Here is a 109,397-nt window from a genome sequence, read left to right on the forward strand (position 1 = left end):
AAAGGAGACCCAAAAAAATGCTGAACAAAATAACACCTTCAAAAATAGGCTGACTCAATTGGCAAAAGAGTTTCAAAACGTCAATGAGGTGAAGAACGCTTTAAAAAGTAGAATTAGCTAAATGGAAAAGGAGGTCCAAAAGCTCACTGAAGAAAATAGTCCTTTAAAAATTAGAATTCAACAGATGGAGGCTAATGACTTTATAAGAAAACAAGGAATCTCAAAACAAAACCAAAAGAATGAAAATATGGAAGATAATGTGAAATATCTCATGGGGAAAAACAACTGACCTGGAAAATAGATCCAGGGGAGACAATTTAAAAATTTTGGGATTACCTGAAAGCCATGATCATAAAAAGAGCCTAGACATCATCTCTCATGAAATTTTCACGGAAAACTGCCCTGAGATTCTAGAACCAGAGAGCAAAATAAATATTGAAAGAATCCACGGATCACCACCTGAAAGAGATCCAAAAAGAGAAACTCCTAGGAACATTGTGGCCAAATTTCAGAGTTCCCAGGTCAAGGAGAAAATATTTCAAGCAGCTAGAAAGAAACAATTCAAGTACTGGGGAAATAAAATCAGGATAACAAGAGATCTAGCACCTTCCACATTAAGGGATCGAAGGTCATGGAATGTGATTATCCAGAAGTCAAAGAAACTAGGACTAAAACCAAGAATCACCTACCCAGCAAAACTGAGTATATTAGTTCAGGGGAAAAAATGCTCTTTCTATGAAATAGAGGACTTTCAAGTACTCTTGATGAAAAGACCAGAGCTGAAAAGAAAATTTGACTTTCAAACAGAAGAACGAAGAGAAGCATGAAAAGGTAAATAGCAAAGAGAAGTCATATGGGACTTACTAAAATTGAAATGTTTACATTCCTACATGGAAAGATAATATTTGTAACTCTGCAAACTTTTCAGTATCTCAGTAGTTGGTAAGATTACACACCCACAGACACACACACACACAGCACAGAGTGAATTGAAGAGGATATGATCATATCTTTAAAAAAAATGGAATTAAGTGGTGAGAGAGAAATACATTGGGAGGAGAAAGGGGGAAATGGAATGGGGAAAATTATCTGTCATAAAAGAGGAAAGCAAAAGACTTTTCAGTGGAGGGAAAAAGAGGGGAGGTGAGAGAAAAACATGAAGCTTACTCTCATCAATTCGACTAAAGGAAGGAATAAAATGCACACTCATTTTGGTATGAATACTGATCTTCAATACAGGAAAGTGGGGGAGAAGGAGATAAGCAGGGTGGGGGGGATGATGGAAGGGAGAGCATTGGGAGGAGGGAGCAATTTGAAGTCATCACTCTTGGGGAGCAACAGCATCCAAAGAGAGAATAGAAGCAATGGGGGGGCAGGATAGGATGGAGGGAAATATAGTTAGTCTTACACAACACGACCATTATGGAAGTCATTTGCAAACTTACACAGACATGGCCTATATTGAATTGCTTGTTTCCCAAAGGGAATGGGTGAGGAGGGAGGGATGAAGAACAGTTGGAAGTCAAAGTTTTAGGAACAACTCTCAAGTATTGTTCTTACTATTAGGAAATAAGAAATACTGGTAATGGGGTATAACAAGTTATCTGGCCCTACAGTTCAAAAGAGAAGATCGGGACAAGGGAAGGAAGGGATGTTCGAAGAGAGGGTCGATCGGTAATAGGGGCAATTAGAGTGCTCAGTGAATTGGGGCGGGGGGAGGGGAGAAATGGGGAGAAAATTTGGAACCCAAAATTTTGTGAAAATGAATGTTAAAAGCTAAATAAATAAATTTTTAAAAAATCCAAAAAAAAAGTAAATATGTACTGGTTGACTTTGTAGCTGCAAAAAAAAATAAGTTTATTAACACAAAAAATATTAATGCTTAGTGCATAATTATATTCCTTTTAATAGAAATACTGTCCTAAATTTTAAAGAAAGGTAGAGACTAGTCATTGGAATTCCACTAAAAATATGATTCACTCTTCAATGTTTCTAAAACTAGTTCAAAGGAGTATGAATAAAAACTCGTCAGACTGATGAATATTTTAAAAATCTTATGAAAAGGGTAACGGTAATACTCACGAGTATCTCAAGGGAGATATATGATTTTAATTGCTACATTATTCCTAGCAAAATTTTGTAGGATTCTTCAGAAGTTTTAGCATTTCAAATAATTTATTGTATTTCATTAAGAAAATGTAATATTTGGAAAGGAATGAGAATAATAAATTAATCAATATCTATGCACAAGAGATAACACTATCTATGCTAATGAAAAAAAAATTTCATTGACTATACAATTTCTTTAAGCAAAGTGAGTCATCTTACCTAAAAGATGACACTGACACTTTATTTTTTTATTTTATTTTTATACTTTTATGTATTTATTTTTATTTATTTCTACATAAATACTTTCTTTATGAAAATTTATTTCTATTTCATAGAAATTTTAATTTGATATATTAAGTATTTACTTTTATGAACTTAATTACCTGTATTTTACTGTATTTCATTTCATTACTATTATTAAATTCACACTTACTTATGCGTTTTTATGGTATTATTTTATCATACTATTGCTTCTCATTCTTCTTTCTTACATTTCAAAATTTTGACAATAAAAGTTAATAATATTGCGTGCCTGCTGAAAATTCAATGCTTAAATTATCTTCATCAAATCAATTTTGACTTTCATTTCAAAAAGTTACATGTTTACCCAAGCAGAATTCTTAAAACCCTACCTCTCTTTCAGCCTACACATTTTCATATATACACATTTGCTCTCTTAAGTACATACATTCACTGGTCAACACTTTACTTCTCTATTCTACCGTAAGAACTTGTTTTTCAGTGTCAGCACAAACTATATTCAAAAGATCAATGAACAGTACCTGGGATTCACTCAAGAACTTTTCTTTAGTCATGGTTTTCTTTTGGGTGTCTTCAAGCTGTTGCTGAAACAACATATTTTCACTCTGAATTTGTGCTAATCTTTCTTGGATAGATTCCCATTTGATAATGTAACTTGTTCACTTTCCCCTTTTTCAGTTGATTTGTGTGTTGAAGTTCCTTTTCTTCTGTTGGGCAAGGTTTAATTCTCTCTGTATGCTTTTTAAATGGGTGTCTTTTCCCTGAAGCAATCGTGCACCAGACAGCTAATTCTCTAAACTATTGGTTTTTCTTTCAGCTTTAGACAGTTCATGAGGAAGGACACCATTGTTCTCTCTTAAGCTAGGGGTGTCATGATAGCTTGTGTTGTAAACAAAGCCACTCATCTCATTCTCCCTGAAAGGAATGTTCATGGGCTAGTTTGATGACTCACTTTGCTCATGATCGAGAACAGCAGAAATCGCATGGGAACTTCATGATGCAATTACTCTCTCTACTCTGTCTCTGTTTTGCATTGTTCAATTTAAAGTTCAGAACTGCATTTTCAGTCGTCAGATCATGTACTTTTCCACTGCACTGGAATGTAATTTTTCTTAAGACTTCTTCATTCAGTTGTAATTCTTCTGAAGCTCCTCAATCTTTTCTTTTCAAACTTTTATATCTTCCATACAATGACATTCTTTTTCTTCATCCTTAATTATTACTGTGTCTAGTTCGAGTTTGAGCTTGGCAACTTCGTCGTGTAGGATTAGATTTTTATTCAACAGACATTTTTCTTTCTCATTGCCGTTAGGAATCTAAATATAACAAACAGAAAAAAAATGTTACTCAAAACAAAATTATGTATTCTGATTTTCCTTAGTAATTCAAAATAAATGCCAAGGTGCCAAGAAGCAGAGTTTCCTCAGAAAAAATTAAATTAAGGGAGTTTCACCTATTTCACATTTCTGTCCAACTCAGTTTTCAAAAAGAACAGGTCTTAAAAGTGCTTCATCAATCTGAAGATAAGAAGTAAACTTCTAGTCCCACGAAGCTGCCTTTCAGCATATTTTATTTCCTTTGCTCTATCCATTCTATTCCAAACTGGATAGTCAAAGCGCTACAATAAAAATAAAAATACTTAATATTTACACATTGCCTTTTTATATTAAATTATTTTTTTGTTTTCCGTGTTCTAGAATCACTTCCATATAGCTTAGATGTTTTCCCTTTCCTTCTCCTCCATCACCTCTCTCTACACACACCCTCCCTGATTCTGTGTACAATCTTATATAGGTTCTACACGTACATTCCTATTAAACACATTTTCCTGTTTTTCACGTTGCAGAGAACAATTAAAATGAATGGGAGAAACCATAAAACAAAACATAATCCAAAGGAAAATGGTCTGCTTCATTCTGTTATCCAGTTCAGTATTTCTGTCTCAGGATGTGCAAGGCGGTTTGCCTCCAGAGGCCATTCAGAATCTTTTAGGTACTTGCATGGCAATGAATTACTAAGTGTACCAGAAAAATTCGTTGCACACTGCGGTTTTTGCTGTGTAAAGAGTTTTCCTGGTTCTGCTCCTATCACTAATCATCACTTCTAATAAATCCTTTCAGGTCTGTGTGAAGTCTTCATGCCACGTTGCCTTTTAAGGTATTTTAGAAAGTTCTTCCAATATATTATCACGGCTAAAATTTGCAACACACTTAAGAAGGAAATATTTAGATTATTCTCCCCATTTTACACATCAGGACTTACGGTAGGAGATATTACTGAATAACCTGCCCATTGTCACACTCAGTACGTAGTAGTAGCAGTGTTTCAAACCACGTCTCTTCAAACTCCAAATCAAACATGCTGTTGCAATAGCTAATTCCTCTTAGGAGCTGAAGACAAGCATTTGTCCTACGTTTAGAATCATTGTCTTGGTACAATTATATTATCTCCAGAACAATGAAGTGATAAGTCATAAATTTCTTAGTGGAAGTCCTCAGAAAATTCTCTTTGCTGATAGCTGTAGCGTTTTCACAGCAACACTGATTTAAATCTTTTAGAAGTTGTTAAGTCAAAACCTCTCATTTTCGGGATGGAAAAAGTGAGACCTGCAGTGTGTTCTCCTAGTGATGGTAACCTACCCTTCACCATCATATTTTAAAAGAATGATGAAAGCATTACTGAGGCCAAAGTGTAAAAAGTGCATATTGCACTCGTATCATAGTAAAACTGGTCCAGGAGCATTGTTCCCCATTCAGGACTGGTGGAAAGAGTTACATCAAAAAGCTTATAAGCTCCATGCTGTGACATCCTTTCTGGAAGTGTAGCAGGAGGGTATGAGGAGGTTTCAGCTGAGTTAAAAGGAGCACCCCAGGGCACCATTAACCAAGGATTACTGGGGGCCACCAACACAAATGATTTCCTTCAAACAACTTTTGAAGAAAATATGAAAATGCAAAACTGTAAATTTAGAATTTGATGAATATGTATTCCTATCATGGTGAGCAATGTTGAATTAGAATGAATGTAGGAATTCAGGTCACAGATAAAGCCAGAGGTCAGAAATCTAAGAAAAGTTTTTCTGTGGCAAATATTTTTTACTTCTCTTTCATGGGACATGAATGAGACAACAAAGTGAAATAGAGCAAATTAATAATATATACATATGTGTGTGTGTATATATATATACATATATATGTATGTATATATATTATATATTATTATATTATATATAATTATATATGTATTATTATATATTATTAATTTGCTCTATTTTTATATATTTGCTCTCTCTGTATATATATATATAGTAACCCTTAATCTCTCTCGTGAAAAGTACAAAGAGATGAATCGCTTAATCAAGGAATAAAAATGGTTTGTTTTGGAGGCGTCACTTTCTACCTCTTTGCATTCCTTTCTCCCACTAATTTAGGAGTGAATGACACTGATGAGCTCCCCCTTTTCTCTGACCAGAAAAGGCAAAGGCATTACTGAAATCCAGGGATTTTTTGAGTTGAAGTAGAGTTGGGTCTCAAGAATGGCCATTGAATGAAAAAGGAAAAAGGAACAACCAAGCATAACAAACAGCATATGCGGATTTTGATAACCAGCCATGTCCCGACTTGTGTGCTGTAGACAGATGTACCGGACTGAGGATGAGAAATATGTAGCAAAATGAAGAAGCACAGTCCTGATTTTGAAAATATGGACTTAGGTTGGAAAGTGATCAAAGTGAATACCTCAGAAATCTCAGTGAATTGGGAAGAAGCTTTCTTTCTGCTTCCAAGAGGATTATTCACAATTCCACCTTGTTCAACTCTGGCTTTTAGCTCCAGAAAAAAGTCTCTTTGAGATGAGCTCTTCTTCGTCCTGGGGACAACAATTTCAGAAAATTTTAAATCATCTTTTTTCCTTCCAAAGTCAGCAACAACATTTGACCTTCAACTGGAATATAGAATGTGAAAAAGCAAGGAAAATAGCTTTATAGATTAAAAGAATACAGGCTACTGAAAATGAAAAGCCAAAATATAATAGCATTTCAAAGATGGAAAGCAACCTCAGTCACTACCCAAGGCAAGCCTTATCAATTCTTAGGGACCTAACTCTTACAAGCCTCAACTTGAAGGCTTCACAGGTGGAGGTGGCCACCACGTCTCAAGTGAGCGCATTCTGTTTCAAGATGTTTGTGTTGGTTAACAATTTTTTCCTGACATTCACCCTAAAAATGTACATTTTGGAAACTCTGATCCATTGCTCCGAGCTCTGATCCTCAGTCTGAAGCACAGAATGCTTCATCTTTCTTCAAAATGACTGTCCTTCAAAATCCTGAAGACATAAGAATCAATATCTTTAGTTCCTTTAACAGATCCTCACAAGTCATGGACCCCCAGGGTCTTCCTGTTAGGCATCGTGCTTACTACTTGTCATAATTCTGTGAGAGCCACAAATGAATTAATCAGGATAAGCCAATCTATTCACTTCAGAGTACACAGGGATTTTCACCTTGTCTGTTTTGAAAGCTATGCTTCTCTGAATAGGATGCAAAATTACACTAGCTTTTGGGTTCTCAGATAACAGTACCAACTCAGCTTCAGTTTAGAACTGACTAAGATTAACATCTTCTCAGACAAAATGCTGTCCAATTCTATTTCCTCCAACTTATACTTATGAAACTATTTTGTATTTAATTATATAATTTTGTATTCATTCTTACTGAATTTCATGTGATTAACAGGTTCCATCCAGTGCTCTGACTTATGAAGACTTTGTCTTTCCTCCATGTAGAAAGACTTGAATAATTTTACGTAAATTAATAAGAAAATAAGTAAAAGATAAAGATCCTAGAGAGCAACGAACTATTCTGAAATAGTGAGGGATGTATACTAAAGTGTAATGTAAGGAAGAGCAAAAGGGAATGAACTTGAAATTTCATTCGCCAAGAATTTTCAGGTAAGGAAATACTCTCTGCAAAAAGAGAGGATTTCTCTGGAACTTATATTCTTATGGAAGGTGAGGAGAGATCAGTGGTGTCAAATAGATGCCCCCAGGACTGAGTTTTGTGAAGAAATTCGGGGCAATTTCAGACCTCTGGCTCAGAGTCAGGTAAGATGAACTCTGTGTCAACATTTGAAACCAGATCTTTCTGGACTTGAGGCTTATTGTATTCATTACATCATGCTGATTCTGTATTGGGAGAAATACTTCACAAAGTACCAATTCCATTGTACTTTTCCATGGCCTTTTAGACTGTAATTTTACATTCAAATGATACTAGACGGGAATTTTTTTGTTTGTTTTATATTTATGTGTACTTATTTACAAATGATTGAACATAACTTATTTATTTAAGACATTATTTATGTCTTGTTTAGGATGAAGTAGCTTGGTAAACTGCATTGCCTGTTGTATTTCCCATTTCCATGTAAAAACAATTTTATAACATTTGTTTTCAAAACTTTGAGTTCCAAGTTCTCTCCCTTCCTCCCTCCCCACCCACCTTTATTGAGAATTCAAGCAATTCAATATATGTTATACATTTGAAGTCATACTAAATACTTCCAAAATAATCATATTGTGAAAGAATAACTATATTTGCCTCCATCCAATCACACTTCCCATTTATTCTCGTCTCTCATTTCACCCTGTCCCTCCTTCAAAGTGTTTGCTTTGGATTACCCCCTCCCCCAAACTTCTTCCCTTCTGTCAATCCCCCCCTCTTATGCCCTTCCCCTTACTTTCCTGTACGGTAAGATAGATGTCCATACCCAAGAGAGTGTGGATGTTATTCCTTCCTTAAGCTAATTCTGATGATGGTAAGGTTGACTCTCTCACTCTCACCTCCCTCCTCTTCCCGTCCACTGTAAAAGCGTTCTCTTACCACTTTTGTGTGACATAAATTACTCCCTTCCACCTGTCCCTTGTCCATTTCTCCTCCTCCCGGTACATTCCTCTTTCAACTTTTATATTACTTTTCAATACCATCCTTTGATATTCAACTCACCCAGTGCCCGCCAACTATCATAATGAGAAAAGTCTCATGAGTTGCAAATTTTTTTTCCATATAGGAATATTAACAGTTTCATTTTAATAAGTTATTTATGATATCTCTTTCCTACTTTCCTTTCCATGCTTTTCTTAAGTCTTGTATTTGTAAGATTCTTTTTCTGTTGAGCTCTGTTTTACTCAAATATGTATTAAATTCCTCTGCATCATTGAATATAATTTTTCCCCACTCAGTTTTGATAGGTAAGTAAGTCTCAGTTTTAATCCTTGCTACTTTGACCTCTAGAATATATTCAAAGTTCTCTGACTTTTATATTGCCCAAGCGCCCAATTCTTGTGGTACTGGGATTGTTGTTCCACAATATTTGGATGATTTCTTTCTGGCTGCTTCCAATATTTTATCCTTGACCTGGGAACTCTGGAACTTGGCTATGACATTCTGGGAGTTTTCCTTTTCGTATCTCTTCCGGGAGATGATAGGTGCCTGCTTTCAATTTCTATTTTATTCTCTGTTTCTAGAATATCTAGAATATCAGTTCTCCTTTAGAACTTTTAGAAATATGATGTAGAGACTCTTGTTATATCATGTCTTTGAAGTAGTCGAAGATTTTTTCAATTATCCCTCCTGCATCTATTTTCCAGGTCAGATGTTTTTCGGTTAGATATTTCAGATTATTTTGTGTTTTATATTCTTTTGGTTTTGCTTCGTCATTTCTTCATTTCTGATACACTCTTTATCTTCTGTTTGCTCCATTCTAATTTTAAGGACTCACTTACTCAACGAACTTTCGAGTTTCCTTTAAAATTTGGATGATTCTGCTTTTTAAGGCATTCTTCTCCTCATTGATTTTTTCCACCTCTTTTGCCCTTTGGTCTAGTCCACTTTTTTAACACGTTATTTCCTTCAAGATATTTTTGGTCTCGTTTATGAACTTGTTGACTCCTATTTTGCCTATGATTTTTTTCCCCTTACTCTCTTTTCTCTTCCAAATTTCCCTCTATTTCTCTTATGTGATTTTCAAAATCCTTTCTGAGCTCTTCTATGACCTGGGACCAATTTATATTTATGTTATATAAAAATCATAGCCCTTTCTTAAGATTAAAAAGACTATAATACTCACCTCCCTATTCCAGGAAACCCATACATATTCTTAACAAAAAGAGATGGAAATAGTGTCTTTTAAATTTCATTTTCCCTGATTCAAATGATTTGCTACTGTTCTCAGTTCAAGGTCCAGAATTCTGAGAAAGCATTGAAGTTTCTGTTGAGCTCCACTTTTTTACATCATCATTCTTTTTTCCTTAACTGATGTCTAATATTTTCAAATAGCATTTCTGCAGTCACTTGCTTCACTTCCTCTTGTTTCAGAGTAAACCTAGGTGAAAATTGCCTTTTTTCAATGACAGTTCAGTGGAAGGAAGTAATAAATGCCATTTGAATATACTCATCTGGATGTCTAAAAGAAAAAGAATGTTCATTTCAGCTGAACTAAATCCATGTAGGGAACTCATTGTCAAGAAACTCCCTCTATTGATGCAGAGTGGTCCGTGCTCTATCCTTTGAAGCTTACCTTTTCGTATTACCTGTGGCACTGAGAATTTGTTGGCCTGCACAGGCCCACAAAGTCAGGACATGTTAGAAATTGATGGGGTGCTTGGGTGCATGTGATTGGACTCCTATTCTAAAATCACATTTCTCTTCAAAGATAACATTTGTTCTTAGCCTCAAAACCCTATCTCAGGCAGTTTCTCCCCAGTCCAAGCACACAGCCTGCCCCAGCAACCACTATTTTCTCATTTACTGATACAGTAGCAAGTTCCAACTAGAGAATTCATGAGTTTAAACAGCTGTATGCTGGCTGACCTGTTTGTGTACTTGATCATAATGACATTCACTACTCACTGACCAATCATATGTATCTTAGACTTCGATATAAGTACACTCCCTTTCATTTATCTCCTCCAACAAGATATTCATGAGATCAGGACGGTATTCCTTAGTCAGTCCTGTGGCCAGTGGTCAGTCCTGACCACTAGTTGACTTCGTGAGGTTTCAGGCCTAAAATTGTACCTCCATGGAGTGGCCCTTATTCGTTTCCAGACGAATGTTGGGTAAAATACTTCCCCAGTAGCAAAACTACATGTTCCTTTAAGAACTAACCATTCCATAATCCCACCTTGAATCATCTAGTTAGCCTATTTGACACATGTTTTACTATAGAAAATGCTCTAGAAACATTACCTGTACACAGATAAGGTTGCAGGTGCCCTAAGGACCCTTGTCCGCTGAAAAAGGTAAATCTTTACTTTGAGTTCAGAAATGCTTGAGTCTTTGCATTCATTCGAAGTGAACTGCCCCTTGTACTATGATCTTGGCAAGGGTCTCACTGCCCCCCTTCTAGCCTTCATCAAAATCAGTGAGGAACCCATTTTTTATCCAGGCTACTTTAGGGCATTATAGTTCTATGAAAAATGGGTCATATTCTTATTTGTGTACAACTTCTTTTTTGTATTCAATGAAAAGGAATTCCATAAATTCTATATAGCTAGAACAACAGACTTTTTTCATTATTCCTGAGTTTTGATGCATTGGGATGACTCTGGAGAAATGTGTAGAAGGGCATGTACATAAAATTCTATCCATTTTCCCATCACTATTGATTATTCAGAGTTGACTTTTTTACTTCATTTTGAAAAATAAAACACAAATAATTGTGCTACCATTTTCAAATTTCGCTCAAAATACATCTCTTCCTTACATTCCTAGAGTGCAAATGAATAAGTAAGGCTCAACAATAATACTGTTTTAATGACGTAGTCCTTTTGCCTTTCTAATCTTAAATCCCCTGTCACATTTCTTCAACAGTAAGAATAATGCTTCCAAGACTTTCTTTAAAATCGCGAGTTTCATACCTAAGGCCATGGAGTTCTCTGTTCCATTCTGCTTTTTGGTGTACGAACTCACATATCCTTTGTCCTGTTTCTGGCCATCCTTCCTGTAGTCCACGAATCTTGCTTTGTAAACTCTTAACTTTTCTGGTGAGTAGTGGGCAATGCCTTTTTTCACGTTGTAGTGATCAGTCCTATCCAGGAACAGCATCCTCAGGTTTCACAAGTTTAATAAGATGTATACAGACAAAAACACAAAATAAAAATATGAGTATTTTAAAATCTGCAAGACAGTAGCAGTATTCCCAGAACTGAAATGCTCTTGCAATGGCAAAATAATATCCAAGCATAAATCCGGAGAATATAACAAAATATTACTTGGTCAAAAACTTCACATTGTGTATCAGAATAACCTATTTTTCTGTGAGCATTGAAGAAAATGATAAAAGATCACTAAGGGATAAATTACTTAATAGAAAAAATATATATGAAAGCTCAGAATTCTTCACAGTATGAGAAAAATATATGTGGAAAGTAAATATTTTGATGTGTACTCTGCGATGGGACAAATAAGATTAATATAATGGATGCTATGCCTAATATCTATATATTTCAAATATACTGAATGATTTTATAAGTATCATAAATGCGTTTTATTTTACAAAGTTGTGTGGAAACACGGCTTCTCCTTTAGAGATTTATAATAGCAAAAACCGTTCAAGATTCACATGGTAATATCAATCTTCGTTTATTCATTGGCCAGACTTCTAGTAACTTGAAACAAATATAGCTGAAACAGCAGAGGAAAGTGAAAAATTCTTTATAGTATTAAGCAAAATAGCTGCCCCTTTACTCTTCAGAGAGGTATGGAGCCAAATTGTTACCTAACCCAGAGGTAGTAACGTGTGTTATGTCAAGTTACAGATTCAACAGATTTGAGTATTGGGTTTCCCTTGGTAACTTTCAATTCTTCGTATATTTCAGTGTTTAGCAAAACTGAGGCAACAAGACAAAACTCGCTTGCTAGATGGAGCCACACTGATTGTAGCAGGAAGTGAAGCTGACGGTAAGAGAAATGATAAGCTGAAACATTCAAAGCAAAGGAAGAAGCTGTGGCACAGAGAAGTCAAAAGGCATGTTAATACTCACACAATTGGTATGTGTATAAGGCAGAATCTGAACCTAGCCATTTCTGGTACGGTGTCCAGTACACTGTACTATATGTCATGTTGACAGAAGAATTACAAAAATTAGGCAGAACACTGACAAGATTGTTGACATTTTGTGCCGTTTTATGGAAGATTTTAGTAATTTAACCATTCTTTTCATGAAAGAGATCACTGCCTGATCTCTTGATACTTGAAGTCAAGTCAATCTCTTCAATGGTTCTCCTTTCACCAACCAAGCAAATAAAATTAATGCACCTTATCCTACCATGAAGTATTAATAACACACATTATATAATATAGCACTTAGAGGCTTACAAGATACATTCCACCCCCCAAAAAATCCTGTGAACTATGGTATTTTCTTGATTAAGAAACTGAAGCTCCAAGTTTAAGTGACTTGGCAACAGAAAAAATCTCGGCCCTCGGCAAATTTGTAATCCCCTAAGTTTCCATATTTAATTCTCACTGCTAAATACTGTCCAGAAAAACTCGATTTTTCGCTGTCACTTTTCTGCCTTTTTACTCAGTTTCCATCGTTTAAAGGTTCATTTCACCTCCCTATACTCCCATGATCTATAGCTATCCTTTAAAACTCAACTCACATGCTACCTTCACACACAGGTTATTTTTTCTTGAAAGTTAGTGTTCTTTCCCCCACTGAAGCTCACAGAGCATTATGACGGTGCATTTCATACATATGCGTATATATACAAATATGCATTTGTATGACTATTTATATATATAAATACATATATATGTATTTATATACGTGTATATACATGTGTACACATATATCTACTTAGGTACACATGCACTTATATTTATATGAATATACATATCAGTATTCGAGTTACCTAGGTAGGGTATATCCCCTATTAGATTGCACACTCAATGAGATAACTTATACAAACTTTGTGTATTCAGCACAAAATAGGTACTTAGTAATTGTTTTTGAACTGACACAAGTAGAAGATGGCTGAAAAATTTATGACCCTGCAATCAACACAATCCCTTTCCCCTTGGCCAAGGCCTGTCAGTGATTGACTTTCCTCTATTTTGTTGTGAATGAATGGCATAAGGTTGCAATGGTCTCTTCTGTATACATGCACGTCCTCGATTTCTGTTTAACAGTTATTATGTTTCGAAATTTTAAACTGTACTTACCTTTGCAATCACTACTGAGCTGTTCAACCAATAACAAAATATTCTTACAGTTTAAGGGAGATAAATCGTCATCCTCTTTATTTGTCTCAGAGGACTAAGTGACGTCCTCCCAATCATTTGCACACCACTTTGTCCTGTAAAATAAGTAACAGTAGGGGAAAATTCAAAAAAAAATCAGAAATCTTTAAAATAATAACGGTGGCTAACATTTCTCTCACACATGAGGGTTTTCACAACACTTTATATACATCATCTTGTGGCATCCTCACAACCATTTTGTGAGACAAGCATTACTCAAACTCATTTCACAGATGTTAGGTGGCTTGTCCAGCACCACAGAGTTAGCTAGGATCCCAAGGACGGATTTTAATGTGAGTAGAATATAAGGTAGTTCAAAGTTTACTCTAAATTCTTCATGATTAACCTTTTAACTTTCAATATGCATTACAAATCTAAAAGGCAAATAACAGTTTATAGAGTTTATGTATTCTCATTTCAGATATTATAACATGACCTTTATACTAGGCTCAAAAAGTGCAAATTAAGGACAATGATGTATGAAAGGTGATATAAACACCACACTATCCAATATATGTTTAATTTCTGGGTTTTTAAAATTTCTCCTATCTTCATTGAATTTGGCATCCCTTCAGGTTATTTTTATGTAGTGTCTCCCCTCCTTTTCCCTGTCTAAATATTAGAGTTATTTACAGTCACTCCTCAAACCCATTTATCTGACTGTGACCCTAAAACTCTACTCAAACTGCTTCCTCCAAGGTTGCCAATGGTATCTTCACTGCTAAATCTGATCACACTTTTTGAAGTCTTTTTCTTTCATCACCTTACCTAGCATCACAGCCTTGGTAATGAGGCTGACACAGGCACTGACTGACCTAACTCAGTGTTTGGGAGGGTCCAAAGAATATTATGGAAGAGAAACTGTATTATACTGTTGTATGCCTGTGAAACCTGGACACTATAGCAGGTCCATGACGGGAAACGGAATCTCTTTCATTTGAATGGTATTAGGAAGATTCTGAAGATTATCTAGAAGGACAAGGTACCAGACTAAGTTCTTTTCTAGATATTGAATGTTCAGGCCTTCAAACTCTACAAATCTGATGGGCTGTTCACATGGTTTGAATGAAAAACTTACGCTTGCAAAAAAGACTCTTTTTTGAAGGACTCACAAAGAACAAGCGTTCACACGGTGGTTAGAAGAAGCAATGCAAGGACACTCTCATGGTCTCTCTTAAGAACTTTGGAATTCATTATGTGACATCGGAGACACTGGCACAGGACTGCTCATCATGGGGTGACCACATCACAAAAGGTGTTGTGCTCTGTGAACAAATCTGAATTGAGATAGCTCAAAGGAAACACAGGATACCCAAATTTGTTCACAAATACTCACAAGGACCATTTCTGCCTAAAGTGAGGTAGACCATTGCTAGTCGGAACTGGTATCATCAGCCACAGTCAGACACACTGAATCTGGACTCAAGCACAATGATGTTATTTTGGTCTGCTTTGAGAACAGAGGTCATACATACTGGAAGCATTTTCAGGTTGAGGAAGGATACAGTGGAATTGTTATTGGCAACTGGAAGACGGGTTTAATTTCCAGGAGAGAGGGATAGCTTATGCTACTGGATGTGATCAAAGTTGGTCCCTATATGTACATTCTTGTGGGGATCAATCAAATCCTGGCAATAAGGTGCTGATTGTTTTTGCTGAGAAGTGAATAAAAAAGTCTCTAGGTAACTCAGACCAGATGGAGAAAAGTTCTCGGGTTCAATCTGTATCAGTTTTAGGGAATCTGGGCTAGAGTCTAGACCTATGAATTCAGGGATCGTGGGATAATTGAACACTTACATATAATCATTGCCATTTCTATTTAATATTTGTCCACTATTTCCCTTTATGAATAGTTCAGAAAAAAAAATGGCTGTTAGGTCAAAGTTTGGCAAACTTTGGGATGGATTACATTATCATGCATGTAGTAGTAGGTACTCTGTTACATTAATTGATAGAGTTTTTATTTAGTATGCCTTTAAAAGAAACAAATAAATCAATTTATTGGGAAATGATTATCAGGGAGATGAGCAAAATCCAGGAAAGCTTCCTGGAGTTTACACCTGTGAAAGTTTCTGAAGGAAGAGAGAGATTTCAACAGATAGCCCGAATGCATACAGAGCAGGACAAAATACAGAGTAAGTGGTAGAGCAGTTTGGCTGAAAAATGAGAGTGAAGACGAGCAGGATGAATTAAGACTGGTCAGACTCCTACTGTCAAGGGTCCTAGAAGGCAGCGCTCCTTCATCTCCTGAACATTTGCTGGAAGGTGTGTTTTTCTGCTGGGTATTGGAAATATTTTTTTTGACTTTGTACATTACCCTATGCCCACCACATTTGAATATCCTTAGACTACATATCAAGATAGCAACACGCCAAGAAAAGGAGGCAAAAGGTGCAAAGAAGGGTGAGAGCAAAAAGCATAACCTATTCTTGAATAAATGAATTTCGGGAGGGAAAACATATGTCTGGGTAAAAGTCAGTAATAAGAACTCCCAGTATAGACTGAGGCCTTCATACCCTCCCTCAAACTTTATGAAAGTAAGAGAATTCTTTGTTTCTTTTTCTTCCTGATTCCAATGAACTCATTTCCTACTATCTATAATTCTGACTTCCTATTGCCTACATTTTTCTTCAGTCACTGTTTGCTGTCAAGAGTGTGAACATTAACAGCCTTTCGAAAGCAGATACGTAAGATTGTTTTTTAAAGATGAAGGTTATTACTCATTTTCTTCAATTTGTGTTTTATCTGATAGACACAGCAAATAAATAACCAGAGGTTTCAGGATCAGGGAATGAGAGCGACCAGGGAGTAAGCATCACAGGCAAAATTTGAATTCAGGTCCTCTGCTTCTACAGCCAAGGCAACGTTTCTCCAATGGACCACACTTCATTCCTGTCTACCTAGTTAACATTGGAAAAAAAACTGGTTTACTCATTTTTATTAATGAATATAATGTCTACTCTTGATACCGAGTTCCCAATGGAGTCATGGATTTGTGAATTAAGGATTTGTTAAAAATCATCATCGAAAAGTTCAAGAGCAGTCTGATAAGTTCAAGTATTATTTCCTTAGTGTCTCTGCCTCGGCTTACCTGTATAATTTGTTTGACAATAATTGTCTCATTTTTAAATCTTCAAAAGAAAGCTGGGCATATTTCTGTCTCTCTCTCCCTCAGTACCGTCTTGATATGAGTTTGTCATTCTTGAGAGTTGGGATTCCAGATCTCTTATTGGTTGCTCCATTTGGTTCCTTAGATCAGCATTCTTATTTTCTAATTTGTAATTATAAATATTTCTAATTTATTTTCTCTTCATTGTTCTAACTTGTCTGTCTCTGCTGAGTCTAAACCAAACGGAAAACAAAGAATGAAATTAATGAGAAACTGCCCAGTTTTATCGTGGAAATTAACAGATGTCTACTTCTTAGCTTTCACTTTAATTTCAGTCAGGGATTCAGAGACCGATTCTGAATTTCTAAAAATAGATTCGAACTTTGAAAGTATTGATCATAAAGTTCATCTGAATTAAATTTTAACTAAAAGCAACAACAGCCCTATTTCTACAGGAAGTTAGTCATTCGTTTGCACTCTGGTACTTACTCTGGTGCTAGTATTAGGATCATTCCAAAAAACATGTATAATTCCAAAAGTTGTCTTCAACTCCAGAATCTCTGGGAATGCTTACTTTGGGTGTACAACCGGGAAAAATATCCTAAAATTTCATTTACATTGAAATATTTTACAATCGTAGTCGTGGTAAATGAAGTTACCTGGAGGAATGTATGGAGTTCCTTTGGTTTTTCATCAGTTTCCAGCCATGCTCGTTCATCAAGATCATGTTTCTATTCTGTGCCATTTAGCTGCATTTTAGCTTAGGAATTTCCAGATGATGTATAATAGCAACAACTTCTTCTTCCAGGTGTTTGCTGTCTGCTTCCAACTGGTCACATTTCTTTTGCAAGATTTTCCTGAAAAAAAACCTCTTCTTGAAGATTTTGATCAATTGATCCCAAGTGTTTATAAAATGAAAATGCTGCTTCCAATTGCTGTGTAAGGTATTTAATCTGTATAAAAGAACATTATCAAGTTACACCAATTCAATTTAGGTCTTTCAAACTAAAGACTAATTTTAAACTGATAACATTAAATTATTTTGAATTCAGTTGTAATTAAATGCATCATTCTCTACATATTACAGCTACAAATTGTATTTCCTGAAATGATTACTCAGGTAAAGTGACAAATCAAAAACAAAATTAAGACTGAAATGATAAACCAAGAATTTCTTTGATTAGCTCTGATACTCAGTGTAATCCACATTTCATATTTCATCCCATATTTTCTTCTGTGATCTCTAATTTTCTCATGCATCTTTTTTCCAGCTCTTAATACAGTGCGCAGATATCAATAAAATTCATACTCGAAGGAGATCAATAAATTCTTCACTTATGCCAGGCCTAAGGCAGCAAGACATCTCAAAAGGAATTTGGAAAGACATGAAATTTCCTTTCTCATTCTAATGAGAAGACTGATTCTATGTTGATAAACTTCACTGAGAAATCAAATACATTTATAGCCATTTGAAGGCGACATGGTAGGATTTTGGGTTACAGAGCCAGAGAAAACCAGAGAGGTCTTTCTCAAAACTCAGGTGACAGTACCCAGGGACATCACATTGTTTCTCAGAGCTTCTGTTGTGAAATGGCCGTCTTCCTGCTCCCCAAGTGCTTTAAGGGAATAAACCAACACGCTAAACAGGACTCGATCGTTATTCCTTCAGACCCAGGGGTTAGAGGACAGAATGAAATAAGTGATCAATAAAACATATGCTACCACTGCCTTCCAGAGGACCAATCCTCAGTAAATGTTAAGAAGTTAATTCTTTATGATAAATATTGATGAGAACTGCAAGACAGGAGATATCATCTACGAACATTAATGAGAGTTAAGATAAAATGTTTCTAAGGAGTCACTTGACATAGAAAAAAAGAGTATTACTATTAGTTAGCATTTAAATAGCACTTTAAGCATTATCAGTGGGATCACATTTGAACACTTGTTTTTCAAAACCTTGCTAGGAGTTTCCCCCAAATCCTGCTGGGAGTTGGGGAAATGGCTCAATATTACCAAATACTAGAATCCTTACAAATTAAGAAATAGTTCAAGATGAATTACTCAACTTATTATTCCTCAAGTTCGAGAAAAATCTTTGCTTCCCTAAAACAGAAGAGCAATGTATAGGCCATACTGCAATGAAGTCGGTTTCACCCACTTCCTGGTGGAATGATATGAAAATCTCCTAAGTATTCGACTCCTTTCTCCTCTTAAAACAACTCAAGTCCTGTTTTCACTTTTAACTCTTTTAACTCAATTACCTTGTATTATGAAGGTTCTTAATCAGCGGTAATCACCTTGCAATCAAATTTCTTTCGTTGTTGTTTTTTTTTTGGGGGGGGGTGATTTTGCCATTTTAAAAGCTCTTAAAGAGCGAGTGCTTTTCAAATTGTTTCTGCTTAGTAGTCATCTTTTTGGGGGAGATATGATTTGGATCTTTAGAAATCCCGAAGAAGTGTCAGAAGAAGTTCAGAAGTTCTAAGAGATCCTGCAATCAGTGCCCCTAAAAGACTTTCTATCATGTGTTTCTTCAAATAGCTTATCTCCCTCTGGTAGCACTCTGATTGCTGGAAAGTTTTTCTTGAGGTCCAATCTAAATTTGTGTCTTTGCACACTTCCATTGATGAGTAGAACAAGTCTAATATTTCTCTCACCTGAGAAAGCTTTTTAATCCTTGAGAAGTACCATTAACACAATACATTTAAATACATTCTATTTGATATAAGTTCCAAGATGGCAGAAGAAGAAAACCTTCTAGCATATAAATCTAGAAAGAAAGTTAGTAGAGTCCAGAATTTTCAGGGAGATTATCAAGTCCCAAGCTTGTTTACTGAGTTGCTAAGAGCAGCAAGAGGTGACTAGGCCTGAAATAGTAATTGTTGTCTTCCTAGCATGGGGAAGATGTAAATCTCAAGGACATTGGTGTCCAATGACCTGGTGCATATTGTAACTATTTCAAAAGGTATATCAAGGGAAGTCATTTTACACAATTCAATATTCAGGATTACCTGATTTTTTAAAGCATTAATTTCTCTACCCATTTCAGAATCAGTTCACTTCACTCCCACCCTGGTCAACAACATCTCCATTTTCATATTCTTTTAATGCCGTCATGGCTGTTTCCAACGCGTCGAAACATCTGTGACAATGAACAGAATAATTAAGTCAATGTCTTCATAGCTTACATATTATACATTTCAAAAGGGTAATTTTTGAACCACTACCTTAAATTATCCTCAATCATAGAGAAGAAAATAAATATAAAAAGAGTTCTTGTCATTACTCAACACATCTGACGATATTTTGGGAAATAAAACCAGAGAAACAGTAGCCTCACCAATGATTTCATCTCTCTTTCAAAAGATATATATTCGTCATCAGCTCTACATTAATGTCACTTCATTTTAGAACACTGCCCACATGATTTCTCGTTATGCTGTCATATTTGTAGAACGAAGGATGCCTTCCAAATAATATAATACAACAATTAAAGGATAAGGAAATTCATTTTGAATAAAAAAAGTTTTACAGTGCTGTGTTGTTTCTTCGTTATTTTCATTGTCGATCCATGTAAATTGGCTGGGGAAGTGTTTAAAGGTCCTAGGCTACAAAACACAAATGATCTCATTTAATGCTATTGGAATACCAAGTTGCATTTAAAATGTTGCTTTAGTGGATGGAATTACAGGTAGTCTCTAACTTGAAAAATCAGATGGATCTCAAACGCTCCTTTGCAAACTGACTTTGTGGAACAGGGGAGGCATTTCTCCCTCCCACTCAGAGGTAGTACTCTTAAAAGCAGTTCAATAAAAGCCCCGCAAAAACTAATTCTATCGTAACACTACTAAATTAAAGTCCTGGAAAATGCAGGACCATTTAGAGATTGTCCTCTCCCACTAATATGGCAACCTCTCGCCTGTGGTAAGAAGCTCTGATACCTCGACAGTGATAGCCTCTTGCCACATTCAATTAAAAGTCATCCACTGGAATTCAGTTACAATGCAATTTGAAAGCATTAAATGCTTACCTTTCAAAATTGTGACAGAATACAGAATTTAGATAGACCGTGGTCGATGCTCTCATTGAAGCAGGATATGAAATAAATGTGCAGATAATGACAATATACAACCACGTGTAAGAGCTTTAGGCGAGTGTAATGGAAATTTCAATGTGAACTCAGATGGGGAAGGTCATTCATTATCAAGTACAGAGATCAGAGTAGGCCCCAGTGAGAAACTGCATTTGGGTGAGGATGAGTGTAGATACCATGGGTAAATATCACAGGCACAGGACAGATTTGGGAAAGCCCAGGGCATGTTTTGAAGCACAGAGAATAGCCCAGTTGAACAGGAGTGTAAAGTGTAGAAGACAGAATAATATAATTGAAGAGAGAAAAGGCACGCTGCTGGCACATCGTGAAGAGCCTTATATCCCAGGTCAAGAAATGCTGTGGGGTCTAGCTCAAAAGTCATATACTTAACTTAGTTTGGCTGATGCCACAAAATTAGAAGAGGCCTTTTACTCCTTCAGTCTCTGACTGCATTTCATTTCGACCATTTTTTTTTTTATTTTTCTAGTTTTTTTTTATTTTTTTTATTTTTATTTTTTTTATTATTAAATTTATTTATTTAACTTTTAACATTCATTTTCACAAAATTTTGGGTTACAAATTTTCTCCCCTTTTATCCCCTCCCCCCCCAAACACCAAGCATTCTAATTGCCCCTATGACCAATCTGCTCTCTCTTCTATCATCCCTCTCTGCCCTTGTCTCCATCTTCTCTTTTGTCCTGTAGGGGCAGATAGCTTTCTATACCCCTTTACCTGTTTTTCTTATTTCCTAGTGGCAAGAACATTACTGGACAGTTGATCCTAACACTTTGAGTTCCAACTTCTCTTCCTCCCTCCCTCCCCACCCCTTCCCTTTGGAAGGCAAGCAATTCAATATAGGCCATATCTGTGTAGTTTTGCAAATGACTTCCATAATAGTTGTGTTGTATAGGACTAACTATATTTCCCTCCATCCTATCCTGTCCCCCATTACTTCTATTCTCTTTTGATCCTATCCCTCCCCATGAGTGTCGACCTCGAATTGCACTCTCCTCCTCATGCCCTGCCTTCTATCATCCCCCCCACCCTGCTTGTCCCCTTATCCCCCACTTTCCTGTATTGTGAGATAGGTTTTCCTACCAAAATGAGTGTGCACTTTATTCTTTTCTTTAGTGGAATGTGATGAGAGTAGACTTCATGTTTTTCTCTCACCTCCCCTCTTTATCCCTCCACTAATGAGTCTTTTGATTGCCTCTTTTATGAGAGATAATTTGCCCCATTCAATTTCTCCCTTTCTCTTCCCAATATATTTCTCTCTCACTGCTTGATTTCATTTTGTTTTAAAGATATGATCCCAACCTATTCAATTCACTCTGTGCACTCTGTCTCTATGTATGTGAGCGTGTGTGCATGTGTAATCCCACCCAGTACCCAGATACTGAAATGTTTCAAGAGTTACAAATATTGTCTTTCTATGTAGGAATGTAAACAGTTCAGCTTTAGTAAGTCCCTTATGACTTCACTTTGCTGTTCACCTTTTCATGGTTCTCTTCATTCTTGTGTTTGAAAGTCAAATTTTCTTTTCAGCTCTGGTCTTTTCATCAAGAATACTTGAAAATCCTCTATTTCATTGAAAGACCATTTTTTCCCCTGAAGTATTATAGTCAGTTTTGCTGGGTAGGTGATTCTTGGTTTTAGTCCTAGTTCCTTTGACTTCTGGAATATACTGTTCCATGCCCTTCGATCCCTTAATGTAGAGGCTGCTAGATCTTGTGTTATCCTGATTGTATTTCCACAATACTTGAATTGTTTCTTTCTAGCTGCCTGCAGTATTTTCTCCTTGACCTGGGAACTCTGGAATTTGGCCACAATGTTCCTAGGAGTTTCTCTTTTTGGATCTCTTTCAGGCGGTGTTCTGTGGATTCCTTGAATATTTATTTTGCCCTCTGATTCTAGAATCTCAAGGCAGTTTTCCTTGATAATTTCATGAAGGATGATGTCTAGGCTCTTCTTTTGATCATGGCTTTCAGGTAGTCCCATAATTTTTAAATTGTCTCTCCTGGATCTATTTTCCAGGTCTGTTGTTTTTCCAACGAGATATTTCACATTATCTTCCATTTTTCCATTCTTCTCTCTTTGTTCTGTGATTTCTTGGTTTTGCATAAAGTCATTAGCCTCCATCTGTGCCATTCTAATTTTGAAAGAACTATTTTCTTCAGTGAGCTTTTGAATCTCCTTTTCCATTTGGCTAATTCTGCTTTTGAAAGCATTCTTCTCCTCATTGGCTTTTTGAACCTCTTTTGCCAATTGAGTTAGGCTAGTTTTTAAGGTGTTAATTTCTTCAACATTTTTTTGGGTCTCCCTTAGCAGGGAGCTGATCTGCTGTTCATGCTTTGACTTCATGTCTCTCATTTCTCTTCCCAGCTTTTCCTCCACCTCTCTAACTTGATTTTCAAAATTCTTTTTGAGCTCTTCCATGGCCTGAGCCCATTGGGTGGGCTGGGACACAGAAGCCTTGATTTCTGTGTCTTTGCCTGATGGTAAGCATTGTTCTTCCTCATCAGAAAGGAAGGGAGGAAATGCCTGTTCGCCAAGAAAGTAACCTTCTATAGTCTTATTTCTTTTCCCTTTTCTGGGCATTTTCCCAGCCAGTGACTTGACCTCTGAATATTTTCCTCACACCCACCTCACCTCCTGATCCTCCCAGCCCGTGTTTGTGGTCTGAGATTCAAATGCTGCTTCCAGCCTCAGGGCTTTTGGCGGGGGCAGGGCTGCTATTCAGTATGAGATTATGATCTGGTGCTGAGATCGGGGCAGGGCCACCTCTCAGGCTCAGTTCCCTCAGGGGGTTTATGCGCAGACCTTCCGCAATGGATTCAAGCTCCCGCCCGCTTGGGGAGCCCCTGTCTGCAGCCGCCTCTCAGCTTCTACCTCCCGGGGGGGGGGGCCTGAATTATGGGGGCACCCCACTCCCCTCTCGACCCGCCAAAGAGACTCTCTCACCCACCCCTATCACCTGTGGGTGGAGGGACTTGTGAGGCCGCTGGAGATCCAGTCCCTGAAGCCTGCTTGGATCTGTTTCTCTCGGTGCCGCAGCCGTGGCCGCAGCAGGTCTGGGCTGGGCTTTGTGTCTGCAGCGCGACGGACCTTTTGCGAGAGGTTTGCAGATCCCTCTGTGGGTGGAGGGACCCGCGTGGCCGCTGGAGATCCTGTCTGTGAAGCCTGCTCGCATCTTTTCCTCTCGGTGCCGCGGCCGCGGCAGGGCTGCATTCAGCTCCCAGTCCCGGCGCCCAGTCCGCAGCGCGAAGGACCCCCCGCGAGAGGTTTGCAGGTCTCTCTGGAACAGAAATCTCCCTCGCTCCAATGTTCTGTGGCCTCTGGGTGCGGAATTTGCCGTGAGTTACTTCCCTGTAGCCATTCTATGGGTTGTGGGTTCAGAGCTATGTGTATGTGCGTCTTTCTACTCCGCCATCTTGGCTCCGCCCCCTCATTTCGACCATTTTAAAGCACTTAATACATTCTCATTTGCACAGCTTATTTGGGTCCCTACATTACCTCTTTGAATAGCCTACAATCACTCACTGTCAAAGCAGGGACTGCACATTAGTAATCGACCCCTGCCAGTCCAGGACCAGCACAGTATTTTATATACAATCGATGTTTGATAATACTTTTTGACTGAATGACAATTGAACAAATTAGGTAAATAATGAAGGAAATAAATTAGGATGGAAAACATAGAGATTTACCATAGAGAAGCATTTGTGTCCAGAAATAGTATACTGAACAAGCGACTGTCAAATGCTGTATAGTATCATTCCACCAAACATACTTTCAGGTACAGGTGCTATGCAGCATTTTACTATAGCTCCAGAGATGCAGGACAGAAGGTTTATTTGTCAGCGGTAAGTTAGTGAAGAAAATGAAAGTGAAAAAAAAAAAAAAACCCTTTGTTCACTTAGAATCATCCATGGTGGAATTCTATAAGTGTTAATATACAAAATGAATTTGTACTCAGTATTTAACAAAATAGTGAAGTCCTTGCTTACTTTATGTTTCCTTTGAAAGGCCTGCCAAAAGGGGTCTTACCGATTTAAATCTTCCTCTAATTCATCATTTCTCTTCATTTGTCGTTCTAGAGAATCTTCCAGACATTGCTTCCACTCATTGAGTCTCGTGAATTTTTCCCTTTCAATACGAAGCTTTAAAAAAATTTTACAATGAAAAATATCACAATTGAACTGGCATTTCTCAAAGGGATTCTCTTCATTAACTCTAGCTCCAATTGTAAATATCAATTTAAGCATAGATTGTTGAACCAAAACAAATATGGAAAGATTTGAAAATGATTGATCTTCCTTGACATGACATACATTTCCCGTGATTTCACTACAAACTATTTCTTTTCTTTTGAAATTTAAATCAATGAAAGTTCTGATTTGATTCAATATAGGTATTACTTTTACCAACAATATTCATAAATTTAGGAATGGTTGAAAGGAATAGGAATGAATAGAAAGTGGGCCAAGTTTCCCAACACACCACACCTTGGAGGAACATTGGCCTTTCCTACTTCTCTAGAACCCATGATAATTATCCGTTCAGCTCCACTTCCCCTTTGTGTTGGCACACCTGACCCATGTTCCAATCATTCCTATGTTGAAATGACAATGTATGTCTTTGTAAGTAAGGGTGTAAAACAGTTCTGCTAATCTCTTTGTACTGAAATAAGAGAGATGCAACGTGAGTAAATTGACGTTTTCTTTTTCTCCTTGAGTGGTTATCTGTTGTTCCCGATTATGAGCCAGGTGCTCTTTACTCTCTTGCAAAGGAAGACAGAAGTCTGCTCATTGTGGTGAATACCGCATTTCTCCTCTTTGCTTCCACATTTCTCCAATGAATGATTACCACAGCTGCAATTTCTTCATTTCCTATTTCCATTTCATTCATCTATTTATCTGTAACTCTTCCCTTATTTATTTTCTATTTATCTGTGACTTAATTGGTATAGGAAATTCCCAGTCATAACGTTTATAACGTATCAGTACAAATAGGCCCTGCCCTCAACCGACATCTCAGAATCTGCAACTCTCAGAGTTTTACTGAATAACTTAGGGCACCAAAATTATACAAAACTGGCCCAGGTTCATGAAGCCATTTATGTCAACATTGGGATTTCAACCTACGCTTACGTCTGAGGCAAGATCTCTATTCCTAAAATATAGTGCCTTTCTTCATTGCCATAAAATCAGTTATTCCCTCCTTACTAGTCTACTACAACTGCATTCTCAAGAGGTAGAAGTCATACTGGTATCCAAAAACTTTTCTTCTTAGTCTCTGACTTCACTGAAACATAGATCCTCTTTCTCTTCTGTGATTGGTAATTTATTTTCCCTATAAATTATCCTTTCACCCTGTTTCTCTTTCCTCTTCTATCTCATGGAGACCCCTTTGGTCCTGGATCATGACTTCAAGCCGAGGATCAAAGAGTGAGGGAGGTGAGCATTTAATCCCACCTTCTCATTTTACAAAGGAGGAAGCAATCACACTGGTGTTAAATCAGTTGCATACAGTTTAATTAAAAACAAAAGGGCTACTGGGTCTTTCTGTTCTAATTTTGCCCCCACACCAATCTTTCCTACAAAATGCTAAGCCAAGTACTATCAAACATCGTTGTGATCATGTTACTGCCTTACTCAGCAACATGTACAGGAACTTCTATGGGCTATCAGATTGAGGCTTAAATTCTCCGTCTTTTTTTCTCTTATCTCTCACTTCATCACATTTTTCCAACTTTTAATTCTAATTGCTCTACGGCTCCCCTCCTCACACTCCTATGCTTTTTGTATTTTCCTATCGCTCCCTATCCTACTGATCCATCACTTTCTTAGCCTATTGGACTCCATTGCTCTCCTATCCTGCTGATCCCTTCCCAAATCTCGAAGGCAACTCAAAGTTCTCACTTTTCTTCAATGCTTTCCTTACTATTTTGCTGCAATGATCCTTGCCTTCACTGCATTCTTTGAGATTTTTGTCTGCAGCATTCAGTGAATATGCTATTGGGGTAAGTGCCTACATTGAGAATCACCTCTCATTTTAGTTCTTTATTATTTCAGTGTCTACTGGTGATATATTGTATAGGGACCTAGCAGGAATTCACTAAATATTTTCAGGATAATCAACTGCACTATACTCATTTAGAACTATAAACAGAGCAAAAATGGACAAGTCATGAGTTAGTACAGATTTTTTATAAATGAAGAATCCAAGGTTTGAGAGAGAAAAACATTCATAAAAACAAGTTGTATGCCAAGAGACTGAGCCAGGACGTAAAATTTTGAAAGTTCACCCTCCTATATATGCTATCAATAATGTATATACATATATACAGATGTATAGATGTGTGTACGCATATATAAAATTCAGATATTTGGCAATTTTTCTTCCACTAGAGTTGCTACCTCAGCAAATTTGCACTGGGAACTTCTTGTGTTAAAAATAGGGGTGGATAATACCATCTGTTCTAACCTCCACCTCTAGTGATCTCTCCTTTTCATAAATACTTACGTTTACCATTCACTTAGTAGTTGTTTATATGCTACGTTGTATTAAACATGAAATTCCTTTATTTGGCATTGGTATGCTAGAGAGACTGAAAATTCTTCAAGGAGAAAATGCATGTCTTATACATAGCTTTTGCTACCTGCTCAGAACCTCTCATAGTGGAATTCACATAATGAATATTCACTAGTTAATGAGGTAAATTTTGAACAAGGAAGAAATTGTAATTTGACTGAATTTTTACAGAGCAAAAACTTGGATGATCTGGGAAATTAGACTAGAAATGGGTGCTAGTTTGCCCTGAATACCATTTACATGAGGCAATTTGTACTGACAAAGAGGGACTCTAACTTATTTCTTCCTTACGTTACTTTCAAGGGCTCAGTCCACACCTAGTTTCTGGACTGGAGCCTAAAACCAAAAGGTTTGGAAGGGTAATATTTTAATCGATGTGTTCCACAAATAATGTGAGAGAAATGAAGAGAATGAGGGATAGGGGAGTTAATTGGGGAAAAAAAAGTTGTTTCACTCTCGTACTGGTTTCTGAAACCTAGAAAAATGTCTCAAGCGTCAAATGCCAGAGTAAAGAAGTTTTTCTAAGAATGAGATTGGACCTTGTAATAATTTCATAGCTAAGGGAAGTATACTGAAATTAACGAGGTTAAAAGAACGCTTTTGGAAAATTAGGAGGTGGATACGAAAATGGGGGAGGCAGTGGTTATTTGTATGAAAATGACAATGGTCTTTTGTTTTCAGTGTAGCGAAACTAGCATTTAGTCAGTGTCTAATGTGTGCAAGGAACAAAGGCCATAAAGTTGAGTGATTTGCAATTATGATCTCATTTGATTCGCACAACAACCCTGGGAGGTAGGTGCTATTATCAACCCCATTTCATGTTTGAGAATACTGAAAAGATCAAGTGACTTGCCTAAGATCACACAGAGAGCATCTGAGGCTATATCTGTAATAAGATCTTTCTCAGCCCAGACTCAAGATTTTATCCATAATTGCTGAAAATCCCCTTCAAGCTGAGAAACATCTCATCATACAAAATTCTCTTTTTGATCACTTTGCCTTAGATTTCCCTTGATTTACCACTTATGATGGGTACTAGTTTGAAAATATGTTTGAGGAATGTCAGAAATATCCACTTCTAAACAGGCATAATGATGAATAGCACACATAACTACATATAAATATGGGAAAGCAAATGAAACAGGAGAAAGGCATTTGACACTAATAATGGAAACCCGTTAGGGGAATTTGACTGTGTTGCTATTCTATGCGTAACCTCCCCTTCACTGTAATAATTTCTAATAATAATAACAACAATAATTTTTTTTTTTACTGAATTTATATGTGGCCATTGCAGGCTCTGGGAAATCGAAAATATATAAAAAACCAGAATAGACAAACTCAAGGTGCTTTCGTACAAATATTACCTTGAGTCAATTTTCATTTTCACTACATTTTCAGCCTAGGCAAAGCCAAGAAATGAACATATAGTTTTGTCCTTCTTGTTCTTCCACTAGTAATACTACTATTATTACCAGTACCACTACTACTTCTACTAGAAGTACTACTACCAAATCTATTACAACTACTACTACTACTTTTGCTACTACAATAATAACAATTACTCTACTGCCAACATCCTGTGAAAAGGAATTTCTATGGAAAATAAGGAAGCATGAATACTCCCTGTCCTCAAGGAACTCCATTATAATTGGGCAAAAAACAATGAGATAAAGCAATTGATTTTTTGATAAGAAATGCGATCACCATAGGACAATCCATATGTAATTAAATACCAGATTTTGTGGTATCAGATGAAAAGTGTATTTGAGGAGATTCAGGAATCAACAGGGGTGAAAAGCCCAAAAAGCATTATGGCAAAAGAATCATACTTTTGTAATTCAAAAACATCTTGAATGTGAAGAGTAGAAAGGTTTTGAATAGGTAGCACAGATGAGGAAGTGTAACTAAACAAGAAGAGTACCTAAACAAGATGGAGGTATGGAGGTGGAAATCCACAAGGTGAGATCAGATTGATTAAGTTAGGGAATATTAATGAAAGCATTCATCTAATTACTTCAACTTCAATTTATCCTTTCCATGTACAATTTCTGTATGTACAAAATGTGAAGAAATAGCATTTTCTTGTTATTCAAGGAGTAGTTTGAACAGAAAGAAACAAAGAATTTGTACTTGACAGTGCTGTTTGGGGGATTAAATGAGAAAATGAAGGTCAAGGTGTTTCTAAAAATCAAGTATGATAGAAATGATTGAGCTATTATTGGTCGTGGGAGAAACACCTCTTCTCTTTGCATAAGGACAGATAAACCAAATAGTCAACCACAGAAAGAGTGAATATAAGTATTAAAATTTACGTGTACAGATTTTGGAAGTTGTAGATGTAATTCTAAGTCAACGGAAATTACAGGCACAGTGTTCAGAAAATTGACAAAACTGGTAAAATGAGAAAGCAGCAATTCCCCAAACCACTAGGTAGTAGCTAAGAAAGAGAAGGGTAGAGACGTGGAATGGGCTAGGTACTCAAGAGATAGCAGGCAAAGAATATAGCAGTCTCTGGGTTGATAAACTCAAGGACCCCTACCTTCTGGGATAAGAACTCACTGTTCGAGAAAATTGCTGGGAAAACTGGATAACAATGTCGTGGAAACTAAGCATAGACCAATTCCTGACACCATTCACAAGAATGAATGGGTACATGATCTAGGGATAAAGATTGATACCACAGACAAGGTGAAGGAGGAAGGAATAGTGTATTTATCAGATTTATGGAAAAGGGAAGAGTTTTTGACTAAAGGAAAGACAGTAAGCATTATGAAGGGAAAGGTGAATAATTGTGATTGCATTAAGCTGAAAAGTTTTTGCACAAGCAGACCCAATGCAATCAAGATTCGGAGGGATGTAGTACATTGTAGTTAATGTTGGGGATAAAGGCCTCATTGATAGAGTATATAGAGAACTGAGTCAAATGTACCAGAATACAAGTCATTCCCCAATTGATAAATGGTAAAAGGATATGAACAAACAATTTTCAGAGGAAGAAATTAAAGATACCTATAATCATAGAAGAAATGCTCTCGACCACTTTTGATTAGAGACATGCAAATCAAAACAACTCTGAGGTACCACAACACACCTATTAGACTGGCAAACATGACAGAACAGGAAAATGATAAATGTTGGAGAGGATGTGGGAGAGTTGGAACACTAATTCATTGTTTGTGGAGCTGTGAGCTCATCCAACCATTCTGGAGAGCGCTTTGGAACTATGCTGAAAGGGCTACAAAAATGTGCATACCCCTTCACCCAGGAATATACAGCAATATGACTGTATTCCCAAGAGATAATAAAAATGAGAAAGGGCCCCACATGTACAAAAATATTTATAGCATCACTCTTTGTAGTGGCCAAAAACTGAAAATCAAGGGGGTGCCCATCAATTGGGGAATGGCTGAAGACATTATGGTATATGAATATCATGGAATACTATTGCACTAGAAGAAATGATGAGCAAGATGACTTCAGAGAAGCCTGGAAATATTTACATGGTTTGATGCTGAGCAAGAGGAGCAGCACCAGCAGAACTTTGTGCACAGCAACCACCAAAGTGTGCAAGAGCTTTTTCTGGTAGACTTCGATAGTCACAGAAAAAAAAAAATCCTAATGATGCCCTAAGGCAAAATGCTTTCCACATACAGGGAAAGAACTATCGAATTCAATCGCAGAATTTAACAGATCATTTCTGTATGTGTGTGAGTGTGTGTGTGTGTGTGTGTGTGTATTATATTTTGGTTTGTTATATGATTTCTCCCATTTATTTTAGTTCCTCTACACAGCATGACTATAGTGAAAATGTACTCAGTAGGAATGTATATGTAGATTCTATATAGAAGTGTATGGCTCTTGGGGTGGGAAAAAAATCTAAGTTTTGTCGTAGTGATTGGAGAATATTAAAACTAAATATATTGCTTAAAAATGTGAAATGTCACACTGAATATACTTTCCACTCATTTGTTTCCAGAACAAATTACTGATCTTTTTGCATACGTACTTGACTTTTGGTTTCATCTACTTCCTTCTTTAGTTTTTCCTTATCTTCATAATCAATTTCATTAAATGATGTGACTTGTTGTGAAACTCCTGTCAGGAACTGATAATTGCAGGAAACAGGTGATTCTCGCTGAAGATTTCTTACTCTAGCCTGACAGAAATATGTCCAAATTACTAATATTACAGATTTCATAAAGCAACATTAGCTCGTGTAAAATAAATATAAATTTAAAATTCAAATCAAAAGTCTATATAATTTTGCATGCAACTTAATTTCTTCAGTATATTCATAATTATCAACGATTGAAAGACAGAAATCTCTTAGGGATTAAGAAAACAACCTCATTTTGCAGGTGAGAAAAACTAAACTCCAAAGAGGTTTAATGAGTAACCAAGGTCCTAAAGGTAGACGTTTAGAGAGAAAAGGATTGAAACTTGGCTCCTGGGGCAGCAAAGTTGTTTGGATTATACCACTCAACTTCCATTTAGCACGGAGCAAATGAGATCTCCCTCAGAAGACTCCTCAGAAATTACTACAGTCAGCCTGCTTTCCCCATTATGTCTTAATTGACAAGAATGAGACCACCTCCAAAGCTATCTAGGGACTAAAACATTTTACGTGAAATTCCCATGCAAAGTAAAGGAAACAGGAGGGAAGAATGTACACTTTTTTATACTTGGCAGAAAACTTAAAGGTTTCCCATTCCATTTTTCGGAAAAGTTGACTACCTTATTTCTGTGTGCCAGTCCGTAGAAGAAAGACATCTACAAGAAAAGGTTGTGCTTTCTTTCCTCTCATGGTTTACGCTGGAGAGTGAACATAGGCACTGATATGCTTGTCAGGCTTGGTAAAAGCACTTCACATGCCCAAAGCCAAAATGTCAACAACAAATGTGGCCGCTAGGTACTATTCACATCTTCAACAGTCTTTGCTTAGCCTGCGAGGAAGTTGCTTTCTCTATTCAGATAGGAGTTACACTCCTGGTTTCAGTGAATGGAGAAAAAAGAGGAAACTCTGGAAAATATGCCAGTTCTCCACGCTATGTGTACATAGCATGTTAGAAGTACAGAGTTTTGGACATACAGACGTATTCATCCGTTCACATATATGTATATGTAGATATCCACACAGAAAAACACAACCGTATGTGTATAGAATGATATACTGCAACAATTCCTCTCCTTTTTCACTACAGAGCAAGGGGAATTATTGAATAAATTATGAAAACCAAATGAAGCCAAAAATCAAAAGAAGCCAAATGTTTTTTTCTAATTAGACAAGATGAAGTACTTTGTAAAAGTAAATTTTAGTAGAGTCTCATCAAATTTTTTGAAGAAAACATAAGGCTAAAAGAAGACAATGTAAAGTTCAGAGAGTAAAATTGGCACAATTCACTGAATTTCTACAAGTAAACTATATTCTATTATGGAATGACTAGATAAAATTTTAAATTTTTTAGATGAAATCATTACCCAGGACAATACATGGTAGAATTCACCCTCATTGCATATATGAAAAATCACAGATAATGAGATCTGCTATTAGACTGTATAAATTATTCATATTAAGGAACTAAAATGAGTGATTCCAGAACCGGCAACTTTGGAAACTGAGCAAGACTTGTTAGTCCAACCACAAAAAAAAAAAAAAAAAAACAGAGATGAAAAAATAGTGGAGTACAATTAAAAAATAAGATTAGTAACTGAAAAATTAACGCTTAATGAAGAATCATAATGTTTCTGAATAGAAGCACTGTCCTAAATTTCAAAGAAAAGTAGTGGCTCGACTACGGAATTTCACTACAACTAGAATCCAATCGTTAATGTTTCAAAAATTAGTTCAGAAGTGTCTAAATTGAAACTAGTTAGACAGATGAGTATGTTTAAATTTTAATGAAACTCGTAAAGAGAATATTGCACAGTTATCTCATAAGAGATTTCATACTTGAAATGTAATATTGTTCCTAGCATTATGTTGGAAGACTTTTCTTAAGTTGCAGCATTTGAAAAAATTTGTTCCATTTCAATGTTGAAATGGAATAATAGAAAAATTAATGAAACAAAAATTTATCTTTATTTAGACACTAGAGATTTCCTATACAAATATTTATTAAGCCAAATGTCATGGACAACATAATTTCTTGAAGCAAAACGTGTTGTTACCTAAAAGAAGAATTTGTAAATTATTTTTATACTTATAGCTTTTATACTATTATTTTATATTTAAAATTGCTTTCAGTTGTTTGCTTTATTACTTATATTGTATTACAGTACATTTTATTTTCATTTTTGTATTCATTTGATCTTAAAAGTTATTATATTACTTGTTCTGTTTATCATATCGTGGATTCTCACTCTCAATTCTTATATATCAGAATTTGTACAATGAAAGATAATAGCATCACCAGCCTGTCGAATATTCAAATTCCTAAGATATCTTGATAAAAATTAACTTGAATTTCATTTCAAAAAGACTAAAACTTATCCAAGTAAAATACTTCAAGAGCGAACCCTCTTGCGGCCTTCTCATTTTCATATTTCCACGTTTGCTCTCTTAAGTGGTTCCATTCACTCATTAACTAATACTTTATTGCTCTCTTCTACTATAAGAGCTTGTTTATCAATATCAGCATAAGCTTTATTGAAGAGATCAATAAATTGCACCTGGGCATCACGAATTTGCTTTTCATGAAATATGATTTTCTTCTGTGTGTCTTCAAGCTCTTGCTGCAGCACCGTATTTTCACTCTGGATTTGGCCTAATCTTTCCTGGAGAGATTCATTTTCCAAACTGTATCTGTTGACTTTTTCCTTTAACACTTGATTTGTTTCTTCAAGTTCCTTTGCCTTCTCTTCAGCATGGTTCAGTTCTCTTTGTGTGTTTTCTACAATGTATGTCTTTTCTGTGAGGGATTCCTGGACATGGTCTAGCTCATTTTCTAAACTCTTGGCTCTACTTTCAGTCTTAGAGAGTTTTTCAGAAAGGACACCGTTATCCTCTCTTAGACTCAACCAATCACGGTTTAGTTTGTCCTTTAAATGAAGCCACTCATCTCTTTCCCCCTCAAAGGAATCCTCAAGGGCTAATTTTGATAACTCATATTCGCGACCAACTTCAATCAACCTGGACGCGTATGATGCCCTATCGTCCTCTAGTTTTTCAATGTTGTGTTCTGCATTCTGCAGTTTAGAGTTCAGCGTGGCATTCTCAGCTTTCAGAACGTTTACTCGTCGACGGCACTGAAATCCGATTTTTCTTAACGCTTCTCTGTTCCATTGTAATTCCTGTTGAAGCTCCTCAATCATTTCTTTCAAAGCTTCAGTTTCTTCTGTGTGGTGCTTTCTGGTGTGCTGATAGTTAATTTTTACTGTGTGTAATTCCACTTGGTGCATGGCACCATACTCTGCGATTTCCTTTGTTTTCTGCAGGTATTTTTCCTTTTCATTCCTAAGAGAAACCTAAACATAAGAAAAAGAAAAAAAATTTTATTCAAAATAAAATTATTTATTGTGATATTTCCATAAAAATTCAAAATAGACACCAAGGGACCAAGAAGCATAGTGTATTCAGAGAAAAGCTAACTGAGGGAGTTTCACCTATTTCCTATTTCTGTCAATTTGAGCAAAGAACAGGACTTAAAACTACATCGTCAATCGGAAGATTTGGAACGCGTTTTTGAACCGACAAAGCTCTCTGTCTTTCAAGATATTTGATTTCCTTTTCTCCATGCATTTTATCTCACACTGATGATTCTATTTCAGACATTTCAAGGTCTTTGGAAAGTACTTTCAATACATGATCTCACCTAAAATTTGCACAACCTTTATGAGGGAAATATTTATATTTATTTATATTGCTAACTGTGGAACAGAAGTGGAGTTCACGCATTTGAAACTATAGATTATTAGAGCAAAAAGGGACACTACGGATGAGTTAGTACATCATTTTATAATTCAAGAACCAGAAGCCTAACGACAGAAAACCATTTGCTGAAAGTCGTGTGGATGGCAATGGACTGAAGCAGAACACAAAATCTTGGAAAAGTCCCCCTTAGATTGACAGTTTTACCAGATTTCAGACATATAATTATATGAACACACGCACACGTGTGTGTAATTACGTATGTGTACATGTATATTTTTGTGTGTACATATACACATCCACGCAGGAACAGATATATCAATATAAATAAATATATAAATGTACATACATATGTATAAATATATATACATGCATATTTACACATATATATGTATAATACGTAGGTATTCAGCAATTGTTCTTCCACTAGGGCTGCTAACTCAACCAATTTGCATCGAGTAATGTTTGCATTAATAAAAACATGAATGGATTAATACCATCTGCTCTAATTTCCACCTGTACTGATATCTTCTTTCATAAATACTTACAGGAATATCGTTCCCTTAGTAGTTGTTTAAATTCCACTTTGTGTTATAAATGAACTTTCTCTCTTTTGTATTGACTTCCCAGAGAGAGTGAAAATTCTTCAAGGAGACAGTGCATGTCTCACACACAGTCTTTGTATCCTTCTCAGGGCCTATCACAGTGTTTACGTAATTATTATTCACTAATTGATGAAATAACGTTTGAACAAGGGAGAAACTGTAATTTCACTGAAATCTTCCGTAGTGAAAACTTGCACTATCAGGGAAATTACACAAGACATGGTGCCAGTTTGGCCAGAATGCCCATTAACTGACATACCTCTTCCTACCAAAGATGGATTCTAAATTACTGCTTCCTTGCTGTAACTTCCAGGAGTCAGTTCACACCTAGTTCCTTGACTGCATCCTGACGCAAAAAGCTTTTGACGGTTAATATTTTAATCCAAGTCTTCCAGAAAGAAGGTGAGGGAAAGGAAGAAAAGAAGCGATAAGGGAGCTACTTGGGAAACAAAACTTATTTCATTCCAGTGCTGATTTCTGACACCTTGAAAAATTTCTCAAGAATACAAATTCAAAAGAAAAGTAATTTTCAGAAGAATGAGACTGGAACTCATAATAGTTTCTTAACTAAGCCAAGTCTACTGAAATTAGCCAGGTTAAGAAAAGTCTTTTGCAATATTTGGAGATGCTTATCAAAATTTGGGAGGTAGTATTATTTGTATAAAATGGACAATGATCTTTATGTCCTTGGAGCAGGGAAACTGATATTTCTTAAGTATCTAATATGTGCCAAGAACAAAGGCCATAACCTTAAGAGAATTACAATAATTATCTCATTTGATTCTTCCAACAACACTGGGAAGTATGTGCTATTATAATTCCCATTTTGTGGCTAAGGAAAGGGAGAAGAATTAAGTGACTTGCCTAGGATCACACAGACAGAATCTGTGGACACATCTGAAGTCAGATCTTTCTAACCCCACACACAATTTTCTATCCCTAATTCCCCCAACATACGTCTAAGTGGAGAAATATCTCATCATCCAAAGTTCTTTTTTTTGCTAGCTTTGGAAGAGATACGTACTTACTATGCAATTTATGATGACTACTAGGGTGAAATTTGTTTTCAAGAGTATCCGAAATACCTCTTACTATAGATTGTGACTTCTACAATAATGAATCCATACCTAAATACTTGGAAATGTGGGAAAGCAACTGACAATGGAGAAAGGTATTTGCTAGCATTAAAGGGAACAGGTTAGAAGAATTTGACTGTCATGCTATTGTACGCTTAACTGTACCTTCATTTTAATAATTTCTAAGAATAATAAGAGTAACTAAAAAATAATTTTGTATTCAATTTCTTCTTTGCTCTTTGGGGTCTGGAGCATTCAAAATTTATAAAAATCAGACTAGAACATCTTCAAGTATTTTAGTCCAACCACTTTCAACTGCTGGCAAAATCAACAAATAAACATTTAGTTTCCTTGTTCCTGTTTTCCTACTACTAGGACTACTACTACAAGTACTCCTATCACTAGAACTAGTAGTACTGGAACTTCAACTAGTACCACTTGTACTACAACAATCATAACAATTGCCTCTACTGACGGCGTGCTTTGAAAGCAACGTTCTACCAAGAAAGAATGAAGTATCCATTATCCTGTCCTCAAGAAACTTTATTACAGTTGGGCAAAAAACAGTTAGAAAAAGTAAGAAATAGTTTGTTAACAGATGTGAAAACCATAAAGCAATAAATACTCACTTTCATACCCAATTCGGTATTAGGTAATTAGGTGGTATCAGATGAAAAGTGGATTTCAGGAGATTTAGAAATTCATAGGGGTGAAAAGTCCCAATGGCATTATGGCAAAAATATCGTGCTTTTGGAATGCACAAGCCTGCTGGAGATGAAGAGTAGATAGGTTTTTGATGGGGAGTGCAAATGAGAACGTGTAACTGAGCAAGAAGTGAAGAAGGTATGGAGCTAGAAATGCACACGGTGAGATCAGATTGCTGAAGTTAGAGGATATTAGTGAAATCATCCATCTAATTACTTTAATTCTCAATTGTATTTTGCAGGTACAATTTACATATTTAGGAATTGTGAAGAAACAACCTTTTCCTGTTATTCAAGGAGAAGTTTCAATGGAAGTATACAAATAATTTTTACTTCACAGCATTGTTTGGGGATTAAATGAGAAAATGATGGTAAAGGTCTTTCTAAACATAAAGAATCATAGAAATGATTTAAGCATTATGGGTCCTTGGGAAAACATCTCATTCTTTGTGTATGGACAGATAAACCAAATGGTCAACGACAACATGAGTGAATATTAGTATTGAAATTCATGTGCACAAATTGTTTTATGTTATGATTTTTATTTGTCACATTATTTTCATTTCTTAATTTAATTACTTACTTTTAATTACAGTATATTTAATTATTACTGCATTCGTATTATCTTAAAAATCATGACATTACTTGTTCTATTTATCATATTATGGATTCTCATTCTCAATTCTTACATATCAGCATTTTCCCAATGACAGTTAATAACCTCACCAGCCTGTTGTGAATTGAAATTCCTAAATTATGTTGATTAAAATTAGTTTGACTTTCATTTCGAAAATCTTTATGGTTATCCAAGTATGACATTTAATGATCGAACCCTCTTTCAGCCTTCTCAATTTCATATTTACTCATTTGTTCTCCTAAGTGGTTACATTCACTGATTAACACTTGATTGCTCTTGTTTTTAACTATCAGCATAAACTTTATTGAGGAGATCAAAAAACTGTACCTGGGCATCACTTAGTTGCTTTTCTTGAATCGTGACTTTCTTCTGTGTGTCTTCAAGCTCTTGCTGCAGCACCGTATTTTCACTCTGGATTTGGCCTAATCTTTCTTGGAGAGATGCATTTTCCAAACTGTATCTGTTGACTTTTTCCTTTAACACTTGATTTGTTTCTTCAAGTTCCTTTGCCTTCTCTTCAGCATGGTTCAGTTCTCGCTGCGTGTTTTCTACAATGTATGTTTTTTCTGTGAGGGATTCCTGGACATGGTCTAGCTCATTTTCTAAACTCTTGGCTCTACTTTCAACCTTAGAGAGTTTTTCAGAAAGGACAGCGTTATCCTCTCTTTGACTCCACCAGTCTCGGTTTAGTTTGTCCTTTAAATGAAGCCACTTATGTCTTTCCCTGTCAAAGGAATCCTCAAGGGCTAATTTTGATAACTCATATTCGAGACCAACTTCAATCAACCTGGACGCGTATGATGCCCTATCGTCCTCTAGTTTTTCAATGTTTTGTTCTGCATTCTGCAGTTTAGAGTTCAGCGTGGCATCCTCAGCTTTCAGAACGTGTACTCGTCGACGGCACTGAAATCCAATTTTTCGTAACGCTTCTCTATTCCATTGTAATTCCTGTTGAAGCTCCTCAATCTTTTCTTTCAAAGCTCCAGTTTTTTCTGTTTGGTGCTTTCTGGCGCGCTGATACTTAATTATTACTGTTTGTAATTTCACTTGGAACATGGCACTACACTCTGCGATTTCCTTTGTTTTCTGCAGGTATTTTTCCTTTTCATTCTTAAGAGAAACCTAAACATAAGAAAAAGAAAAAAAATTTTATTCAAAATAAAATTATTTATTGTGATATTTCCATAAAAATTCAAAATAAACACCAAGGGTCCCAGAAGCATAGTGTATTCAGAGAAAAGCTAACTGAGGGAGTTTCACCTATTTCCTATTTCTGTCAATTTGAGCAAAGAACAGGACTTAAAACTACATCGTCAATCGGAAGATTTGGAACGCGTTTTTGAACCGACAAAGCTCTCTGTCTTTCAAGATATTTGATTTCCTTTTCTCCATGCATTTTATCTCACACTGATGATTCTATTTCAGACATTTCAAGGTCTTTGGAAAGTACTTTCAATACATGATCTCACCTAAAATTTGCACAACCTTTATGAGGGAAATATTTATATTTATTTATATTGCTAACTGTGGAACAGAAGTGGAGTTCACGCATTTGAAACTATAGATTATTAGAGCAAAAAGGGACACTACGGATGAGTTAGTACATCATTTTATAATTCAAGAACCAGCAGCCTAACGACAGAAAACCATTTGCTGAAAGTCGTGTGGATGGCAATGGACTGAAGCAGAACACAAAATCTTGGAAAAGTCCCCCTTAGATTGACAGTTTTACCAGATTTCAGACATATAATTATATGAACACACGCACACGTGTGTGTAATTACGTATGTGTACATGTATATTTTTGTGTGTACATATACACATCCACGCAGGAACAGATATATCAATATAAATAAATATATAAATGTACATACATATGTATAAATATATATACATGCATATTTACACATATATATGTATAATACGTAGGTATTCAGCAATTGTTCTTCCACTAGGGCTGCTAACTCAACCAATTTGCATCGAGTAATGTTTGCATTAATAAAAACATGAATGGATTAATACCATCTGCTCTAATTTCCACCTGTACTGATATCTTCTTTCATAAATACTTACAGGAATATCGTTCCCTTAGTAGTTGTTTAAATTCCACTTTGTGTTATAAATGAACTTTCTCTCTTTTGTATTGACTTCCCAGAGAGAGTGAAAATTCTTCAAGGAGACAGTGCATGTCTCACACACAGTCTTTGTATCCTTCTCAGGGCCTATCACAGTGTTTACGTAATTATTATTCACTAATTGATGAAATAACGTTTGAACAAGGGAGAAACTGTAATTTCACTGAAATCTTCCGTAGTGAAAACTTGCACTATCAGGGAAATTACACAAGACATGGTGCCAGTTTGGCCAGAATGCCCATTAACTGACATACCTCTTCCTACCAAAGATGGATTCTAAATTACTGCTTCCTTGCTGTAACTTCCAGGAGTCAGTTCACACCTAGTTCCTTGACTGCATCCTGACGCAAAAAGCTTTTGACGGTTAATATTTTAATCCAAGTCTTCCAGAAAGAAGGTGAGGGAAAGGAAGAAAAGAAGCGATAAGGGAGCTACTTGGGAAACAAAACTTATTTCATTCCAGTGCTGATTTCTGACACCTTGAAAAATTTCTCAAGAATACAAATTCAAAAGAAAAGTAATTTTCAGAAGAATGAGACTGGAACTCATAATAGTTTCTTAACTAAGCCAAGTCTACTGAAATTAGCCAGGTTAAGAAAAGTCTTTTGCAATATTTGGAGATGCTTATCAAAATTTGGGAGGTAGTATTATTTGTATAAAATGGACAATGATCTTTATGTCCTTGGAGCAGGGAAACTGATATTTCTTAAGTATCTAATATGTGCCAAGAACAAAGGCCATAACCTTAAGAGAATTACAATAATTATCTCATTTGATTCTTCCAACAACACTGGGAAGTATGTGCTATTATAATTCCCATTTTGTGGCTAAGGAAAAGGAGAAGAATTAAGTGACTTGCCTAGGATCACACAGACAGAATCTGTGGACACATCTGAAGTCAGATCTTTCTAACCCCACACACAACTTTCTATCCCTAATTCCCCCAACATACGTCTAAGTGGAGAAATATCTCATCATCCAAAGTTCTTTTTTTTGCTAGCTTTGGAAGAGATACGTACTTACTATGCAATTTATGATGACTACTAGGGTGAAATTTGTTTTCAAGAGTATCCGAAATACCTCTTACTATAGATTGTGACTTCTACAATAATGAATCCATACCTAAATACTTGGAAATGTGGGAAAGCAACTGACAATGGAGAAAGGTATTTGCTAGCATTAAAGGGAACAGGTTAGAAGAATTTGACTGTCATGCTATTGTACGCTTAACTGTACCTTCATTTTAATAATTTCTAAGAATAATAAGAGTAACTAAAAATAATTTTGTATTCAATTTCTTCTTTGCTCTTTGGGGTCTGGAGCATTCAAAATTTATAAAAATCAGACTAGAACATCTTCAAGTATTTTAGTCCAACCACTTTCAACTGCTGGCAAAATCAACAAATAAACATTTAGTTTCCTTGTTCCTGTTTTCCTACTACTAGGACTACTACTACAAGTACTCCTATCACTAGAACTAGTAGTACTGGAACTTCAACTAGTACCACTTGTACTACAACAATCATAACAATTGCCTCTACTGACGGCGTGCTTTGAAAGCAACGTTCTACCAAGAAAGAATGAAGTATCCATTATCCTGTCCTCAAGAAACTTTATTACAGTTGGGCAAAAAACAGTTAGAAAAAGTAAGAAATAGTTTGTTAACAGATGTGAAAACCATAAAGCAATAAATACTCAATTTCATACCCAATTCGGTATTAGGTAATTAGGTGGTATCAGATGAAAAGTGGATTTCAGGAGATTTAGAAATCCATAGGGGTGAAAAGTCCCAATGGCATTATGGCAAAAATATCGTGCTTTTGGAATGCACAAGCCTGCTGGAGATGAAGAGTAGATAGGTTTTTGATGGGGAGTGCAGATGAGAACGTGTAACTGAGCAAGAAATGAAGAAGGTATGGAACTAGAAATGCACACGGTGAGATCAGATTGCTGAAGTTAGAGGATATTAGTGAAATCATCCATCTAATTACTTTAATTCTCAACTGTATTTTGCAGGTACAATTTACATATTTAGAAATTGTGAAGAAACAACCTTTTCCTGTTATTCAAGGAGAAGTTTCAATGGAAGTATACAAATAATTTTTACTTCACAGCATTGTTTGGGGATTAAATGAGAAAATGATGGTAAAGGTCTTTCTAAACATAAAGAATCATAGAAATGATTTAAGCATTATGGGTCCTTGGGAAAACATCTCATTCTTTGTGTATGGACAGATAAACCAAATGGTCAACGACAACATGAGTGAATATTAGTATTGAAATTCATGTGCACAAATTGTTTTTATGTTATGATTTTTATTTATCACATTATTTTCATTTCCTAATTTAATTACTTACTTTTAATTACAGTATATTTAATTATTACTGCATTCGTATTACCTTAAAAATCATGACATTACTTGTTCTATTTATCATATTATGGATTCTCATTCTCAATTCTTACATATCAGCATTTTCCCAAAGACAGTTAATAACCTCACCAGCCTGTTGTGAATTGAAATTCCTAAATTATGTTGATTAAATTTAGTTTGACTTTCATTTCGAAAATCTTTATGGTTATCCAAGTATGACATTTAATGATCGAACCCTCTTTCAGCCTTCTCAATTTCATATTTACACATTTTTTCTCCTAAGTGGTTACATTCACTGATTAACACTTGATTGCCCTTGTTTTTAACTATCAGCATAAACTTTATTGAGGAGATCAAAAAACTGTACCTGAGCATCACTTAGTTGCTTTTCTTGAATCGTGACTTTCTTCTGTGTGTCTTCAAGCTCTTGCTGCAGCATCGTATTTTCACTCTGGATTTGGCCTAATCTTTCTTGGAGAGAAGCATTTTCCAAACTGTATCTCTTGACTTTTTCCTTTAACATTTGATTTGTTTCTTCAAGTTCCTTTGCCTTCTCTTCAGCATGGTTCAATTCTCTCTGCGTGTTTTCTAAAATGTAAGTCTTTTCTCTGAGGGATTCCTGGACATGGCCTAGCTCATTTTCTAAACTCTTGGCGCCACTTTCAGCCTGAGAGAGCTCTTCAGAAAGGAAAGCATGGTTCTCTCTTAAAATAGACAAGTCACTGTTTAACTTGTCCTGTACATGAAGCCACTCATCTCTTGCTTCCTGAAAGGAATGTTCAAGGGCTAGTTTGGACGCCTCACTTTGCTCATAATCGTCAATAACAGACATCAAACGAGACCTGTATGATTCAATTTCGCTCTCTAGTCTCTCTGTGTTTTCTTTTGCATTCTCCAATTGAGAGTTCAGCGCTGCATTTTCAGCTTTCAGAACCTTTACTTGGCCACTGTATTGAAATCGGATTTTTCTTAATGCTTCTCTATTCCACTGCAATTCCTGTTGAAGCTCCTCATTCTTCTCTTTCAAAGCTTCAGTTTCTTCTCTGTGGTGCGTTCTGGTTCGCTGATCCTTAATTTTTACTGTTTTTAATTCCACTTTGTGCATGGCAACTTCATACTGTATGATTTCCTTTTTCTCCTGCAAGTATTCTTCCTTTACATTCCTAACAGGAACCTAAACATAAGAAAAAGAAAAGAAAGTGTTATTCAAAATAAAATGACTTATTCTGATATTTCCTTCAAAATTCAAAGGAAACGCCAAGGGGCCAAGAAGCATAGTGTATTTAGAGAAAAAGTTAACTGAGGGACTTTCACCTCTTTCCCATTTCTATCAATTTGCCGAAAGAATAAGACTGAAAACTGCTTCATCAACCAGAAGATTTGGACACCATTTTTGAACTCACAAAGCTGTCTGTCTCTCGGGAGATTTGGTTTCCTTTTCTGCATACATTCTGTCTCTCACTGATGATTCCATCTGAGACATGTCAAGGTTTATGGAAAGGACTTTCAGTACATCATCTCACCTAAAATTTCCACCACCCTTATGAGGGAAATATTTATATTCCTTCATATTGCTAATTGTGTAACAGAAGTGCAGTTCACGCACGTAAAACTCTAGATTGTTCGAGCAAAAAGGGACACTACTGATGAGTTAGTACATCATTTTACAAAGCAAGAACCAGAAGCCTAAAGACAGAAAATCATTTGTCGAAAGCCATCTGTTTGGCAATGGAATGAAGCAGAACACAAAATCTTGGAAAAGTCACCCGTAGATGCAGAGTTTCAACAAACTTCAGACACATATCTGTAAAAACACACACACACACATATATATATGCGTGTATCTACGTATGTGTACATGTATATTTTTCTGTGTACATATACACATCCACACAGGAACAAATATATCAATATAAATAAATATATAAATATAAATGTACATGTAAATATAGATAGATAGAGAGAGAGAGAGAGAGAGAGAGAGAGAGAGAGAGAGAGAGAGAGACAGATAGACAGATAGATAGATAGATATAGATATACAATAGTTAAGTATTTAGCAATTGTTCTTCCAGTAGGGCTGCTAACTCAACCAAATTGCATCAAGTAAGGTTTGCATTAGGAAAAACATGAATGGATCAATACCATCTGCTCTAACGTGCAACTTTAGTGATACCTCCCTTTTATAAATGCTTACTGGAAAATCGTTCACTTCGTAGTTGTTTAAATTCTACCGTTTGTTATAAATGAAGTTTCTCTATTTTGTGTTGACTTCCACAGAGAGTGAAAATTCTTCAAGGAGACAGTGCACGTCTGACACACAGTCTTTTACCCTGCTCAGGATCTATCACAGTGCTGTTCACATAGATAATATTCACTGGCTGATGAAATAACGTTTGAACAAGGAAGAAACTGTAATTTCACTAAATTCTTACATAGTGAAAACTTACACGATCAGGGAAATTACACAAGAAATGGTGCCAGTATGGCCAGAATGCCCATAAAATGACCTACTTCTTGCTGCCAACGATGGACTCTAAGTTACTGCTTCCTTGGTATACCTTCCAGGAGTCAGTTCACACCTAGTTTCTTGACTGCAAACTGAAGCCAAAAGCTTGTGAAGGTTCATATTTTAATCCAAGTCTTCCAGAAAGAAGGTGAGGGAAATGAAGGCAAGAAGTGATAGGGGCGTTAATTGGGAAACAGAACTTATTTCATTCCAGTGCTCATTTCTGACACCTTGAAAAATTTCTCAAGCATGCACATTGAAAAGAAAAGTCATTTTCAGAAGAATGAGATTGGAATTCATAATAGTTTCTTAACTAAGCTAAGTACACTGAAAGTAGCCAGGTTAAGAAAACTCTTTTGCAATATTAGGAGATGTTTATCCAAACGTGGGAGGCAGTATGATTTGTATATAATGGACAATGGTCTTTATGCTTTTGCAGCAGGGAAACTATCATTTGTTCAGTATCCAATATGTGCCAAGAATAAAGGCCATAAATACAACAGATTTACAATAATGATCTCATTTGATTCTCGCAACAGCCCTGAGAAGTATGTACTAGTATTATCCCCATTTTGTGGCTGAGGAAACTGAGAAAAACTAAGTGACTTGCCTAGGATCACACAGATAGAATCTCCGGACACATTTGAAGTCAGATTTTTCTAACCCCAGACCCAAATTTCTATCGCTAATTCCCCCAACATACGTCTAAGTGGAGAACTATCTCATCATCCAAAGTTCTTTTCTTCCCTGCTTTGGCAGAGATACTTACTTACTTTGCAAGTTATGATGACTACCAGGGTGAAATTGCGTTTGGAAGAATCTCAGAAATCTCCCTTAATATACGTTGTGCCTTCCACCATGATGAGTAGCATACAGAAATACATGGAAATGTGGGAAAGCAACTGACAGTGGAGAAAGGTATTTGATAGTATTAAAGGGAAGGGGCTAGAAGAATTTAACTGTCATGCTATTGTACGCTTAACTGCATTTTCATTTTAATAATTTCGAAGAATGATAATAGAAACTGAAATACTTTTGTATTGAATTTGTACTTTTGACGTCTGGGAAATGGAAACTTTGTAAAAAATCAGACTAGAGAAACTCAAAGCACTTTAGGCCAACCATTACCTTAGAACAAATTTAATTTTAGGTAAACTTGCAACTCCTGTGAAAATCAACAGACAACATTGAGTTTCCTTGTTCCTGTTTTTCTACTGCTAGTGCTACCACTACAAGTACTACTATCACTAGAACTACTAGTACTACAACTACTACTAGTACTACTTGTACTGAAAAAATAATAACAATTACTTCTGCTGACAGCATGCTTTGAAAACAACGTTCTATGGAAAATAATGAAGTCTAAATGATCACGGTCCTCAAGGAAATCTATGATAGTTGGGCAAACAAGAGGTAGAACAAGGAAGTAATAGTTTGTTAACAGATGTGAACAGCATAAAGCAATAAATACCCAATGAGGTCATATCAAATGAAAAGTGGATTTCAGGAGATTCAGAAATCCATATGGGTGAAAAGTCCCAATGGCATTATGGCAAAAGAACCATTCTTTTGGAATGCACAAGCATGCTGGAGGTAAAGAGTCAATATGTTTTTGACGGGTAGTGCAGATGAGGACGTGTAACTGTGCGTAAGCCAGAAGAAGACTGTGAAGAAGGTATGGAACCAGAAATCTACATGGTGAGATCAGATCGATGAAGTTAGAGGATATTAATGAAATCATCCATCTCATTACTTGAATTCTCAATTGCATTTTGCAGGTACAATTTACATATTTAGGAATTGTGAAAAACAACTTTTTCCTGTTGTTCAAGGAGAAGTTTCAACGTAAGTAAACAAGTAATTTCTACTTCACAGTATTGCTTCGGAATTAAAAGAGAAAATAATGGTAAAGGTCTTTCTAAACATAAGGAATCATAGAAATGATTTAGGCATTATGGGTCCTTGGGAAAACACCTCACTCTTTCTGTAAAGACAGATAAACCAAATTGTCAAGGACATCATGAGTGAATATTTCTATTGAAATTCGTGTGCACACATTGTGGAGGTTGTAGGTCTAATTTAATTCGACTTAATTGACAGACAGAGCGTTCAGAAAATTTATACTGTTGACGAGACAAAGGGAAATGTCACACTGCACACAATTTCCATTCATCAGGAACAAATTATTGATCTTTTTGCATACATACTTTACTTTTGGTTTCATCTACTTGCTTCGGTAGTTTTTCCTTCTCTTCATAATTCCTTCGATAAAATGATGTAACTTGTTGCGAAACTATTCTCATGGATTGGTAGTTGCCGGAAACAGGAACTTCTCGCTGAAGATTTCTTTCTCTGGCCTGAGAGATATATGTCCAAATTATTTCTATTGCTGATTTCAGAAAGCAGTATTAGCTCATATGAAATAAATATCATGTCAAAATTCACATCAAAAGTCATTATAGTTCTGCATGCAATTTAATTTCATCAACATATTCATAATTTTCATAGATTTGCGGTATAAATAACTTAGATGTTATTTAACAAAATTCCCGCATGTTGCACATGAGAAAAATGAAACTCCAAAGAGGTTAGTTGAGTTACCCAAGGTCCTAACGTTAGTCGTTTCTAGGGAAAAAGATTGACACTTGGCTCCTGACACGAGAAAGCTCTTTTGATTATTCTACTCAACCTTCATTTAGCATGGGTCAAATGAGATCTTTCTACTTGCTCAAACATTCAGCCTGATTTCCCATTGCCTGTTTTTTGAGCATAATTGTATCACCTCAAAAGTTATCTAGGGACTAAAATATGATAGGTGAGACTCACATGGAAGGTAATGGAATGAGGGGGGAGGAATGTATACTTTTTTGTACTTGATAGACACATTCATGGTTTCCCATTGGGTTTTTCAGAAAAGTTAACTGCCTCATTTCTATGCACCAACCTTTAGAAGAAGAGGACATCTACAAGAAACGTTTAAATTTTCCATCCTCTCATTGTTTAACTCGGGGGAAGGAACGTAGGTACTGGTACGCATGTCAGGCTTGGTAAAAGCGCTTCACATGAATGATGTGCTTTGCTCAAAGCCACAATGAGAACCACACATATGGTCACTAGCTGCTGTTCCCATCTTCAAGAGTCTTTGCTAAGCCTTCAAAGAATTCCTTTTCCTGTTCTGATAGGAATTACACGCCTGGTTTCAGTCCATCGGCAAAAAAAAAGGAAACTGCGGAAAATATGCTAGCTCTCCCGCTTATGCATATATAGCACATTACAAAATCAGAGTTTTGTACCTGCAGACGTATTCATTCATTCACATATGTGTATAAGCACATATACAGACAGAGATACAAAGTCGTGTGTTTATGGACTGTTATACTGCAGAAATTCATCTCTGCTTTCATCATAGTGCCAGGCAAGTTATTGCATAAATTATGAATACCAAATGAAGCCCCAAATCAAAAGAAATCAAAATGTTTTCTCCTATTAGAGAAGTTGAAATACTTTGTGAAACTAAATTTAACTAAAGTCTGGTAAGTTGTTTTGAAGAAAACGTAAGGCTAAAAGAAGACAATGTAAAGTTGAGAAAGTAAAATGGGCACAATTAACTGAATTCTTACATGTTAACTAAATTCCACCATTGAATGAGAAGACAAAATTTTCAAATTCTTTAAATGAAATTATTACCCAGTACAATATATGGTATAATGGACGCTCTTTGCATATATGACAAATCACAGAAAATGAGAGCTGCTCTTAGACTGTGTAAAGCTGTTCTTATTCAACAACTAAAAGGCAGTGATTCCAGAACTTGCAATTTTGCACACCAAGCAAGCATTATTAGTAAAACAATAAAAAGTACTGAGATTAAAAAAAAATTGGTAGTGAAGCACAATAAAAAATAATATTAGTAACCCCAAAATTAACCTCTTTGTGAATAGAATTACTGTCCTAAATTGAAAAGAAAAGGAGTGTCTAGACTCTGGATTTTCACTACAACTATCATCCTGTCGTTAGCGTTGCAAAGAGTAGTTCAGAGGAATCTGAATTGAAACTCGTCAGAATGTTGAGCATGTTTAAATGCTAATGAGATGTCTAATGGGAATATTTCACAGTATCTCAAAAGAAATGTTATCTTTCAACTGTTACATTATTCCTAGCATTTTTTGGTAAGACTTCTCTTAAACTTCAGCGTTGGAATTAATTTATTCCATTTCAGTATTTAAATAGAATACTAGGAAAATTAATAAAATAACAAAATTATTTGTGTTTATACACTAGCGAATTCCCCTACACATATTTATGAAACCAAAATATCATGGCCTCTAGAATTTCTTCAATCAAAATGAGTTCTCTTACCTACAAAAGCATTTTCTAATTTTAGTTTTATTTGGTTTTTAAATTATTATTTTATATGTCACATTATTTTCATTTAGGTTAATTACTTATATTTTATTACAGGATATTTACTTATTATTGCAATCATATTATCTTCAAAATCATGATGTTACTTGTTCTATTTATCATATTATGGATTCTCATTCTCAATTCTTACATATCAGCACTTCCCCAATGAAAGTTGATAACCTCACCAGCCTGTTGAGAATTCAAATTCCTAAATTATCTTGATTAAAATTACTTTGACTTTCATTTCGAAAAGCTTTATCTTTGTCCAAGACATTTAATGACCGAACCCTCTCTCACCCTTCTCAATTTCATATTTACACATGTGTTCTCCTAAGTGGTTACATTCACTGACTAACACTTTCTTGCTCTCTTCTACTAGAAGAACTTGTTGTTCACTATCAGCATAAAGTTTGTTGAAGAGATCAATAAACTGTACCTGGGCATCACTCAGTTGCTTTTCTTTCATCGTAACTTTGTTCTGTGTGTCTTCAAGCGCTTGCTGAAGCACCATATTTTCACTCTGGATTTGGCCTAATCTTTCTTGCAGAGATTCATTTTCCAAACTATATCTGTTGAGTTTTTCCTTTAACACTTGATTTGTTTCTTCAAGTTCCTTTGCCTTCTCTTCAGCATGGTTCAGTTCTCTCTGTGTGTTTTCTACAATATATGTCTTTTCTCTGAGGGATTCATGGACATGGCCTAGCTCATTTTCTAAACTCTTGGCTCCACTTTCAGCCTGAGAGAGTTCTTCAGAAAGGAAAGCATGGTTCTCTCTTAAACTAGACAAGTCACTGTTTAACTTGTTCTGTACATGAAGCCACTCATCTCTTGCTTCCTGAAAGGAATGTTCAAGGGCTAGCTTGGACGCCTCACTTTGCTCATAATCGTCAATAACAGACATCAGACGAGACCTGTATGATTCAATTTCGCTCTCTAGTCTCTCTGTGTTTTCTTTTGCATTCTCCAATTGAGAGTTCAGCGCTGCATTTTCAGCTTTCAGAACCTTTACTTGGCCACTGTATTGAAATCGGATTTTTCTTAATGCTTCTCTATTCCACTGCAATTCCTGTTGAAGCTCCTCATTCTTCTCTTTCAAAGCTTCAGTTTCTTCTCTGTGGTGCTTTCTGGTTCGCTGATCCTTAATTTTTACTGTTTTTAATTCCACTTTGTGCATGGCAACTTCATACTGTATGATTTCCTTTTTCTCCTGCAAGTATTCTTCCTTTACTTTCCTAACAGGAACCTAAACATAAGAAAAAGAAAAGAAAGTGTTATTCAAAATAAAATGACTTATTCTGATATTTCCTTCAAAATTCAAAGGAAACGCCAAGGGGCCAAGAAGCATAGTGTATTTAGAGAAAAACTTAACTGAGGGACTTTCACCTCTTTCCCATTTCTGTCAATTTGCCGAAAGCATACGACTGAAAACTGCTTCATCAACCAGAAGATTTGGGCACCATTTTTGAACTCACAAAGCTGTCTGTCTTTCACTAGATTTCGTTTCCTTTTCTCCATACATTTTTTCTCACACTGATGATTCTATCTGAGACATGTCAAGGTTTTTGGAAAAGAGTTTCAGTGCATCATCTCACCTAAATTTTGCACCGCCTTTATGAAGGAAATATTTATATTCCTTCATATTGCTAATTGTGTAACAGAAGTGCAGTTCACGCACGTAAATCTCCAGATTGTTCGAGCAAAAAGGGACACTACTGATGAGTTAGTACATCATTTTACAAATCAAGAACCAGAAGCCTAAAGACAGAAAATCATTTGTTGAAAGCCATCTAGATGGCAATGGACTGAAGCAGAACACAAAATCTTGGAAAAGTCACCCTTAGATGCAGAGTTTTAACAAACTTCAGACACACATTTGGAAAAACACACGCACACAAATGTGCATGTATCTATGTATGTGTACATGTATATTTCTGTGTGTGCATATACACATCCACACAGGAACAAATATATCAATACAAATAAATATATAATTATATATATTTACATGTCAATATAGATAGACAGATAGACAGACAGATAGGTAGATAGATAGATAGATAGATAGATAGATAGATAGATAGATAGATAGATAGATAGGTAGGTAGATAGATAGATAGATAGATAGATAGATAGATAGATAGATAGATAGATAGATAGATAGATAAATAGATAGATAGATAGATAGATAGATAGGTAGATAGAGAGATAGATAGACAGATAGGCAGATAGACAGATAGATATAGATATACAATAGGTAGGTATTCAGCAATTGTTCTTCTAGTAGGGCTGCTAACTCAACCAAATTGCATCAAGTAATGTTTGCATTAGGAAAAACATGAATGGATTAATACCATCTGCTCTAACGTCCAACTTTAGTGATATCTCCCTTTTGTAAATGCTTCCTGAAAAATCATTCACTTCGTAGATGTTTAAATTATTATTTTATATGTCACATTATTTTCATTTAAGTTAATTACTTATATTTTATTACAGGATATTTACTTATTATTGCAATCATATATCTTCAAAATCATGATATTACTTGTTCTATTTATCATATTATGGATTCTCATTCTCAATTCTTACATATCAGCATTTTCCCAATGAAAGTTGATAACCTCACCTGCCTGTTGAGAATTCAAATTCCTAAATTATCTTGATTAAAATTACTTTGACTTTCATTTCGAAAAGCTTTATCTTTGTCCAAGACATTTAATGACCGAACCCTCTCTCACCCTTCTCAATTTCATATTTACACATGTGTTCTCCTAAGTGGTTACATTCACTGAATAACACTTTCTTGCTCTCTTCTAATAGAAGAAGTTGTTTTTCACTATCAGCATAAAGTTTGTTGAAGAGATCAATAAACTGTACCTGGGCATCACTCAGTTGCTTTTCTTTCATCGTGACTTTCTTCTGTGTGTCTTCAAGCGCTTGCTGAAGCACCATATTTTCACTCTGGATTTGGCCTAATCTTTCTTGCAGAGATTCATTTTCCAAACTATATCTGTTGAGTTTTTCCTTTAACACTTGATTTGTTTCTTCAAGTTCCTTTGCCTTCTCTTCAGCATGGTTCAGTTCTCTCTGTGTGTTTTCTACAATATATGTCTTTTCTCTGAGGGATTCATGGACATGGCCTAGCTCATTTTCTAAACTCTTGGCTCCACTTTCAGCCTGAGAGAGTTCTTCAGAAAGGAAAGCATGGTTCTCTCTTAAACTAGACAAGTCACTGTTTAACTTGTCCTGTACATGAAGCCACTCATCTCTTGCTTCCTGAAAGGAATGTTCAAGGGCTAGCTTGGACGCCTCACTTTGCTCATAATCGTCAATAACAGACATCAGACGAGACCTGTATGATTCAATTTCGCCCTCTAGTCTCTCTGTGTTTTGTTTTGCAGTGTCCAATTTAGAATTCAGCACTGCATTCTCAGCTGTCACAACATTTACTTCTTCACTGTACTGTACTCTGATTGCTGTTAGTATTTCTGCATTCAACTGTAATTTCTGATGAAGATAATCATTCTTTTCCTTTAAAATTTCTATATGGTTTTCTTTGTCTCGATTCTTAATTTTTAGTGTATCTACTTCGAGTTTGAGCATGGCATTTTCATCCTCTAAGATTTGATTTTTGTCGAACAGATATTTTTCTTTCTCATGGCTGTCAGGAATCTAAACATAATAAACAGAAAAAAAGTGCTACTCAAAATAAAGTTATGGATGCTGATTATTCCCTAGCAATTCCACATAAACGCCAAGGTACCAAGAAGCATACTTTAGTAAAACAAAATTAAAATGAGGGAGTTTGCCCTATTTCACATTTCTCTCAGAGTCAGTTTTCACAAAGAACACATTTTAAAAGTGCTTCATTAATCAAAAGACATGGAGTGTACTTTTAGGCCTAGAAAGCTTATATTTTATTTCCTTTGCTCTGTCCATTCTATTCCACGCTGATAAGTCATATTGTTAATAGAATTAAAATACTTAATATTTTCAAACTGCCTCTTCTATGTTGTGTTATTTTACTCATTTTCAGTGTTGTGCAATCTCTTCTGTATATCTTAGATTCTTTTCCCTTTCCCCCACCTCCTTTCCTCTTCTCTCTCCACTTACTGCCTTACACGGTGTACGATCTTATAGAGCATCAATATCTTGTCTTATATCTTATCTAGTATCTTGTATCTATACATACATTCCTATTAAGTGCATTTTTACCTTAGTTATACTCCCTAGAAGAATTAAAATGAACGGGGGAAACCATAAAACAAAATGTAACAGAAAAGACAATGCTGTGCTACATTCTGCGATCAAATTTCATAGTTGTTTCTCAGTATGGGGAAGGCATTTTGCTTCAAGAAGCCAAAGGGAATTTTTTAAGTCCTTGCAATGCAATGACATACTACATCTACAAGACTATTTCCTCACACGCTCTGGTTGTTTCTGCATACAACATTTTCCTGGTGCTGCTCCTGTCACTCATCATCAGTTCACATAAGTCCTTCCAGGCCTCTCTAAAGTCTTCGTGATACATTGCCTTTGGTGGTATTCAGCAAAGTACTTCCCATACATTGTCTCACCTAAGCCTTGCCACACCCTGATGCGGGAAATATTGATATTCTCCTCCCCGTTTTACAGATTAGAACTTAGGTTAGGATACATTATTGAACAACCTGTCCATTATCACACTCAGTAAGTATCAGCAGCAATATCTCAATCCAGGTCTCTTCAGACTCCAAATCTAGCACACTTTTTTCAATAGCTTATTTCCTTTCAGCAGTTGATATTAAGAATTTGTCCTAAATGGAGACTCCTTGCCCTGGTACAATGAACTTCACTCCAGAACAATGAACTCATAAGTCTTATGTTTCTTAGTAGAAGTCTTACGAATAATCGATTTTCTCATGGATCTGTCGCATTTTCATAGCATCATTGATTTAAAACTTTTAGAAGTTATCAAGTTGAAATCTCTCATTTTAGGGAAGGGAAAAGTCAGGCCTAGAATGTGGTCCCCTACTGATGGTAACCTAGTCTTAACCATGACATGTTAAAGAAATGATGAAAGAATTATTGGGGCCAAATAATAAAATATGACTATTGCACTCCCATCACAACCAAACTCCTCCAGAAGCGTTGGATCCCGTTCAGGACCAGAGAACAGAGTTTTATCCAATAGCTTAGAAGCTGCATTCTATGATATCTTTTCTAAAAAGCCAGAAGGAGAGCATGAATTGGTCACAGGTGAGTTCAATGAAGCACTCCAGTGTGCAAGCACCAAAGGACTACTAAGGGCCAACAACCCAAATGGTTTACTTCAAACAACTGTTGAAAAACAGAAGAAAATGAAAATTTCTAATTTTGGCATTTGAGAAACTTGTGTTTCTATCATGCTGAGCAATGATGAATGTGAGCGAATGGAGGAATTCATGGCCCGGATAGAGCCTTATGTCAGAAACCTAAGTGAAATTTATTTCTGTGGCAAATACTTTTATTCCTTTTCTTTAATGAAAGATGAGGGAGACAAGAAGGTGAAATAGAGCAATCTATTAACATATATTTCAGAACCCTCACTCTCTTCCCTGAAAAGTACAAGCAGATGATATCCCTTAATCAAGGAAGAAAAATGGTTTGTGTTTGAGGTGTCACCTTCTACCTAGTTGCATTCCTTTCTCTCTCTAAGCTAGGAGTTAGTGACACTGATGTGCTGCCCCTTTCCTATGTCCAGAAAGGAAGAGGCACTGTTGTGCACCAGGAACTTTTTTCAGTAGACGTAAAGTTGGGTCTCGGGAGAGATCATTCAATTAAAAGAAAAAGAAACGGTCAAGCAAGACAAACAGTATTGTGCTGATTTTAGTCACTAGCTGTGTCCTGAACTATCTGTTGCAGACAGATGGACAGGACTGAGGATAACAAAGATGTCCCAAAATGAAGAACCGAAATCTGAACTTTCAAAATATGTAGTTAGATTTGAAAATGACCAAAGTAAATATCTCAGAAGTCTGAGTGATTTTGGAAGCAGTTGTTTTGTTTTCTTTCTGCTTCGAAAGAGGATTGTTCAGAATCCCACTTTGCAAAGCTATAACATTTAGCCCCGGAAAAAGTGGTCCTTGAGTTTCCTTTAGCTCTTCTTCGTCCTGCGGACAAGAAGTTCATAAAATTTTCATCATCATTTTCCTTCAACAGTCAGCAACAACATTTTACCTTTAACTGGAATACAGAATCCGACAAAGCACGGACACTAACTTTAAAAACTCAAAGAAAAACAGGCTACTGAAAAGGAAAAGCAACAAGAAGGAAAGCATTTCAAAGTTGGAAAGGAAACTCAATCACTCCTCAGGGCGATCCACACCCAGGGTTAAGTCCCTAACTCTTACAAGCCTCAGCTTGAAGTCTTCACAGGTGAGGATAGATACCATATCTCAAGTGAACTCATTCGATTTGTGGATGGTTCTCTTTGTTGGCAAGTTTTTTCTCATTAATCTTAAAAATGTACATTTGTGCAACTCTTATCCATGGCTCTTAGCTCTTCTCCTTAGACTGAAGCAGAGCAAGCTTCGTCCTTCTTCCACATGACTCTCCTTCAAAAACTTGAACATATAAGGATCAATAGCTCTGTTTTCTTGAACACATCCTCACAAGTCATGGTCCCCAAGGGCCTTTCTCATCCTGTTTGCCATCCTGCTTATTAGCGAGCATAATTCTGAGGAAGCCACAAATGAGTTAAACAACATAAGCCTATCTACTTATTCACTTCAGAGTAGAGAGTGCTTTGCGCCTTCTCTATTTTGGAAGCTATACTTTTCTGAATAAGATGCAAAATTACACTAGCTTTTGGGTTCTCAAATAACATCAATAAATCAACTTTAGTTTAGAACTGGCCACGATTCTTATATCTTTTCAGGCAAAATGCTATCTAAACCTATTTCCCCCAACTCATACGTATGAACCTAATTTTGTAACTAATTGTATAATTTGACAGTAATCCTCACTAAATATCATGTTATGAATAGGCTCAGTCCAGTACTCTGACTTCTTGAGAGTTTGCATTTCCTCCATGTAGAAAGTCTGCAATAATTTTAAGTAAATCAACACGTAAATAAGTAAAACATAAAGACCCTAGAGACCAATAAACTCTTCTGAAAGCCTGAAGGATGTGTGCTAAAGTGTAGTGAAAGGAAGAGAAAAAGAGAACGAACTTGCACTTGCATTGCCCAAAGTATTTTCAGATAAGGAGACTCTCTCTAAAAATGGAGAGGAATCCTCTGGAACTTATGTTCCTATCAAAGTTGAGGATAGAGCAGTGGTGTCAAACAGATCCTCCAGCACTGAGTTCTATGGACAGATTTGGGGGACTTTGAAACCTTTGGCTCAGGGTTAGGTGAGATGAACTCCGTGGCAACATTTGAACCCAGGTTTCTCTGGATATCAGGTTAGTTCTATTCACTACGCCATAGTGATCCTCTACTGTGAGATATACTTTAAAAAGTACTAATTTCACTTTACTCTTTCATGGCTCTTTAGACTGCAATTTTACATTCTAATGCTACTGCATGGGATATATATTTTTTTATATTCATGAGTACATATCTACAAATGATTAGACCCAACTTACTTACACTAGACATAAAAATCCTAGTCCTTTCTCAAGATTAAAAAGAGTATGATGTTCACTTCCCCACTCCCAGGGAACCCACAAGTTGTCTTAACAAGAACAGATGGAAATAGTGACTTTAAAATTCCAATTTACCTGTTTCGAATGATTTGTTTCTGTTCTCAATTCCAGGTCCAGAGTTCTGAGAGGGTATTGAAATTCCTGTCTTAGCTCCACTTTTTCACCACGTCGTTCTTTTTTTCTGAACTGGTGACTCATTTTTAGAACTAGCTTTTCTTCAGCGTCTTGCTCAATTTCTTCTTGCTTCCCGGGAACCCTAGATGAAAATTGTCCTTTTTCAATGACAATGCAGTAGAAATAAGGATGAAATACCATTGAATATACCCATCTGGATTTCTAAAGGAAAAGAAGATTAATTTATTGGGAACTCGATCTATGTAGGGAACTCCCTGTCAAGGAACTCCCTCTGTTCATGCAGAGTGGTCCGTGCTCTACACTTTTGAGTTGACCTGTTTCTGTTCCCTATAACACTGAGAATAAACGGAACTTGCACAGGCTCACAAAGTCAGGATGTGTCAGAAACTGATGGAGTTCTTGGGTGCCTGTGCTTGGACACAATTCTAAAATCACGTTTCTCTTTCAAAATCGCATTTCTCCCTAGCCTCAAAACATTATCTCAGGCAGTTTCTCCCCAGTGCAAGAAAACAGCCTGTCACAGCAACAACTATTATCTCCTTACCTGATACAATAGCCAGTTACAACCATAGAATTCAGAAGTTTGAACAGCTGTGTGCTGGCTGAACAGTCTGTGAACATGGCCAGAACGACATTGACTACTCATTGACCCATCATATGTTTCCTCGATTTAGATATAGGAACACTCCCTTACATTTTTCTTGTCCAACAAGATATTCGTGAGACCAATCTGGCATCCGTTAGTCTGTCCTGACCACTAGTGGACTTAGGGATGTTTCAGTCCTAAAACCGCATCTCTATGCAGTTGCCACTCCTCCTTATGCTATTTCCCTGTGAACTCTGCGTATAATACCTGCCAGGTAGATACCAAAATTACATGTTCCTTTAACAAATAACCTCTGCTTAACCATTGCCTAGTCTCACCTTGAGTCATCTGCTTAGCATATTTGGCACATGTTTTCCTATAGACTATCGTATATAAACTTTACCTGTACCCAGCTAGGGTTGCAGTTTCCCTAAGAACCCTTGCTGCTGAAAAGTGTCAGAAAGCTTTACCTTGATGTCAAAAATGTTTGAGTTTGTGAATTCATTCCAGGTGACCTGCCCGTGGTACTCTGGTCTTTGCGTGGCACTTGTTGCCCCTCTGCCAGTTGTCATCAAAATCAGAGGGGACCCATTTTTTTTATCCAGGCTACTGCAGGGCACTTTAATTCTATCAAAACTGTATCATATATTCACTTGGATGCTTTTGTTTCTTGTATTCAATGAAGAGAAATTCCATAAATTGTATGGAGCTGGAACAAAAGATTATTTCCAAATTCCCGAGTTCTGATACATTTCAAAGACGCCGGTGAAAAGTGTAGAGGGGGATGCATATGAAATTACATCCATTTTTCCATTACTATTGATTAGTGAAGTGATTTTTTACTTCATGTTGAAAAAAATGAAACACAGCTACTTGTGTTACAGTTTTCAAAATTCACTACAAATGCATCTCTACCTGATATCCACAGAGTAAAAATGAGTAAGTAGGGCTCATTCATAATACTGTTTGAATGAGGTGGTATTTTGGCCTTCCTAACTTCAAATCCTCTATCACATTTCTTCAACGGTAAGAAAAAAGCTTCCAAGGATTTGTTTAAAATCATGAGTTCCATACCTCGTGCTAAGGAGTTCTCTTTTCCATTCTGCTTTTTGTTGCTCTAAGTCAGACACCATTTGCCTTGTTTCTGATAATTCTTCCCGCAGTCCACAAATCTTGTTTTCTAAACTCTTCACTTTCCTGGTGAGTAATGGACAATGTCCTTTTTTACGTACCACTGATCGATCATATCTAAGTATTGCATCTTCATTTTTCACAAGTTTAATAAAATCTGTACAGAGAAAAACGCAAGTCAATAAAAATATGAGTATTTTAAAATCCGCTGAACCATAGCAGTATACTTAGAATTCAAATACTCTGGCAATGACAAAATCATATCCACGTATAAATCCTCACATATTGCAAAATAATGCGTTGTCAAAAATTTACATTGAAGATGACAATAACCTATTTCTATGTGTGCACTGTAGGCAATGAAACACAATCTCTAAGTGACAAATTAATTGATATAAAAAAATCTGAAAGCTCAGAATTCTTCACAATGAAAGAAAAATATTTGTGAAAAGGAAATATTTTGAGGTGTATTCTGGGTGGGACAAATAAGATTCATCCAAGGGATTATATACTTAATATCTACATAATGAAAATATACTGAATTATTTTAGAAATATAAATATGTTTTGCTTTACATAATTGTATGGAAACACTGTTTCCTCTTTAGAGATTTATAATATCAGTAAGTATGTAATATTCACACATTGAAATATCCATCCTCATTTATTCATTGGCGAAACCTCTGGTAACTTGAAACACCAGAGGAAGGTCAAAAATCGTTCTGAGCACTAAAGAAAATAGCTGCCCCTTTATTCTTGAGAGACATATGGAGTCAAATTGAGACCTAATCCAGAGTTAGAAATGTTCGTTATGTCGTTACAGTTTCAACGAACTTGATTATTGGGTTTTCCTTGGTAACTTCCAATTCTTCATATATTCATTCACTGTTGAACTGAAGTGAGGCAACAAGAGAGAACCCAGTTGCTGGATGTAGCCACACTGGAGTAGAAGCGAAGCTGACACTGAGGGAACTGGTTAGCTCACCGATTCAAAGAAAAGAAGGTACTGAGGCACAGAGAAGTTAAAAGACTTGTTAAGATTCACACAATTGGAACGTGTAAACGGCAGAATCTGAACCTAGCTATTCATGGCATCGTGTCCAATGCACTATCCTCTATGCCATGCTGAGAGAAGAATTATAAAAACTAGGCAGAATATTTACAAGATGTTTGATATTTGGGGCCATTTTATGAAAGATTATCATATTTTGACTATTCTTTTCATGAAAGAGTTCACTCCTTGAGACCTTTATACTCGTAGTCAGTTCAGTCTCTTCAATGGTTCTCCTATTACCAACCAATATTAATAACACAGATTATATAATATAGCACTTAGAGGCTTACAAAATACACCTCCTCCAACAACAATCCTGTGAAGTATGACATTTTATACGTTATGAAACTGAAGTTCCACGTTTAAGTGTGTGCACTACAGACAAAATCAAGGCCCTGTGCAAATGTGCAATATCCTAACTTTCCATATTTAATTCTTACAGGTATATATTGTCCAGAAAAACTGGATTTTTCAGTGTCACTTTTTTACCTTTCTACTCAGAGTTTCCATGGTTGAAAATGCTCATTTCATCTCCCTATTTTCCCATGATCTCTACCTACTGAATTCATACTCATTCTTTAAAAGTCAGCTCAAATGCTACCTTCACACACAGGTTATTTATTTTGTAATGTTGATAGTCTTTCCCCCACTGAACCTCAAACAGCAATATGACTGTGCTTCTCAAACATACATATATATATGCATATGTATGCACACATATATAGTACATATATACGTATATGTACATATACATATATATATGAATATACATATTAATTTTTGAGTTATCTATGTAGGCTATATTCCGTACTAGATTGCACATTGAATGAGGAAACTTATCTAAACTTTGAATATTTAGCACACAATAGGTACTTAGTGATTCTTTGGTGAAGGCCTGCCAGAGATTAAGCTGACCTCTACTTTGCTATGAGAAAATGGGTTAGGACTTCAGTTGTATCTTCTTGCATACACACACATCTTTGGTTTCTGTTGAACATTGCTATTTTCTTAAGAAATTGTAAAACGTTCGTACCATCACAACCAACACTAAGTTGTTCCATCACTAACAAAACATTCTTATAGTTCAAGGCAGGTAAATCATCACCCTCTGTAGCTGTGTCAGAAGACTGAGTGAGGTCATCACAATTGTTTGCATCCATCTGTACTGTGTCCTGTAAAATACATGACAGCAGGGGAAAATTAAAAAAACAAATATTTAAAGAACAACAATGGCTAACATTTCTGTCGCACTTTCAGATTTTCACAAAACTTCGTGGCATTCTCACAACCATTTTGTGAGACAAGCAATATTCATAATCATTTTACAAATGTAAGGTGGCTTGTCCAGTATCATAGACTCAGCTAGGAATCCAAGGATGGATTCAAAATTAGGTCTTATTGACCCTACCTAGTATGCCACCTAACCCATTAGAAGCTACATTATTTAGGAATCTTGTGAAAATTATTATATATATGTATGATATCATGTATGATATCATATAACGTATATAAAATAACGATATATAATCATATATTATTATATCATATGTATAATATATATAATCACATCTTCCTGATTATAAACATTCTTCTTTAATATATAGGGAGAAATGAAGTAAATTCCAGCTTTATCATCAAATTTCTAGCATTCACAATGGACATATTTGACTAGGAGACAATTTCTAAAATTATTCATTTTCAGATTAACTATTCCTATTCGTTGTCACTGAAACATGCATTATTTTCTAAAGTTATTGCAAAAAGCATTGAAAAGTAAACCAAGTTATGAAAGTCTTGCAAGCAAACTAGCATGAAAGGCACTTTGCATAATACAAAATATCAGAAATTGGAATATTATTATTACATACCTGTTCCAGGTCACTTTTATCAAAACTTTCTTGACTTTCCTCTGATGATCCTTTAAATTCCAATTATTGGGTTAAATGGGCATTAATGTTTAAGTAACAGGTGATTTTATTCAGAAGTATTTTTCTCATAGAAATGAAACCTCCCCCTCTTATCAGCAGTGGCAATCAGGACAGCTATAAGTTATCCATTGTATTCTCTTTTCAAGAAAGGAATGAATATAAGAAAATTCGATTTCACTAATCATGCATTCATCAAATTATTCTGTAATCTCAATCAACTGCTGCATTTTAAGTAGCTTGTGAGATGTTCATTTTATACCAAATCACAGGAAGCTGTGAGGATTGATTTATGTATTCATTCCAGATGATATTGTAAAATTTGAAAATTAAAGGTAAACTAATGAACAATGGTCATGTGTGATCATTTTGGTAGTTAGGCCAGGAGTAATCAATCCATTGGGTTACTTGTTTTTCTCAATGATGAAAGAGAAGGAGAGAGGCTTGCTAGCCTTCACGGAATGTGGGGAATATATTATCTGATATCTGCCCTCCTTTTCACTGTCCAAGTAGTAGAGTTATTTATATTCATTTGTCAAACCCTTTTGTCTGCCCTGGATGTAACCTTCTACAGAAACTGCTGATTCCAAGATTAGCAATGGTCTCTAAAGGCTAAATCTGATAGCCTTTATCCTCGTTCTTACTCTTTCTTGACCTTACATGATCGTGATCACATACTGTTCAAGTTCTATGCTTCATGGATAACCTCCTCTGATGCTATTTGTTAGCAACTCTCATGATTTCTTGAGATAGGGTCAGAACACGTCATAGCAGACTATATTCACATTTTGACAATCTTACTAGACTGACGGAACAGGGTATTATTGTCATTATACTTTGCCTCCCTTTCAGAAAAGCATTTGACAAATTCCTACAAGTCATCTTTCTGGGCAGAATAACAAACGCAAGTACAAGAACAGGATAGAGAATTACATAGAAATGGTTGTCAGAATTTCTTGGGAGTTTTTTGGATGATGTGCTTTCTCTGAATCAATATAATAGCCGTGAGAGACAAAGCAATTTTAGATTTCATCAAAATAGAAATCACGTTCAGAGGAAGGGAGATATAAATCCAGCTGACCCCTGCCTTCGTCAGACCACACCTAAATACTGTTCTGTGTTTTGGGCACCATCTTTTGGGACTGGCTCCTGGATCTCTCAGCCTGTATGTCCTCCTGGAGCTTCAAATTCAACATGAACAAGTCTGAACTCATCATTTTCTTTTCTCTCCATTCCAGCTCTTAAATCTACAGTCTTTAATACTTTTTATCTTTGGTAAACGCATGCCATCTTCTCAGGAATATGGGCCCGTATCTTTGATACTCCTCTCATCCATATATGTATGTGTGTGTATGAAGAAACATACACATGCAAAAGCTGCTAAGTCCCTGTTGATTCTACCTCCATCACATCTGTCATCCTCTCCCTTTTCATCAGTATCAAAGAACCCCCATTTCACGAACTCCTCAACTTTTACCTGGATTTTTGCCATAGCTTACTAAGCAGTCTTCATATTTCTGAATTCTACCTTCTCTGCTTCCTTCTACACAAAGTCATCAAGTAATCTCTTTAAGACCCTGAACTGGCCATTCTCTTGCTCTCAATCCTTCTGTGGTACCTTATTGCTGCAGTTCTCGGGGCTATGAAACCTTTCTTCCACAACCAATACCCTTTCTCCTGATCTCTCACCCCTCAATTTTCCTGGAGCAGTGTAATTCTTCTCCCTTACCTTCCATACTACTGACATTTTAACACAGTTTGTACGTTGTACCCCTTCAGAGAAAGTAAATTTCTTGAGGCAAAAAAACTGTTTGTTTTTATCTTTCCATCGTCCAATAAAGCAGCAAGAATGTGATATTCACATGATAAATAATCGTTCCTTAATAAATACTAACTTGAATTGCGATAATACATACATAACTCAATTTATGTGGCTTTGGGAAATGTAGAAAGGAGGCAGCAAGTACAAAAATGCCACTTGAAATACGGTACTCATAACACAACAGCAAAAACTGAAAACTGCAGGGCACATCTCCTATTAGGTGTGATTTTTTGAAAATAAAAATCACTTAATCTCCTACTTGTAAAAAAGGGGAAAATGAGACAATACCGTCAATATCATCTGAGTCATCTAAGTTCCTTTCTTCCACTAAATCTGTAAGATAAGTAGGGAGAAATGGAAGGAAAAAAGGATATGAATATTTACGTTTTTAAAAATATACTTTCTTTCTTCCTAAATTATAGAATTAGGACACTTACATGACTTTCGTTTTTCCTGAACTCCATTTCCCAGATTATCATTCGTGTAATAAACATGCTTTTCTGTAGTGGGTTGAATGGACTATGAAACCAATAAGAAGAAGATAGTTATATTGAAAGCTTTGAATAAATATCAGATGTAAATTAACAGTATCATTTTTATTACCTTCACATTTTGATGTCTCTCAAGAGAATCTGAAAGAAAAAGAATGAAAGGTTTATCAACAAGTGTATTTCAGCAATATAATACCATCACAACTTCCCACAAAACGAATAGCCTTGTTGGATACCCTTATGTGAATTAAAGAATGAAAGCCATAATTTGGTGTACTTCCGGTTATGGCGTTTGCATCACAGCAATTAGAATCAATTATCAGTTCTTGAAATAAAACAAGAATATAGTGTTAACACAACATGCAACGCACATTTCAAGTAGACCCTACTTCAAGGGTTTTACATATTTGTATATGGAGCAGTACATAACATGCTCCACAGTGACACATGTAAAGGTGATTCTTTTGAAGGGATGGATACTCAAGATTCCCAGGGGGCTCTTATGAAGTTGATGCTGCAACACAGCATCATATCTTCCAAACAATGGCAGTGATTGATGCAATTATATCACAAGGGACCCCAGTGTGGATGATTCCTTAATTAGTTGTATAATTTGGAAATTCGCGTAATATGTAAGCAGTCAAAATAAGGTACTTTCAAACAACGTATAAATGATATTCTTATCTCAGAAATAAAGAGCTAGAATTATGTTTTGAATACATCCACTTCGATGCACACTTGTAGAATAACAGTTAATAATACAGTTTCATTTCTTTCCTTACCAGTGCTGCCTACTGGCATCTCTACACCTCTGGTATCCATTAATTTATCAGTCTTAAAAGGTTTTTCTTTACTCATGACGGAAAGTGCCGTCCACAGCCAGAGAAAGTACTAAGGAGTGTGAATTCAGAGTCAAGCAGACAATTTTCCTTTCGTTTTATTTTCTTTGTCATGGCTCTTCCCATTCACTCCAGTTCTTCTATATAACATGACTAATGTGAAAAAACGTTTGATAGGAAAATACATGTACAGCCTATATCTGATTGCAGAATGTCTTGAGGAGGGGGAAAGGGAAGGAGGGGGAGAAAATGTAAAATTAATGGAAGTGTATGTTCAAAACTATAAAAATATAAAAGCTACTTTTTAAGTTTAGTTTATCCATATAGGAAAGAACGTATATAAAATATTTTTAAGACATGATGGAAAAACTTTTGCCATTTGGAGAGTTATTTCAAGAAAGAAAAATTGTTTTAGTCATCTCCTTTAGTAATTCAAAGTTATTAATATATAAACACCCTTTCCACATATGTATTTTACCATTAATGAAAAAGAAAGCTATGTACATGTTGGAGATATATCTCAGAAATCAAAATTTGAAGCTTTGAAACTATTGTATACTTTTAAAATATCATTTGTTTTCAGTATTCAACAGTCATTTCCATATATCTTAGATTCCCCCCTCCCTGTAACCCCGTATCTCCCCATGTCCATGCTGAGACAGCATACCGTTTGTTATAGATTCTACACTTACATTCCAATTCAATATATTTTCACCTTGGTCATGTTACATAGAAGAGTTAAAACGAATGAGAGAAATCCTAAAACAAATCAAAACAGAATATAAAAGAAAATGATCTGCTTCATTATGTGATGAAATTTCGTAGTTCTTTCCCTGCATGTGGAAGGCATTTTGCCTTAAGAGACCACTGGAAATTATGTAAATCCCTGCATTGCAATGAAGTGCTACGCCTAGCAGAAAAATTCCTCCCATATAGCGGTTGTTGCTGTGTACAAAGGTCTCCTGGTTCTGTTCCTTTCACTCACAATCTTTTCACATTACTATTTCCAGGCCTCTCATTAATCTTCCTGTTCATCATTTCTTATAGCAAAACAGTATTCCATTACATTCCTGTGCCACACTTTATTCAGCTATTCCTTAAATGATATGCATCCCGTAGAGTTTCAGGTTTTGGCCACCCAAAGGAGAGCTGCTATAAATATTTTTGTACATTTGGGACTCTTTCTCATTTTTGTGATCTCTTGGGGATACAGTGTTAGAAGCGGTAGTTCTAGGTCAAGGGCTGTGCACATTTTTTAGCTCTCTGGACATAGTTCCAAAATGTTCTCCAGAATGGTTGGATCAGGTCCCAGCTCCACCCACAAGAGATTAGTGTTCCAACTCTCCCACATCTTCTCCAACATGCATCATCTTCCTATTTTGTCATGTTACCCAACCTGATAGCTGTGATGTGGTATCTCAGAGTTGGTTTGAATTGCATCTCTCTAATCAAAAGTTCTTGAGAGCTTTTTTTATATCACTCTAGACAGCTTTTATTTCTTCCTCTGAAAACTGCCTATTCATAACCTTTGGCCGGTAATGGGCTGGGGATTGACTTCTATTCTTGTACATTTGACTCACTTCTCCATCTATTTTAGAAATGAGGCCTTCATCACAGACGCTAATTGCAAAAATTGTTTCCCAGGTTTCTGCTTTCCTCCTAATCTTCGTTGCATTGGGTTTGGTTGTAGAAAGCTTTTCAGTTTAATGGAATCAACATTTTCCATTTTGAATTTCATAATGCTTTCCACCTCCTGTTTAGTCAAAAATTCTTCCCTTCTTCATAAATCTGAAAAATAGACTATTCCTTGCTCCATTAATTTATTTATAGTATCAATCTTTATTCCTATAGCATGTATCCATTTGGAATTTATTCCTGTGTACGGTTTTGGGCAATGTTCTAACCCTAGTTTCCACCACAATGTTATCCAGTTGTCACAGCAATTATTGTCAAGTAGTGAGTCCTTATCCCAGGAAACTGGGTTCCTTGGCTTTCTCGAAGTGTAGATTGCTATATTCTTTGACCACTGCGTCGGAAGGACGTAAGCTATACGACCGGTCTGCCCTTCTGTTTCTTGGCCCGTATCAAGAGGTTTTAATGATTGTTGCTTTATAATGAAATTTGGGATCTGGTAGATCAAGGTCACCTTCCCTGGTATTTCTCTTCATTAGTTCGCTTGATATTCTGGGCCTTTTTCTCTTCCCGACGAATTTTGATCTTATTTTGTCTAGCTATAGAAAATAATTATCTGATAATTTGATTGTTATGGCACTGAATAAGTAAATTAACTTAGGTAGAATTGTCATGTTTTTTTAACATTGGCTTGGCCTAGCCATGAGCAACTAGTGTTTTTCCGCTTTCTTAGACCTGTCTTTATTTGTGCAAAAACGGTTTTGTAATTGTATTCAGATAATCCCTGGATTTCTCTTCGCAGGTAGACTCCTAAATATTTTATAGTGTCTAACCTAGCTTTACAAGGAATTGTTCTTTCTATCTCTTGCTCTTGAGCTTTGTTAATAATATATAGAAATGCAGAAGATCTGTTCATTTTGCAACCTGCAACTTTGCCAAGTTGTTTATGATTTATCATTTCAAGTAGTTTTTTACTAGAGCCTCTGGCATTCTCTAAGTATATCATCATATCATTTGCAAAGTGAGATAGCTTAGTTTCTTCTTTGCCTATTCTAATTCCATCCTTTTCTTTTTCTTCTCCTATTGCTACCACTAATATTTCTAGTACCATATTGTATAACATGGGTGATAATGGGCATCCTTGTTTCACCCCTGGTCTTCTTGCAAGTACATCTAGCTTATCTCCCTTGCATATGATGCTTGCTGAAGGTTTTCGGTAGATACTACTTATTGTTTTATTATTTTATGGGAAGTTCCATCTACTCCTATGCTCTCCAGTCTTTTCAATAGGAATGGGTGTTGTATATTGTCCAAGGATTTTCTGCATCTTTTGAGATAATCATGTGGTTTCTGTTAGTTTTTGACATGATCAATAATGTTAATAGTTTTCCTAATAATGAACCATTCTTTTCAAGGTAAGTTGCTGTATTTTTTTTTTTGCTAAAATCTTTTTTAAAATTTTTGCACCAATATTCATTAGAGAAATTGGTCCAGGATTTCCTTTTTCTGTTTTGGCCCTTCCTGGTTTAGGTATCACAACGATATTTGCATCATAAAACGACTTTGAGAGGACTCCTTTGCCAATTTTCCCAAATACTCGATATAATATTGGAAGTAACTGTTCCTTAAATGTGTGATAGAATTCAATTGTTAATCCATCCAAACTTGGAGATTTTTTCCTAGGGAGTTCATGGATGGCTTGTTCAATTTCTTTTTTCCGAGACAGGGTTATGTAACTACTCAACTTCCTCTTTTGTTAATCTGGGCAATTCACATTTTTTAAAATAGTCATCCATCTCCTTTAGATTGTCGAATTTATGGGCATACAGTTGGGCAAAGTAATTTCTAGTTAATGTTTTAATTTCCGGCTCATTGTAGGTGACTTCAACCCTTTTCATCTTTGATAGTGTAATTTGCTTTTCTTCTTTGGTTTTGTTTTTTTTTTTTTATCAAATGGCTCAAAGGTTTCTCAATTTTGTGGTTTTTCATAAAACCAACTTAAAGTTTCATTTATGACTTCAATAGTTTTCTTAATTTCCATTTTATTAATCTCTCTTCTGGTTTTCAGTCTTTCTGATTGGGGATTTACTTGGGGATTTTCAATTTTTTCTTGTTCTGGCTTTTTCACCTGCATGCCCAATTCGTTCATGTCCTTAGAGGAAGAAATTTTACATCTTTAAATTTCTACATCAGCCATTGTCTATTTTGAAATATTAAATGACTTTACTATATATCAGTCCAAAAACGTCTTAAGATGTTGTTTAATATACAAAACTATATAATTACCTTTACTATTCATCAGTCCACAATATATTACTAAATTCAAAGCTTTTTTTTTATCAGGGGTTTCTTGTTTATTAAGTATTTACAATTAGTTTGACAAGAGGAATTGGTTGCATCAATGAACATATGCAAAACTTTTTATTAACTTTGGGAATTTTCAATTATTGATATATATGTATATGTACACGTATACATAGATACACACACATACATAAATATGTATGTATGTATAGTCAAAGTCAGGTCCTCTGGTCCGCTGAAATATGGGGCCGTGCTCTAGAGCCCTTCTGGAGGGGAGCACAAAGGTAAATGCATCAAGAAACAGGTACTACTGTGCAAGTTTTTGTATATAGGATTATTGTTGCACCTTTGATTGTGATATTGCCTACGTGAAAATTAATATATCCCTTCACCTTTCAGTGCTCAAGTCAATTCTCTGCCACCCGAAGTTTCACAGAAGGTGCTAACCTGCTCTTGCAGAAGGAGATAATTCATGCCAACGGAAATACAAGTCTTGTCTTTATCACCAAAAAGAATTGTGTGATATGGGCTTGTATCCTGAGGCAGACATTTATATAACCCACTCATTAAACTGAAATTCATCTCATTGTTTCCTAAAGCTAAGGACAAGAAGAGAAAAGTAATTAACAAGAGCACTGGATTTCTTAATTCAACACAATACCTGGCAGAGCCAGGACTAGATCACTTAGTCCTAAATCCTGCCTGTCTTATCTAGCTACACTACAGCACTGTCTGACTTGGGAAGGACAACTTTTACTTGTCAGCATTTCCAATTTGTATTACCCATGAAGAGTTGTGCAACAAGATGACATTACTCAATTAAAGTAATGGCTTCATGAAAACAAAACTGAATATCAATCATCAGGGAGAGAGAGAAAAAAGACTTTTGGATTGCAATGTTTTGGGATAATTTGTGACTTTGCTACCATAACCCTGAATTAAAATATCAAAGAAATGAGAATTACTGATTAGGGAATGCTCCACCCCAGAATACAATAATTTGTCAAAATGCCAGAAAACCAGAAAATTTCGAATTTCTCTGACAAATAATTTGGGCTTATTCTCAATTAATGTGAACAAAAGAAAACAAGAAATAATTACAAGGAAGGAAGATGTTGCTTCAGGGAACGAAAAATGACTACCAGGCCCCAGGATCGGAACTCTATCACACTCATACTTCATGATAAGAGCCTGGTTTCCTTTGCCAATATGATTTATAAGAAAATGTGTACGCAAAGGGTTCACTACTAATAAAACTCAAGAAAATATGTCCTCACTTTATTACTACTCTCATCTTCCCCTCAAAACAATGAAGATTTGAGGTTCATGGTCACAGCTCAGTGACTCCTCAAGTTCAAAAAAGTCATCACCAATTTTGTCTAATGCTGCATGAAGCTATGCTGTACTGCCACACTCGTGTATCAGATAACAAATTTTACTAATTCTTGGATGAACATAAATGAGATAGAACAAATAAATGTCTTATGGTACAGAATTTCAAGGAAAGCATACATATTTAATAAAAATATATTTAAAAAAAGAAATTTTTTTCTTCCTATTCCTATCCCTAGTTGTTTGAAGCTTTTAAAATTCTAACCTTACTATGGTTGCGCTTACACTCTGATTTGGGTTTCTATAGAAAATGATTCTGGTTATTATATATTTCATAAAGTCAGTGTCTGCATTCAGATATCTGTCACAAACCTACTTATGAATAGTTCTATCAGTAACAATCCTTTCAGTTTTCCCTATATTTATTTCCGTCTTGTAGACTATAAATTTTCTTGTTTGATGAAATTCATAGACATTCCACCTTCATTGAGTTTCCTAAGTACAATTATTTTTATTACAATTTGATTTGGAATTTCAAAAAATTTGATTAAATTTCTTTCTCTAGATAACATAATAGAAATTGAGGAATACAACTTGACATTTTTAATCTTAAAAGTTCATTCTATTTGCATGTATGTAGCTAGAGATATACTATTTTACAAACGAAGAAAACGAAGAAAAATGAAGTTCATTCATCACCTGACAAGCTATAAGCAAGGAATGTTTTCTGAAAAGGATGTGATTTTAGACTGTACTAGATATACTTAAAATTAAATACTGTTTCTTGTGCCATTGTGATTTCTTATTTCTTTTAAGGAACGATTTACATAGCTCATCTCTTTCAGATCTGTAGTGTAATATGCGCATGATCACACTTTCTTTTGAGCTCTGTTGGCATGAGCAAGGCATCTAAGCTAACTGCTCCTTAGTTTCATCACCATTCAAATGGAAGTAAACAGAATACCCACACTGCTTTTCTCACAAGGTAAAGGGTAAATTGATTTGAAACAGAAAACTCATAAATACGGGATGAAGTTATTATTGCAAGCCCAGGTCATTGAGATTCCCAATGGCCCAGCTGGCAGGATTCAATATTAGGCAACCACTCAGAAAAATCTCTTCTCTTTGAAAGTTTAACGGCCTGAATCAGGAGATTGGAAGTGTTCCTAGGATGATGTTGGAAGTGGGCACATGTGCAAATATCTACCAAAAATCTAGGAACATATATGTATTACCTTTCAAACCTTTGTCCCCTGTTCCCCCTAACTTCTGTGTCTTTTGCATCCTCTTTGGTATCTCTGAACTGAAAGCTTTATGAACATTTAGAAATGTTGGAAACGTTTAAAATGTATCCATTTCCAAAGCTTGGATAAGTGATTTTCATAGACTTCCAAAAAGGAAGAAGGCTTTGCTCTCCAGCTGTTTTACCGTTCTGCCTTTATATGTCCAAATATTAGATGAGCCCATCTGTGTCGGTGTGCCTCTGTGTGTGAACATGCTACAGTTACAGGAGACGTTTACGTACTTATTTTTCCCATGTTTTAGCATCAAAAATAACTAATATCACTACATATAATACATGTGAAATATGTTCAAAATTTTTCACATGATTTCATTAATTACATTTAGAACAATGGAGAAATCTGATAATTGTTATTGTAACTTGCTTAAAGAAATTTTTGGAGAAAGCAGACATTAATAACACAAAATACCTTGAGGCTGTTTTGTTCAGGATAATCAACCTACAAGGATAATTAAGTAAATAACCAAAAATAGACCAATTCCTACCCTTTAAAAGTATAAAATGGAAATAGAACATATATACATATATTTATATACATAAATATTTAATATATATGAAATTAAAGATTGCTCTTTCATTATTTTTTAAAATTAGCTATTTTTTTTAATTTGTCACTCTTACCTTCCTGATCGTTGGCAGGTCCAGTCACGGTAAATCTGGAATCAGCAGCCCTTTCCAAACTGCTGATTTGGAGTGAAAGGGGCTGATTAAGTGCCTTCTGTTGTCCATATTGATAAATTAGTTCGTAATGACTATGTACAAAGTAAAAGATAAAACAAAATATTTCTACATCAACCAAGATAAAATTATACGTACCGGGTCTCTGCATACCTTAGACTTTAATAATCAGATTATCAGCAAAATTGTTGTTATTCTTTTGATAAAGTCTGTAGGGTATAGCTAATTATTCAGCCTAAACCTAGTATACATGTACTCAGAGTCACAGTAATAGAGAAGTATAGATTCAGAGCTTTAGATCATCTACTCCAAACACTTTATTTTCTAGATTAAGTAACTGAGTTCCAGAAAAGGTTAACAGTTCTCCAGGGTGATCCATAAAGTGAGAGGCATCATTTTTCCTCAGGTCCTCTGATTCCAATTAGAGCACTCTTTCCCCTGACCAAACTGCCTCATTGTAAATTTTGATGTTGATTATTATATTTATTACTTATTCTCTTTAGCTGTCACTCACTTTCAGGTGTCCAACATATCATGTGGCTTTTCCTAAAACTAACTTTAAATCTACTATAACTGGAGGTATCAGCAAAGATTAAGAAACAAACAGGAAAAAAAAACCGTGTCTTTAAAGCAGACTTTATAAATAAATTTTTGTGAAGTGAACTTTTGGGATGATCAAATACTAAAATGTATGGAAAACATTGGAAAACCTTATAGAACTATAAAAATGGCACCTATCATCCTCGTTATCCTTACTTCTGAAAAATCTGATCTCACATACCCTGACTCTACTTTGTAACTCGTCTCATGCTTATGTCCTCCTGAACTTGGATAACCGAAATTGGCCTTTGGACCAACTTCTTCACAGTGCCTTGAAGTATGCTTGCCAGATGCTTGCCATATTATGCAACTATGAAAGTCCCAGACAGTCTCCTTTGTATAGAGGAGAAATGATTTTAAATGCAATTCCATACAAATTATTAGAATTAAAACGTTGATACTTACATGGAATGACCACTGAAAGCAGCATGTTCCTCAGCTGTCTGTCCAAATGCATCTCGGCAAGAGAGATCAATATCATATTGAAGAAGAAGACTGACTACACCTGTTGGTTTACAACGGGCAGCAATCATCAGGGCTGTTCTAGAATAACAAAGAAACCATCGACATTTCAGAATTTAAAGGAGTCACACGTAATTAGATTTCTCTCGATATGTTGCAACAAGAGGATATCTCATATATGAGGTTATACGCATGTGCAACATGAATACTTCGTGAGGGATGAGTACTTTTTGTGCTTATATGCAGCATGAAAAATGGCAGTTAGGAAAAGAAGGAAAGACAGGATTGAGAGGGGTATTTTTTGTCCTCTTAGAGTTCTAGCAGGAACTGTCCAATTCAAGATTTTCATGACAACAAGAAGGTAGTGCATCAGAGTAACTTGTGTACAAAAGTGAAGAACTTTCAAGGGAGCCTACACCAAGTTTCCACTTGTTTACTAGCCTTGAAAGGAAAGTGGAGGCTCTTTGAAAGTAATGTTTATGGACAAGCTCATGTAACTGAAGAAAGGTTCATCACCAGATAGCTAGGACCATTGGATTTCAGGAAGGCCCATTAACCCATGAAGGCAGTTGATAAAGAGTTAGTGTGATTACAAGCTGCACTAGTAGAGAAAATATCCAAAATCGTGAAAACAGAGATCTTTTGAAGTTCCGAGTTTGTGTTATGTTGAATAATTCACTGTCTTTCTGCCTAAGGCAGTATTGTAGGTATATCAGTAATGTCACGTAGAGGTGTGCTGTTCCTTGATTACTTCGTGATAACTCATGGGGCAGCGAGGTGGTGCAGTGCATAGAGCACGAGTGCAGGAGTCAGGAGGACCTGAGCTCAAATCTCACCTCAGATACTTGACACTCACTAGGTGTGTGACCTTGGCCTAGTCACTTAACCCTAATTGTCTCATCCTGGGTCATCTCCAGTCATCCTGATGAATATCTGGTCACTGGATTCAGATGGTTCTGGAGGAGATGTGAGGCTGGCAACCTGCACAGCCCTCCCTCGCTCAAAATAAAGTCAATTGCAAGTCATGGCAGTATTGCCCTGATGGCATGGTCTTCCTCTGCAAGGAAGGGTGAACACTCACGCAGTGATAACCGATATAATAGGCTAACTCTGTGGAAGGTGGAAGTAGTGTCAAAAATATCCATGTAATGTAAATATATTATATGGGGAAATTATGGATATTTTAAGGTATATTCAAGTGTTAATAAACTCTTTATGGCAGGTAGAAATGTTGATTCTGTTTAAATGTTTTTCTCTGATCCAAAATCTCAATACCAAACATAGCAAAAGGAACGAGTACAATATATTTGGGGGTGGCGCGGAATAAAGGATTATGGGAAAGATTGAAACTGATGGAGTTATGAAATATAGTATTAGCTCTTAATATTATCCTATCTTTTAAAATATTAGGTTTGTTTTTTAAAAGATTATTTTTAGTTTTGCGATCCAAGATGATGGAGTAAGCAGTAAATCGCCATAACTCTCCAATATTCACCTCGAAACAACCATAAAATACTGCCCTCAAACAAATCCTGCCACAGCAGAACCATCAAAGGTATAGGGTGAAACAATCTTAGAGCCCCCAAACCTTGGAAGATTGACAGGGAAGTTCTTTCTCACTTAGGTAAAAGGGAGCATACTCCAGGACAGGAAGTATCCCAACAGGGCAGCAGCAAGCCTCATCTCAACAAAGCAATGGTAGATTCGGAGTCCCAGTATAGGGAGTGGGCAGACTCCAGTTCTAAGAACTGACATGCCTCAGAATAGACTCAGCCAAACAGGTAGGGTCTATCCCTACAGGTGATTAAGGAAACAGGCAGCCACCAATGGTTACAATGCCAAGAACTTCAGGGTACATCTAGGGAAACTCAAGAACACTCCACCAGTCGTAGCACATGACAAACATCAGCAGTAGAACTCCGGGACAGCATCAGGTAAGCTGCCAGAACCCTACTATCTGCAGCAGTGCCTTTCATTCCCACTCCCATCCCCCGAGCAAACCACCGTAAAAGAGGGCTCCCACACGAGTCAGCAAAACATTGCAGCACCAGGTAAACAGCCAGGACCTGGAGACCCTGCTACAAAATTCTGAAACAGTGCCCTTTCCACATTGTGAGCAGAGCTCAAATTGAAAAGAAAGGGGAAAAAAAGACGAGCAAAAAGTCATTGGAAAAAATGACCATAGGAAGTTATTGTGGCCACAAAGAATGTGGAGGAAAAAAATTCAGAGAAGGAGAATGACGCCAAAACACGTATAGGCAAAATCGCAAAGCAAAAAGAGAAGTGAGCTCAATCCCAGAGAGAGCTCATGGAAGAGCTCAGAAAGGAAATTAAAATCATATAAGAGAGGTAGAAGGAAAAGTGTGCAAAGAATTGAGCGATGAAAGAGAATTGTGACAATATAAAATACTTGGGAATCTCTCTTCCAATACAAACCAACCAACAATGAACACAATTACAAAACGTTTTTCACTCAAATCAAGTCAGATCTGAATAATCTAAAAAATATCAGTTATTCATTGGTAGGCCAAGTTAATATGATACAAATGACAATTCTACCAAAAGTAATATCTTACTCAGTGCCATACCAATCAAACTACCAAAATTATTGTATAGAAATTAAAAAATAAAATTCATCGGGATGAACAAAAGGTCCAGAATACCAAGGGAATTAATCAAAAATAATACAAGTGAAGGTGATCTATCTCTACCATATATAAAATTCTATTGTATAAATCGACAATCATCAAAGCCACTTGGGACAGGCTGAGAAACAGAGTGTAGGATTAGTGGAATATGTTTGGTATCAAAGAACCAGGGTCAATGACTACAGTAATCTTCTATATGAGAAATCCAAAGATTCCAGCTTCTGAATTCACTAGTTGACAAAAAATGCTGAGAAAACCGGGGGAAAAAGTCTCATGACAGAAAATGTTATTCACATCCAGAGAAACAATTATGGAGTCTGAATGGAGGTGGAAGCATACTATTTTCTCTCCCTTTTGGTTTTTTGTTTTTTCTGTCTTCAGATTTTCCTCTTTTATTCTGCTACTTCTGTCAAACATGAGCAGTGTAGAAATAGGTTGAATATGATTGTACATGTACAGCCTATATCAGTTTGCATAACATCCTGGGAAAGGGGGAGGCCCAGGAAGAAGAGCAATTTGAACTCAAAATTTGAAAACTGCAAAAAATTGAAAAGTAAAAATAAATAAATTTTAAAAGAATAAAAGAGAGAAAATGTGACAATGTAAGTGCTTTCATCGTCCTCAAATATTAAAAGAACCAGGAGAAGGCTTCAATGCCTTTCTTGGATCCTCTTTGTGGAATTTCTGGTATTAGGACAAAAATCCTGTAGCATAAGAAAGTATGGAAGGACTAAAATCTCAGCCAGTGGCATAAATATTCACAGTGATAAGGTCACAGGATCATGAAAGTCAGTCATCTTATTATTGTATTGATTTGTATTTGTCAGTGCACATATCCTTAAGAACAATGAAAGGAAGAAGAAGGAAAAATTACACACATCAATTCTCATGATTGACATGAAGATTATTTCATGTAGAGAATCAATTGCATCACGAGTACACAAAACAGCTATGTGATGATCTTAAGTCATTGAAAATCAAACAATGAAACCTGAGAAAATAAATCACTAATTGATGGTGGATGGCATGCCCACATGAATGGCTTTCTCTGCTGCAGAAGCATAAATAGTAGCCCTTTTCATAATTGATGTTTGTGCACATTGTCACCCTTTCTCAGTGATGAACAATTTCAATTATTGTTGCTCACTAAGAGTTCCCTGATTGAAGTTGTTCTTATTCCTCTAATAACAGTTACCTCTTTTTTTCTTGGAAGCTTTAATTACCGTACCTGTCAAGCCTATCCGATGTATTCACATTTGCTCCATTCTTTAAGAAAAGATCTACCATATCTCGGTTATTTTCTTTAACTGCAAGCAAAAGTGGTGTGCAGCCTTCCTGCAAAATCATATTAAAGATCAAGTTAAGGTATGCAAGAATTGTTTATATGATAGAATTCAGTTGAAGGCATGTTGTGAACATCCTGTGAACTTGCTAATGACATGCTAAGGAAGTAGGCTACAATGGAACTCTGGAATGAGAAGAGCAGGGCATAAATCCAGCTTCTGTTAGTTAATTTCCATGTGACCGTAAGTAAATTATTTCACTTCTTTGGGCCTTAATTTCCTCACATGTAAAATGAGGGAATGAAGTTAGATAGCCTCTGGGATTGCTTCCAGTTATTAATTTGTGATCAGGACGTAGAAAACCAGGATGTGTAAGAGATTTCCTAATCTTTTAGGGGTACCTTCCTTTCCTCTGTCTTCATGTCATGATCAATGATCGTCTGCGTGCAGTCACCCTTATTTCCCCAGTACTTGGCCAAGCTACAACTAAGTTCTGGTCAGTTTTCAAGTTGCCTAGTTCTCTTCATCCTTTCCCCTGAAGTGTGTTACAACCAGCCTCAAAACTCAAGAAAATCTTGCCTTAAGGTGGCTGAACCTTGAAGAAAGTCATTCTCTTGATATTTTCCCTCCCTTCACAACCCTCCTAATGTATATTTTGATTTTTATTTTCTTTCTTGAGCAGCAGTGACGAGGAGTCAAACCTTTTCTTAAAAATCAGGAGATACTCAATAAGTCTAGAAAGGAAACGGCATAGCGTGTAGGAAATAGAAAAAAAAAACACACCTACATACACTTAAGAATTTGTTCTTGTAAAATGTCTGTCTGCAGTTTTATGCTGAACAAATTTTTAACAGAATATTTTTTAAAACATTATGACATTTCTTCTTGACCAATTAACATTGTACTATCATAGGTAAAGGTTTATATGTAAAGTATTGCAGACAGATATTTGATGGAACCTTTGAATTCTGGGTACCAGACCTAATATAGCATGCAAAGAAAATTCTAGAGAGATAGATGTGGTGGACTGAATGGAGAGCCAAACTCAAAATCAGTGAAACAGAGATTCAAGGCCTGCTGCTGAGACACTTAGAGTGGCTAGGTGAGCCTGGGAAGTCACTTCACATTTCACCATTACAAACCATTCCCTAAGTCACGTTTTCATAACTTTTTGTGTGTGTGTGTCATGCACCCCTTTCCAGAATAATGCTTTTAAATACCTAAAATACAGAGAATGCAAAGGAAGCCAATAACATTGAAAGAACTATAAAATAAATGGTGATTTTTTTTGAAATTAATGGATCCCAGGTTAACAACCCTACTCGAAGATTAAATCTTAGAACAGGCCCTGGTCCAAAGCAGTCGAGGGAAGTTCCTCATTAAGAGTTCCGTTGTGAATGGAGTCTCCTCCCCGTTTTGCCTGGCCATCAGAAAATTCCCAAGGCCAATGAACTTTGACTAGAGATGGATTTTAAGATACTTGCATTAAAGAAATGCTTCCAAGAATATAATGTGCATTGGAAAATACCTGATTTACACATTTGATCTCAGAAAATATTTTCTCACACAAGAGGTAGACTTCTACCTTGTTTTTTGCTTCCATGTCTATTGTATGTCTAAGCAGCTTTGCTGCTATGGCTGTGTTAAGTCCAGAGGCAGCATAGTGAAGTGCAGTGTTGTCATGGGTATCCATCAGAGCAGGGTCTGCACCATAATCCAGCAGGATCCTTGCACACTCCTCCTGCTGACACTGTACTGCCTGTGAATGGAATGTAGAGAAAGAGACAATCAATACTCTAAAAAGTATTTAGTATACTAAAACATCATTAGTGATATTTAAATAATTTAGTAAAGCACATTTTCTTACTCCAAACGCATTCTATAGACCAGCAAGGTTAACTAGGGCATACCTTCATTAAAGATGTCTGATAGTTCTTGTCACGCAGGTTTATTTTGCATTTTCTCTCTACTAAGAGAGACACAACATCTGGATGGCCATTTGCAGAAGCCAGGTGTAGAGGTGTGCTATGAAAATGAGAGCTAAGTCAATGCTTGGTAATTACGAAAATCAAAATTGTACTCTTATTAGGTACTATACTTGTAACATAAAATGCATTATTGTTACTCCGCCTGAAATCGAAATCGCTGCCCAAATAAATATAAGTGGCCACCCTTCTCACCCGAGGACATCTACAATGTGCATTAGTTCTTCTGACCGGATATGATGAACAAAAACGTCTGGGAAATAAATAGCAGACTCAGAAGAACATTTCACTGGAAGAGAGCAGCATTTGCTCCCACCACGTCACTGAGAAAGAGTAAGTCAGCTGGAAGCAGACTACAAGTAAAAGGAAGGAGTTTCCCCTCCATTAAAAATGGGCAGGCAGGAGGGTCAGGGGTCACCAGCACTCAGAACTTGGGATCCAATCTCCAGGAGGCAGAGCCTGCGCCTGCTCTGGCCCAGGTGCTCAAAGGACAAGTTTTCCAAGGATTAGCCAAGGCACATGCAGACTCGTGGAGGGAGGGTGGAGGAGGGGGTGTCTTACACTGTTCCTGGGGGGGGCCATCCCTTCTCTCATCCCCAGCGCCCTCTCACCGCTTCTCTTTATCCAGATCGTCCACGTGTGCCTGGCCCAGCAGCAGCAGGTGCTGCACCCTGGCCACATCCCCGAAGGAGGCAGCTTTATGGATCTTCCCGAGGTCCTTCATTCTGATGACATAACCGGCACCTGGGACCAAGGGTCGGACCTCGCTGTCTCTCCTGGGAGAGGAGGAGCCAGATGGAGACCGCTCTCTCCTTCTCAAGATTTTGAAAATCTTCCTCATCCTGAGGGCGGGCTTCAGAGATGGTCTGGAGAACTCACTTGGAGACCCTCAGCCTTCTCCGGGAGCTCGCTTACTCTCCAAAACACTTCGATAGTCAGAGACTCCAAGGAAACTGCGTCCAAACAGGGCAACAGTTAGAAAGGAATCGATCCTGGAGATGCTTGGAGCCCTAGCAACGCCTCGAGGGAGACCGAAGTGCGCGTGAGCTTGACAGACGCTCAAGGCATGCGCACGCGCCCAACGGGAAAGATTAAGCCTGCACGAGTGCTCACGTGCCAGGTCCATTAACTCTCTGCTGGAAGGCTCCAAAGGTCATGATCGCGAGGGTGGCTGGGCCCAAGGCTGGCTGCTTCCCCTGCTAGAGGTTCTGCCGGGTCTCGCGCTGGGACAGGATGCATAGGGGCGGGGCTGTGAAGGGGTGGAGGAGACCTAATGGGAAAGCTGGAGCAGCTGGATTCAGAGGACTTGGATTCGAATGTCGAACTCCGGACTGGCTCTGTTGTTTCACTTGGGAAAGCACCTCCTCTCCCAGCCTCAGTTTCTGCGTCTGTAAAAGGAAGAGGTGATTCTCCATAGCCTGCCAAGGGTCTACAAGGCTTTAAGAATTCGTTGACGCCCCGACTGAAAACGAGTAGCATGTTACTACTCTGATGTCTGGTAGCCTAGGTTCCTCTTTGCTCTCATTCTTCCTTTTCCCTTCTGACCTTCAGGAGAGGAGGGCAATGATTCCTCAGGGACAGGCTGCCTGGCACGGGGAGGGTGGAGCTGGCCTTAGACAGGAAGCCCTGGGTTCAAGCCTAGCTTCTGCAAAATTATCATTGCCCTAGATATGTCCTAAGTAAGGGTAGGGGAAGAGTGGGTTGCAGCAGTTTCTTGGAAAAAGTGATGTTCGTTTTAGCTGATCATAAGAAAGGCTACGGTAATAGAATAATACAGTTTAAATCTCGCAAGTTAACAGTTCCATTCACCTCTGGGCTGCAGGGTCCCCATCCACAAGACTATGATAATAATGGGGGCTACATATTAAGAGGAATATTGATAAGTTAAGAGTTGTGATTATGGTTTGTCCTTCCTTCTGATAGAGGACCTTGACCTCAGTAAGAAGACAACATGACTTATACTTCAACTGGATTGGAGGGAGGGCTGTGCAAAGCCACCAGCTTGATTTTCTCCTCTGGAGCCATCTGAGTCCACTGGCTACATATCGATCAGCATGACTGGAGATGACCCAGCGTGTGCCGAGGAAACTTGTTCGTTTGAAATAAATGTCTTTTCAAATTCTCACTTTGAGTGAGGCAATGCCAGTTCAGTGAAGAAGCCTGTTTAAAAGGTAAATCAAAGGATATCTCCTTTAATGGAAATTAAAAAAAAAAATTCAACTCTCTTCTCTCCTGAAGAGAAACAATTATTATTTACATTCACTCTGAAGCCAGGATGGCCAAAAAATACTCATTAAGTGGTACTTCGTCAGCGACCTATAGTTCACTTAATCAGAGGCAGAGTGAATTGAGTTGAAGGCATTATCGTTAAGAAGCGAATCCAACCAGTAAATGTCCGGTAACTATGTAGGTTTGAGTCATGAAATCTCACCTTTCTCTGGGCAGAACCCCCTACAGGAAAGAGGTGATACCCTATGTCGGGGAGAAAAAGAGGAGAGAGGACAGGACGAGCTGAGTAGCCCAACTAGAACTGCTCAGCTTGGTCCCTATTGAGGTAAAGTGAGCTACTCACAGGCTTTGGTATCTCCTTTATTCTTGAGGAGCAATAGAACTTGAAGAAGATGATGACACGGCTTACCACTGAATTGGATTTCAATAAGGAATGGCTGTGCAAAGTCACCAGCTTCACTTTCTCCTCCAGAACCACCAGGGTTCTTTGGCCATATATGAATCAGGATGACTGGAGAAGGCTGAACTCAATTCAGAGACAAGTGATATGGATGAACTAAGAATGAATAAGACAGTTGAGGGACGGTATGATGTCTAATTTCAGATCCGTGAAGAGCTGCTGTGCTGACTTGGGTATCTCTAGAACAGATTGGTCAAATCAGTGATGAAAGGTGCCTAGTTGTGACTTTTATAAGAAAAATGAAAATTTATGGCAATGGAATGGATTGGTTGTGAGACAAGTTCCTTCAGGAGACACTGTCTGACTATGGGTGACTACTACAGACACAATTCTTACATTGACTGCAAGGTTGGACTCTGGAATTTATAATGTCTCTTCCGACAGGGATATTTTCATTCTCTGTGTTTGTATCGTCCTGTTGCAGACTTCCATTAGAATAGATCATGAAAGCTGCCTTGGTTTTGAAGGTACATATAATGCAGAGCAGATTGGCGATCTTTATTGATGTTACCTCAGGAAGTACTTGCAAAGGGGAATACAAACAGCTATGACCACATGGTCTTTGGCTTTTCCCCTTTTTTTCCTCTGCAGCTTTCCATTCATGATGTGAAATTTGTACTCTGCACTACTAACATTCATTCTGTTCATTCAGGTCCATGATCACTGGACTTCTGAATACAACAATAACGGATACTCACAAGATGATGTCCTTTTCTCCTCCTCCTCCTCCTCTCCCTTCTACTTTGCCTCCTTCTACTCCTCCTCCTCCTCCTTTTTCTCCTTTTTGTTCTTCTTCTTCTTCTTCTTCTTCTTCTTCTTCTTCTTCTTCTACTTCTTCATCATCAACATCATCATCATCTTCTTCTACTTCTTCTTCTTCTTCTTCTTCTTCTTCTTCTGTTTCTTCTACTTCTTTTCCCCTTTTCTTATCCCTCTCCCTCTTCCTTTACCTTTAACTTTTTCGCTCACTTTCCCTTTCCCTCTCTCTCTCTCCTCCCCCTCCTTCTTCTCTTTGCTCTCCTCCTTTTTATTCTCCTCCTTCGGTAATGGTAATTTAAATGTAAACATCTTTCCCATTCCTTAATATGATCTGCTGAGGTCACATTCTTCTTTGTCTCCTCCTCCTCCTCCACCTCCTCTTCCACTTCCTTCTCCTAGTCATCAAAAATATCCACCCATCACTTCCTAAAAGAGATCTCAAATTTGAAACTGCAAGGAACATTGTAGTCAAATTCCAGAATTATCAGGTGAATGAGAACATACTGCATGCATTCAGAAAGAAGCAGTTCAAATACCATGGAATTACAGTCAGGATCACGAAGGTCCTTGGAACTTCTACATTAAAAGGTCAGAGGCTTTGGGATATGCTATTCTGTAAGGCAAAGAAGGTTGGACTATATCCAAGGGTCAGGTACCCAGCAAAAATGAGGGTGATCTTTCAGTCAAGGAGATGGATATTAAATGAAAGAAGGGACTTCCAGATCTTCCTGATGAAAGGGCAGAGATTGATGGGAAATTTGACCTTCAAATACAAGACTCAAGGGAAGTATGAAAAAATAAACAAGAAAAACACATTTTAAAAAAATATCAGCTTATTCAATAAGAGAAAACTGTTGACATACCTATGTGGGACAACAATACTCTTCACAATCTTGACCATTTTATCTTTATTCTGACATTTAAAAATCTTGAAAATTTTATCTTTATAATGACATAGACAGAGGCTGTGGGTATAAACTAACAGATGTGACAAAAAAAGGAATTAAGTATCACAAAAAGATTGCAATGGGAGAAGGGCAAAGGAGGACGCAGAAAACTGTAAATTACTCCACTTAAGGAGACACAAAAATATATGGCTGTAAAGGGAAAGAATGGAGGGAGATGAGCATTGTTTTTACTTTGCTCTCATTAGATATGATTCAAGAAAGGAAGAACATACTCAGTTAAGTATGGAACCTAACTAGGCTCAGAAGCAGTAAGAAGAGGAAGGGGAAAGAAAAAGGACGGGGTCTTTAGAAGGGAAGGAAGACAAAGGGAGCACCTCTGCCCTTTCTGAGAATCAGAAAGGGGCAGCTCATCAGTGTCACTAATACCTACAGGGAGGAAGGAATGCAACCAATAGAAGGTGATATCTCAAACAAATTTCTTTCCTTCCTTCATTAATTGATTTCATCCGTTTCTGCTTTCATAGGCAGAGGGAAAGAGTGATAAAATGCATGATAATAATTTGATCGATTTCACGATGTTGTCTCACACATGTTCCATGAAAGAGAAGGAACATAAGGATTTGTAACAGGAATAACTTTCAGTTAGATATCTAAAATAAGGCTCCTTCCATTACAATGATTCAGTAATTGACATTCATCATTGCTCTGTATGATAAAAAATCAAGTTCCTCAAATGCCAGATTTAGGATTTTGCATTTCTTTTATCCAAAATCGATTGGAAGTAAATCATTTAGCAAGTAAATCATTTAGCCCTTAGTAGTCCTTTGCCGCCTGGGTACTGGAGTGCTCCCTATTCATGCTCTCCTCGTGACTTTATAGAAGGAATCTCATAGAATGGATCTTCTAAGCATTTTGAGATAGCTTTTCCACCTATCCTGAATGGGGCCCAGTTTGCTTGAACTGATGGCACTGCAACATCAAACTTTTATACTTTGAACTCAATAATTCTTCCACTATTCTTTTGAAATTTGATGGTAAAGGAAGTTTAGGTTACAATCTACTGACCACACTCCGGGTCTCACTTTTCCCATCCTTAAAAGAGATGTTCAGACTAGAAAACTTCTAAAAGTTTTAAATCAATGATAAAATGAAAATGCTACAGTTCTCCCAGAAAAGAGCTGTTTCTCAAGACGTGTATTAGGAAAGTTTAAGACAGTCATCATTTCATTGGTTTGCAGCTAAGATGATTGTACCAGAATAATGACTCTAAATATAGGACAAATTCTTATCTTCAACACCTAAGAGGAAAATAACTTTTGCAAAAGAGTGTTAGACTTCGAGTATGAAGAGCCCTAGATTGAAATACTGCTACTAAAACCTACTGAGTGTGATGATATGGGCGGGGGGGGGGGGGGAACATTTAACAAGTTCTCCTCACCTAAGTTCGATTCTGTAAAATGAATTGAACAATATGAATATTGCCCTCATAAGTGTGTTGCCAGTCTGAAGTGAGATAATGCAATGAAAGTCATTTGCACAGAACCCTACTATGCCTGTGCAAATAGTAGGTATTGTTACCTTTGTCATTACTGTAGGATGAATCAGTGTGGTGTCCCATCGATAGAGCAAAGGAAATGAAATATGCTGAAAGGCAGACAGTTTTACAGGCCTAAAAATCCAACCCACATCTTCAGATTGATGAAGCACCTTGAAGACCTATTCTTTGGGAAACCTGAGTCTGACCGAAATGTGAAATACGTGCAACTCCCTCGATTTACTTTTTCTCCGTATGCTTCTTGGCCCCTTGGAGTTTGTTTTGAATTACTAAGGAAAACTCAGAATATACAATTTAATCTTGAATAGCATTTTTTCCCCTTTTAATTGTATTCAGGTCCCGAATGATAGTAATGAAAAAGAAAAATATCTGCTGGACAAAATTGGAACCCTACAGTACAAAGTTGCTATGCTCAAACTGGAGCTAAATACAGTAAAAATTAAAGATCATGCAAAAGAAAATCAAGATCCAGAAGAAACTGAGGTTTGAAAAGAAAAGAAATATGGGCTTCAAGAGGAATTACAACTGAATGAAGGAGCAGTAACAAAAATCATATCCCAGTAGAGTGGACAAGTAAATGTTCGGACAGCTGAGAATGTAGTGTTGAACACTAAGGTAGAGAATGCAACAAAGAAAAATAGGAAAGGCTTGAGACAGAAACGAAATCATACCACCCCTTCTACTATTGAGGTCATGAACAAAGTGAGACATCGAAACTAGCCTTTGGACATACCTTTCAGGGAGAAAGAGATGAGTGACTTCATTTACAGGACAAACTAAACCATAACTTGTCTAGGTTAGGGAAAGGCAATTGTGTCCTTTGTCAAGAGCTCTCTACACCTAAAAGTAAAGCCAACAGTGTAAAAAAATGAGCTGTACCATGTACATGACTACCTTAGAGAAACGATAGCCATTTTGGAAAGCACACAGAGAGAAGTAAAACAGGCCCAACATAACGCAAAGAAACTTGAACACACAAAGCAAGTGTAAAAAGAAAAACTGAACAAATATATTGTCAAACATAAATCTATCCAAGAAAGATTAGCTTACATCTGGAGTGAAAATATATTACTTCAACAACAGCTTGAAGATACGCAAAACAAAGGCATCATTCAAGAACAGGTATGGAGTGATGACCAGGTAGAATGTATTGATGTCTTCAGCAAAGTTCGTGTTGATACTGAAAAACAAATTTTTAAGGTAGAAGAGAGAAATAAAGAGGTAATCAGTGAATATAATCCCTTAAGAGAACAAATGTGCAAATATGAAAATGGGAAAGCAGAAAAAGAGATAGCTCCTTATTTGTCATAGTTTGATAAGCATTTTCTTTTTAAAATGAAAATCAAAGTAATTTTAATCAAGATAAAAGAAGATTTGAATTTTCAGCCTGCAGATGATACAACCTTTCATTGAAAAAATACTGATATGTAGGAAAGGAGAATGAGAAACAATAATACGATGAATATGCTACTAAAATAATAATGTAGCACTGTGTAATAAAATATGAACCGAATCATTATAAGAAAAAAATAATTAAACAGAATGTAATAGAATATAGATATTTAAATAACTAAATGGAAATAATTTCAAATATGAAACTGATAGAATAAAAATAAAATTAAAAAGAAAAGTATGAAAATAAAATTTAAAAATCATTATTCAAATAAGATGACTCTTTTTGATAATGAAATTATGTAGCCCATGAAATGTGGCTTTCATAAATACACGTAGGGTTAATCCCTTGTGCATAAATACTGATGAATTGATGTCTCTAATAATATGCCTACTTTTCCATTTTAATTCTGCCATGGAATAAATTACATGAAATGCTATACCTGAAGAAAATCCTGAAAAATTATGCTAGCAATTATGGAATAATTGAAATGGTACATCTGAATTTTGATTGTGTGGAATAATATAGTTACACTTTTCATAATTACTTGAAAATATTTATCAGTCGATCTATGTTCAATTCAAAACACTTGGAAATAATTTTAGAAATATTAATCCCTGGATCATATTTTTAATGTTATTCCAAATGCTGTCCACTATGTCCCTTTAAAATTTAGGACGGTGATGCTGTTCAAAGATATTATGATTCTGCATTAAGGATAAGTATTTTTTCTACATTAATATTTCCAATTAAAAAATGTTCTTTGCATTGCCACTCCATATTTTTATCTCACTATTTTTTCTCTGTTTTACTAACACTTCTTGCTAAATGCACACAATTGTAGTTTCTTGAATGATTGCCTTTTATTTTTTGAAGATGGTTAGTCTTTTGTGGTATGATAGCAGTTCTTATTATTTGAGATTTCTTCGCACATGCAGTGGGAGGCCAGACTACAACAAATTGTGCTGGGTAAAAAAAATTTCGTATAATAATATATATATTTAATTTTAATATATACGATCATGTGATTGAATCTCATGATTTCATGCTAGAACTTAATTTGTTTTTAGGCATTCAATTCATTATGCCAATTTTTCCTTTCACAATTTTATATTGGCTTCCTTTAGTTTATGTTTCCTTTCTAAAACTTCCTAGACTTTAGTTAAATTTTTTTTTACATGATACTTAATTTTATCTAATGATGGAAAAATATTAATTTCTTTTGCTTTTCAGTTTTATTTGCTATTAATAATATGTACAATAATTTATTGTCTAGTGAAATAAATAGGATTTTATAGCATATCTGTATATATCTATAAAAATACAACTGTGTATTGGTGTTGTGTGTAAATACACACACGTATGTATGCAGTTTTGCTACATTAGGGCATGAAATGAAATGAAATGATTTCCCTTTACTTAAGTGGTGGAATTAACATATTTTCCCCTTTTTCTGCCTATTGACTGCAGCCAAGAGCGTACTTCCTATTCTAGCAGAAAAAGGAATTGAATTGTATGTTTGCCAAGGACAGTTCAAGATGTGAATGATAGCGAATGATCTTTTTTTCTGTTTTTCTTTTCTTTTTTCTTTTTTTTTTCTTTTGGCTTCCAGAAATCCAAATCAATCTGTTCATGTGTTTTTACCAAGCTTGACTAGCGTATCAGTGCACATGTTCATCCTTCAGGGAAAACTATGGGAGTAAAGAAAACGCAATTTTTACAATAGATGTCCTTATTCAAATAAAGTACTCTACCTTTTTGAAAAATGGAAAGAGAAACCCTAAAGTTTCTATGTAGAATAGGAACCTATAAATTCTTCCTTTCCATTGCCCCATCTTCCATGTGAATTGCACTAAAACAAATTTTAGCCCCTAGGTGGCCTTGGAGGTGTTGTAAATCTCAGAAAGTGGTAATGGGGAAATAGGGCTGAATGCATGACTTTATGAGGAGTATACCGAGAGTGTAGGAAGATAGCCTTTGATCCATGCTGAATGAAGGATGGGTGGTATAGTCAAAAGAGCTGTGTAATCTCAGGAGCCAAATTGCACTTCATTTCTCTATTAATTGCAACCGTTATGGCTGTGCGTAACTCATTTGGCCTCTGTGGTGTAGCTTTTCTCATCTGCAAAATGAGGTGGTTGTATTCACTAGTCCCTGAGAATATTTCTAGTTCTAAATCTACCAAAAGTGTGAATACATTAATGAAATTATGTTGCATGTCATAATGTTTATATCTGTTAATTTTTAAGGTTTATTCTTCTTATATAAGCTGATATGAATTCATGAACTAATTAATAGAAACAATGCGAACATATTTCTATTAGGTTACAGTAAGAAAGCTTCAACTAGAACTTACTCATTCAAAAAAACATGCAGGACAGAAGCTTAACTAGAGGGTAAATCACTTTTTTGAAATAATTTGAGGGATATGAAACAAAACTGCAGAAGGAAATACATCAAACTAAATGCAACCTATGTATTCAAAAAGTCAATAGTTGCTCATTGATTAATGGAAAGTGTTTTCAATGTAACTTCAGTTTTTACCATTATTATCTGAACACTGCGTCTGTCGTTCAAATGGACATAAAACAAGATTGATAAACTCCACCATTTCTACTCTTCAACTGGGATAATTATATTCACTCTTTAGGTGTTTGACAGTTTTGTTTTTCTGTCCTTATGCAAAGAATGAGATAGTTTTCCAAGTAACAGTACTAACTAAGTCATTTCCATCACTTTATATTTGGAAATTCCTTAATCTTTATTTTCTCATTTAATCCCCATAACAGTTCTGTGAAGTGGAAGTTGCTTACTTCTAATCAAACCACTTGAATAAGAGAAAAATGATATTTCTTCATAATTTGTAAATATATAACTTGTGCATGCCAACGGACATTGAGAATTAAATTAATTAGATGAATAATCTTATTAATATTCTCTAATTTATTCGTAATGATCTCACCGTGTTGCTTTGCATCTCCACAACTTCAGTCATGCTCTTCTTCTTGCTTAATTATACTTCCCCATTTCTGCTACCTATCCATAATCTATCTGTTCCTCAGCACCCTGATGCACGAATACCTCTTTCACCTCCAAGATCCTTTTGAATTCCAAAAGAATGATTCTTTTGCTACATGTCTTTTTGGACTTTTCAGTCCTATTGATTTCACAGTCTTCTGAATTCCACTTTTCATCTCATACCACATGATTTCCTATTTAACTGTGTACTGATAGCCTTATGTTGTTCCTGTTATCAACCTACCATTCTGTGTGCCTAAGGCTTGTTTCCTCAACTAGACTGTAATTCCTTCAGGACATGGATTGTTTATAAAACGTCATCTTCCATAGAATTTGTTTTTCACAGCTTGTTGGAAACAAAAGTCATGGTCATTATTGTAGTAGTAGTGGTGGTAGTGGCATTAGCAGTAGTAGTCATCTTCATAGTGGTAGAAGAAGAAGAAGCTAAGTAAATGTTTATTTCTTGATCTTACCCTGAGTTGAAAGTGTAGCTAACATTAAAATTGTTCCAAGGTCATATGTGGACTGTATTTGGAATAGTCCACTTTGAGTCTTTCTAGTCTCATTTTTTATTAGTTCCCAATTCCCTAGAGTCTCCCAGTGGCAAAATAGAAATTCAATAAAAAATGTTTTACTGTTACTATTAATAGCACTACTACAAGTACTACTACTACAACCACCACCAATACTACCACTACTACTTCTACTACTACTACTAAAACTACTAGTACTAGTACTGCTACTACTACTACTACTACTACTACTACTACTACTACTACTACTACTACTACTACTACTACTACTAAAATTATTATAATAAAGGCTAAGGAAAGCATAGAAGAGTTTGACAGTCAAGTTCCCTAAAATGTTCCCTTTGTTATTGCAAAATACATTTCTCTGTTATCAGTTGTGTTTCACATTTATGTGCTTTTAAATGTAATATATTCATCATTACACCAGCCAAAAATTACAGAAATATATATACTTGGTATCCTTCAAAACCTATTTTCAGTCTTGTACCCATTTTCAATGGTAAAGTAATAGAAATCTATGCCAGCACACTGAAAAATAAAATTTTCGACGACGAGGTTGTTCTCTGCTTGGAGGTACGTTGCTGGAATTATGGATAGAATGTTGGACTGGGGTTAGAATGACCTGAAAAATATTTCTAAGTCTCAGAAATCAATACTGGAATAAAATATGTTTTGTTTCCCAATTAACTCCCCTACCACCCATTCCTTTTATTACCGTCGCATTCTTTTTGGGACACATTGATTAAAATATTAGCCTTCCAAAACTTTTGTCTTTAGGCTACAATTGGGAAGGTACGTGTGAACTGAGCAGTAGAAGGTATAGCAAGGAAGCACTAAGTTAGAGTCCATCTTTGGCATTATGACTTAACTCACATGATTGCCTTCCAGGGAAAACTGGCATCATTTCTTCCCTGTCTAATTTCCCTGACTATGCTGGCAACTAAGTTTTTACTATATAAGAATTAATCCAAATTACTGTTTCCTCCTTTTTCAACACTTCATCAAATAGTGAATGCCGGTTATGTGAATTAAACTATGGTTAATTCTGACCAGGTTACAAATACTATGTGTAAGACATGTCCTCTTTCCTTGTAGAATATGCACTTTCACTGGGAAGCCAATGCAGAATAGTGGAAGTTCATTTATAATACAAGGTAAGATATAAAGAACTACTCACTGAATGGTATATATGTAAATATTTATAAAAAGGAGAGACCACTATAGTCGGGGGTTAGAGGAGGTGGTAGTTAAGCCAGTCCTGTTCTTCCCTACACAAAAAATGGTCAATGAAAATTTGCAAAGTTAGCAATTCTACTGCAAGAACAGTTGCCAAATAGCTACATTTACTGTGTAGTATATATTTGCATGCATAATATCTATTGATACGATACATATATACTAAGAAATACCTGCACTTGAAGGTGACTTTTCCAACATCCCCAGGCTTGGCTCAGCCCCTTGCTGTCCATATGAGTTTTCACAAAGGGTTTTCTGTCTTCAGGCCTTGGTTTCCTCATTTTCAAAATGTTCTAATTGACTTTTCATGTTAGGGACTGTCTATATTTACATCCACTAAAGGAACATTATAAATGCAGCTTTGCAGTCTAATAACATTAAATGATATCATTTGTATTGTGTGGAGTAGGACCTTCAAATACTTCGCTAGCTCCTTTATCCAGATCTGCAACTAAAATTACAAAGACACAAAAACACATCGGTGTAAAACGTTTTTCAAAAGAAATTTACTTACGTTTTAGATTTTGGATTATATTGGTGGAAGCTATCCGGCTTTCTACAAATATTAAAACATAACCAAAACTCATTTGGGGAATATTGTACAATGAAGTTATATTAATGAAGAGCTGATCTTGAATATGCATCTCTTGCAATAGGGATGAAAAGATAAGTTAGGCTACTGTTTCTCTGCTTTTGTTTTTTAAGAAAATGTTGTTGGATGACATCAAGAATTCTTTTTAGATTTATTTCCTTCTCTGTGATTCAAAATAGTTTAAGGCACTTGGTCAAAATTAATACTTTTTAATTATATAATATTTGAGCTATAAAGAGTTTGACTCAACTATCCTGCTCATTCACACAGATTAAAAAAAAACTTTTGGAAACAAGTAAAAAGAAATCTGGAGAATCTGAAAAAGGAGATTTTCTTGACAAGCGGGAAGTGGAGCAAGTATAATCTGAAAGGGATAGACAAATTAATAGGTTGAAAAATAAGGTAATCCATAACATAGAAGAATGTGAAATATCTTCTCTTTATATTCCTCTTGAAGTAGTTAGAACACGTAGCAGGTCATTGGAGAGCTACATCCTTGAGATTTACATCTTCCCCATGACTGCAAAGCAATACTTTCTGTTTAAGTCCTAGTCACATGTTTCTTGCTCCTCTTAGGAACTCAGTAGATAAGTTGGGGAATTTATATTTACATGAATCTTCTAGGCTCCAGTGACTTTCTATCTAGATTTGTATGTTAGAAATTTTTCACCTTCTGCCATTATAAAATTCATGTCCAATAAAATGTATCTAAATATAGTGTGTTAAAAGCACCTATCAAGGATTTTCAAATTGTCACGTGTGAGAAATATCAAGCTTGTTTTGCTCATCAGTGGAAACTGCAAAGACACAAATATTGATTTCACGTATACACAAATTTTCTAAGAATTGGAGTCTTCCCAAAAGGAGATAGACTGTTTGAAGAAAGCAAATGATGGAAAGCCTTTCATGTGCAGTCTTTCCAGGGCTCTTAGAAATTCTGAGCTCCCTCTCATTCTCCGCTTCTCTAATCCTGAAGATAAAAAAATATCCCTGACAAGGAGGACTGAATCATAAAGTATTCGGAAACTATTTGAAAAGAGATTTGAAAATTACCAAAAATAGGTGAAACAAAATTTGATTGCAAGATGATTACCGCTAATATTAAGAAACTTCATAATACAACATAGAATTAAAAGTGAAGGACTTTCTCTATGAAAAAAGGGCTCGAGTTGGTTTAAGGGAAGGAAAGACTCTAGTAGTCTAAAGATTTTCATTTCATTCCTCCAGTAAGTGGGTGAAAACCTTTTTAGTGCACTATGTCCTCTGCATCGCTTTTCTATTTTAGGGAATCAAAGACCTTCCCCCAGCATGAAGAATAAGAAATTGACTCATTCATCTTAAACTCTTTCTTTTCTTCTTCTTCTTTTTCTAATTTTCTTTGTTTACAGTGTTGTACAGTCATATCCATATAACTTAGATTTTTTTTTCCTCTTCCCTCCTGCTCCTTTCCCCATGGGTTCATCAAGCAATAGATTGCTACATTCCTTGACTTTGTGTCTTGTGTGTCTAACTTATTCCCCTGATCTAAGATTCTGTTTCTTAGCCACGTGGTTTTCATAGTTATTGCTTTATTATATAATTTGAGATCTGGCAGAGATAGGCCACCTTCCCGAGCATTTCTTTTCATTACCTCCCTTGATATTCTGGACCATTTGTGCTTCCAAATGAATTTGGATATTATTTATTCTATTTCTAGAAGTTATTTATCTTGTGTTTGGTGTGCCACTTAATAAGGAAATTAATTTAGGTTGAATTGTCATTTTTTAAATATTTTATCTGATTTAAACTTGATCTGATTATTTGGTGTCATGGGCAGAAGGGAGGAAAATCAAGGAGGGAGAAAAGTTTGGAACATAAAATTTTACAATAGTGAATTGCCAGGCCTAGAGGCCTGTGTGGGCTACCCGAGTCTTCTTACCTCACCTCCGAGGTCTTCGGTTGGCCAAAACTGGATGCTCATATGAGACAAAGGACGTTCCAGAGTCGAACAAGGGTTGAGCTTTATTTCAGGGTCTAGTTACAAGTGCAGGGGAGTCTTCCTTAGGAGGAAGAGGGGGAGATTTCCTAAGGAGGCTAGGATCTTAAGGGATTGGAAGTAGAAGTACAAGCGGGGAGAGAGGGGGAGGGGAGAGAGGAAAGAAGAAAAGCGGAACCTACTGTCCTCTTGGCTCCTCACATGCTAAGAGAGCTTTCAGGCTTCCTCAATCCTACTTAACCTTCAGCCGCACAGTTTGCATCTGAATACCGTGCTGTTAGGTAACTAGGTGTGCCCAGATCCGGGACAATCTCGAGGGCGGGGAGATCTCTCTCCCATCACGTTTCTCACGGGAAGAGGCGGAATTACTCGAGATACTTCGGTTCACCTCGATTCCCTGCCGTTCCCTGGGGGGGTCTCGTGAGAGCTCTAAGATTTAGAAGTCCCACTTTTACCCACCCGAGACCGTCCACAGGGATTTGAACTTCCAATCCCAACCGTGAATGTTGAGAACTATACATGTAATTGAAAAGAATACTACTAAGAGTATTAATGAAAACATTAGAAGACTATTTGAATGTGAGTTACTAGTTTTATTAAAAAAGAGAATGAAATACCAGAGAATTAATAATTAAACAACTAAAATGTGACTACATTTTGTTCATTTGTACATTTGTTCAACATCAAATCATCTTAACCACATATGTAGAAATATGCCACTTGCATTTTGTTGAGTATTCTTTTGCTGTGGTCAATCAAATATTAGAATCATAAAGCTTGAGGTATAAGAGATTTCAGAGGACATCTCAACCAACGCCATTATTTGAGATATGAGAAAAATGCAGGTGAGGAATGTCAACTGACTATCCACATTCATACTAGAAATATGAGGCGTGGGATTTGAATCCAAATGATCTGACTTCAATCTGTGTTTTTTTTCCCCATTAAAGAGTGCCTGCTTCTCTTAATTTAAAGCATTAAGTATAATAGAATATTTTCCAACTCCTGGACATGTAGGCCTCGGTCTTCAGCCTTTCTCTGAACAGAATGTGTTATCAGTGGTCATGTGGCTCTCAGATTCAGAGTAGAAGCCGAATGCTCAGGTTTTTTAGCAGCTTTTCCATTTTTCATAGACTGATTTTCCATGTGTGTAAAGAATATTTTCAAAGAATTGTCAGAAAGAAAAAAAAAAAAGAATGCACCTTTCCTCCTTACGTAATACAGAAAGCTTTCAATGGTCCTGGAAAGCTTTGGTAACAGGATAGGGACGCTGGGGAAGGGATTTTACATCTTCTGAAAAATTGATCAAAAAATCATTCTTTAGACAGGGTGGGAAGGTACATATATGGGAAGAGATTGTAAAGTCAAACGACTTATTTAAAAACATCTAGGTCAGCCTAATGTCTGCTTTATTATCAATTGTTATATGTCCCTTTAGCTTGCGTAGATTGTTATTTCAAATAGGGTAGATATATTTTCAATTTTTCTGCAGTGGAGGATAGTGGCATTTATGATCTAACGATTAACAAATTATGAGATAAAATTTTGCATGTCCTTAAGGAGACAAGTGATAGGAGTGTTTAAAATGATAAAATGAACAATTAAAGGGCATTTGTTTGTCATGCTGTAGACTCGTATTTCTGTGATATAAAATCGTGATGAGGAATAGGGACAATATCTGTAAGGGTAAGAAGTGTACGGAGAAGTGTAACACAACTGAAAGCACAGGAAGGAGGCAGTTTATGAAGTTATTGAAAAATCAAGTAGAGGATTTTGTATTTGATCTCAGAGCTAAAAACGAGCCAGTGGAATTTATTGTGTAGAGAAATGAAATGATTAGTATATTTAGGAGTTAGGAAGACCACTTTGTCTGCAGAATAGGATATGGACTTGAAACAGGTAGTGACTGGAGGCCAGCAGATCCATTAAGAAGGTTCCTGAATAGTCCAAGAGCCAGTTAATGAGGGTCTGTATGACAATGATGGGATATATACAAGAGATGATGTTTAAGGTAGAAACAAGACTCGGTAAGAGATCTGATATGTGGTATGAATGCAAAGAAACAGTCCAAGTGATGCCAAGGTTATAAGCCTCAGTGACTGGAAAACTTTACCTAGTGTAAGACAGTTCCTACAATAAGGTCCAAAAAAGAAAAGAAACTCCCTCAATCAGTAAAAGTTTCTCCTCCTTGACGAAGGTAATATAAGTTTGGAATGCAAGATCCTTTTAAGGTTATTAGTACAACGAACTCATAGATAGTACAAAAAAATTCATGACAAATGCTTGAGAAATTTGAATGAATCCCTTCGTGACGTCAGAAAGGGGAAAAATAACTCTGATGCAGGATAGATCTTTTATGTCCAAGGAATTTCAAAGTGTTTTTTTAAGTAACGCATTAGCTTTTTAAGAAAAACAGATATTGCACTTTGGATATGAAGAATTACTTTAGAACTGTTGAAATTTTTATTACAACTCAAAGGTTCTTAATCTGTATTGTAAGAGTCTATGTTAATGTTCAAAAGGCTAACAATGTGCTATATTTCAAAAGGCATTGGTTATGAAGGTCGAAATGGAATCTTCAGAGCTAATCAAGTATAAGTCATTTACAAAGACATCCAGAGAGACGAAGTGACTAAAGTTACATAGCTGGTCAAAGTTCCCATTTCCTATGCAATCATTTTTCTCTTACACCTATACCTCTTGCTCATCAAAATGTTTAAGATGTGTCATCCTATTATGATTAATCATAGAGAGCAACAAAAATAAAGAAATGAGATAGGAGTTTTAGTAATTCCTGAATTTTTTACAGTAAATCGCAGATTCTTCAATGTAACAACTTCTGAATTCCTAACATTCCTATTGATCTGAACCTCCTCTCCCACAGCTACTCTTTCCCCTCCACCCTTACCCTTGTTGTAAGCTTAAGGAGAAAAACGGTTAGGAGCTTTTTTTTTTCCACTGCAGCAGCGATGAAAGGAGTGGTATCAGATATTGCAGTCTGCCGATATGAGGAGACAGACTTCTCTTTTCATTTTCTGTTTTTCCCCATACTTCCCATCACTAGTTCCATTATGGGTACAAAATTAGAAAGTTCATTTGATTTGGGCATTGATCGTCTAGTAGTCTCAGTGAGTGGATCAAACATTGCTCAGAAAAGAGTTACAAGACACTAGTGTACATATATTCTGTTAGACTGTATTGCATTGCATTGCAATATATTATAGTTATTTTTATATTTTGTTATGTTACATCACGTTACATCACATCACATCAAATGACATCACATTACATCATCACATGATATATTATGTAATATTTTATGATATCTTTTTATTATATCATATATTATAATTGTATTATGCCATGTTATATGGTATCACATTAAATCATATGGTACTTATAATATCTCATTAACTTATTATATTTACTATCTCCTCCCATTTATTCAGCACCTCAAAATGCTATTATTTACAAAGTTCACTCCTCAGAACAACTCAGTTAGATAATATATAGAAGTGGATGTAGTAGACAATAAGGAAATATGCAGGAGAGAGTGAGGAAATATGAAAATTCTACTCTGAAGAATTTAACAAGATTCACCACTGTCGCACGGGCTAACGACAGTGATAAATTGGAAAAGGGGAAATGTAACACAAACTACGTGCGAAAATATACCTAAGAATCAAGAACTCAAAGTGACCACTCAAAAGTCTAACACCTATATAACATGAATATTTTCCTTAGTCGAGTAGGGAGACAACAAATATAGTGAACATTCATATACTCACTCACTCACACACACACACACACACACACACACTCAGAGACATACACACACATGGAGACATTTATCTTATAATAAAGGAAATCATGGGTTACTGTCATAATAATTACTTAATAATGAATTATCTTTATGTGGTTTAATCATGTTCTTGGTAGAGGCTAATCTTGGTAGAGAAAAGCAGTAGAATTATCTTTGAAGAAAAAAAGGGGATATAGCATGGAATTACATCAGCTGCAACACCAGAAATATAAACATTCAATGTCAAGTATTTTGAAATGGTCAAAAGGAAAGATATAGACGCTCATCTATTTCTTTTTTAAATTCATTTCTTCAATATAATTTGTTTTCTTCCATCACCAGAATTTTCCCTAGTGTCCTTTCCTGTACCTCCAGAGCCATCTCACATAAAAAATAATATTTTCAAAGTAAACTATAACAAAGAGAACAGCTAGGAAAAGTTCAATTTAACAAATAAATCTGGAAACATAACCAATATTCCACACTGATGAACTTCCCACCAGTGTAAATGAGTGAGGTGGGAGTGCCATTTTAACTCTTCCTTGGGAACAGGCTTATTTGTCATTCTACCACATTCACTTTTGATTGTTTTGTGCTTGTGGTTTCATTTACATTACCATAGTCCGAGTATATATTGTTTTCCTGGCTCTGATTTCTTCACTCTGAGTCAGATCATGCAAATGTCTCCATGATTCTTTGTTTTCATGATATTTGCAGTTTATTATAGCACAGATAAATATCTGACCACATTCATGTACCATAATCTGTTTAATTATTCTCCAATTCTTTGGCATCTACTTTCTTTTCGATTCTTTTCTATGACAAAAATTAGTGCGATAAATATTGTTTTGTGGATGAGGACTTGATTCTTGTCAAAGATCCTAATAGTGCAATCTCTGGCTCAGAAAGTATGAATGTCATACCCTCTTTATTTGCACAACTCCAAACTGCTTTCCAAAATGATTGAACTACTTTGCTGCTCTACCGGCACTATGCCTCTGTGCTTACCTTCTTACAATCCCATACCTTGCTTTCTAAGAGTAGCTTGATGCTTTATGAAGGCAAAATTCTTACCACAAGGAGAATGTCCGGAAACATCATTTTCTTATCAGTCAGAGATGGCCAGGGAAGGGAAGGGCAACATAGAGTTAGACTACAAGCCCAATTGTAAGAGTTCGTAGAAAGTTAACCAATCAACAAGAGTTTCATAAGCATTTACTATATGCTAGTCACTGTGCTTAGGGCCAAAGAACATAAGATGACAAACAACATAAACTCACAAAACAGTGAGAATGAAAAGCAGTAGGGGGAAACGTTAGTGTGGAGTTCTTAGGGTTCTAAGTCGATTCATAAGTTACAGTGGATGAACAATATAGAGACGTGAAATGGAGCAGGTCTGAACATTTTTTCTGATTAGTGGTGATAACGGAACTACAACATTTGAATTCTACCTCTTCTATGCCCAGTTCAGAATGTGAGGAAATGGCAACAGCAGCTGAACAGATAAAACTAGGAAGAACACTTGGATCTAACCAACATATCCAGAAGAATTGCATAACGATAAAATTTACAATTAATTAAATGAATACAACAAAATTTTGATGGAACTGAGGAATATGTTTTCAAGATATCTGAAAGGAGGAAAGAGTTCAGAAGGAGTGAGAGGCTCCTTTCCTTTTTAAAATGTGACTCAAAAATACAGCAGCAATTAAGCCTCACACACAGTCCTCATCATGATAAACCATAGGAATGGACTGTGCTTGCATACAAGGTATCCTGGATGGATGCATCATAAGGGAAGAAAAGGTTTTCAGAGGTTGTTATCAAGCAGACCATACCTTCTTAAATGGACATGTTTGGATATCTTTGTTAATTTTTAAAAGTCTTTGACTCAGTAAAAACGTTTAATCTTCTCCTGAAACATGATATCTCCAATCCTATGCTAAAATCATACAAAATTCTGTAACACAGGCAACCAGTCGTTTAACAGAGGACAAAACACAGACATATTTGCTTCCTTTATTTATCTTTTTCTTGCAGGATGTCCTTTGAAGATTGAAAATGAAAGGATCCCAATCTATTCAATGAAATTCAACAAACGTCTTTTAAAAAAATATGTAATTTATTTATTTTTCAGTTCTCAACATATAATTCCACAAGAATTTGAATTAAAAATTTTCTCCCCACCTCTCCCCAGCCACTACTCCAGGACAGCATGCACCCCATCCACCCCTTCCTCCAGTCTCTCCTGCCTTCTAGTACCCACCTTCTTCCTTCCATTCCCCTTCACCTCTATTTTCCTGTAAGGAAAAATAGATTTCTGTAATTCTTTGCCTCTACATCTTCATTTCCACTTGCATGCTAAAGCAATATTTAACATTTAGTATTAAAATTTTGAGTTTCATATTCTCTCCCGCCCTCTCCACCCATCTCGATTGAGATAACAAGCAATTCAATATAGGTCATATATGTCTAACAGTGCAGGGCACTTCCAGATAGTTTGGTTTTAAAAGACTTACCACATTACTCTCTGTCTTATCCTGCCCTCCACTTATTCCATTCTCTCCCTTGACCTATCTTCCCGCAATAGTGTTTGCTTCTGATTATCCCTTTCCCAAATTTGCTGTCCCTTATGTTATCTTCCCTCTCCTATGCCCTTTCCCTTTGCCTTCCTGTAGGGGAAAACAGATTTACACATGCAGTTGAGTGTATGTTATTCGCCCGCTCTAGCCATATCCCATGACAGTAAGGCTCACTTATTTCCCTTCATCCCCCACCCCTCGTCTCCTCCGTTGTAAAAGCCTTTCCTTCTATCTTTCATATGAGATGATTTCCTACATTCCACCTCTCCCTTGCTCTTACTCATAATACATACCCTTCAATAGTAAGTTTCATCTTTTTAGGTATTCTCGCTTCATATTCAGGTCATCCTGTTTCCTCTGTCTATATTGTTTGTGTGTATACATATATACACGTATGTATACAAATATATACGTATATATATATATATACATATATATATATATATATATATATATACACAGACACATATATAATGAGACACACATAGGCATATATAATATACATATTTACATACCCATATATATCTGCATCTACTCACAGACATATGGAATTATATACATAATACATATATGTATATGTATGTATATATACACACACATACATATACATATACTACCTCTAACTGCCCTAATAATGTAAAAGGTCTCAGGAATTGTAAATAACAACTTTCCACGTAGGAATGTAAGCAACTCAGATTTAATGTGTTCTTTAAGACTTGGCTTTCTTGTTTATTTTTTCATATTTCTCTTGATTCTTGTATTTGAGAGTCAAATTTTCGATTCACCTCTGGTCTTTTCTTTTTTACAAATTCTTATTTCTGAGCATTCATTTCCACAAGATTTGGAGTTCCACATTCTCTCCCCGTCTCTCCCCTCCCCCATCCCAAAACACCCTGCATTCTGATTGCCCCTTCCCTCATTCTGCCTTCCCTTCTATTACACCCCTACCTTCCCTTGTTCCCATCTTGTTTGTTTTATGATGGGACAAGATAGATTTCTATACCCCATTACCTCTATTTCTTATACCCCAGTTGGGTGCAAAGCAATTCTGAACATTCTTTCCTCAAACGTTGAATTTCAGCTTCTCTCCTTTCCTACTTCCCCACTCATACCTATTCAGAAGTCAAGCATTTCAATATAGGCTCTATTAGCAGGGTTTTGCCAAAGACTTCTATGATAATCGTGTTGTGAAAAACTAACTATATTTCCCTCCATCCTATCCTGCCCCGTATTTATTCCTGTTTTCTCTTTAGATTTTTGTCCCTCCCCTAATGTGTTTACCTCCAATTACTCCCTCATCCCATTTGCCTTCTCACACCCCAGGTATCCCTTGCTCCCCTATTTTCCTGTAGTGTAAGATAGATATTTATAGGAAATTGAGTGTGCATGTTATTCCCTCCTTAAGCCAAATGTGATGAGAGTAAGCTTCACTTTTTCCCTCCCACCTCACCCCTTTTGCAGTCCATTGAGAAAGCTTTTTCTTTCCTCTTTAATAGGAGATCATTTGTCCCCTTTCATTTGTCCCTTTCGCCTCCCAATATATTCCTCTCACCTCTTAGTTTTAATTTTTACTTATCATTACTTCCTGTTCAACATACCCTCAGCCCTCTCTCTCTCTCTCTCTCTCTCTCTCTCTCTCTCTCTCTCTCTCTCTCTCTCTCTCTCTCTCTCTCTCTCTCTCTCCCTCCCTCTCCCTCTCCCTCTCTCCGTATCTGCACGTGTGAGTGTGTGTACTTCCATCAACTAGCCAAATACTGAGAAAAGTTTCAAGAGTTAGGAATATTATCTTTCTATATAGGAATGTCAACATTTCAACTCCAGTAAGTCCCTTATGGTTCCTCTTTCATGTTTACCTTTTCATGCTTCTTCGATTCTTGTCTTTGAAAGTCCAATTTTCTATTCAACTCTGGGGTTTTCATCGTGAATGCTTGAAAGTTTTCTATTTCATTGAATGACCGCTTTTCCCCCTGAAGTGTTCTACTCAATATTGCTGGGTAGGTGATTCTTGGTTTTAATCCCAGGTCCTTTGACCTCTGCAATATCATATTGCAACTCCCCAGTCCCGTAATGTAGAAACTGTTAGATGTTCTGCTTTCCTGATTGTATTTGCACCATACTGGAATTTTTTCTTTCTGGCTGGGTGCTGTATTTTCTCCTTGACCTAGGAGTTCTGGAATTTGGCTGCAATATTCCTAAGAGCTTTTCTTTTTGCATCTCTTTCAGGAGGTGAAATTTTTACCTTCTGCTTCGAGAATATTGGGGCAGTTTTCTGAGATAATTCCATGAGAGATGGTGTCTAGGGTCTTTTTTGGGATCACGACTTTCACGTAGTCCCATGATTTTTAAATTGTCTCTCCTGGATCTATTTTCCAGGTCAGTTGTTTTTCCAAAGAGATATTTCACATTGTCTTCTATTTTTTCATTCTTTGGGGTTTTTTATTGATTATTTTATTTGCTTTCAGTGTTGTCCAATCACTTCCCATTATCTTAGATTTTTTTCAGCATCCTCGTCCTCATTGTCTCCTCTCTCCGTACTCCATCGCAAAGACAGCAAGCGGTATTAAAGAGCCTATACAATACATTCCTACTGAATGCAATTTCACCTCCGTCGTGTTGTATAGAAGACTTAAAATGAGTGGGAAAAACCATAAAACCAAACCAAAGGTAACACACAAAAAATGGTTTGCTTCGTGCTGTGATGTATCCCACAGTTCTTTCTTTGGACGTGAAAGGCATTTTGCCTCCAAAGTCCATTGGGAATTGTTGAAGTCCTTGCATTGCTTTGCAGGACGAAGTCTACCAGAAAAATTCCTCACACACTGTGGTTGTACACACGCACTGTGTACAAAGTTCTCCTGGTTCTCCTCCTTTCACTCAGCACCAGTACCTGTAAGACTTTCCTGGCCTCTCTGAAGTCTTCCTGTTCATCATTTCTTATAGCAGAAGAGCATTCCCTTACATTCATATATCACATCTTGGTCAGCCATTCCCCAAATGATGGGCATGCCCTTGATTTACAGTATTTGACCATCATAAATAGAGCTGCTTTAAATATTTTTATACGTGGGAGACCCTTTCCTATATTGCTGTATCAAAGGGTATGAACATTTTTGTAGCCCTTTGGGCATCGTTCTAAATGGCTCTCTAGGATGACTGGATCAGATCACAGGTCCACCAACAATGAATTAATGTTCCAACTCTCCTACATCGTTTCCCACAATTATCATCTTCGTGTTGTCTCATGTGAGCTTATCTTATAAGTGTGATATGGCACCTCCAAGTTTTTTATTATTTGCATCGCTCTAATCAGTATTGATTTACAGAACTGGTTCATGTGACTACAAGTAGCTTTAATTTCTTACTCTAAAATGTGCCTATCCCTATCCTTTGACCACATACCAGGTGGGAAATGACTTGTATTCTTGTCCACTTGACTCAGTTCTCTCTATATAGTAGAAACTAGACCTTTTACACAGACCCCCAGTGGCAAAACTTCTTTCCCAGTTTCCTGTTTTCCTCCTAATCTAGGTTGAATTGGATTTGATTCTGCAAAAACTTTTCAAGCTAATATAATCGAATTTATCCGTTGTGCACTTCATAATGTTCTCTCTCTCTTCAGTCAAAAATTTCTCCATTCTCCATAAAATGGACAAATACAGTATTACTTGCTCCTCTAATTTGTGTATAGTATCAATCTTTATACCGAGATCATTTGGACTTTATTCTTGTGTAGGTATCAGGCTTTGATCTCTGTCCAGTTTCTGCCACACTGCTATCTAGTTTCGCCAGGAATTTTTGTCGAACAGTGGGTTCTTTTCCCAGAAGCTGGAATCTTCAGCTTTCTCGAACAATAAATTGGGACATTCATTGTCTATTGTGTCTTGTGTACCTATATTTTTTCCCCTGGTCGGGTCTACTCCTCTGTGTCTTAGCCAGTAGCAAATGGCTTTGATGAATGCTGCTTTGTAATACAATTTGAGATCTGGAAGTACTACCCCCACTCCACTCGCATTTTTTAAATTAGGTCATTTGATTTTCTGGACTTTTGTTCTTCCAGATGAATTGTGATTCTTTCTCTATCTTTTGTAGGTCTCTAAAATAGTTATCTGGTAGTTTGATAGGTATTGCACTAAAGAAATAATGTAATTTCAGTTGAATTATCATTTTATTATATTGACTCAGCCTACCCATGAGCAACGGGTGCTTTAATACCTACTGAGATCGGCCTTTACTTGTGTCAAAAGTGTTTTGTCAATGTGTTCATATAGCCCCTGGTTTTCTTCTGACAGGTAGAATCCCAGATATATTACAGTGAATACTGTAGCTTTCAGTGGGAGAAGGTAGAGAAGTAGGAACTCAAAGTTTGAGGAACATATTTTGTAGAATTGTTTTTGCATACAACTGGGAAAAAGGAAATAAAGGGAAGATAATGGAGTACAGAAATTTATTTTGCCCTACAAGACAAGGGAGAGGACAGGGACAAGGGAATGTAGGGGTATGATAGAAGGGAGGGTATATTGGGTGAAGGGGTAGTGAGGATGTTCATTGTTTTGGGGTGGGGTTGGGGAGACATGGGGAGTAAATTTGGAACTCAAAATTTTGTGGAAATAAATGTTGAAAACTAAAAATAAATAAACACTTGAAATCAACGAATGAATCAATGAATGAATAAAAGCTGTAGCTTACCTGGCCCTGAGGTGGCTGTTGTGAGAAAGCAGAGGCTAGATGAAATCATTCAAGATTTCCCAGCAGTTACCAGAGAGCTAGCTGCCTTAAGTGTGTGGGAGGAGTGGTCTGGCCACAGAAGATCTCCTCTGTTGAACTAGAGCATAGGAACACTCGGTGGTTGGTGAACGTGTCTGCACTACTGTCTTCCCTAGTCCCCTAGGATGCTGAGGCATGTATAGATTCCTGGTGTTGGTTTGTGGACTCCAACGCACTGGGGTTTCACATTTCTTCCTTGTTCGCTGAAGTTCTTGATGATTTCTTAGAAGATATTGTCCAGGTCCTTTTTTGCACCATGGCTTTCTGTTAGACCAAGAATTCTTGCATTTTCTCTCCTGCATATATTTTCCAGGTTAGTTCCAGAACACCTACAATACTGGTCCCCTTCAGCCTTAGCAAGGTGGACCTCCCAGCCCTTTGAGATATTCTGAACCTCACAGGCTAAGAGACTGTTTTCCACTTTGGCTGATCCCACTGTTCCAGGATTTGTCCTGGGGAATTATTTAAAGGGTTTTTCAAAGATCAGCAAGGGGAAGGGCAGAGCATTGAACAATCACTCCTCCATCTTGGCTCCCAGAAGTTCAAGTAGATAACTTACAGACTTTGGATCTGTGGGCTGAGAGTCACAGGAGTGACTGCTGCTGTTACCAAGGGTCCTGTACATCTCTCTCCCTCACTTACACAGGACTCCTTTCCTGGGCTGATATGTTGGAGAATTCGCATACCTTCTTCAGTTTCAGTCCAGCCAGGTGCTCCACTATGGTGTGTTCTGTGCTGATGCAGCATGTGCACTCCACGCTCCCCCAGCCCCATGTTAGAGATTCTTCCCATCGAAATTCCAGACCGTCCTGGGTTGGAAATCTGCCACACTCCATCTCACAGTGGATTCTGCCACTCTCGGATTGATTCAGGGTAATTGTAACAGGGCAGCAGAGTCAAGATAGTAGAGTGAAAAGAACGACTCACCTAAGCTCTTGGCAAAACTCCTTCGGATACCTCTGAAGGCAGAATCTGACCAAATTTTGGAGGTGTGCGATCCAGTGAGAGACAGACTGTGGCGGATTCAGAGCCCAGGACAGACTGGAAGGTCCATGGGAAGGATCGGTTCTGAGAGGGTCAACCCACAGCGCACAGTGCAGTGTATCCAGCACAGTGGAGTGGAGGGGCCCCGGGAAACCTCATAGCAGTAGGCAGAACGGGCTGAGCTGCAACCATGTTTGGGAGGCCATCAAAGCCAAGCCAGTGAGACCTACTCAGTGCCAGATATCAGCAAAGCAGCTCCTGAGACTTTCAGCCCTCAGATCAAACAAGGTGAACCTACTTGAACTCCTGGGAGCCAGGATGGCAGAGTGATCAGTAAGTGCTTTCTCCTCCTACCCTGATGACTGTGAAAGAACCATAAAATATTTCCCCATAAAAATCCTGAGTCAGCAGGAACAGCAAAGGGGGCAAATAGTCTCATGACACCTGAGGCTAGGAATATAGGTAAAGAGAATTTCTCCTACTGTGGCAGAGGCAAACCAGATGGTCAGAGGACCCAGGGCAGAGAAAAGTCGCACTGGGACCCAGCCGAGCCTCAGCACCGTGAGAGGGGCTCCAGAAGGGGTGGGAACTCAGACTAGCATCTAGGAGTGTCTTAGCACTTCAGGAGAAAACGGGAAGACAATAAGGCAGCTGTGATCACCATCCCCTGAGCTTACTTTTGCCTCAGTGCAACTGAGGAGATCTCCTGTGACTAGACCACTCCTCCCCACACTTAAGGAGCTAACCTCAGGGCTGATATGGGATACACAAAGCAAAAATTTGCTCTTAGCTTTTTCACAAGTCAGCTCAACACCACGTTGCGCAGCTTCTAACTGAAAGCATTAGAAGCCACAACACACAATCAATATCATGAACAAGAAAAAGCAGAAGGGCAAAAACCATAGAATCTTTCTATGGGAATAAGGACCAAAACAGAAATATCAAAGAGGTCAGTACTGGGGCTGTACTTCCTTCAGAAATTTCAGAATGGTCTCGAAACAGCTCGCATGCACAAACAACTCTCCTGGAACACCTGAAGAAAGAAATAGAAGAAAAACTTACCAATGATTTTAAAATGATAAAAAAAGAATTCACTGATGAGAACATCTCCTTGAAAAGGAAAATCGAACAAATGGAAAAGGAATACAAAATTAACTGAAGAAAATAACTCTCTAAAAGGAAAACTTAGTCAAATGGAAAAGGAAGAACAAAACCAAACTGGGAAAATTGGGCAAATGGAAAAGGAAGTACAAAAATTAACTGGAAAAAAACACTTCTTCAAAGGAAAAATTGGGCAGATGGAAAAGGAGATGCCAAAGTAAACTGAAGAAAACAATTCCATAAATATTACAATTGGGCCACTAGAAACCAATTAATCAAGGAGACAGCAAGAAGCAGTCAAACAAAATCTAAAGAATGAAAAGATAGAAGAAAATGTAAAATATCTACCCAGAAAAACAACTGACCTGGAAAATAGATCCAGGAGAGACAATTTAAGAATTCTTGGCCTGCCAGTGAGCCATGATGAAAAAAAGAGTCTGGACAGTATCTTCCAAGAAATCATCAAGGAAAACTGCCCAGAAGTGCTAGATCCAGAGGGCAAAATAGTCATCGAAAGAATCCACCGTTCCCCTCCCGAAAGGGTTCCCAAACTCAAAACCCCAAGAAATATCGTGGCCATATTCCACAACTATCAAGCGAAGGAGAAAATACTACAGGCAGCCAGAAAGAAACAATTCAAATATGAAGGAGCTACAGTCGGGATCACACAGGACCCTGCAGCTTCTACATTAAAAGATCGAAGGAATTGAAACCCAATATTCCCTGAAGCAAAGAAGCAGGGATTACAACCAAGGATCAACTACCCAGCGCACTTCAGCATAACATTTTAGGCAAAGAGACCACCATTCAACGAAGTGAAGGATTTCCAGACCTTCCTGACAAAAACACCCGAATGTAATAGACAATGTGATTTTCAAATGCAGGTCTCAAGAGAAGCATAAAAAGGTAAACGGGGGGGGGGGGAGAGAAGACTTGTTACTCAATTTGGGCAAACTGCTTACCTCCATATGAGGAAAGATGATATCTGTTAATCTTGAGAATTGTGCATCTATTATGAAATATCAAAGGGATATATGCAGAGGGAACGGGCATAAAGTAAATGATGTCATGTTAAAAATATGATTGCAGTATGCCCAAAGGATTCTAAGAGGAGATGTGAAAAGGAGGAAGCAGAAAATGGTAAATTGCATCACAGGAAGAAGTACAAAAGTATAGTAGAGGGAAAGAGGGGAGGGTGATGAGCATTGTTTGAGAGGTACTCTCATCTGATTTGTTTCAAGCAGGGAACAATAACCTTAATTAGATAATCCTAACTAGTTCCAGAGGCAGTAGGAGGGGAAGGGGGAAGAAAAGGGAGGGAAGATAAAAGGGAGGAAAGAAGCAGTAAGGGTAAAGGAGAGTAAAAGGGAGTGGGGTCAAAAGAAGGAAGGGAAGGCTGCAGGAGGAGGTGGTGAAAAGTCAAGTTTATTCAGATTCTCCTTTTAGAGATATCTGAAGGAATTTCTGGTACAGCATAGGGGAGTACACGCTCTCCCTCTCCCATCTTGCAAAACAGCCCCCTCAGATTCTAATAAAAAGCAGCAATCATCCAAACCACTTGGTACTGGCTAAGACATAGTTGGTTGGGCATAGGTTAGGTACACAAGAGACATTAATCAATGCTTATAGGATCCTATTGTTTGAGAAACCCAAGGATTCCAGCTTCTGGGATACAAACTCACTGTCTGCCAAACCTGCTGGGAAAACTGGAAAATAGCATGGCAGAAACTGGTCATAGACCAATGCCTGACAGCATATGCTCGAAAAAGAAGTCCAAATGGTTCACAATCAAGCTATAAAGGCTGATAATATATAAAAATATCAGGGAGCAAGGAAGAGATTATTTCTCAGTT

The 109,397-nt window shown here is 36.6% G+C and overlaps 1 protein-coding gene and 1 long non-coding RNA gene across 2 annotated transcripts in view; both read right to left on the reverse strand.

Moving 5' to 3' along the window:
• The window catches only part of LOC140524308 (uncharacterized), an 11,720-nt gene extending 5,428 nt beyond the window's left edge, over positions 1-6,292 (reverse strand). Inside the window, exons 1-3 of the long non-coding RNA XR_011973652.1 lie at positions 6,108-6,292; positions 3,824-3,988; positions 2,892-3,686 (exon numbers count right to left, since the gene is read on the reverse strand). This is a non-coding gene — a long non-coding RNA (uncharacterized lncRNA). The remainder of the gene's footprint in view (positions 1-2,891; positions 3,687-3,823; positions 3,989-6,107) is intronic.
• An 18,466-nt stretch (positions 6,293-24,758) lies between these two features.
• On the reverse strand, positions 24,759-80,494 carry LOC140522092 (uncharacterized). Its single transcript, XM_072637125.1, has 21 exons — positions 80,265-80,494; positions 79,579-79,693; positions 79,197-79,427; positions 77,614-77,720; positions 73,681-73,818; positions 72,619-72,749; positions 64,784-64,912; positions 64,700-64,728; positions 64,534-64,615; positions 64,385-64,429; positions 62,218-62,267; positions 61,383-61,521; positions 59,240-59,453; positions 57,520-57,700; positions 53,226-53,447; positions 47,579-47,728; positions 43,233-44,039; positions 38,686-39,480; positions 34,139-34,933; positions 31,476-31,625; positions 24,759-25,032 (listed from the first exon to the last, which is right to left on the reverse strand). Exons 1-21 carry the CDS (start codon positions 80,492-80,494, stop codon positions 24,916-24,918), a joined length of 4,857 nt encoding a protein of 1,618 aa, XP_072493226.1. The 3' UTR covers positions 24,759-24,915.
• Positions 80,495-109,397: the final 28,903 nt, after the last annotated feature.

Source organism: Notamacropus eugenii, chromosome 2 (genome assembly GCF_028372415.1).
Source record: "Notamacropus eugenii isolate mMacEug1 chromosome 2, mMacEug1.pri_v2, whole genome shotgun sequence".
NCBI classification, from domain to species: domain Eukaryota; kingdom Metazoa; phylum Chordata; class Mammalia; order Diprotodontia; family Macropodidae; genus Notamacropus; species Notamacropus eugenii.

Bases quoted from the DNA above. Each gene is read 5' to 3' on its own strand.
- LOC140522092 (XM_072637125.1), bottom strand. From the start codon at position 80,494: ATGAGGAAGATTTTCAAAATCTTGAGAAGGAGAGAGCGGTCTCCATCT. The intron at 64,913-72,618 runs GTAAGAGTGACA...TTTTATTTCAAG, and splicing joins ACCTGCCAACGATCAGGAAG to AACTGATAATTGATTCTAAT. The intron at 62,268-64,384 runs GTATTGTCTCAT...TGGAATTTAAAG, and splicing joins TGACTCAGATGATATTGACG to GATCATCAGAGGAAAGTCAA.